This window comes from Haliotis asinina, chromosome 13, assembly GCF_037392515.1.
Source record: "Haliotis asinina isolate JCU_RB_2024 chromosome 13, JCU_Hal_asi_v2, whole genome shotgun sequence".
NCBI lineage: Eukaryota > Metazoa > Mollusca > Gastropoda > Lepetellida > Haliotidae > Haliotis > Haliotis asinina.
In genome coordinates, this window is record NC_090292.1 from 48,667,385 (window position 1) to 48,811,563 (window position 144,179).

A 144,179-nucleotide genomic window follows, 5' to 3' on the forward strand; every position below is an offset into this window, starting at 1 on the left:
AGAGGAATTTTTTGCAAGAGTTTCGCCAATTTTATTTGCAATGTCCGCTTTGTTAGTGACTAATTTGTCACCATCTTTAAGATGGTGAACAGCGGATTTTGAACCTTTGCCTTTTATTCGCTGAACCATGTTCCACACCTTAGACATAGGTGTACGTGAATTAATTTTTGAAACATAGCTCCTCCAAGATTGGCGCTTGTTTTGCTTATACGTGCGTCTTGCCTTCGCACTAGTGATTTTAACATTGTTGAAGTTATGAACAGTAGGATGTCTGCGAAAATATTTTTCTGCTTTCTTCCTACGTTTTCTTGCCTGTTTGCACTCGTCAGTAAACCATGGTTTACGAATATGAGGAGTTGCAGAGGACTTAGGAATGGTTTCATCAGCAATTTCATTCAGTTGTGTTGAGAACATCAGGATGGGATCTGGTACATTACTGAAGTGATCAGGTGTTAATTTTTCAACGCATAATTGTTCATACACAGGCCAATTTGCCTTAGCGAAATTCCACCGCGATGAAGGTGGATTGTCATCTGGTGTTATAGATTCCAGGAGAGTAGGGAAGTGATCGCTTCCACAAAGGTCATCATGTACAGACCCTTCAAATTCGGTGTAAACATTCGCATCTGTGAGGGACAGATCAAGTGAAGAATAGGTTCCAGTGGCAGGGTGTAAATAGGTGCTGGATTCATCATTAAACACACATAAATTATTATCAGAAATAAAATCTTCAATGACCTTGCCTTTATTGTTTGCACTTGTACTGCCCCATAGAGGGTTGTGCCCGTTTAAATCGCCCATGATGATACAAGGCTTCGGTAGCTGATCATACAGCGTCTGAAGATCAGATTGTCTTAGAGAAGATGATGGTGGAATGTATAAAGAGCACAGTGTAAGTGTAATATGCAAAGTCAGTCGAATAGCAACGGCTTGAAGATTAGTATTTAGATGAACAGCACTATGGGTGATATTCTGTCTTACTAATATACTAGAACCTCCAGTCGCTTTATCTCCTGGAGGAGAAAATGAATGGTAACTCATGTACTGCCTTAAATCAAATGAATCGGTATGCTTAAGATAGGTCTCTTGTAGACAGAAGGCCGAAGGTTTAAAATCCTGGACTAACAACTGTATCTCATTAAAATTCTTTCTAAGTCCTCTGCAATTCCATTGGACTATATTAGATGAATGACTCATGGAGGTTCAATGGGTGATCTCTCACGTGAGCGTGATGACGCAGAACTCTGTGATAATGGAGTTACATCCATGTCCATAGCACTGTAGGTGTTGTGGACAGGTACCTCGGATGAAACGGGATTCCTGGGAGATTGGTTTCTATTTAACTTTTTTCTATTACTTTTTGTGCTTTTTCCACTGGATGGGTGTTCCACGACTGGTTGCGTCTGACTTTCAGCCTGAGCAGTAGAAGATGAAGTCGATGTTTGGCTATCAACCATGATGACAGGTGGTATTACAACAGGTTGTTCCGAATTGATCCAAGTGAAGTCCGTCTGACATGAAACAGACGAAGTTGCAGCCGCCTGAGAAACAGCATTAGCATATGTGAGTGTGGACTGAGATGTGGATTGAGAGCCTAGTTGAGAAGTCAATAGCTTCCTGGCTTCTCCAAAAGTAATGTTGTTCTCACATTTTAGTTTTAAGATTTTTGATTCGGTTTGCCAAACAGGGCAGGATTTGGATGAGGCCATATGTTGGCCACCACAATTTGTACAGTGCCTTGCTTGTTGACAGTCGGTGTAATCATGATGATCGCCACAGCGTTGACAAGCTACGGAGCGAGTACAAGTCTTTGATCCGTGGCCAAACTTCTGACATTTAAAGCATCGGAGTGGAGTGGGGACATACACCTCCACTCCGATGTTGACATAACCAGCTTTGATAGAGCGTGGTAATGAAGATCTGGCAAACGTAAACAAGTACGTATTTGTTGGTTCTATTGTTGAATCTTCCTTCCTCCGAGTAAAACGTTTAACAGAAGACACTCCTTGTTGTTTTAATTCATCAGTTATTTCCTGCTCCGACATACCAGACAAGGAACGGGTCCGGTCACGTACTATGCCTCGGCAGGAGTTGAGTGTCCTGTGTTCAGAAACAATCACCGGAATATTGGCAAATGTAGTGATGGATAACAGATTGAGGGATTGTTGTTTCCTCACACATTCTACCAGTAAAGAGCCAGAGCGCAGCCGGGTGACATTCTTCACCTCGCCACAATGTCCATGAATAGCCTTAGAAATGGCAAAGGGGTTCAGTTTAATTGGTAAGTGGTCTTCAGCTTCTATCACGATGAATCGAGCCCAGGAATCAAAATCTGTAATACTCTCGTCAGAAGAAATTGATTCTAGATGCCTGCGTTTTGAACCAGTGTGATTATGAGCCATGGTGACATATATATAAATTCAACAACCCTGCTCCCCACCCACCATGGAGTGTCAACAGGGACGGTGTCTAACTGCATCGGATTTCCAGCATGCAAACACCAGGGATACAGGGTTGCTATACTCCAGCAAATATGACTTGAATAGCAATACTTGTTTACTAAAACGATTGCCAGGCTGGTTCTACCCGTAACAACTATTTAGAAACAGAGAGTATTCAGCGGTCAACATCGCCAGATTGGCCCATGAGCCACCGCCTTCTGGCATAGGACTCTAGGCAAACGGATAGTTTATAAGTTCAAATACAAAAACAGTCAGTTTCAGAAAAATGCACAATAAGATGCAATAGGTGCATTAATAATGTTGTCCATGCGCAGGGCATGGCGTGACCAGCCGATTGATAGAACCGGGCCAGTTCTACCACCCGTCTAGGTGAAGTTAGGGCCAAAGTGGTGTGTTGGGCAATAGGAACACAGTTGCAGGCTCCTATTGCCCTCAACCACCAGGATCCCCTCCTCCACCGACACAGGGCTGCAACCCACGGCAAACGGGTTGGTGGACCAAATATACCCCGGGTCCACAACGGGGGTGTTGGCGAGCTCTTGGCGTTACCCAGCACCCACCACGAGGAGGTGGCTCGCCACGGGTGCCAAAAAGTAGGAGGAAGTGCAGTTACAGAGTGCACACTACACGCCTCTGCCTGTTCACCTGGCTTGTCTGCAATTGATACATTATGGTCTACCTTTTTTCTATGATCAACTTTTGGCTTCTCAGATTTGAACAACCTAGACAAACCAGACTTACTACTTCTTGTTGAAGTGGTATCAGAACAATTTCGAAGAAAAGAGTTGGCTTGCCGAATAACAGCATCTATTTCCTCTTCAACTTCATCTAACTCATTTGACAACTTTTGAAAACTGTCATCATTTTTTGAATCCTTGTAAATCTGACACATGTCAGCTATAAGACCAACTACTTTGGCCCGTAAAGACGAAACCTCATCAACCGTGTCCCTAACAACCTTTTTGTTCAAAGGTTCAATCTCCAACAAACTAACTAGCTTGTTTTTAGATTTTGTCAAAGCTGATTTGGACACAACCTTTTTCTTTTTCAAACTGACAAGTGTCTTGTCTAAATCAACCAAATCACTCGAGTGTGACATGTTTCTAACGTTTGCCTACTTTGTGCAAAATATGTAATGACAAAACTGTAAACTCGAAACTAACTAAAAAATCAACCACGCTCTGCTACCAAATGTTGAAACGAACTACTAACTTTTTCTCCAAAAACAACTCAGGATGATAACATTTATAACCTAAGACGATAAAAAATGATATAACTTGAACTCAACAAACTAAATGTGAATGACTCTTACTTTTCAAACTAAATATGAGAATTTCCTATATGCTAAATGACTTCTGTTAATCTAATGGCCTGAACGAATATTTCAGGCTATGCAGATTTGAATTATATCTGCTAAACTCCACAGAGTGTATAACAAATCTAATCACTAACGGCAAAACCTAACTCTGAGCCACACAAGCTAGCCCAACCAATCCCGAACAACCCACGTGGTCCGCTCACCCCAGCCAAGCAAGCAGCACGTGAATCCTGCTTTTTTTCATGATGATGTGTTTTGATGTGGTGTTTCTTGTCTATGAACACTTACTGTGTTGCGTTTTCAAGCCAAATTTTGCATGTCAAGGAACAAAAAACGTAATCTTCAGAACAATTTGTTAAGCTGGTTCCCGGCTCCCTTTGCTCATCACCTCGTACATTGCGATAAGCGAGACGGGGCCCAGCTTAGGGTATGTGTTAAAAACAATTCAGGACACAATACTTCAGAAAAACGACAAAGTGATATAAGGTTAGAGGAACGGACGGTTGTTGACTCTTTGTCGCAAAAGAAAAGAAAAACGCGAATCACATTACGAGTCGCCAGTACGGTTTCATTAAAACGTGCAATTTTGGAGGGAAAATTATATTATTGTGTCGAAATCGAGCTGATATTATTGCTACAACATATTTACGTTTGTCCATTGAGTTTTGCATGAATTCCTCCAGAAGTGGGTCATCTTCATCAACGTCAAGCAAGGTAGAAACTTCGCGTTTGCCCAATCGTGTGGATTTCCCGACATCTTTCAGCAGTTTTATTAAGTCCTTCTGAATCATGTTGCAATGACAGTTGTTGGTGTTCATATTGGTCGTTCGCCTGTAGTGAACGACACGACGTCTACTTCTACGTCCCCAAAACCATCCTTCGCCTTCATCCGGGATAAGAATCAGCACCATCAGCAGCAGGACAAGTGTCGGACGCAACATCACCATGCAATAAACTGTATATCGACCATTTTATTTATCTGTTTGTTTGTTTGCGTTGGTTGCCCTTCAGGAGACTGACTTTTATACAGCGATAAAATAAATAGCAGTATGGTAATATAATGATAGTAAAATACCAATGTCCAAAAGAAACGGTACCAAACATTTTTCAATATGGAATATTAATTAAGTTTTCCTATTTGCATGAAAACATACTTCTGCGCGTCCCATGTTCCAAACTAAACATATGCGATCGAAAATTCTGAAAAAGAAAGGAAAAATATCGCGCACTTTGTCAATAATGAGTGAGCCACCGAATTCATTCTACGAACAGACGATGCAACGCCAAACACAATACTGACTTTCAGGTACCCAAATGATACTAGTTTTGGTGATTTTGTTTGTGTGAACTCTAAAGGTCATTCCCAAACATGTCTTAGCCATAATTGTCAATTTGAACTCAGACCCCTGTTTGATTGCTTCTTTGAGAAACACGGTGTCGATGCTGTGTTTCCAATCCTGTAATTTGCCTGTTGGCGACCAGGGTGTGGTGCCACCTGCAAGCTTTAAAATCTACAGGTCCTGAATGAAATCTGCCTCCCCATTCTGTTCTGCTACAAAATCAATTAGCCTACGGCGCAGAGAATTCTTTTTATTTGTCAGTCAAAGCGCTGAAATACCAAGAAGTGAATCTGTACGTTATCTCAACATAATGGATCATTGATGATTCCTCAATGCTGATAACGAAAAAAGATCTAGAAAAGATTCCAGTTTGAAAAAAAATTATTATTAGCAAGTAATTTATTGAAGGCCACAAGGGCCTGCAAATATTTGAAACTGGCGGCCCGATACAATAACAGCCGGCGCTGGGCCTTCGGACTATTTCGCACGCTTTGCCAGCTGGGCTTATCTTTTGTTGTTTAGTATAGGTAGGTAGAATGAAGGAATGAAGGAATTAATGAATGAATGAATGACCGCTTATTGATAAAGTGACGCGTGAAGGTCAGGGTTAAAATCTATCTTCAGTAACCCATGCTTGTCGTAAGAGGCGACTAACAGGATCGGGAGGTCAGGCTTGCTGACTTGGTTGACTCATGTCATCGGTTCACAATCACTTGCTTGATGCCGTAAGATAGATGAGCTGGTTAAGAGGGATCCGATTTAATTCTTTTCAGCCAAAGGTCATACCTCTTTTAGAGCGACCTTGGGGCGAGAAACCCTTCCTAACTCTACCTGTAAGGGAAATCTCAAAACGAGGCTCTGCCGCTAGAAAACTTTGGCGGTCCCGTAAGGAACTGATATTATATCAGTCTCGTGCGTTACAGAACATCACTGAATAAGCGTAAAGAACACACAATATGTGTAACCAGTCATTGTGAATCATGTAAGACCTCATCAAATAGGCATCACAAGTTAAAAACCTATTCACCAAAACTTTTGAGTGTATCCCTACACTCTGAGGGTAATACTGCTTTTCAGGGCATAATTATTTGAAATGCCTCGGCTCTTCACTCCCCTATTATATCTAAGTTGGATGGAATTTGTGTTACAAAAAGACAAAACACTATCGTATATTTTATTGAAAGTTTACTTCAAACAACTCGCAGCGGGACTTTGACCCAGTACAAGATTTGCACATGAGAGTCAAAACACAACAGTCTCGGTTCTTGTTGACTGGGTTCCGTCCTCTTGCGCAACTTAGTGCATTAACCATTCAAGAATTTTTAGAATAATTCATTTAACTGCCTACATAAATTATTAATCAGTGTGATATGATACATCTAAGCATTTGTATCTTGCAAAACTACGTGCCTTCTAATCATTGCATACACGTCGCACAGCGTGCTCTGGAACCTGGAACGCATGGAAATCTCAAATCGAGGTTCTGCCGCTAGAAATGTTAGGAGGTCTAGTACGGAGTTGATATCATATCAATGTCATTGTGCGTTATAGATTTACACTAATTAGCGTAAAAAAACACAAACAGGTGTTACCAGTCATCCAAATGCATTATGAATCATTTTACGACGTGACGTCTTAGTCAAGGTCATGCTGTCATTTCGCCACAAAACATAGAAATACGGTGTTACTAAAGTTTGAAATTAAGATTCATTTTAAGTACCAGTTTCCCATGAAAAAAAGAAGTTGGAATTCGGTGTAACCAGCGTTATGTGTTATGCCTATTTTCAATTTCACACGAAAATATTAGGATCGGGTGAAAAGTTGGTCATTGTCTGAATATGTTAATGAGACTCCTGTTTCGGTATGCGTCATTATGGGGCGTGACGTCAGTTTCTATGACGTCTTTTACCAGCAGAACTGATAATGATAACACATGTATTTAATTTTTTTTAGGTTGCCAACTCACGTTTTCAAACGTCAAATGTTATAAAACTTTCTGCCATTTGAGTGCTGCATCTCTATCGTCGAGATCACATGACATTGTCATTGGTTGCTTCTGAACAACTCGAGTTTGACTATGCTTTCACAAGTAAAACTCGAGTTTGACTATGCTTTCACAAGTAAAACTCGAGTTTGACTATGCTTTCACAAGTAAAACTCGAGTTTGACTATGCTTTCACAAGTAAAACTCAAGTTTGACAACACCGAAAGTTTGTCGGAAAAGTTGATGATAATAGAGAAAAGATCTTCTTTCTCGGCAACAGTCTGAACAACAACTCTGAAATTGGAGTTGGTGGCGTGTTTGATGTATTGCGGATATACATTGTAGAGCAGCAAATTTAATGACATAACAACCAGTATGTGTCCCCAATTCGTCAAACACAGTAGAGGTATCCTCTAACTCACGCACTGCACTCTTAAACAACAACAAAAACAGCAAAAATGTTCATGAAATTTGAGCGAGTGAATGAGTTTAGTTTTACGCCGCACTCAGCAATATTCCAGCCATATGGCGGCGGTCTGTAAATAACCGAGTCTGGACCAGACAATCCAGTGATCAACACCATGAGCACCTATCTGCGCAATAGGGAACAGATGACAGGTGTGAACCTGGGCCCCGTTTCACAAAACTCTCGTAAGTCTAAGATCTTGTAAGTTTTCTCGTAGTCATTGTGCCTCCTATACTGTAACACGGGAGCTGCAATGCTACGAGAAAAGTTACGAGATCTTAGACTTACGAGAACTTTGTGAAACGGAGCCCTGGTCAGCGAGCGTAACCCCCCTATCCCGTTCGCTTCTTATGACAATCATGGTTTACTGAAGGCTAATATTCTAACCCGGACCTCCACGAGTATGGAATTTGAGAAACATAATGACGTCAAACTTACCAGTGGGCTCTTGCTCGAAACTATGTCCGTCGACGGTCTACCCCCAGTATATATTGGTGACAGGCGTCACATTTTCCTATGTGTAGGTGCAAGAACAACAGGTGCTGTCGTGATACGTCCTCTTCAGCTAAATGGTATTACCTTTCTGAAATTCTTATCTTCACAGCTCAGCATATCGCTTCCTCTTCAGTGAGTTGATGTTTAAAGCTGCACTCAGCAATATTCCAGCTATATGGCGGCGGTGTGTGCAATCTAGCTGGGACCAGACAATCCAGTGATCAACAGCAGGAGCATCGATCTGCGCAACTCAGAACTGTGTTAACCATGTCAGTGAGCCTGACCACCCAATCCTGTTAGTCGCCTCTTACGACAAGCATAGTTGCCTTTTTTGGCAAGCATGGTTTGTTGAATTTCCTATTTTACCCTGTGACCTTCACGGGTTCCCGTGCTATGAACGTTTCTCAGGGTGATCAGTGTTTGTCTTGTGCATACGGTGAATCTTGCTCTTGGGATGGCTGGAAGTAACCATTCTGACATCTCTGGTGAGATTGTGGTGAGATTTTGTCAAGATCCCTTCCGCCTTTCGCACAAATAAACTATGTGGACACCATGTACTAAATGCAATGCTCACATGCACTTACCAAAACACAAATCATCAAAAATGACATGACAACTCAACCTTTAAACTTGAAGGAAAAGCTATGCAAAAAAGTCCGCGAAATGGGAGTTCAAAGAATTCACTAATGTTCCCCCAGCACTGGGAGAGAAGATGGTTTCTACAACTCTGCTGCGCTGCGCTCGTTACGCATTGCACAGTAAACAGTATGCCTCTCGGGAGTATGAGGTCGTGAGCAGTAGTCTAATCTTGGTTGTATACACAAACAAGTAAATAATCTACTCGTTACATAACACATAATGTGTTTATTGTGATAAGCAGACTCTGTCACTGTGAAAACTCAATGTCTGGTTTATTCACACCAATATGTCTGCCTATCTGTCTGCTAATGGCGATAGGCAATGCACAACGTCAATCACTGACCACATACAATTTGAAATTAACACCTACCGGACTTATAAGTCGTAGACAAAGAGACGGCTAAACGTAAATGAACCAGTCAAGGCGTCGTTACACATGAGTGTACACCCACCGGCCCTAACTGGGTTCGGTATTGCGGCTGCTTCGTGTAGAGGGAGGTAAACCCAAGTACAAAATATTGCACGTTTGATTTCCGATTATACGCTTATAATTTTGTATATTTGTCGTTTCTTAATCAGTAATGTATTTTATATATCATAAATAAGTGATAACTGTCTTTTAATGCTTTTTGGGTGTTTGGTTGCATTTGACCTTAAGCATTATCTGCCCAGATGTCATTCTAGTGGTCCCGTTTCTTGGTGACGGCATGTTTGCAAACAATCTACTCCATAACGACATCATCGACGGTAATCTTGTGCGAGCTGACGAATGTAAAACACGCCAAACAACGCTCACAAGCACGAGTGATAACATTAGTGATGACACTAACAATACTGCTCTTGCTTTGTGGGAACTTACACAGCAAATTGTGGAGCTGAACAAGAACATTGCTTCCCTAAGACAGAAATCAGACAGAAATCCCTAAATCAGACAGAAATGTCTGATTTATCTAAGAAAGTGGATACACGTCTAGGTAAACTGGACGCGGGTGTTGCTGACTTGAAAAGGGACGGACTAGAAACCAGGAGTCTTGTTGAGGATCAAAATATCCGAATACAAGAACTTGAGGATTCTCTTGAAAGACCTGAAGCATATTCTCGAAAAAAACAACCTACATTTTTTCGGTATTCCTGGTAACGTTAGGGAGTCTCCACCTCAATCCCAAGATCACGTGCGATATTTCATATTTGACAAACTTAAGATAACAGATACATCCTCAGAGACCTTTGACACCGTCCACAGACTGAAGTCTAAATCTTCGCCGACACTAATTATTGCTAAATATATGTGTCGAGATCACGAATCACGAAGAAACTGTTCTAGTCTTAAGAACTATAAAACTCACTGAGTTTCACAAAAGTTCACCATTCGTGTAAGGACTGTCAGGAGATGAAGGGGAGTGAGTGAGTTTAGTTTTACGCACTCATAAATATTCCAGGTATATGACGGCCATCCGTAGTAAAATCGTGTCTGGACAAGACAATCCAGTGATCAACATCATGAGCATATATACCGTGTATACCCGAGTATAACGCGACCCCGCGTATAATGCAACCCCCTTCTACACCCTTCAAAATTGAGGATAAATCATATACCCTGTATATAATACGACCACGGATGAAGCAACATGCGTAATTGGGAAGCGATGACATGTGTCAACCAAGTCAGTGAGTCTGACCACCCGATCCCGTTAGTCGCCTCTTACGAACAACAGGAGCAGTCATGAAGAACAACAGGAGCAGTCATGAAGAACAACAGCAGAAGCCATGAAGAACAACAGGAGCAGTCATGAAGAACAACAGGAGCAGTCGTGAAGAACAACAGGAGCAGTCACGAAGAACAACAGGAGCAGTCATAAAGAACAATAGGAGGTGCCAGGGGGTAAAGTAGAATGAATGGCAGCATCATTTTCAGGTAAAATCGATTTTCACTTGTGCAGTTGTGTAAAATCATGTTATCCACGTTTTTGTTACATATCTTGACGATTGTTCACACAAAAGGCAATGAATAGATTTTTAGAAATACAAATCGCCTATGCATTTCTTAAAAGTGAAGCCTTATGCAACCAACCATAAAATCTGTTGTTTTAAGCGGTCAGTCTTTGGAGGAAGTCTGTTTATGGGGATGTATGTATCTCGCATGTCAGCCCAGTCACTTCTTATTGATAACTGTTTTAGAACTTGTCTGGATTTAATGAACATAACCAATATTCAGAAAAATGCTTTTATCTTGTCTTATGAAAATTTATTTCCTGAAAGTGCCAAAACCTGCCGTAGTATTTTCAAACTGACAAAGTATGTTTTGTATAAATAACATTTACGAAATAGGTTTTATCCAGACTTATTTAATGTTGTCAACTGTAAATATACCGTCCCTAATAACTTCGTACGGAGTGACCCTTACATTGATGTTGTACAATGTATACTATACATTTATTTGTACCTCCCCCTCTCTCTCTGTATGTCTGTCTGTCTATCTTCTCCCCCCTCTCACTCCCTCCCACTCTATCCCCCCCCCCCCCCCCCCCCTTCTCTTTCTCTTGGTTGACACATGTCATCGGTTCGCAATTACGCAGATTGATGCACATGCTGTTGATCACTGGATCGCCTGGTCCAGCCTCGATTATTTACAGACCGCCACCATATAGCTGGAATATGGCTGGGTGCGACGTAAAACTAAACTCACTCTCCCACTATAAACACAAAAGCTCTTGCATATTTTCAGGGGGGTGACAAAATGAGGACAGAGAGGCCACTGTGGGAACACTTAGTCGTTGGGTGGAATCGAAGGTTCGGGCAATGGCAATGAAATCAGAATTAGAAAGTGAGAAAAAGTATATTCAGTAGTATCATTATATTAGACCAAATGTGTTTAAAATGAATATCAGATTTAACCCCAGTAAGCTGGGAACTTTAAGAACACTTTCATTTTTCAGTCCCTCCTGGATTCCGCGGCAAATTTTTCAGAATTCCGCGGCAAATTTAAGCAAATTCTGCTTTCCATTTTTCAATATTCTGCGAAACATTCTGCGGTTACAACATTTAGAAAAAAAAACAACACAAACATTACACAGACCTTCATGGTTTAATTCTAAACACAGATATAAAGTCAAGTCGACAGTACACATCACGTCTTGAGTTAAATGACAAAGAACCAACACCTTTTTCTGTGTTTGAGAATTAAACACTCGCTGTAAGTTATTTTTCTCCTCCCAATCGTAACTTTGATGCAGACGAATAACTTCCGGTTTCTTGCAAACATATACCTAATTTACAAAATGATCGATTTTGAGAATGTAATTGCCGTGTCAAATTCACCTAATATGGGCAGAAAGATGCCTGAAAATCGTTTTATTAATTAATCATAATTATTATCTTTAATCATGATTATTTTGAAAATGTTATCACAATAAATATGTCAGTCCTTTCAATGTGTAACCAATCCTACTTTCGACATTACTTTTCGTTTCGGCTGAGTCAGTTTTTACAGTTTTTCAAATAAGCAAATTCCGCGGCACAAAAGTGGCAAATTCTGCACGGATTCGGCACGAAAATGCGTTTTCCGCGGACCAGACGTTTTTTTGCATGGCAAGGTAAATTCCGCGACTTTTTCTGCAACCGCAGAATCCAGGAGGGACTGATTTTTGTAAAATGATCATGGCTATGTCTAGGAAATAACTGCAATAACTAAATGCATGTATGTAACTTGCTCCAGGAATATTTCACCTGTCATACCGTTTGTATGTATACTATATTATCCCAAAAAGGAAACGCATAGACGAGAAGTCTGTTGCTAAAATGTTGTATTTTGAAACATGTATAACTCGTCCTCAGACAGACTTCAGTGCATGAACTTTTGGCTGCTTTGCTGTCACCCGTGGCAGTACGATCATGTACATGTAGTACCCGGATGTGTCCATCTTCGGCTGCAGTGGCAACTCGAGGTCTGTCCGTACGGGGACGGCCATTTGTTGTACCTGTGAGGTTGCAATGAGCCGCTGCACCAAAATCAACATTTTCAGGTAAAATCGATTTTGACTTGTGCATTTGTGTACAATCATGTTATCAACGCTTTTGTTACATATCTTGGTGATTGCTAGAACACAGTAGGCCATGAATAGAGTTTTAGAAATACAAATCGCCTATACGTTTCTTTTTCGAGATAGTATAATTTTATGTTGTATAAAAGTGAAGCATTGTGCAAGCAACCATAAAATGTGCTGATTCAAGCGGTCTGTCTTTGGGGAAGTCGGTTTTATCGGGATATATCTCGCTTGTCAGGCATATCACATCTAACTGATAACTGTGTAAGAACTTGTCTTGATTTTATGAACATAACATATATTAAGTAAAATGGTTTTTTACGAGAATTTTTTTGTTGTTGAAAATGCTAAAACCTGCCACGGTATTTTCAGATATATGTTTTATATAAATAACATGTGCGAAATAGGTTTTATCGAGAATATTTAGTGTAGTCATCTGTAAATACCTGTAAATACACCGTCCCATATAACTCCGTACGGAGGGTGTCCTCACATTTAGCTAGATTCTGTAAAAACAGGTCTCTCACACTTAGATATATTCTGTAAAAACAGCTCTCTCACACTTAGATATATTCTGTAAAAACAGCTCTCTCACACTTAGATATATTCTGTAAAAACAGCTCTCTCACACTTAGCTAGATTCTGTAAAAACAGCTCTCTCACGCTTAGATATATTCTGTAAAAACAGGTCTCTCACACTTAGATATATTCTGTAAAAACAGGTCTCTCACACTTAGATATATTCTGTAAAAACAGGTCTCTCACACTTAGATATATTCTGTAGAAACAGGTCTCTCACACTTAGATATATTCTGTAAAATCAGGTCTCTCACACTTAGATATATTCTGTAAAAACAGGTCTCTCACACTTAGATATATTCTGTAAAAACAGGTCTCTCACACTTAGATATATTCTGTAAAAACAGCTCTCTCACACTTAGATATATTCTGTAAAAACAGCTCTTTCACACTTAGCTAGATTCTGTAAAAACAGCTCTCTCACATAGCTAGATTCTGTAAAAACAGGTCTCTCACACTTAGATATATTCTGTAAAAACAGGTCTCTCACACTTAGCTAGATTCTGTAAAAACAGCTCTCTCACACTTAGCTAGATTCTGTAAAAACAGGTCTCTCACACTTAGCTAGATTCTGTAAAAACAGGTCTCTCACACTTAGCTAGATTCTGTAAAAACAGGTCTCTCACACTTAGATATATTCTGTAAAAACAGGTCTCTCACACTTAGATATATTCTGTAAAAACAGGTCTCTCACACTTAGATATATTCTGTAGAAACAGGTCTCTCACACTTAGATATATTCTGTAAAATCAGGTCTCTCACACTTAGATATATTCTGTAAAAACAGCTCTCTCACACTTAGATATATTCTGTAAAAATAGCTCTTTCACACTTAGCTAGATTCTGTAAAAACAGCTCTCTCACATAGCTAGATTCTGTAAAAACAGGTCTCTCACACTTAGATATATTCTGTAAAAACAGCTCTCTCACACTTAGATATATTCTGTAAAAACAGGTCTCTCACACTTAGCTAGATTCTGTAAAAACAGGTCTCTCACACTTAGCTAGATTCTGTAAAAACAGGTCTCTCACACTTAGATATATTCTGTAAAAACAGCTCTCTCACACTTAGATATATTCTGTAAAAACAGCTCTCTCACACTTAGATATATTCTGTAAAAACAGGTCTCTCACACTTAGATATATTCTGTAGAAACAGGTCTCTCACACTTAGATATATTCTGTAAAATCAGGTCTCTCACACTTAGATATATTCTGTAAAAACAGCTCTCTCACACTTAGATATATTCTGTAAAAATAGCTCTTTCACACTTAGCTAGATTCTGTAAAAACAGCTCTCTCACATAGCTAGATTCTGTAAAAACAGGTCTCTCACACTTAGATATATTCTGTAAAAACAGCTCTCTCACACTTAGATATATTCTGTAAAAACAGGTCTCTCACACTTAGCTAGATTCTGTAAAAACAGGTCTCTCACACTTAGCTAGATTCTGTAAAAACAGGTCTCTCACACTTAGATATATTCTGTAAAAACAGCTCTCTCACACTTAGATATATTCTGTAAAAACAGCTCTCTCACACTTAGATATATTCTGTAAAAACAGGTCTCTCACACTTAGCTAGATTCTGTAAAAACAGGTCTCTCACACTTAGCTAGATTCTGTAAAAACAGGTCTCTCACACTTAGATATATTCTGTAAAAACAGGTCTCTCACACTTAGATATATTCTGTAAAAACAGGTCTCTCACACTTAGATATATTCTGTAAAAACAGCTCTCTCACACTTAGATATATTCTGTAAAAACAGCTCTCTCACACTTAGCTAGATTCTGTAAAAACAGGTCTCTCACACTTAGCTAGATTCTGTAAAAACAGGTCTCTCACATAGCTAGAGTGGGATTTGGCTGACTGGGGTTAGTGTATTGATAGCACTTAGTCCAGATGAACCGTAGTCTGTATCAACAAAATGCTGCTCCAAAATGCTCAATTGGTGAGACTAATGCCATTTGTATTAAAGCGAGATGCATTCATATGGTATTATGTGAATTTTTGGAGGATTCGAAAAAGTGCTCAACTGGTGAGATTAACTTGATCTTTAACTTGATCTACCACTTAGCAACTCTGCAGAGACTGCAAGCTGAAACTGAAACAAAGATCATCCAGCTCCAGTCCTCCTGGAGACTGAAATACAAGAACAAGAAATATCGGGATTTAGAGAAGAGACTACAACATGTGAAAATGAACTTTGTGAACAGCCAGTTAACCATGGAGCATTATGCAGATACTGCATCTCACTATCTACACGTGTGCATGTTTTGTATGCAGTTTCACGCAGTGGTGAAGCTATTACAGTTGTTACAGCTGATGCATTAAGAATATCCTGCAATATGGTCTGTTAACAAACAAATGTAATACAGCACTTCAGTGGCTAACGCTAATTACCTGGCTTGCATCTCTCACCTGGAAATATTTGTACCCCTCTCTCTCCCTTCTTCTCCCTCATGACTCCCTACAACCACCACCCACCCACCCCACCTTCACCGTCTCTCTCTCTCTCTCTCTTTCTCTCTCTCTCTCTCTCTCTCTCTCTCGGAAAAGGGCCCAGTGTTGTGATATCGCTTCATTTTTATTCTTTTTATTATTGTGAATTTTGTCTGTGCTATTTTGTGGTGTAAAGTTGGCTGTTTTGAATCAGTCGGAGATGTAAAGCTGGTATAACTGACATCGCTACCAACTGTTCACCAGCTGCTATAACAACACCATCCGTCATCACACCTAGTGTGCACGATCATGACACTCGGGTTGATGACGCAATGATAACAATAATGATGATAGTTTTCCATGACACAACAGGTGTGTTATCACACCTGACTGCCAGTAACTCACAGTAGCGGTTTCAGGGAAGCGAAGTGAAATATTATTATTTCGAGCAATCCACCTCCAAAAGACAAGAGGTCTTGTAGTTGGTTATTCACTTGGCAGTCAGCAGTTATAGCACGACAACGTAAAATAAGTTTAAATACTTTGAATAGTTGTTTGAGTGGCATTCTAGGAGCTGGGAAGTACAAAATTGGCAAACATTGTGGATAACAACTTTTGTATTACGCGACAAGTTGTTATCGATAATGTATCGATACAGATTCCAGTGCTGTTGTCAAGCAGGAATGTAACACACAACTCGTAATAAAACAACTAAACCTTAATCACTCCATCGCCGCTGTATGAAAAATATGTTCAAACCAAAAAACAACAACAACAACAAAAACCAAAACAAAACAAAAAAACAAAAAAAAAAAACCCCAAAAAACAAACAACTTAAAAAAACCCAAAAAACAAAAATCAAACACACAAAAACCCCCCAAAAAAACCCAACAGAAAGCACACTGTATTTTAATGCAGTGTAGTACCGCAAGACTGATATCAAATATATCAACACAAGTTGATAAAGTACCAAATATCCACGGCATTTTCCTCATTTTCAATCTGCGAGAATGCGGAGTCAGGAAAGGGTAATAAGATCATCGGGCTGAGCCGTAGATGCGTCCAGGGTATAGTAGAGTGTTATCGGAACGTATGTGATGCCATTAAGTGCACAATGGTCTTAAGTGCACAGAAAGTATTAATATTCATCAGTAGGCGGAGCTTGTGTGACTGCGTCACATTCACAGCACAGTATATCGAGGATGAGTCTCTCCCGCCGTCATGTTGGTGGAGTCTTGATAATGGCGGCGTAAAACTATAATCGCTCCTTTCGTAAGAACACAATTGTGCGGCTGCTAAAGATCAATTCTAACCTGTATCTTCACGTTTCTGTCATATAGCACTTCAAACCATATGAGAATTCGAACCCGTCTTCGGAGTGACGAACGAACGCTTGAACCCCTCTGTGGATGAAGGTCTGCTGTGGTAACTGTTGACGCAGTTATGCTTCTTGGAAGTAACAACAAACACGATTCACTGGCGTCTTCTCATGCAACCGACTGTTTACCAAGCCGTGAATGGGTACCCGGTAGCAATAAGTGGGGATAATTTAAAGAATGAAATAGAGTGCAACTATGCATTGGCTGTGACCATATAACGTTTTGAATGTCTTTAAGGTAAAAGATTATATTGTTTAAGATGTTTTTCAAACTTTCGCATATTTTTCTACATCGCAGCTCGAAAGATGCTGAATTACCAGACAACGCTCATGACCGTCGTTCGGCAGGATATTGCACAAAGAAACTCGACCAAACCAATAGATGGCGCGCAGATGACAGACAAAGCATCACGGATCACCGACGACATTGTCCCAGCCGAAAAGGGATATCCCTGATCTAAAAATAGAGACAAAGTAGGTCAGATTTTCTCATTGAAATCATTTCGCGCCAAGAATAACCCATCTCGTTCGTTCACGCGAGATTTAGAATGTAAGGAAAATGGCGGCACACAAAGCGGAGTGTTGACCAAATTTCCACTAATAGATTCATCAATCGGATTTTATGAGGACTTATTGCAAGGAAAGAACTTCTTGTACATGAGGAAAGAATTATTGTCATCGGATTCTCGCGATATGGCAGGAAGATCGCATATATGTTCAAAAGGCATTCCTGGCGCCCACCTCCGTTTTCGTGACGATGTCTCGGCTGTGTTTTAATTCTTATCTTTCTGCGTGAAACGCATTTTTGAGTGACTGATACTTCATTGACATTCGCCATGGCAGGGAAAGAGTACAAGCCAGGTGATAAAATATTTGCCAAGATGAAAGGCTACCCACATTGGCCAGCGAGGGTAAGTTTCTAAAAACGGAAATGATCTTCCATGTCGCAAGGGACTTCCTGTTGGTTGACACCACGTGTGAAGTGGACATGCGGTCTCTAGATTCGACCCGTCCAGGTGTCTTTAAATTTTGTCATTCGACCTGTGACAGGCACTTTTATTCTTGGACACTCCACCTGACTACTCCAAATAGGTTGTCATTAGCAAATACAACTTTTATCATGCACATATCGTGAGAAATTCGTTTACGTTATAAACTGTATTTCATAGTAGTTTTTTTTCATTTTATTTTGCTGTTGTATAAACAAATAACCGTGGCATTTGAACATTCGCGAATTTCATAAAGAATGTGTGGTCAACAAACTGAACATTTTCCCGGTTGTAAGTAAAGTAATTACATCCAGTGTATTTTTGTGAGGACAGCCAGATGTTGATACTTTTTTTTGTATTTCAGATTGATGAACTCCCTGATGGCGCAGTTAAACCCCCTAAAGGAAAATATCCAATTTTCTTTTACGGTACACATGAAACGTAAGTCAGTTTTCTTTGGAACATTAATCTGTGACACCACTTCATATTCCATACTCTGATTATAAAGGTGCAATTAGAGCGTATATCCGTGATCTGATGCAGAGGAAGTGGGACACCCAAGTGGGTATCAATAAATTACATGCAATAAAACCCTATATTGGTTATACCTACTTGGGTCGTCAGTCCAGGTTTGAAGAGGTCATCTTGCGACGATGTCGTATTGGCCATACGAGATATACTCATGAATACTTATTGAAAGGTGAGGATCCTCCGTTCTGCATCCCTTGTGATGAAATAATCACGGTCAAGCATGTTTTGCTTGACTGTGTTGAATATTCCATCACAAGGGATAACTATTTTAAATCCCGAACTATGAAGGATCTTATTAACAATAACAGTGGTCATTTAATTATTGCATTTTTAAAAGAATTAGATTTGTTAAATGAATTGTAAATAGATAAATATTTTATGATTGGAATTTTGAATTAGTAACTAAGATTGTTCGTGGCTGTATCCTCGAGGGGGGTTAAAGTACTGTAAAATTATTGTCCTCCTGAGAGGGTACGTAAGTCCACAAACGTTCAAAGTAAATTCAAACAGTCCGCTCTTTTAATCGTAGTATATGTGTTCTTTTAAATGTATGGCTATATGTGCCTAAATTGCTAGCGACTGAGGGGATGGTGTAAATCCAGCTGGGTTCCATGCAGGTAGCAAAAGTAATGTAAGTCCCCATGGTCCCCTGTATGGTGATCTACCTTCAGTTGTTAGCAATCCATAGCCTGTTTTTATATTGTCTTGTTCACTATAGTTAACCTGTTTTAGATGTAATCACTAGTCTTAAATGTATATCTGTGATATTTACTAGTATTTTTACTGTTCGTTGTCAACAAGGTTTTATTTTCTTATATTCATTCTACAATGTCAGTATTACTTGTTCTCGTCACGATATGGCTGCAAGATTGCCGATGTGACGATAAATGTTAACTCACTCACTCACTCTTTGGAACATTAATTGACCCCAATTAACCCAAGCACTTTGTAACCTACATGATCCAAACAACCCGTTTATAAATTGTTTCTTTGTTTTTATTTTATGCAGTTTAGCTCTAAGATATTTGTGGTAACATACAAGGGAGGTATCAGTAAAGCTTCATGTCTAATGTTTTCAGCATGTGCATTTCTGAAGACCATGCTTTTGGTCCGAAACAGTGTGTATGTCATTTTCAAGTCAGTTCATTGCATATGCGATTAAAGCTTTGAAATATGTATCGTACAACATTGTTTGAAGAAAAGAATATGTAGGTGATGATTTTTCTTCTTTGAACACAGACCTAAATTACAGAAAAATGAATGTGTCATGCATATCGTAGTCATTAAAAAAATTCATAATTGAGGCAACAATGTTTGATCATACTTTGTTGTCCTTCCAGTGCGTTCCTGCTGCCGAAGGATATTTTCCCATATGAAGAGAACAAGGAAAAGTACGGGAAAAAACATGCAAGGAAAGGTTTTAATGAAGGTCTCTTTGAAATCGAAAACAACCCTGATGTAAAGTTTAAAGCACCGGTGAGTCATGCACTTTGACCTTTGCCCTTGTGAGCAAAGGGACCTTATGTGAGGGACTCTTGGAGTCCGACCACAGCAGTGCTTCTGAGTTCAAACCATGACCTTGGTTGTGGTGGGATGGTTAAGTGGTTAATGCGTTTACTCGCCATGCGCGAAGACCTGTGTTCGATTCCCCACATCAGTACAAGGTGTGAAGCCCATTTCTGGGGTCCCTTGTTGCAAAATTGCTGGAATATATCTGAAAATAGGGTGAAACCTGATTCAGTTAAACCATAGCTCCTTTCTATATGAAGCCTGCATTAGCTGACTTTCCAACTCAATTTGTCATGTTCAGTAGTCTTGCCTCATGGTGACAAGCTAGAGCAGGGATGTACAGGATGTGAATACCTGCATCCTATTAGTATACTCATCAAAATCAATAATGGAGGCAACAAAATTTAACAGCTGTTCACAAGGATGCTGGAAAAGTAATTATCTTGAACTAGTAAGAATAAGTTATCACTGTCTGCTACTAGCTGTTCTATGGTATCCTTTGTGATTTAATTACTGTATAAATGTGATAATCATGATACACAATAAAATAGCAGTAACTGAATTACAACAGTATTACACAATTCAGACTTTAATTTTTAATTTTAATGGTAATATTTGAGTGTCTGGGATCCCAGTTTGTAGTCCAGGGACCTCTCAAAATTTAGGAGCAAAAGTCTGTGGGACCCTGAAACATACGTATTAAAGTAAAACCCTGTAAGAGTTAACAAGTAGAATTTACAGAATGAGGAGTGTTTCTATGGACATACAAATTCTTTATTCTTAATTCTGTATAGGTGTTTCAGCAGTTTGCCTTCTTGGGTACTGATTACAAATGTTAACATTTTAGATGCCAGGTCTCTGTCAGTGAATTTTGACGATGGTTTTGATGGCTTAGACAGACATTGCAACAAGTTTATAATAGTTGCTATGAATTTAAGTCTGAAACTCTTTCATTATGACTGAACTGGAAATTGTACAAAATTTGAAGTAATTTTATTAAACTTCAGGTAATGTGAGAAAAACCAAAAGGAGACATAATTTGGAAATTAAAACTTCACTGTTGATTATCTGTCTCTGAATCCATCATGATTTTAAGGTTTTAGTTGATTACTATTTGTACGGTAGAAAGTACTCTGCGACGTTTCGGTATGGCTTCTTATACCGTTTTCAAGCAATAGTAAAGTGACACGACACAGAACCAGCTTATATAATATAGCGGGACTCTGTGCTGTGTTGCTTCACTTTTGCTTGAAAACGGTATACTAAGCTATACCGAAATGTCGTGTCATAGAAATAAAGAAGTTGTCGTCTATAAAGTATTATACTGTTCTATTATCCATCAGCATCTAAAATGCCACTCAAGCAGATTACTATTTGTATGGTCCAACTACCAATTTTGATCCTTGAAACTACTATTTGCAACACTTCGGGCTGGTATCTCTGCTTAGATGATCAAATTCTTTAACTATGTTATGAACCTAAGCTGCCTTGCAATTGTCAGTGAATTCTGGGTTTTGAGCTGATCATATTCAGTGTAACACAACATTTCAAACATTTTAAATCCTGATAATTCATACCTTGTGTTACCATGGTAACAGACCAGTTCTGAAGATGATGAGGATATGGAAGAAGAGGAGGAAGAACCCGAGGAAGAGGAGGTGAAGGAGAAGCCAGCCAAGGCCAAGAAAGCCCAGGTACGAACTCGTTAACAGCCTTGTGAAGATTTGAAGTGAGGAAGGTTACAATGTCTAGATGAACAATGTCTTTTTTACAGCAAGTGTTATAAGAAGATAGAAATGGTACTGTAAGTCCCATGGTCCTGAGAATGGTAACCCGTGAAGGTCCGGGGTAGAAGAGGCCTTCAGCAACCCATGCTTGCCATAAAATGCGACTATGCTTATTGTAAGAGCCGCTTAATGGGATTGGGTGCTCAGGTTCGCTGACTTGGTTGACATGTCATCAGTTCCCAATTGCGCAGATCAATGCTCGTGTTGTTGATCACTGCATTGTCGGGTCCAGACACAATTATTTACAGACAGACGCCATATAGCTGGAATATTGCTGAGTGCGACGTAAAACTAAACTCACTCACCCTTAGTATGGTGATCTACCTTCAGTTGTTGGCGATCTATGGCCTATTTCGGTTGTGAATGTACTGGCCTAAATTGTAATGATGTTCACTTTTATGATAGTTTTATATCTCTGTGATACACCAGTTGTTTTACTGTCATTTAGCGACAGATTTTATGAAATACAATTATGAAATATTTGCTGTTTTACTCATGATATGGTTGAAATATTGCCAGTGTGGCTCTAAATTTTAGCTCACTTGCTCACTTCTCTCAGCTAGAGCTCTCACTGTATTAAAGAAGTTGTTCATCTGTATATTCTGTCCCTTAGTTCTCATACTTCTCAGACCCATGAAGGTCTGGTGTAGAATAGGCCTTCAGCAACCCATAAAAGGCGACTCTGCTTGTCGCAAGAGGCAACTAATGGGATCGGGTGGTCAGACTTGCTGACTTGGTTGATATGTGTCGTCGGTTCCCAATGGCACAGGTTGATGCTTATGTTGTTGATCACTGGATTTTCTGACCCAGACTCCATTATATAAAGACTGCCGCCATATAGCTGGAACATTGCTGAGTGTGGCATAAAACTAAACTCACTCATGCTGTGCAAAGAGGATTAGAAGTGGTTGTAACTTGAATTCATGACACATTTTATGGAAAACTGCTTTCATTTTTGTTTTGTTTTTAAAATACAGAAATTCTTGTCCATCATCAGTGTGCAAAATTCCCCCTGTTGATAGTAAAAATTCATCAGGACTAAGTTTGCAGTGGTCCTGACTCCGAGTCCTGGTGGCAAGTGTATTTTGTATTGGTAGTTACATTACTCTACAAATGCTTGATGGGACCAGTGAAGTACAGACAGGACCATTAATTATTGTCCATTCATTGGTCCTGTGGTCTGACTGGAAATTTTGGCAGGTTTCTTTCCTTGGTAAAGTGTCATCTATTCATGTTTGTCCCACTTCTAAATCCCTTTCAGGAACTTTGTTGTAACTTGTAAGAGGTGACCTGTATAGGGCTGTGACTGAAGCTGAAATGATTACTGAAACTGAAATGGATTACTATAGCTGAAATGTTTTCTGATGCTGAAATGATTACTGAAGCTGAAAACAGTGAAATGATTACTGAAGCTGAAATGATGATGTTTTAATGTGTGTCACATAGGAAAATTATGCGTTTTAACTAATTTGGCAAGGCAATAATTTAGCTGTTAACCTCCTGGGGCATCGAAGATATTGTGCCTAGTACTCTCTTTAGGGAGTTGAGAATAAAATTCAAGTGCTCTTTGATCCTCTTATAATCAGGGAATATGTTTTTGTCAGTTTCAGTTTAAACTAGGATTGGTTATTAATATTGATTGTAGAGAAGATCGATCAATGAAAGTCAGAGAAGTAACTCTGAGCAAAAGGACTATAAGCCTGAAAGGTATCGTGAGCATCAACATGTCTTGAAAATACCAGCAAAATGCCAGCAGAAACATACTCTTGAAGCATCCCATGCATGAAGGAATAACTTTGTGTATTTTCTGAATGAATTCATTGTTATGAAAGAGACTGAGCTGTGAGCTCCGTGTGTAGGTTGTGCATGGTTGGTGTAGATGACGATGATGTATTGGACACTTGTTGATATTAATCTCTGCATCTGTCATCCTAGTCAGATGATGATGATGATTTTCAGAAGGGGAGACCACCCAAGGAGGCCAAGCAGCCTCAGAAGAGGAAGTCAACAGCTGGAGGGGTAAGTTCACAGGGTGTGTCAGTCACTGAGACCTGGGGAGATTTTGGGTGGAGTTGGGTGGGTGTAACTTTGTTGGTACAGGTCATTGTGCCCTGTAGAGAATCCAGGCAGAGTTGGGTGTGACTGTTGGTGCAGGTCATTTATTGTGCCCTGTAGAGACTCAGGGTGGAGTTTAGTGTGACTATTGGTACAGGTCATCGTGCCGTGTAGAGACGCTGGGCAGAGTTGGGTGTGACTTTGTTGGTACAGGTCATTGTGCCCTATAGAGACTCTGGGCAGAGTTGGGTGTGACTTTGTTGGTACAGGTCATTGTGCCCTATAGAGACTCCAGGCAGAGTTGGGTGTGACTTTGTTGGTACAGGTCATTGTGCCCTGTAGAGACTCCAGGCAGAGTTGGGTGTGACTGTTGGTACAGGTCATTTATTGTGCCTTGTAGAGACTCGGGGTGGAGTTTGGTGTGACTATTGGTACAGGTCATCGTGCCATGTAGAGATGCTGGGCAGAGTTGGGTGTGACTTTGTTGGTACAGGTCATCGTGCCATGTAGAGACACTGGGCGGAGTTGGGTGTGATTTTGTTGGTACAGGTCATCATGCCGTGTAGAGACGCTGGGCAGAGTTGGGTGTGACTTTGTTGGTACAGGTCATCGTGCCCTGTAGAGACTCTGGGCGGAGTTGGGTGTGATTGTTGGTTCAGGTCATCGTGCCATGTAGAGACTCTGGGCGGAGTTGGGTGTGATTGTTGGTTCAGGTCATCGTGTACTGTAGAGACTCTGGGCAGAGTTGGGTGTGACTTTGTTGGTACAGGTCATCGTGTACTGTAGAGACTCTGGGCGGTGTCACTTGTTGGTGTATAGTCATTCCCTACTATGACTACTGTTTAGAGCAGCCAATGCTGTGCAAAGATTGTATGCACAGTGTGTGGTGTGTGTAACAGATTATCTGAGAAAAAAAAGTCATGTTTACGTTCAGTGCTACTGGTAATTAATTCACCTGTTATACGCAATAGAACGACTTATACCCAGAACTTGTGCAGTAAAACTACAGCCATGTTCTTTGTGTACAGTGTTACATATGGTTCAGGATGATAATAAAACTTGCCATTTTACCAGCACCAGGAGTGAAATTGATCCCTGGTATTATTTTATTGTCAATTTCTACATCCTTCGGTGAGAAGATAAGGTCACAGTGATGACAATTATAATCCCAGCTCGCTAAGAGTCCACAGGACGTTGAAGAGAGAAAACTCTGAGTGACCATTTGTAGCCCACCACTTCTTGACATTGAGTTTAATGATACAGGTGTGGGTACAAAACTTGTAGTGCAACTTGTTTATTGTGGTCAAGGTCAAACTCTTGTGATCCACACTCAGAAAATGCAATCCCTTTTTGAAAGTGAATAGACTCAATATTGTCCAAGTTATTCCTTGTTTTTGTGAACAACAGTGGGGCAGCCTAGTGGTTAGGTGTCTGCGTGTCATGCCGAAGAACTGGGTTCGATTCCTCACATGAGCACAGTGTGTGAAGCCCATTTCTATCGTGATATTTTTGAATATTTCTAAAAGCTCTCACCCTGTGTTTGTTGCAGGCCAAGGCAGCATCAGCAAAGAAGGCGAGAAGGGTGTCACGGTCGGTGTCCAAGGACTCCAAGGATGACGGAAGAGAGGAGGAAGACTTCGATGCCGGATCCTCCCCACCGTCTGACAACTCGGATGACGAGGTGAGGGGCTCAAAACATTCATGAAGGCTATGATTCAGTACGGACTCAGTCTTAAAATTTGAATCTGCAGGCCTGCTGTGTCTTAAACTGTCACTCCTCACGTAAAGTAGTGCATTGGTGATGTAGCCTAGTGATTAAAGCGTTTGCTTTTCATGCCGAAACCCTGGTTCGAATCCCCCATGTAGGTACAGTGTGTGAACTCTTTTTCAGGTGTTTCCTGCCATGATAATGCTGGAATATTGTTAAAAGCGTGGTAAAAACTTAATGACACAATAGTGGACAGACTGTCTCCTTTGAGAGCAGAAGGTCAGGGTTTAATTCCTAGCTGGATCAAATCAAAAGATGTTTGAGGATACTATTTTTGTCTTCCTTTCCTAGGGTAATGGGCTGGTGAGGTAGCCAAGTGGTTAAAGCTTTCTGTTGTCACACCAAATACCCGGGTTCGATTGCCCACATGGGTACAATTTGTGAAGACTGTGAAATTGATGGAATATTGTTAAAAGTCGTGTAAAACTAGATTCACTTGCTCACTTTGTGTGGTATGGCATAAAACTATTCTCACTGTTATATCAACTGAAATCAAGATGGAAACAATTTTTCAATTCCTTGTTTAATACTTTCATGACACAACCCGTGTAGATCCGGGGTAAAATAGGCCTTCAGCAACCCATGTTTGCCAAAAAGAGTGACTATGCTTGTCGTAAGTGGCGACTAATGGGACCTGGTGGTCAGGCTCACTAACTGGGTTTGCCACAGCTCACTCGTTCCCAATTTTGCAGATCGTTATTTATGCTGTTGATCACTGGATTGCGTGGCCCAGACTTGTAATTTATAAACTGCCGTCATATAGCTGGAATATTGCTGGGTGCTGTGTAAAACTTCACTCACTCACTCACTGCAGCAATGCTTCACGGTAGTTTCTTTGAAAGAACTTAATCTTTGTTGGACAGAAATAAGGACTGGCTTGTACCTCTTAATCTTCAGCAGGTGCAGTAAAGATTCCCCCTGGTTGTTTTGGAAGCTGTTAACATAGGCTTATTGTATTGTATTGTATCGATGTCTTCAGACTGGCTCACTGCTGTATGTGTGAAACATGTACCAGTTGATGGACCTTCACTTTACATTGACTCATTCACTTGGTCAGTGGACCAGCTAACAGAAAGAATGGTCACAGTGATGACAGTTATAATCCCAGCTCGCTTAGAGTCCACAGGACTTTGAAGAGAGAAAACTCTGAGTGACCTGAACCGTGACCCTTAGCTGGAAGGGCTTGATTTAGTGCTGTGTGACTTGCACAGGTGCAGCCCAATATTTCAAAGTGGAACCTAGTTATTATTGCTTCTGGTGCAAGTCAATTTTTGAGTGAGTAAACTTCTGAATAAAACCTCTAAATACAGTCAAACCCCGTTGTGTCGAACTCGTCGGGTCCAAGGGGAAAGTTCGACTTATCCGAGTGTTCGACACATCCGTCAGCATTGAAAAGACCAAGCACCAACACGACCACGGTGCTTAACACATCGTTATTTTGCAGTAGGATACACATACGAACAACATATCTTTGCAATAAACGTTTACGGCAGTATTGATCTTTAAATTACAACATATACAAATGTAAATCAATTCAATCACTTTATTCGTCATGGCAAATAGATATGCATAGAAAAAAAAAGAACAAGAATAATTTAACAAACTCAAAAGCGATCCCATTTAGTTGACAGCACTAATTCATTTTCAGTCAGTATAAAAAGTTGTATAGTTCATACAAACGGAATCGAAATGTACATACGTGTACATGTGGGGAATTTATCTATGACAGTCTTGTATTTTGTCTCTATTGTCTTCACAGATAATTTTCGCTTTTTAGGTGTAACATGCGATCCAGTTATCCCCCCGGGCTGATCGGGTCCTTCGCTGAATTGCTCTGCCATGTTACTAACCGTACTGGTTAAAAAAATTGATCCTACACCTTAAATACTAAACCAAAAACAAAACATCAATTTAGATAATCCAACTCCGTTTTCCTCACTTCTCATTTTGTATTTTCATGGAAATCACATGACCGCTAACATAGACTGTCACATGACAACAACATGCGCCATTGTTTTGTTTAGAGATATCCTGTCGGTCCGTGATCAACGTGTCACTGGTAACAACTTAATTATGGTTAATTGTTTGAGTAAAGTTCAGTTGGTAAGTGTGCTGATGTGTGTATAGATGCGTAGTTAAACATGTCACTTGATTGTTGAGGCCGTTAATCGTTACTTTTGTTCTTTAGGTAGCACGTTTATGAGGATGACTTCCGATTGCGCGACTGAAGTTTTCAGTTTGCAACAACCAGCTTTGACAGTTCGAGACAAAAGAGTAAATTTGTACTTGTTAGAGCCTTTGGGGACCCTAAAATGAGTTTGACAGTTCGACACATCCGAGAATTCGTCTCAACCGAGTTTGAGACAATGGGGTTCGACTGTATGTGCATCTGCATATTGCAATAAAATCAGTGCAGCTGGACTTGGCTGATGAAACAAGATCTGTATCTTAGGTTGCACCTGGTGCAAGTAGGTTAAGATCTGTTAAGTCGCACCTTGGTGTACCACCATCACACTGGGACTTAAGAAGGCTGTGGTATAGTTATGTGGTTAAGGCATTTGCTTGTCACATCGATGACTCAGTTACCATAAACCTTGGGTGTTTTTTACTGAAGTTTATTTTGTTCTTTGTATACGAATTTTGGACAGCATAATTCTCATCTAGAATCAGTGAAAGAACACACCAGTAAGAGGTTTTTTCAGTTGTCACCAAAATTATTCACATGTGGAATTCATCCTTGATCATCTCTCGGGTTTGTGCGTTATATTTCCACTTATACCCTGGATGCATTTACAGCTTGGCCTGACAGTTTTATTACCTCCCTTTGCTGGCTGTTATCCATTTGAGTATTTACTCTTGGAAATTAAGCATACCAATTAGACGTCTTCTATGATAGCTTAATTCCGCGAAGCTGAAGAGATCTGGTTCTAGCTGGACAGAATTTCTAGAAGAGAACTGATTTCATCTGTAGGAGGATGGTAATGCAGAGGTGCTTACCCTTACAATTGCTCCATAATTATTACGATTTTTACCTTCTAACAACGGCATTACGGTAGTATATAGCAAGATTTTCTGAGTGTCAAAAATTCCAAATTACTTTTAAAAATTTCTTAGAAGTTAAACTTTTAATCTAAAACAATTTGCAACGAATCCATGAAGCTTTCGCCAGTTGCTGCACTTCCTGTAATCAGACGCAACATGACTGCATCATGTTGGCAAAGATTGTGTAATTCTGATATGTGAATGAACTACCTTGTGACACCCTGTTTCTAATTGGTTGTTAAAGTAGCTCAGCAAAGATTGTATATTTCTGCCTTGCAAGTGAAAATTACTAAAAATATGTGTATTTCCCATCACTTATGACTGATGAGGCACTTTTAGGGTAGGCACTTCTGGTAATGACTGGAATTCATTCATCTCTGCTGATCTTTGTTGATTGTGATGTTGATGTTGCAGGATTTTGCCGAGGAAAAGAAACCTAAAGGGAAGCGAGGGCGTCCATCAACTGGAGCCGGGCGGGGCAGGAAGAAGTCAAAGGCTGTGTCAGAAAGCGAGAGCGGAGATGACGATGATGACGATGAGGATGCAGCAGAGGATGGGGAGAAACCCAAGGGGAAGGCAAAAGCTAAACCCAGGAAAGAAACCCCTAAACCTGCCGCCAAGAAAGCTGCTCCCAAGAAAGGTACAGGCATTAAATAGTTTGATTTAATAGAAATTATTGGTATTGAGAAGGGTTGTCGTAACCAAGGTCACCGGTTGTAGGTAATTGGAATAAGGGTTGCAGCCAAGATTGTTGGTTGTCGGGGAATGCGTTGTAGCAAAATGTCCTTGGTTTTAGATGATTGGAACACATTGTAACCAAGTATCCTTGGTTGTAGATTGGGTATGTGTTGAAGATAGAGGTAGTTTGTTGTAGCTGAAAGTCGTTTGTAGTCCAATCTTTTGAAATACAATTGAAAGTAGCAGTCTCAAAATTGCTGGTCATTTTGTACAGTTATACACAACTGTTCCAGCAAATCTGAATAATGTTTAACATTAACATCATAAAGTCCGTCGAACCCACTTAATACGGCAAGATCAAGAGATTTGAAAGGGGTTTATCCAGTGCAGTTCTTCAAGTCAAATTGCAGTCTCTTCCAAGTTCCCCGTCAATAATTAATGGTCACAGTGATGACAATTATAATCCCAGCTCGCTTAGAGTCTAACGACGTTGAAGAGAGAAAACTCTGAGTGACCTGCGTCTTGCATTCAATATGATATAACGATATGGCTGCAATACTGCCGATGTGATGTTAAAAATTAAAAATAAACTCATTCAGTAAGATAACCACAAGAAAACTGTCAGTTTTAACCTTGTAGCCTAGTGGTTATTGTGACCTCATTTAACTTGGATTTGATTCCCTTCATTGACACACGTACCAGTATGCCAAGCGTATTTTGGCTTAATTTTTATGCTTTGTATCAGTAGATATGATTATACGCCCACTTAGCAGATTGAACGCCAATCACGTTACATTCGTCCAGAATTAGTTACTTACCTCATTGTTTAGTTTCATTCCATTCTGTACTTCAACTTTTAGTATTAACCATCATTGAGAACGTTTGATCTTCCGAAATTGTTTATCAGTGTCATCGACAAGCATGCCAGAGTCCTACCAATATATTCTGATAACTTAAGCATGGTACCAAGTATGTGTATTGTACATGCTGCCATGCAGACAATCGGGAGACATGCTTGGAGGAGCCAGATTGTATTCCTTATGAGTTCGTACACTTTTACAACTCAGAATACACTTTAGCCACCATGAATACCCTTTGAAGGCAATTGGGGTAGGCAGGTTAGCGAAGACTATTTTGGCATTTGTGATACTTTGTAATATTGCGAAAAACTTCAAAAGACCATCCTCAATCTCACACACAGCAATAAGTCTTATGCTTCGACAATCGTGAATATGCGTTGGGTATCATCTTAAATAGTATCAGGGAGTTAAGATGCCAGTGTTGGCTCAAGACAGGGTTTTTGAGTGTTTTGACTCATCAAATTCAATGAGGACCCCCTCTATTTTACATCTGCCCATCTATTTAACATTGGAGGGGGGTCCAGAAACATAATTTTCATCAAATTGGACCCACTCAAAATTTCACCCAAATCTAACACTGAGATGCTGATTTAAATCTCATCTGCAGAAAAATTGAATGACGTCAGGGAGTCACTTAATATGAAGATTACCTAAGCAGACAAATTAAGAAATACTGTTTCAATTCAGTGCTGAGATTTAATTTAAAGATGGAAGGATCAGTATAGTTCTCTGACATATTCGTTCAGCTGGAGAGGATAAGTGGAATTGGAGGCAGCCTGTCAGTTCAGATGCCCAACTAAGTGCCGTCAGCAGTCGAATCAAGAAAAATTTGGTTTTCAAAATTGGAAATTCAGTAAACAAATAATGAATTTTGTGTTTTATTGTAAACAATATTTATTGACCAGTTATTAACATCAATGTTTATTTTTAAGACTGTTAAACTCTGCAAGCTGATGCACTTACTTAATAGAACTGTTCTCTCAATAAACTGTCCAGTCAATGAAGGTTTTGAATGTTCAACATGGCTGAATGTTTCTGCTTCTTGTTGTTGTGGATACTGATCTTGTTATACTGCTACTTGCATGAACAGACGTTCCTTTGCGCAATACCATATTTAACGGAACCGTGCCACAGCTTAATGAAGAAAGTCGAGCACCACTGAGGAATCTTTCACGCGATGCCGGCAGATATGATAGGAGGCAGGTCTCAAGATGGAAGATTGGGAATGAATGATTTTGTGACAAAGCTGATGGACGATGAGGCCCGAGAACAACGCTAGGACTTCCAGACTAGGTACATATTCACAGAAGAATTAACAGAAATATGCATCTAAGTGATTGTGCAATTTCCAAATTCATAATTTGAAAATTCAGCCATGTTTCAAAGCCTAAGTTGTTTAAACTCTTTAACCATTTCAGACGACTTTTTGTAATTGATAAAATGTTTTCTACTCGTGATATAGTCTTGTTATATTCATCTATATTTAAGTGATGCATTTGTGTTAATTTCATCTTCTCTTATTTTGTTTCATAGATGAGGTGTCTCAAAGGGAGACAACTGCTGCAGCAACAGCAAACCTGTATCCAATTACAGTGATGACTACAAGGAAGAAAGCTGTTTTGGACAAGCCGCCATTGGTTCCTGTAGTGTCAGGGGAGAAAACTCCTGCACCAGACAGTTTGATTGTAACCAAACCAAACAAGCAGCCATTGGTACCAAGTGAGAAAAATATGTCAGCTCAAAGGCAGAATGCTGTCTCAAGTAAGCTGCCATCAGTTCCCCTCATGTCAAGGGAGACAACTGATGCACAAGGAGAGCAGATGCCTAATGAACAAAGGGAGAAAACTGTTGTCACGGGCAGGCAGCCACAGTCAGCAGGCAAGGTAAATGCTACTGTCCCAAGGCAGATGACTGTTACTGCTCCAGAAAGAATATTTGTCCTCAAACCTGGTAAAACAACAGTTGGTAGTAACAAAGGACCAAGGGAGACAACTGCTGTAGCTACAAAAGACCAATCACTACAAAAGACCGTTTCAAGTGAGACAGCTGTTGTATCGGTTGGCGCACCATCAGTGGTCCCACCCACAAGGGAGATAACTGCTGCAGCATCATTTGTCCCAGTCATAACAAGGGAGAGAACTGCTTCAGCAACGGAATCTCTGTACAGGGAGCTACTTGAATGTGAGATCGTCAAGACGAAGATGGAGACGGAGAAGTTGGCGCTGGAGAAGAAAAAACTGGAGCTGGAAATACAGCTGCTGCAAGCAGATGCCTCTCAAGTTGTCAACATGGCTGAGCTGAGCAAATACTAGTAGGACTTCATGAAAACTAGTCATACCTTGTCACCACACGGCCTTTATAGGATCAGAGGCATCAAGGTTGTTGTGCTTCTCTTAATTACTGGCTTCATTAGGATGGGATGGTTGCCATGTATACGTGGGGCAATCTGGTTGTCATATCAACCACTTCATCAGCAGAAATGCTAACCGTAAAGAATTTTTTGGAATCATCCTGAAAATCTTTCAGACGTTAAGCAGGCTGCTTGATAAATTCCACTCGCTGTTTATTTCATTCACTTAACGTTCGCAAGCACTGCTGCCAAGTACTGCAAACCAGTTTCAGTTGTATGAGGAGCGCTATGTATACTGATATTGAAAAGTTTCATTCCTTGAGTGCAACAATTTTTAGGGATCCGTAATTTGTAGGGAATGTTCCTAATTTTAAACATCTTAGGGAACTCTGATTCCTAACTGCACCAATTTGGCGTTGTCATCTCCAGTCAGACATCAGTTAAAACACTCGGGTGGATAGCTTTACTGGTACAGAATGCAGACATTCAAACCCCAAAGTGTTGCAAATAGTAGTTTCAACGTTCAAAATTAGTAGTTTGACCATAAAATTAGTAGTTAACTAAATAAACAAAACCATGATGGACTCTGAGAAAAAAATGAATGATATTACGGTCACATTGTTAAATTATTTCCGCCGGAACTAAATGTGTCAAATCGCAAAGGTATTGAAATCAGCTTCACTAAGATTGCGTTTGTTGCTTGCAATTGTTGCAGATAAAATAGGTCATTAAATAGGATGAATGGGAGGTACGTGTAGTCTGAAAATGTATTTCAGCATTGAAAATATATGTTTTTGCCATATATCCGAATTTTAATGCATGTTATTCAAATTTCGTAGGATTTGTAGTGGAATTGTATTGGTGTAGTTCAAGTTAAATTTGTAGCGACTATGATAAAATCATAGAGGTTGGCATCTCTGAGAATGAAAATATTGATGAATGTGTTCATGGAAGAGTTGGGTACTACATTGTCAAGTTGTATCAGTGAATCCATAATTTGTTTTGGTGACGGTGATATGTTTTGATTGTTTATACAAGTACGATTGATTTGTATAGATAGAGAATCTCATCCAAGTGTCTTCTGATATCAAATATATCAACAAAATACGATAGAATAACAAATATCTGAGGTTTGCCTAGGATATATTCACCTTTATCAACAAGTATTGATTTAATCGATATCAGTAGACACGAGGTTGAGATTCTATTTATCATTCAGAAACATTCTTCATTAGTTTTCAATGAAAAACGTACATGTCTGAATACAGTACTGCCATTAGATTTGCAGTGCACCGACATCATAGCATTGTGACGTCATCAACTTCATGACGTCACAGCATTGTCAGGGCTTTGTACAAAATCTTCAGTCAAAATAATACTTCCTAGAAGACATCGTCTGATCTCACACAAGTGATGTCCCCCTGTTTAGCACAGTTTTAGATGATAAATGTGATATTCAAACCCAGACTGATGTAAACATTCCAAAAGTTTGACATTTTCAAAGTCACGTTTGACAGTAATGATATCAATATTATTTCACTGATATCATGATAACTATTACCCTGTTAACTAATACACTCTTACCACGCTATGGTATGTACAGCACATTTTTAGTTCCACTTGAGAAATAGTCATTGATATTCAAGATACATCCATGCATATATAACTGACAAATGTAGAATAGTGACATGAAAGAGAACGAAAGTTCTTAATTGTTTTGTGGTAGATCACTAGGATTCATCCACAGTAAGAATGTTTCTCATCTGTCAGAATTAGATGGAACGTTTTTATAACTGAGAAGAGGCAGCTATAACATGGTCAGCTCAGGTATATATGAAAAAGACGACATTTCAAATTCACGACAATATGTTTTTATGCGATGCTTGATTTTTTTCATAACTTGGAGTTTTAAATTTCTCCTTTTGAAACTAATATTCTAACTGCTATTCAAAATGAAGTCTGAATTTCAAAGAAAGGACAGTAGAAAAATGCCAGTACCTCTTTGTTTATTCATCAGAAAGGCCATTACGATAATTTTTCTGCATCAAAGCCAAACTGAAAAATTACTTTGTAATTTGTCAGTGTCACAAGTTACTGGCAAACAATGATAAGATGAGCACTGTCTTGACAATTGACCTGAATTAGCATGTGTTAGAGAGACACCCACTGGCACTTGTCATTGTGAGTGAAGGGACCCCAGGTTGTTTGCGATCAAGTGTAGTGCAATGGGTGAAGCGTGTTGCCTGTCTCAGCACGTAATCAATTTCATCGTCATGCATTACACATGTTCTAGCCTACATGCTTGTCATAAAAGGCGACTAACTGGATCGGGTGGTCAGGTTCGCTGACTTGGTTGACACATCATTGGTTCCCTACTGCGCAGATCAGTAGACCGCTGCCATATAGCTGGAATATTGCTGAGTGTGGCGTAAAACTAAATTCACTCACTCACTCACTCACTCTGAAAGCCATCATCCATTATTCCATGTGTGAGTTGAGATTTTCTGCCATGTCAGCAATAATTCCGCCATATTGGTATTCACCAAAGTGATTGCACTTGTTATAGATGTAGCAATATGATGATGTCTTAGTACAACATCCCCCAAGAACAGGTGCTACACGATTTGTATGCTGATGTTTCATCAGTTCATCATGTCATGAAATGGCTGAAATTTTTAGTTTTGTCTCGAAATGACTGAGTGCACAATCTGACTGTTATAACACTATTATAACTGTTATAACACTGTTATAACTGTTATAACACTGCTGTGTTGTAATATCAATTATATTTTTGGTAACCTTTGTATTTCTCTAAGTGCCTTTGGTAGTACACTTTATTAGATTGCTTATGTATTTTTATATTTAATGTTCAGTTTTAATATTTAGATGACTTGATAAATTCCAGCGGTACTTCGAAACTTTAAATGTCATCTTGAACAATTTGAATACCATAACAAAATATTGTTTTTATGTGATAGATCCCTGAACTTTGTCTTCCACTGACAACAAAATTACTGTTTGTATTAAGATTATTTTGGCGTAGTGGTTAAAGCGTAGCTCATCACACTGAAGGTCTGTGTTCTATTGCCTCATGGGTATAATGCAGGCAGCCTATGTCTAGCGACCCCTGCCATTACATTGCTGGTATATTGCCAGTATGTTGCAAGTATGTTGCTGGTATGTTGTCGGTATGCTGCTGGTATATTGCTGGAAGAGGCACAAAACAATATTCTCTAAGATTATCATCATGATTATCATGCTACCTAATTGTTACAACCTCATGTATTGAAGCAATATTTTCTAATAAAGACGTTTTGACAGGTTTTGAGTTTTATTGAGCTGTCATTGATAAAAAGTTGAGTTTTGAGTCCCATCCTTTTGGTTCAATAGCAGACAGAAATAAAGAAACACGGAATGAAACGCAGATCATGATCAAAACATCAGACCAACTGTGAAGTTTTTTTTTCAGAATTTATGTCCTAAAGGTGAAAAAGTTGTTTAACAAACTATCATTAAATATTGACACAGTTTACTGTTTGCTACAAGGGAGTAGTGCAAGGAAAGGGACAGCCAGGTGTGCGAGGGAAGCATGGAGACAGCACAGGTTAATGAATAAATAATTTTCTCTGCACTTGTGCACGTGCTTCTCGAACACCTGGCTGTGCCTTTCTCTGCACTCCTCCAGGTTTTTTATTAACTTGTGATCTGTCGTCTCCATCCTTCCTCGCACATCTGGTTGTTCCTTTGTCCCTCCTCCTTTGTGAAAAAGAGTCAATATTTTAATGGTAATTTGTTGAACTTTTTCATTTGTATTTCTTTATTTCTGCAAAAAGCTCACAGAGGATCAACATTTCATTCAGTATTTTATGTTCATCAGTTCCAGTTGCAATTCATCAGTCAAGTAGTCTGTAAGTCAACACTTGTAGAGGAAGGATAGGTATTTCCTTGTGACTTCTGTTCTGTGATCAGGGCTCCAGATAAGATGTATCTGCGTAAAGTACATGGATAATTCAGATACACACGTAAAAAATATGGAATCTGGTGGTCAGACTCTCCATCTTGGTTAACACCTCATCGGTTCCCTATTGTGCATATTGATGCTCATGCTGTTGGTCAGTGGATTGTCAGATGGTCCAAACTCAATTATTTACTGCCATATAGTTGGAATATTTGGTGAGTGCGGCACAAAACTAAATTCACTCACTGTTTGAATCACTCTGGTGAATAAGTTAGTAAGTTCAGTTTAATGGTGCAGCCAGCAATATTCCAGTTTTATGGCAGTGGTCTGTAAATATTGAGTCTGGACCAGACAATTCAGTGATCAACGACATGAGCATCAATCTGAGCAATCGGGATACAATGACGTGTCCACCAAGTCAGTGATCCTGACCTCAGAGTAATATAAGTAGCCCCTTGCGGTAAGGCTAGGATAACAAAGTCCCGGGCCTTCTTTCACAAGGCAACCTTTACTAAGGTTAACCTTAACTCCCATTCTTTAACACTGCACTGAGGTTACCCTAGACTTTGGTAACCAAGAAATGTTGAAAAATGGGAGTGAACGTCCCGGGATAGAATAGGCCTTCAGCAACCCATGCTTGCCATAAAAGGTGACAGTGCTTGTCGTAAGAGGCGACTAACGGGATTGAGTGGTCAGGCTTGCTGACTTTGTTGACACGTGTCAATTGCGCAGATCGATGCTCATGTTGTTGATTACTGGATTGTCTGGTCCAGACTGGATTATTTACAGACTGCTGCCTTATAGCTGGTATATTGCTGAGTGCGGCGTAAGGCTAAACTCACTCTCCCAGACCTTCATGGGTTCACTGTGGTAATGTTGGGTGAGATATGAAAGTCATATGAAGGTTGTTTGAACAGAGGTTTAACATGTTTTGATATGTCGGATATGCTTCACCCCATCCCTCTGACTGTTGACCTGGGTATTTAACAGTTTGTAGGTTTTGTGTTTGAGTTTGTGAGTTTATGTGAATGTTTGTTCATTTGCAGTGGGCCGACCGTCAACAGGTGGGAAGAAAAAGGTAGAGGAGAAACCGGCTGTGTCTAGTGACAGCATCAGCTCCGATAGTGACAGGTACGTGGGCTGTTTATCTAACACCCCCCATACTCGCTCTCACTTGTGGCTCCAGGAATTGACCAAGAGTCATAGGATGCATTCAGAATGACAATATTCAGAGTGCAGCTCGTTTAGCAGGAGTTATTGAAATGGACTCTGTTCGTTTGTGAGTTTGTGCACATTTGTCATTTTGGGAACTGAACTTTAAAACCGTTCAATTTTTCTTCACCAAATTTTTCACACAGATAGGTCTGGTAGTGTACTGTGCATTTTGGTAGTTTCTGAATTCTGAATGCAATATTTTGTATGCTTCCATGGCAACTATTTTGACTTTGAATTAATTTGACATAATCATGACTAGAAGACATGTTCCTGAAGAGTGGTATTGTGACTTTGTCTTCTTGTTCTTCATTGCGCTTACAATTAGCAGTGCTCTATATGGGTGGTTTTTTTTCACAGTGAATCCAACGATGACGGCGTGAGCAGTTGGAAGAAGCGGGATGAGGAGAGGAAAAAGGAGATTGAGAAACGTATCAAGCAGGAAGAGGAGAAGTAAGAATACTTGTAGAGTGTACGGTGTCATGTTTCTCAAAGGGGATACTGTGAATGCCTCTGCACCGAATTTGTAACCTTTCTGAACCACATGAACAAACTTTTACACCACATTCGGCAATACCCTAGCTATATCCATCAGTCTGTAAATACACAATTTACACACACAATCCAGTGATCAACATCATGAGCATCAACCTATGCAGAGTGTATGGTGTCCTGTTTCTCAAAATGGATACCATGAATGCATGAAAGCTTTGCTTAATCACTTGAACAAGTTTGTAATTTTTTTTGTTACATGACATATTCAGCAATATCCCAGCAATATGGTGGTGGTTTGGACCAGACAATTCAGTGACCAATATAGGAACACCGATGACGTGTCAACCATGTCAGCAAGTCTGACCACTGGTTCTGTTAGTTGACTCTTATGACAAGCATGGATTGAAGACAAGTTCTAATGCGGATCTTCATGGGTATAAGGATGTGTTTGTTGAAGTGTGTTACATGACAGTGTGTGTTACATGACAGTGTGTGTTGAGGACAACCTTTGTAGGTCCAGGGTAGAATAGGCCTTCAGCAACCCATGTTTGCCATAAAAGGCGACTATGCTTGTCGTAAGAGGCGACTAACAGGATCAGGTGGTCAGACTTGCTGACTTGGTTGACACATGTCATCAGTTCCAAACTGCGCAGGTTGATGCTCATGCTGTTGATCAGTGGAATGTCTGGACTGGATTGAGTACTGACTACTGCCATATAGCTGGAATATTGCTGAATGTGACGTAAAACTAAACTCACTGTGTTGCAGGCGACGGATGGCGGAGGAGGAACGTATCCGGATCGCTTCCGAAGAGTTGCAGAAAGAGAAGGAGGCACGGGGAGAGGATGTAGAAGACGAGGATGACCGTGACACACACAAGAGGCATCGCAAGAAGAAAAAATTTGAAGACTTCGTGGTGAGAATCTCAATCAGATTAAAAGGTCTTGTGGAATTGGATGTAATACAAACCAAATTGCAGTTGGTCTGGATATAGGATCTTGGATAAACTGCAGTCTTGTTTAAATTATGAAACGTGGTCACTGTGATGACAATTATAATCCCAGCTCGCTTAGAGTCTACGGACGTTGAAGAGAGAAAACTCTGAGTGACCCAACCTTCAGTATTGTTAAAATTTTAACAGAAGAAAATTAATTGTAAGTTGACACAATTTGAGTTATCAATTGTTTGAAGTATAGTCAGCACATGAATAATAAGTCTGACATTTTCACAGATAAAACAGTTGTTAAGGAGGTCTGGGGTAGGCTAGGCCTTCACCAACCCATGCTTGCCTTAAAAGGCAACTATGCTTGTCGTAAGAGGTGACTAACAGGATCGGGTGGTCAGGATCGCTGACTTGGTCACACTGTCTTGGTTGACTGATGTCATTGATTCCCAATTGCACAGATCGATGCTCATGCTGTTGATCACTGGATTGTCTGGTCCAGACTGCCGCCATAGCCGCCACAGCTGGAATACTGCTGAGTGAGGCGTAAAACTAAACTGACTCACTGTTAAATTCAGACAAGAATCCCTAGATGTATACATCTAACGACTATTCAGGAGTATGAAGCGATTCTGTACAACATAGTCGATGAGGACTTAATCCATTTTGTATTTGTCCTTCGCTTGGTCTTGTTTAGAGTGGTTGGGTAGTATGTTGGTTAGTGTTTGCTCGTCACTCAGCAAACCTGGGTTTGATTCCCAGTAGGGGTACAAATGTGTGAAGCCCTCTTGTGGTGTCCCCTGCCATGATGTTTTTTGGAATTTTGATAAAAATGACAAAAAACCATGCTTGCTCGCTTACTCACTCACTCGCTCACTTTCTCACTCACCCATTCATTTTCCTACCTGCTCACCCACCCGCTCACTCGCTCAGTTAACAGATACAGGTCCTTGAAATAAAATAGTCATGATCTTGGAGAACATGCCTGAACTTGTCAGTCAATAAGGATGACCATTACACCCCTTGAGTGAAATCATTTGATTTTCTCGGTGACAGCTTCAGCTTTGTCTGAATTGACTGAAGTTAATAAATATTTACAAAAAACAACAAAATGATTTTGTCAGTAGCAAGTGAGGGTAGAGATTCTTCCGTCATACTGGCTGGGAGTGGGAATGTTGTGGATATGTCTGTAATTAGGATGTTGGTGATAACTGCTTCAAAATAGACAATTCAAATCGGGATCCTCCGCAGCTTGTTCAAATTGCCTCTGCAGACACAACCGCCATGATTTTTTTGTCATAATCTCTCCAAATTTTAGTGTCAACATATGTCATTATGATTGAAACACTTTAGGATTGGTATCTCCGGTCCATGCACGTTTGTCATTTTTAAACATTCAATATTTCCTCACTGAACTTGGCATATAGATAGATCTGATGGTATACTGGTGCCCTTTTTTGTAGTTCTGGAGGAAATATTTTTTTGTGTTTCCATGTCAGCAAGTTTGGCTTGAACTGAATTTTGTGTAAGTGCTCCTTTTTGAAGCAGAGCTTCAAAACGTTTCATTATTTTCCTTCCAATTGGCTATATACGTGCCAAAACATTCAACATCGTCATGACTTGTTGATATATGCATAAAGATTGTTTTGGCTTTGCAAGGGATATTGATATTGATGATTTTGTCTTCCTGTTCTTAATCAAATTTCTAAGCAAAACAGTTTGTGGACCTTTTTGGGGTGTCATTCACTCTTTTACATCAGATACTTCAGATTTTTGAAAATATGTTTATATATATTTGCAACAACTGAACAAAATTGTGAAGATATATAAATTTAGAGATGAATTTGTGAATGAATTCAGCTGTCAAGGGAGAATACTTTCTTCTGTTTCAACGTCAGGATGCAGATGATGAGAAAGAAAGGAAGCGGAAACGAAAAGAAAGTTTAGACCGATCAAAACATAAAGACGATGAAGACGAGGATGATTCAGATGTGGAAAAGGAAAAAATAGAAAAAGAAAAAGTGAAAAAGAACAAAAAGTCAGATAAAAGTGAAGAAAAAAGTGTTAAGAAATCCCGGAAACACAAAGACTCCACGAAAGATGATTCAGTTTTGGAGGAAAATGAGGAATCAAAGGATAAAAGTGAGAAAAAAGAGAAAGCAAAGGAAAAGGACTCGAAAAAGAAGGAAGAAAAATTAAAAGAAAAATCGAAAGAAAAAGACAGTGAGAAAAAGTCAGAACCGAAGTCTGAGAAGAAGAACAAGAAGGTGAAAGTGTTGAGTAGTGACGAGTCGGACGGTGAGGAGGTGGAGAAGAAAGAGGAGGAGAAGAAGAACGAGGAAGAGGACACCTCAGTGAAGGACGAGGGTGATGGCGGGAAAGAGGAGAAGATGGAGGAAGAAGAGCCGGAGGAGAAAGTAAGTTAATGATTTGTTTTGTAACAGAAATGTTGAATCTGTTGAGCATTACGTGTTGATATGCATCTTAGTTGTTTAAGAGAACTATGTAGGACATAGTGTTGCAGGACTCGATTTAGTGCTTTGCTGCTTACTCTGGTGCAACCCAATATTACATTGTGCAACATAATACTACGAAGTGCAACCTAGTTGTAAGTCTAACTTGTACCAGGTACAAGTCAGTTTCTGAAAATGGTCACAGTGATGACAATTATAATCCCAGCTCGCTTAGAGTCCAAAGGACGTTGAAGAGAGAAAACTCTGAGTGACCCAACCTTCAGTATTGTTAAAATTTGGACAGAAGAAAATTAATTGTAAGTTGACACAATTTGAGTTCCTATGTGATGCCTAATTTATACTGAAAGCTTCAAAGAAGTTATAGAGATTCTAGGTTACAATTGGTCCCAACACTTCTCTGTGAAACTCAATGAATCCCTCAAGAGTTTCTCAACTCTTACAGAATGTTGGTTCAAGTATGCTGAAAAGCTGTATTAGAGGTTGTGTTATAAAGTGGTTTCACAGTAACACGGGTGTATCGCCTAGTGATTAATGCATTGGCTTGTTGCTGGAGTATCCTAGCTCTCCCATCAGCCATTGAAATGCAGTGCAGACGTTCATCAGAGAAGATAACTCCTCTCCATTGCTGTTGTGCCCACTAGAGAAATTTGCGGTGGTGACCTCATGTGAATATAGGTCCCCTGGCAGGACGTCAACAAAGCAGGTGCTTGACTGAGGCATGTCGCTGAATGGTTCAGTCACTGACTGGTCTTTGGTGGTTTCCTATGGTTCCCCCCTTCTATGGCCCGTGTTGATGAACATGTGATGGTTATTTTGATGTGTTGTTACACTGGGTTGACACTATGCAGACGGGCATTGGTTCTTTTCCATGATGACAATGACACGACGATGTTGACCAGGGTGCAGACATCCATCGGCTTGTTGTCTTTGATTTCTAGTTAGGCTTAACATAGCTGCTCTGGTTTGAAAACAAGTAAACGATTGCCATTCAAGCCAGCAATGTATGCCTGAATGCATCTCACTGTTGTGTTTGTGGCAAAATCTTCCCTTTCCACAAATAAAAACATTTATAATCTCAATCTCAAACAGTATTTTTTCGGACAAAGAGGCGAAACGAGCACGATTCATGTTTTCCTCAAACTTGATTAACTTCCAGTGAATATTTGAAAAGGGAAATAGGTTCATATACCCCATTTATACTTAAATGCCATTTCCAATATTACAACTTTTCTTTACCTGCTCAGTATATGACTTGGGCTCAGTTGTGCCTGCATGTAGGTGTGTAATAACTGGGTATGTTCATTATGAGAGCGATGTTAAACCCCTTTTCATCACTTCACATGTTGTTTTCTCTAAGGAGGAAGCCATGGATGAGAAGCCAGATACTCAACCCAAGGAGTCCAAGAAAAAAGAAGCAAAGAAACCCAAGGTGAGGATTCTCTGGAGAGATCGGAGTCCCTAGTTCTAACTGGGTTAAAAGTGGTCTTCTGTAGTCAGTACTTGTTGTATGAGGCCACTAAGGTGATCTGGCTTGCCGTGTTTGTTAGGTTTCGCTAGTGGTTAAAGCTTTCTAGGTTAGATTACTTATCCCTCTGTTGTATTGTGGGTATTGGGGTAGTTCAGTGGTTAAAGTGTTTGCTTGTTGCGCCTAAGACTCGAGTTTGACTCCCCATATGGTTACAGTGTGTGAAGTCCATTTCTCGTGTCTTCTGCAAAAACCCTTACTCATTCCTTTCACCGACTACTATTTTGGGCCACAAAATTGTTTTGCATAAGTATTAGCGGTGTGATACGTTGATCCATGGGTACACACAGCTGGAATATTGCTGAGTTTGCGTAAAACTAAACTCATTCATAAGAAGACATTTTCTTAGAAATTCATGTGTCAAGATCTGTGCCAGACAATTTGCTTGCATGTAATTTTAAGGTCAGAATTCACAATGTCCCTGTTCAAACTTAAATTAAAGTGTTTTATAGTTTGGGTTAGAATTAGATGTTTTAGTGTTTTGATAAGCATCGTAATGCCATCTGTAAAACAGCATTTAAAAAAGAATAAATTTACTTGCGAGATGCATTTGCATTGGTGTAAGAATGCCTAAAATTCCGAAGGGAGAAACATGTCTAATGTCAAAAGCAAACCATTAATTAAATGAATTTTTGATATGAACAAATGCTTGATCTTTCAAGAAATATCCCCTGCCCCTCAACGCCCCAAGCTTAGCATAGACTTTAAACATCCTTAGGTCTAACCTGCTCTTGGAATCAGCACTCTGATTGTTCTGACCTGTCTGAGCTGATATTCCCCAGACTAGTCGTCCCTGATGTTCTGCTGAATGGACTAGAAATCTTAACTCCCTCACTGATTACTTTCACTGAAGTTAGGTCACTGTGATGACAATTATAATCCCAGCTCGCTTAGAGTCCAAGGACATTGAAGAGAGAAAACTCTGAGTGACCTGTGAATTTCTTTGAAAGTATTTGTCAAAACGAAATAATTGTCCGATTAAGACAGTAACACACAATCATTATGTCAGACAATCATTATGTCAGACAATCATTGTGTCAGACAAGCATTGTGTCAGACAAGCATTGTGTCAGACAAGCATTGTGTCAGACAAGCATTGTGTCAGACAAGCATTGTGTCAGACAAGCATTGTGTCAGACAAGCATTGTGTTATTATTATCCCCTTCCATAAAGTTCGGATATAGGTTGACCTCTGCTTTGGCATCTGATATGATGAGGATGAATTTTCTCAAAAAGCATTGTAGAGGTACGTGCCTTAACGGATTTTGAAAACGAATGTCATTTGTTTCTTGACTTAGTGCACCTCATCCCCTAGTAACCATTAAAGATAGGGAAAGCAAATTTTGTATGTGTTTTCAGGGCTTGAATGTTATGGTGGGGTTACTAAATAGGAACAGAACACTATGTCGGAGATATTGATGACCATGTCTTTGTTTTGAATCTTGGACATCCAAACATGAGGATGATTATTTAAATTTTAGTGGTTGTAACTGTTTCTCAGAAGCAAAAAAAAATTCTTGTTTTGTTAGGTTACGAAGTTGGTATAATCCCCATCAAAAGGGCAGCACGCATCCTTGACGTCTCCAGGGTGCACGTTCCAGTGAATCACCCCATACCTTGGAAGCATATACGGTTCAGCTCAGTCATTTTATTACCTCCCTTTACTAGGCTCCTCATTCTCACAGTAGCCAGTCACCTAAGCTGTCATTATAACGGAAGTTGGCATGTCAACAAAGATGACGGTTGCAGTTGTGTCAGATTTTTGGTGAAGCATACAATCAACAGGTCCAATACGTTTACAAAATATGCAAGAATTCTTTTAAAGGTCACATGCAACGTAAAATACAACTTTGCAGATTCTGCTACTTCCGATATGCACTTACCGAAACAAATTCTAAAAAATGCCAATTCAACCTGTAAAGTTGAAAAAAACGCAATGAAAAAAAAGCCCGCGAAATCGGAGTTCAAACGTTTCACTAAATTCCCCACAAAGCTGGGGGGAAAACTGGTTTCAACAGCTGTGCTGCGCTGCCTCCATAATGCATGCGCAGTGAATAGGTTCGCAGAGCTTGAAACAGTATGCATGCCCAGCGTCTGAGGTCGTGAGCAGTAGTCTAATCTTGGTTGTGTACACAAACAAGTAAACAATCTACTCGTTACGTGAAACAACTTGTTGATTGTGGTAAGCAGTCACTGTCACAGAGAAGGCTCAGTGTCTGGTTTATTCACACCTATATGTCTGTGTGCCTGTCTGCTAAAGACAACATGCAATACACAGCTTCAATCATTGACCACGTGCAATTTGAACTTAACACCCATCAGACTATACGACATAAAGAAAATAAGTTGATTTATGACTCGTGCACCCGAGTCCCGTGTCTGCCACATTATGTAATCAGGCACGTGTGATACACATGACATGTTTTTATGTCAGTGAGTTGCAAACAAACAACATTCATTTTTTCCGGATGACTGGATCTGACGGAAACTGGTGCAAACTCTTGTCAGTTTCAAGTCCTGCTTTGTACTTGGACGAATGGCAGATTCCAGCCACGCAGTAGTTTACCATCTCTACAGATGTGATTTTTTATTGGATCGAGCGCAAATTCAGAGAACACGTATTTTCCAAACCCAACATCTCTATATGGGTTCTTCATGGATAACGACTTCTTTTCGTGTATATGATTTTGTTTGACAACAGTATGTGAATCCATACTGAAACGACGCATCAAGTACACAGAAAGAAGTTGTTATCCATAAAGAATCTTACTTTCTTGTGACTGGCTATACTTCTAAAATGCCCATCAAACAGATCATCTTTCTGTACACACAATGAACCCACAGCATATCAGCAAATGAAATAGCCAATCGGAAGCCGTCGTTACACTTGAGTGCACATCCACCTGCTATGACTGGGTTCGGTCTCCCGAGGGCTTCGTTTCAGGGGTAGTAAGCCCAAGTACAAAATATTGCACTTTTGAATCGTGATTGTACACTTATAATTGTGTTTATTTGTTTTCTTAAAAGCAGCAATGTATATTATATGTCATGAATAAGTGATAAATGTGTTTTAATTATGTTTGATTTTTTGGTTGCATGTGACCTTTAACCTCTTTCAGAGTACCTCTGCATCATTTGTGTCGCCATCTTTATCAGTTTGATAATTTTCAAAGTGAAAGTGAGTTGTGATTGGTTCGCTCAACTTCTGAGTGCAGACATCTGATTGGATAAAGAGCCAGCAAAAGGAGGTGATACAATTACTGTTATATGCATGGGACTGTTGCTAAATCTCTATATCTGTTGTAGGAGCCCAAACCCAAGAAGGAGGAGACGCTGAAGGCTGAAGTTTCAGAGAAGGAAGATGATGAAAAGAAGAGGAAACAGGATAAAGAAAGAAGACAGTGAGTATCTCCATCAACTGACATGGCTTTGTTTCATTACATGGTGTGCGAGCTGTCTGAAGCAGGCTGGTGATCCAGCGAGCTTATAGGCGTCAGGATCGAGCGCCAGTTGTGAACGGGTGTAAAAAGCTTTGCGTCAACTTTGTGTGCAGACTCAATATACCTAGTGTACAGTACACAACCTTGTGCGCTTGTGAACCCACGAATCTGTTTGTGATGGTGACCTTATGAATACATGCAACGTGCAGTGACCTTGGACAGAGTGCTGCAACTATGTCCCCTAGTCCACCCAGCTGTCAGTGGGTACCTTATAAGTTCAGCTGCAATAAACTTTGTGTGCCTATGGGCATCAAGAGCTGTATACTCCCCAGGGAGTTGAGATTGATAGTAGATGTGCTGCTGAGATTGACTTCCAGTGATGAAAAGATCAAAAAGCACGGCTCCTTGAGCATGTTCTATTGTTGAGGATAAATGTTCTATACAGATATCCTACAATTATGATAACATAACAAAACCTTTTAATAGTTGAATAATAGTAATGTGGTCAACAAGGATGACGATTATTCCCCTTGAGTTAAATCTTTGTGTTTCTCAGTGAAAGCTTCAGCTTTGTCTGAGTTGACCAGCCATGTTGTAAAATAAGTCTGAGAGGAAGTTACCATATTATTATCACAGCCATGAGTTCTACGGCTTTAGAAGATTTTTTGAAAAATTATTTACAACAAAATAGGTCACTACAAGCTGTAAACCATGCATAGAAATATGTACTTTTGTACCACATTTCGAAGACAATACAGTAATTCTGAAGATTGGCATAGTCCTAGTCATCAAGCCATTTCAATTTGTCCGTGTTAAGTTGCCCTTGGCTCATGTTACTGAAGGCATGTTGGGGTAGCCAAGAGGTTAAAAGGTTTGCCTTTCATGCCGATGATCTGAGTTTGATTCATACATGGGTCTAGTGTGTGAAGCTCTTTATTGGTGTGCTGGAAGGTAGTTGTGGTGAAATATTGCTAAAAGTGGCATAAAACTACACTTGTGTCATCCACTCACTGCCATGTTTTCAAGCATAAAACTATGTTCCAGCTGAAAGGCCACTATGCTGGTAGTAAGAGGTGACTAACAGGATCGGGTGGTCAGACTCGCTGACTTGGTTGACACGTCATCGCAGTTGCGCAGATCGATGATCATGTTGTTGGTCACTGGATTGTCTGGCCCAGACTCGATTATTTACAGACCGATGCCATATAGCTGGAATATTGCTGAGTGCGGCGTAAAACTAAACTCACTCACTCACTCATATCCAGCTGAACTTACCCGCAATCTCCAGTGGTTAATTGTATTGTCAGGGGCTCCAGTTAGTGGAGGTCATATGGTCCCTTGTGTGGTGATTTGAATTCGTTTGCTGGTGAGCTGTATATCATGTTTTATGTCTGTTTTTTTGACAGCTGTATCTTTCTCATGCTCTAGTAATCTGAAACTTACTAATAATTCTGAAACATCTCACCTGCAGCCATGATAAAGAAGAAGAGAAGGAAAGGAAGAAACGGATAAAGTATGAACAGAAGAAGAAAGAAAAAATACATTGTAAGTACCTGTTCCTGAAAACTTAGGGCTGGGACGATACACTATGTCACGATACATACCTGTCACAATATATTACCTGCAATACGATACGTATCACGATGCATACACCTTGGAAGAATGACACAGAATTAAAGATTGGAAGGTGTTTGCGTGTAAGATAAACAATATGATTATAAACGAAGATGTAACCATATCATACATGTGTATTTTTCTCTAAATAAGTACTTTAGCATGTTTTAGATAATACTATCTTTCAAAAAAGTTGTGTATTGTTTTGTATCAACACAAGCCAATCGGTGAATCATCCCAGCTCTAATCGCTATCTATAGAAACAAGCCTTCTAAAACTCAGAGGCATACAGCGGTCAACAGGGATGACGATTATTCCCCTTGAGTAAAATCTTTGGATTTCTCAGTGAAAGCTTCAGCTTTGTCTGAGTTGACCGTCCATGACAGAAAGGTGGACACTTTTGAGAAGTTACTTTGAAAGAGAAATACACCAGAGATGGATCCAGGTTTTGGAGAAGAGTGTGTGTGATGTCATGATGTCCAAATGTTAAAAAAAATGCTCATCAGGAAATTCTTTTCATGTGGAGAGGGGACCCGTGAAGGTCTGTGGTAGAATAGGCCTTCGGGCAACCCATGTTTGCCATAAATGGCGGCTATGTTTGTCGTAAGAGGCGACTAACGGGATATGGTGGTCAGGCTCGCTGACTTGGTTGGAATATTGCTGAGTGCGATGTAGAACTTAACTCACTCACTCGTGCTGAGAGAGAGTGTGCAACGTGGCAACCCCGCTCTGGATCCACTCCTGCACTATTTTAAAACAAGTTGTGTTTGGTGGTAGAGTTTTATTGGCTTCATTTGTCTCCCAACTAGCATCTATGCTCGTGACATCAACCACTAGGTAGTCCTATCCACAGTGGAATATATACAGACTTCAGTTGTGTAGCTGGTAATTAGCCGACAGTGGTGGAAACAAATGTTGTTGCACTCTGTGGACTAACAGTCTAGCCAATGGTGAACACAGGTTAAAATTGTCAATCACAATTGATTGTATGAACTAGACTGGAATGAGTGTGGGATCTTAAAAAAATCAGAATATTTTTGTGTTCCTGGAATTAATTAATCCAAAGAAACATTTGAATATTTTGAAACATAAATTTAGGTGGTTTTTCTGGTTCCCATGCGTGATTTGGGGGAAAAAATGCAATTCTAGGAACCATAGTTGTAAATTTTCAAGTTTTAATGATAGTGAATGGAAACATGAAGATTTTCATAGAGGTGTCAACAAGGATGACAATTATTCCCCTTGAGTTAAACCTTTGGTTTTCTCAGTGAAAGCTTCAGCTTTGTCTGAGTTGACAGGGAGGAAAAGAGATTTTGAAAACTGCATGAATTGGGTTCAAAAATCCTATTGCCCGACCCCTGGGACAAGTCAGTTTTCATTTTGGGCAATCAAATAATGGTATCATACTTGTCCGTGGCCTACTAGATAATTTCCACTTGTGGTTTCAAACTGCAAATAATCTTGGATGTAATTTCATATCTTCTCACAATGAAGCTTTTAAAGTTCGCAATAATAAAGTAGAGCTAGTAGAGAGTAAAATTATCACTCTGCAGTAAATAGTCCAGTAAACATTAACATTACGCATTGTGACATAAAATCAGGGCAATTTAGTCAGGGGAATATTAGTCATGACAAAGTTACTTGCTTGTCTTGTTGCGCTGTGGCAAGTGTCATTTCTACATATTTTTGAATCCTTGATGAATACAACCATTTCATCCTACGGTCAATTCACAGAAAACTGATGGTAGTGTAAGAGTTGCTGTGTTTTAGGCCATACTTCAGCACATGTAATAATCTTCATGATGCATAGAATCCAGTTGAATAGAACTAGGCTAGATCTGTTAATTTCATAGCTAGAACAGAGTCTGCAAGTCTCACGTGTTGCTTCTTGTGTAGTCTGTCTCACAGTCCTTGAACCACTTTATTTTCCCTGAAAAAGACAAGGTAGAATTCTTCATGTCCATCCATCTCTGCAACACAAGCGTTGTATGAAGCAAGTCTAGATTTTCTCAGGTTCTGAATCTCTGGTCTTCTTTGGGCTCCTTTTCAATTTATATGGCTCTGTTTGTTATTGTCAAAATTATATATTCAGAGACTAAGCATTTGTCTACTTCCAGTATTTAAGCACCAAGTTGCAATATGCGAGATTGGGCCCAGCTTGCTCTTGGTACCAGATTTCTGATGACAAGTGTATATTCAAGAACCAGTTCTGGGTCCACATTGTACAACCAAGAAATGTTACTTGTCTTGATGGGACCAGCTGTACAATCATGTTTGACTGTCACAGCTGTTGACAGCCATAATTGTTGGATAGTTTGGGTTAGGTTGGAAATCTCTTATTCCTGCTAGGATTCGCGTTCCTTGGTGTGGAGTGGTCACCATGAAACCATTCGAACATATGAAAAGTTGTTTGTCTCAGGAAGTACTATGGTCTCCATAAATGCCTACTTACAGACCCTGTTGAATTATTTTGCTGTATCAAAAGGTCACATTCAAAATGCTGAATAAATATTATGGCTTCTTTTCATGTAAGAATTTGATTTCATTTGTGTTCATTTGTTGTATAGGTTTGGGGTCAAAGTTTAAGGTCATAGCGAAGGTTATCATAACTAAGGAAAAGGTCAGTGGTATCAGTGAAAAGGTCAATGTCAGAGGTCACGGTTGCAACATATGTTCAGAAAGAAACCTGGCCACAATGATGACGATTATAATCCCAGCTCGCTTAGAGTCCACAGGACATTGAAGAGAGAAAACTCTGAGTGGTTGTGTTTCATCTGAAAGAATTTGTTTTTTTAATTGTTTGGGTATTTGGTCAAAGGTTAAGATCGTAGCGGAGGTTATTGTAAATCACCATGTCAAATGTCAAGTTCATGCTTCAATTGATTTGATATGTGAAGAAAAAACATCAAACCAGATAGATATGCTTGATTGCATTCATGAAGTTTTACAATGAGAGTGGATGGACACGAGAAATTCTACCTTTTGGGATAAATAAACGGAGCAACCTTGAGAGCTTCTTTAGTTTTGCTCTTGAAATGAAATAACGTCATGCATAACAAATTTGGTATAAAACTATAAATAGAAATAATAGCAGGAAAGAACATGCATCTATAAGGGTGTAGGAAACAATCTCTTTTACAACAAGAAGACTGAAAGCAGCAGAAAGAAATAACTGATAGACAATCCGGTGATCAGCAGCATGAGCATCGATCTAAGCATTTGGAATATGATGACATTTGTAAACCAAGTCAGCGAGCCTGACCACATGAGCTCTTAGCCACCTCTTGTGACAAGCATGGGTTGCTGAAGATCAGTTCTAACAGTGATCTTCACGGGTCTATTCTGGTGTGGTGGTCACACAACTGTTATCTCACAATTTTAGTGGAGGTACACTTACCAAACTTAAAAGGTCATTGGTCATCCTGATTGTTTCATAGAATATGGTCACTGTGATGACAATTATAATCCCAGCTCGCTTTGAGTCCAAAGGACATTGAAGAGAGAAAACTCTGAGTGACATGTACTATGTGCAAACTATGATTTAAAACCAAATACCAGTCAAGCCAGTTTTGACCCGTGAAGGTCCGGGGGTAGAATAGGCCTTCAGCAACCCATGCTTGCCACAAAAGGCGACTATGCTTGTCGTAAGAGGCGACTAACGGGATCGAATGGTCAGGCTCGCTGACTTGGTTGACACGTCATCGGTTCCCAATTGCGCAGATCGATGCTCATGTTGTTGATCACTGGATTGTCTGGCCCAGACAAGATTATTTACAGACCGCCGCCATATAGCTGGAATATTGCTGAGTGCGGCGTAAAACTAAACTCACTCACTCACTCACTCACTCACTCACTCACTCAAGCCAGTTGTGTCAAATTATTATAACTGAATCATGAACTTCGTGGCCTTTCACAATGTTCAAGACCTGTGAAGATCCAGGTTAGAATTGATCCTCACTAACCATGCTTATCATAAGAGGCAAGATGTGATATCGCTTCCAAATTGCAACAGGAGTTGTGCCCTGCAGACATTCAGCATTGATGGTTTTGTTTCAGTTATTCAGACAGAGACCACCCTCATCCAAATGGACATAGAGATCAAGAAGTCTTTACAAGTTGACAAAACAGTGAGTGGGCCAGTCAATGGTGTAAAGAAGTAATTTGTTCCTGAAAAGGTTAAAAGAATAATATTCTTCCTTAAATTTTGCAAGGAAAAACTTCATTTACATGGACACTTGCCATCATCCAAAGCTCTTGATGTTACACCAGCAACTTTGTGAGTTTGTCTGTTGTTCCTCAGCTGTACTCACTCTCTCACTTAGTGCTGTGATGTTGCTGCTTTGTTGCTTTAAAACATTGTAAAACCACCCACTTGCTTAATCTCTCACTCGCCTCATACTTTCACCTGCCCAATCATTCACTCACTCAATCCATAGATTCACTTGCCCAATCATTCCCTCACTCGCCTCATACATTCACCTGCCCAATCATTCACACACTCAATCCATACATTCACTTGCCCAGTCATTCACTCACTCGCCTTTTCATTCCCTCATGTTCATGCGAAGCACTTGATGTTACATCAGCATCTCTGCCTGTCCTCTGTGATATTGCTGGAAGATTGCTAAAAGCTGCATAAAACATGTTTCATCAGAAACACGTAACATGACGCCATGTTTACTGTTTGTTTGTCTGTCTGCAGGATGTGGACAAGTGTATTGCCATCATGGAGGATCTGGAAGCATTGCCTGTCAACCAGATCATGCTAAAGAAAAACCCCGATATAATGAACACCATCAAGAAGGTGAGGAAACTGTTCAGGTTGAAGGGGTTCATAAGAATTTTTTAAAACCCATAAGCCACAGGGCAAGTGACTTTCAGAAAGTAATTTGTCCTGACTACTTTTCCACTTGCCCTGATTTTAAGGACATAATTGTGATTTTGTAATTATGAAAGATAAATCAACATGGTCTTTGATGTTAATGTTTAATGGACTATATATTGAGAAGTGAATAGCAAAGAAAGATAACTCTACTTTATTATCATTGTGAAGCTTGAGAGTTACATTTTTAGCAGACACAACATTAACTTGGCACTCTGATTGTTATGACCTGTCTGCGGTGATATTCCCAGACTAGTCATCCCTGATGTTCTGCTGAATGGACTAGAAATCTTAACTCACTCACTGATTACTTTCACTGAATTTAGGTCACTGTGATGACAATTATAATCCCAGCTCGCTTAGAGTCGAAGGACGTTGAAGAGAGAAAACTCTGAGTGACCTGTTACTATGTGATACCTAATTTAAACAGAAAGCTTCAATGAAGTTATAGAGATTCTTCGTTAGAATAGTCCCAACACCTCTCTGAAACTCGATGAGTTCCTCAAGAGTTTGTCAACTTGTACTGAATTAGGAATGAAACATAATGAGTAACCTGTGAGTTTCTTTGAAAGGAATTGTCAAAACCAAATAATTGTCAAATGAAGACTGTAACAGACAATCATTGTGTCAACATTCCTTGAAGTGGGAAGGGGATGTGGGTTGGAGATGATGGGGACAGATTTTCTCAGTAAGCGCTATAGAGAGGGAGGGAAACCAATTACGGTATGTGTTTTCAGGACATGACATTCATGGTGGAGTTAGTAAACAGGAACCTGGAACAGGAACCTGGAACAGGAATAGAACATTGAGGCAGGAACTTACTAGCATGAGAATGATTGTTTAAATTTGTTTGGCTGAAACTAGCCATTAAATTCGTCCATCAGGAGAGCTGTACAGTATCACTGGTAAACCAGAATACTGGAATATGCTGGAATATATATGTGTATTGCAATATTATTTCTGAGAAAGTAATATGTATGAAGTTTTTGTGACTTTCTATATGGTTTAGCTTAAATTCTACTTGCGCTTTTATTTACAACACATTTACCTTTCTAAGTGACGCAGCTACTGTGATGTTATAAATTGTATAAAAAGGAAGTAGAATCCGTAGCTATGCAATCTAATTTGAGATTTGTTGTTATCAGAACAATAAAATATATATTTAGAAATTTATAGTTTAGAAAACAGGATTGACATGTGCCATCAGTGTCGCACAGTCAAACACAGAAGTTCAAAATTTGGCAATGTGATTTGATGCATGGCTTGATTTAATAGATGATAACTTTCTTGCAACCTAAAGATAAAAATCTAGTTGCACCAGCCAGCTTCCAGCTGCATTGCTTTTACTGCAATATGAGGATGCAGATATTTAGATCTTTTATTTAAAAGTTTATCCACTCAAAAAGTGACTTGCACTAGAAGCAAGTTAATCTATTAACTAGGGTGCCCTGTGTTTCATTGGGTTGCACCCATGCAAGTCACACAGAACTAAATCCACATCTGTGATGTATTAGTGTGACATGAAGCAGATGCTTTTTGATGCTCGCTTCTCACATTGAGACAACTTGATTTTTCTTCGGATTCCAATATAGAATGAATGGTTTAACTAACTAAATGAACTAAATGAATGAATGAACTAACTAAACCCTGTCTCCATGTATGTATACTATTGGGTCCCAACACTTCCCTGGGTGCAGGTCCTCTTCTTGTAAGAGGGTTTTGGGAGTAATGAAAAACAAACAAAATTATAATCCCAGCTTGCTTAGACTGTAAGGACATTGAAGTGTTAAGGCTTAAGTAGTCAGTCATGGCTAAATATTGCTGCGTGCACTTTAAGCAACTAACAAATAAAATTTGATTCCAAGGGAGAAAAATCTCATGGTGACATTAAACTGTGAACATATTTATCCTCATGATACAGTGCTGGAAATTTGCTAAAGCACAAACCACTCACTCACTCACTCACTCACTCACTCACTCACTCACTCACTCACTCACTCACTCACTCACTCACTCACCGTCAAAGAAGAAGCCTGTTTATTTAAACTCTGTATGTCAAATTATCAAATATATGGTCACAATGATGACAATTATAATCCCAGCTCGCTTAGAGTCCACAGGACGTTGAAGAGAAAAAACTCTGAGTGACCTTTCATTGTGTTAAAGCTGTGGTAGTCATTATTGCTTGGTAAAACAGAAGTCAAAAATTTTGATGGGGGTGATTGGTTCTTGAACGCTTTGAGGATACCACACCTGATCTAGTCTGTTGTCACGGGTGAAGGGGAAGCCTAGAAGTTAGAGGGTTCGCTCGTCATGCAGAAGACCAGGGTTTGATTCTCTACATGATATTGCTGGAATATTGTTAGAAGTGGTGTAAAACTATACTCACTCACTGACTAGTTTGTTGTGTTTTCAGTGTCGGAAGTACAAGGGCAGCGATCGCATTAAGTCCAAGGCAGAAGTAATATACAACAAGTTCAAGGCACTATTTGTGATGGGGGATGGAGAAACTCCTCCACAGGTGAGTGATATGGCAGGAGGAGTATGGCGTAGTAATGCATTGCAATTTTGAGTGGCTAAGGGACATTACCTAGGGGTTAAGGCATCCATTTGTCACAGGTTTGATATTTGACATGGGTACAATGTGTGAAGTGTTGCTAATAGTGGCTTCAAATCTAAACTCCCTCAATCTCTCTTTGAGGCTTGAGGATCGAATCCCGGAGTGGACTCAACCAAACAAGTACTAGAAGTTTTACTTTACTGAGAAAGTGAAATCCCAAATATGACATATGTTGCATTTGACCACTTTCTAAATGGCAGCGTGTAATCATAGCTTTCGGCCATGGGAGCAGTGTCAATTCACACTTATCAGAGGGGTACACAAAGTATGCAGTCTAGACTACCAGTTGTCCGACTTTCATTTTCGTGGAAGTCGCGGTGGCTGAGCGGCTTAGGCGGCTGACTTTGTGTGCTGGCGATTAGGTGCCTGACTCTGAGGGTGCGGGTCCGAATCCCGGATGGGACTGAACCAAAAAAGCACTACAATTTGTACTTTACTGAGAAAGTGAAATCCCAAATATGACATATGTTGCTTCTGTAGGGGTAGCTTTGAGCTTTTTCACATCACTTCGACAAACTGGTTTCCGTTTCCCGTCTGCATAAAATGTCTTAAACTTATTTCTGATTTTTGCTGTAATAATATTGTAGGATTCTTTAAAGCAGCATAGTAAAATACTCACTGTGGTGATCCGTGAAGGTCCGGGGTAGAATAGGCTTTCAGCAAACCATGCTTGCCTTGAAAGGTGACTATGCTTGTCGTAAGAGGCGATTATCGGGATCGGGTGGCCAGGCTTGCTGACTTGGTTGACACGTCATTGGTTCCCAAGTGTGCAGATTGATGCTCATATTGTTAATCACTTGATTGTTTCATCCAGACTTGATTATTTACAGACTGACACTAATAGCTGGAATATTGCCGAGTGTGGCGTAAAACTAAACTCACTCTTGCTCGCTGTGGTAATGGTAGTAATGTTGGAAGTTGTAGTTGTTTAGAATTTCATTTTGACACTATACATTCACACATGTAGATCACAAAGAGTAACACCCTAGGATGTTGAAGTACGTGTAACATTGTTTAAGTCTCTGGGACGGTGGGGTGGCAAGGTGGTGAGAGCATTTGCTCGCCATGTGTAAGACCTGGATTTGATTCCCCACATGGGTACAATGTGTGCAACCCATTCCTGATGTCCTGCACCACGGTATTGCTTAAATATTTTTGAGAGCAGAGTATGATTCAGTTGCTAAGGATGTGCTTCTGTTTGCCTGTCTCCATGCAGTGAATGGGTAAAAGGTAGGATTTGGTAATGCCACGTTCTTGCTGGTACCTTTGGGTGTAAACCCAAGAAGCTGACAATGAAAGTAAAATGTCAATAAAATGGTTAGTAATAATATAGTGCCAGTCATACAACATTCACTATGAGTAGAAGAGTTGCGATAGCCTGATAGTTCACTCAGCATGCCAAACACACAGATTTTAGTAACCACAAGGGGACAATGTACGAGGCCCATTTGTGATGCCCCCGCTGTTTCCTGGTGGTTTTATTTGTGGAAGTAACCCATTGTCTGACATCTTAGTTCAGTGTTTTTTCCTGTTGGGAAAGCAAATTTGGATATCACGCTGTACCAGTATCCAGCTGTTTCTCTAGTGTTAATTATGTTGTTCATTTTTTAAAAATCAACAAGATCTAGGCCAGAATAGTAGAAAAATGATTTTACATGTGACACTGCAGTGGAGAACTCTAGAAATTTAATAAAACTAGTCATTACGAGTAGTGCATTGTGAAAGTGTGTGGACTATTTCAGCTGTACATGTTGTTGCAGCTGTTATAGTTTGTTGTTGCAGCTGTTATTGTTTGTTGTTGCTGCTGTGTTTGTTGTTGCAGTTGTCTTGTTGCAGCTGTGTCTTGTCTTGTTGCAGCTGTGTCTTGTTGCAGCTGTGGTTGTTTGTTGTTGCAGTTGTGTCTTGTTGCAGCTGTAGTTGTTTGTTGTTGCAGTTGTGTCTTGTTGCAGCTGTGGTTGTTTGTTTTTGCTGTGGTTGTTTATTGTTGCAGCTGTGGTTGTTTGTTGTTGCTGTGGTTGTTTGTTGTTGCTGTGGTTACAGCTACATCTGTCTGTTATTTCAGCTGACTGAGATGAAGAAGAAACCAGAGCTGAACCAAAAGGAGAACAAGGAGAACGAACTTGACACAGAGAAAGGTAGGTTGTCATTCCCCAGTGTTAGTCCTAACATTCAATGTCAGTAATATTGAGGGTGCTAATGTTTCTTGGCTTGCTGGTTTAACAAGGAGCCTTTCTTCCTGAAGCTTCGACAGCTTATCCAGTATAGTTCCCTCCTTCATTTATCCACCCTTCCTTTCATTTCTCTATGATACTGTAATTGTGTCTCTTTCCTTCATACATTCATCCGTCTGTCCAATACCTATTCATTCCATCTATCCATCCATATATCCAAAACCCACCCTTCCATCCATTTCCATCTTCATGAATTGTCCATCCACCCAACCATCATCCACCCAACCATCATCCACCCAACCATCATCCATCCAAAGCTAGCACAAATTGTTATGGAAAACAACTTCTTTATTGCGTGATTGTGACGTTTCGATACAGATTCTTGTACCGTTGTCAACGGTACAAGAATCTGTATCCAAACGTCACAATCACGCAATAAAGAAGTTGTCGATATAGATTCTTGTACCGTTGTCAACGGTACAAGAATCTGTATCGAAACGTCACCATCACGGAATAAAGAAGTTGTTATCCATAACAATTTGTGCTATTTGTACACCTCAACTTCTAAAATGCCACTCAAACAAGTCATCCAAAACTAACCCATCCACTCAACCATCCATAGAAACATCCAAAAGCATCACCTATCCATACATTGATTCATATATTTTCATATTGATGGTTTGTCCATTCACTCGTCCTTCAATCGAAATCAACCATCCATCAAACACCCATCCATCCATTTTCATGTACTTGTGTCTTGTCCAGAGTACATTATTTTCAGGATGTCTTATATCTGAAATGTTGTCAAATTTGTTGTTACACAGTAAACAAATTGTTTAAATTTCAACGTATTATATGTCATCACTTAACGTTTCCAGGCAGTGATTCCACTCCAACAGACAACAAAGTAAGTGACATTACCGACGGCAACAAAGACACAAATGTTTCTGCGGAATCGGCTGTGCTGTTGGAATCAGTAGGGGGAGGGGGAGGAGACCCGAAGGATCCCAATCCGTTCTTCTTCTCAAAACCGTCAGCAGTTATTCCAGGGTTAGATCTCATTAATCCAAACCAGGCTGGTCGTCCCAAATCCCTCCCCCAGCCGGTGCCCCAACCTGAGCCAAACATCCCTGAAAACATCAAGGCAGTGTTGTCAGACCTCAGTGATGAGGAGCCTGACGCCAAGGGGAAGACTGCTGGAGGGGCGGTACCAAATGTGGAGGTACCAAATCTGGGGGTACCAAACCGTGAAAGTGACACGAAAGACAAAACCCCTGTGGAACTAGTGGTGCCGGATCACACGGATAATTTTCAAGGATCCGTGAACGAAAATTCCAGAGATGTAGAAGGGTCCGAGCCAAAGAAAGTGTCTGGGATTTTAGATCTGCCACTTCCAGATGTTGACACAGACAATAGTAACATGACGCCGCTGACCGGCGCTGACACTCCTGCTTCCAGAGTGGAGGGGTCAAGTCCCCTTGTGAACCCCAGGGGTGCTTCAGGGAACACGACCGACACAAGTGTCATCCCATCACCGGTTGTGGATTCTGATTCGGCAAAGGAGCCTTCCCATGATGCACTGCATGCTGTGACATCGCCACCAGTGGAAGGGACGGTGGCTGAAGGATCGGCGTTGGAGACAATGTCGTCATTAGTCCCTGAGTCAGCATCTGTAATTGTTCCGGAGTTGTCAACGACAAAGTTCCACAACGAGGACGAGGAAGAGGAGGATATGGAGACAACTGTGAGTAATAATGGGAAAACAAAGATCCATGCTATTATCTCACCTTCATGTAAATCATGTCAATTTTGTTGGTCAGTGATGCTTTAACAAGTTTCCTTGTCGCCCCTCCCACGATGGTTACAGGGAAAACAGAGATGCCAACCATTCCGAATTTGGAGGAGTCACTCCGATTTTCAAACACATATCCACTCCCTGATTTGTCTGTACAAAAAACTTAGATGCTTGAAAAATACAAATTTGTTTATAAATATAGAATGTTTGAAAGAATTTTAGTAAATAGCCATTTGAATATGTTCTTTTGAGTTAAGTATTATCTGGTTAAGTATGCCCAGAAATTGCATATTTCCTCCCCCCCTCCAACACCCACCTTCAAAAGGGTCCCGATCCCCCTCTCACACTTACTCCCAACTCACACCTTCAGGGCTTGAGAATTACTTTGAGCAAGGCATGACCCTGCTTTCATTTGATTCAGGGTTGGCACCTCTGGGAAAATATATTGAGTACAAAAACCATACTATTATCTCTGAGTTCACTATGTACAATATGATTTTACCAACTTCCACTACCTTATTTAATGCATCGCATTGTTTGCACATTCAAGGTTACTAACCATTTTAATAGCAGCTGTAAGTAAGGGTGGGTGTGGCAGAGAATTTTCATACTGCAATACATTGCAATGTGATAGCATAAGTTATGATATGTATTGCAATATTTTGCATGAAGATTTTTTTTTAAAACAAAAAACTACTTACATAAGAGTTAATGCTTGATTGATTAACATCACTATGATTGAGTAACATCACTATGATTGATTAAACTTTAAAGAAACCTTCAATCTCCACTCTCAAAAGAAAAATAAATAAATAAAAATAACCTTGGTATTTTAGACAGCATCTTGACCCAGTCAGAGATCAGATTTAAAATTACTAAAACTTTCAGATCCAAAACAATTGAATCAAAGTAAAGATAACAACTTGAGTGAATTCTCTTGTGTGAAGAACAGAAATAAACAAACATTTCTGAGTGTTATGAAGGATTATTAAGGCATATCAAAATACCATTGTTTTTTTTAATCAGCGTATCGTTTTCAATTCTGAACTGGATCTGTGAAGGTCCCGGGGTAGAATAGTAACCTTCAGCAACCCATGCTTGCAATGAAAGGAGACTATGCTGGTAGTATGAGGTGACTAACAGGATCGGGTGGTCAGGCTCACTGACTTGGTTGACATATGCCATCGGTTCCCAATTGTGCAGATCGATGCTCATGTTGTTGATGACTGGATTGTCTGCTCCAGACTTGATTATTCTTAGACCGCCGCCATATAGCTGCTGAGTACAGCGTAAAACTAAACTCATTCACACTCAGTTCTGAATTGGTAAACCGCTTATAGTGTGCAGTCCTAGTTTTAATCTTGTTAGAATATGGTTCACGCATTTTCACTCATTCCAGTCGAGATTTTGCTTACATGTCGTATAGTCTGTAGCATTCTTCAAAAGGAAATAAAATATTTTCTACAGTTAGCATGGCGGTGAGATAAATAAATACAGTGTTTGCTTCTCCCTCAGGTAATACGGTCTGATGTATGCTTCTTTATCTTACCTCACACATGAATGTCGCTTTCTGATTGGCTAAGCACTGTTCTGTTATTTTCAATGTACCCCTTGAATCCCTGTAAAATACCCCGTTTGTTTACATCTGTTGCAGGATCGACGTGACCTGAATGCTCGCATCCAAGAGATCATTATGGGAACACAGGAGAAGAAGGGACCAGCGTCGTTGCCTGATGAAGACGGCGGAAGTGAGAGCGACCCAGTGATGGACGATGACGAACTCCATTCTCTGTTGGGGGTTTGAAGTTGAGGAGGCTGTTCGTTGTGTGGATGTCTTTCAACTTCACCGTAGTCGCATATGGAAATGACGTCTTCATTTATTTGGTGATCAGGCAAATAATTCTCTCTAACAGTCGCTGTCGGTTGGAATGTCATTGGTCTGGACAAAACGCCTAGTACTGGGAAAGCAGAACAGACCAATGGGGAATGCTGACACGAGAACTTCCAGGAGAATAGTTCTTGATAACGGAGAAGAAAAACAGTAAACCTTCAGCTCGAAATAATGGAGAAGACGAAGTTAAGAGCGATGTCTATAATCAAACACAAAATATAGTGAACGTGGGTATTCCAAAAAGAAGTTCCCATCCAGGAGGTCTAGTAATGCAAAGGAAGTGATATGGCAGGGGATTGTGGGTAGTCTTCACTGACCTTGACCTGATCCTTCTGTCAAGTGAGGAATTGGTGATTCTCATTTCAAGGTTTTACAATGAACGGCAAGTAAACAAATATTTCATTCATCCTGTAATTGTCTCTATCTGTCCTGAACATATTAGTCGGATATCATTAAGGTTTGCAGTGTTGTGGGGGATGTTTCAACGGTTCAAGCATAACAGAACTCTTTGATACAGAACCTTGGCACCTCAATTCAGTGAATGAAATGTTTCGCTCATACACAGTGAGAAAGTGTGCCAGTTTTCTGGAACCTGTTTAATGTTCAGCTTGAAGTTGTGAAGTGGAGTCATGCACGTTGATTATTTTGCGTCAAACTGTCCTGTAGAATATCTGTGGCATAAGGATATTATCATCATTCAGTGTCATTACAGATCAAACATGAGCTATTTCCATAAACTTTGTGCTTGTGACAACTGAGTGACTAGGTAAATCTATGGAGGAATATCAGAACAAGATCTAGCAGCTGATTCTAAAGATTTTGGCGCACAGGCATTTACTTTGAACCAGTTCTGGGCTGACGTTTATTTGACATTTCAGCGAGATATTGGATAGGGATTATTGACATGTCAACTTGAGGATTGGAGAGAGTGTCAGTGTTTTAAAGTACACAATAAATATTCATCCAGTCATGTGGCTTCTTGTCTTCACTGAGACTTTCAAGCAAGTCGCTGGTATTGACAGCAGTGTATGAAATAAGCCCAGCCAGACATCTGGGTTGGTGAGTCCAGAATGTTACCAGCCCAAAATGAATCTTATCAGACAAGACATCACGATATGACAAATTTACTCAGATACGTGGTACATCTACAATTTTACCACACCATTGGGCTGGCTAAGTATTAATTTAGAATGTCCGTCAGAAATCGAGACCATTTTGGGCAGTGAGGCAGGCCTTATTTCATCCACTGTTGACATTATGAAATATTAGTAGTGAAGTTGGCAGGGATTCTGGAGATATGTTGAAGGTGTTTGCAAATTCCCATTGTGTTACTGATTGCAGTGTAGGAAAATTCATTAGGTTTCAAGAGCACCAGTTGGCCCTCAGTGATTGGCGGTTGACATCTCTCAGGTCTCCGACCTTGTAAAATGTGTATCTAAGCTAACATGTAATATGTTTTGTATCTGAAGGTTGGAAATATTGGTGTCATTTTGATGCTCAGCTGCAGACTGTTGCATTTAGTAAGAAAAATGTGATCCCATCAAAATTCATGTGAATGATTATTCTAGGTAAACATATTCTCAGCACAGAGTCTAACAAACCCTAGTAGGAGGTCACGTCAGGTAACCTTTGAGACTAACCAATCAGAAGACAGCTTACACAAGTTTACTTTGACTGTTTGAATGATATGCTGTCTAGGAAATGGAGCCCTTTTGTAATTGACTTTCTGGTGATATTGTCTTATGATTCAAGTCCAAGGATTCTCTTTCTCCGCATTGCCATGATATTACTGGAATATTTGCTACTAATGTTGTAAAAACGAATTTCCAAGTAATTTTGCAACTTCGGTGTTTTGTGATACAAAACATATTGAACAGCTACTGTGGTATGGTTCGATTCTCAATTTTGGTTGTATTTAATTACTTGGTTTTAAGATGAACTTCCTACTTATTAGGAAACCAAAGTTTGATTATTTTTTCAAAAAGAACTATTTCTTTTGTGCTTAGTAAATAAAATTCATTGCCAGAAAATAACCTCGAAAATCTTTTCATTCCACGAATCCAGAATGTTTTTTCATTATTAAGAATAAGTAATCTTAATCAGTTTATAACTTTCCTTTTAAAGTTAAATGAGCATCAAAAAGGATTTGTGAGTATGTTTAGGAGTGCCGTATGTGTTTTTGTGACATGTTGTGTGTTATGTACGAGTGACAGCCAGTGTTGTATATAGCAGATGTCACGTCTCTCATGATTGGTGTACATTTCTAAATTGTTCGTTCTATGTCTGGATAGATAGTTCAAGGGCCTTGCTTAGGTTGATTTGGGTCTGATGTGTGTGTGTGTGTGTGCGTGCGTGCGTGCGTGCGTGTGTGTGCCTGTGTGTGTGTGTGCATGCATGTGTGTCTGTGTGTATATGTGTATTTGACATATCAAGGTGTACAGATGATGACTCATCTGGGGAATGTCATCTGGAAACTTTTTAATTAGGCCAGACCAACTTTATTTCCTGTTTTACGGATATTTGTCCTCTGAAAACCTAAAGGCATGCAGGAAAATAAACAAAAATAAAATTTCTAATCACAATAATGTTCCTTCTAAATACTCCAATTATTTTACTTTTGGCAATTTATGAAGTGAATATGGGTAAAAAATACAACCTAAAAATTATTTTCTTGTGAGTTTACATTTTTAACCAATGAAAACATTAGGATTTTATTTTTTGAGCAGGGAAAATTGATTATTTTTTTTCTTATTCTTGAAAATATATAGCAGGCGGATCCGTGAAACAAGAAATGAAATTGGTCTGGCTTTAACTAAGGATTGCAATATATATATATGAACAGCGTTTTGGTGTTGGTTATAACACCATTGTCAAACAGTCCATTATCACACACTCTCTCTGTAAAAAAGAAGTTGTTTATCCATACACTGTTATCCTCCCTTACTACAACTTCTAATTATTTTTCTAAAAAATGTATGTTTTATGAAATAGTGAACCTTGTGATGGAAATTGTTGCAGTTTCAAATACAGTTGAACAATCATGCTTCAGAGATAGGGGCACTTGGTGGCCCAATGATTAAAGCATTTGCTCGTTACTGTGAAGACCTAGTTCGATTTCCAACTTCCAGTGGTGCATGTTAATGTTAAGCTGTTCGAGACGACAGAGTTCAGGTGGATATGGAAATGAACTCTAACTGCCAGAACAGTGAATGACGTACTGTTCACATCTTGAAATTTTGTGATGATCAATGTTCTTTGATTTTGATTTTGTTCAAAGGCATCATTACCGAAATTCAAGCATTTGGGTAATTTTATATTGAGTTGCAGGTGCAACCTGTGTTTGTATGGTGCAACATGGTTAACTGGTAAAGCTGCACCATGTGTGAGTAGGTTTTAGTTCTAAAGTTCTTGGACTGTGGGGTAGCCCAGTGGTTAAAGCATTGGCTTATCATGCCAAAGACATAGGTTCGAATCCCCACATGGGTACAGTATATGAAGCGTCTTTCTGGTGTTTCTTGCCGTGATGTTGGAATATTGCTAAAAATGGCATGAAACTAAACTGAGTCAGTTGTAAGTCCTATTTTTAGATGCTGTTGGTGTGCAAATGGGTGGAAGTGTAAACCACAGAGATCTTGGTTAGAATTGATCTTCAGCGTCTCATTTTTGTAACAGCCGATCAGCAATATCTCACTGACTTGGAAAACGTGTGTCATCAATCACATTAAAGTTACCTCAGATTGATTGTCATGTGTCTGTGAAAGGAATGTGTCTGGTCCAGAGTCAACAATTCACAGACCTTTATCGTAACCCAAATTTCGCAGAGTTTAACAAAGGGAAATCTCTCGTGTGTATTCTTTCATGATTTTTGTGGCAGGTGTTCAAAAAATGTTTTCAAAGTCACAGGGAAATTGACTTTAAGAATGTTACTTGCCCTGATGATGAAAGTATGAGAGAATAAATCAACATGGTATTTGATGTTAATGTTTACTGGTCTGTAAAGCAATAAAATGGTAAATAGCCAACAGAGATAACCCTACTTTATAATCATTAGGAAATTTAATAGCTACATTTTGAACACATATGAAATGAAATCCAAGTTTGTTTACAGTTTGAAACCATAAACGGAAATTATCTAGTAGCCAACAGACAAGTAAAATATTATTTGACTGCCCAAAATGAGAAATGACTTGTCCTGGGCAGTGGGATTTTTTAGCCACATCCAACCAGGGATGTCACTTGAATTTATGATCTGTACTGAGGATTGAAAGTAAGATGAAGTGGAATATGCAAAGTTTGTGTAAGTTCTTGATATTGTAGCCCTGTATTAGAGATCTAGTGCCTCTTGAGAATGTCCATCATAACCGTCAGCCCAGTTGCACTCACTCGGACCACATTTCATAGTTGTATTTATTGTAGTTTGAATGTGTTCCTGCAAGGGGAGATCACTCTTCAAGTGAGACAACTGTAATTTTGTCCTCTTGTGTGCTTCATCTATTGTAAGATATTGAGTGTTGGAAGCATTGTCTACCGTCAAATCATGAAATAATAAACTTGCATCATTTAAAAGACTTTCTTTTGTTAGTTTGTTTAACCCTGTGCTCAGGCACCATGAAATTGGAATGTTATGTCTCCAAGGAATATTTTCTGGACCAGACAATCCAGTGATCATCGTCAGGCTCATTGATCTCTGCTGTTGGGACATGTGTCAACCATGTCAGTGGGTCTGACCACCAGATACTGTTGGTTGCATTTTAAAATAGGCAGGAGTTGCTGAGGACCAAATCTAACATGGCGTTAGAACATCTTGACCATTCCTCTGCACACATGGGATACAATGAGATGTATCAAACAGGTCATTGAGTCTGACCACTAGATGCTTTTACAAGCATGGGCTGCTGTGGAGTAGATCCAACTTGACAGTGTAGTGTTTTTATGTTGTAGTTGTGCATACACTGACCAACAACTGCTCTTTTGTTGAATTAATTCCTGCAACACCTGTTTGTTCTGGAAGTAGTGGAAAGCATGTTTTTTGCTGAAACACCTGATTGTCCTTGAACATTTGGTTGTCCTTGAATATTTAATTAACTTTGAACATGTGCTTACCCAGGTTGTCCTCGAAGGTAATTTTTTATGAATGTGTGGGTCTGGCTTCGTGACCTGCTTGACAGTATAGTTTGAATTGTAATGATCTGCAGCAATTCTGGATTAGAAATACGCCACCATATAGCTGGAATGTTGCTGCGGCGTGTGGCGTAAAACTAAACTCACTCACTCACTGGATTAGAAATAAAAGTCATAGGTTATTCGGGTCGGGCTGAAATATGACTTTCAATTCATAACCAAGCAACATCTTTGTTGGAAGATACCACATAGGGGATCGGGTGGTCAGGACTTAACTGCCCAGGTCGACGCTCATGTCCCTAGTGATCCGGATTAGATTAATTGCTTCCCAAAATGCCACTCAAAGACGTAAACCACTGTTATGTGGCTTAGATGTTGCAGGGGTTAATAAATCCCATCGTCCGACGCCCGGGACAAGTCAGTTTTCATTTCGGACAGTCAGATGGTATTCTACTTACGCTTACGGTTACATTTCATATATGCTAAAAGTGTAGCTATTAAATTTCACAATGATAATAAAGTAGGATAATTTTCCCTAACTATTTATCACTTTTCGATAAATAGTTCTCTGAACATTAACGTCCAGTACCATGCTGACTTATTCTGTCATAATTTCACCATCAGAATAATGTCACAAAAATTGGCAAGTGGAAAATTATTCAGGACAAGTTGCTTTCTTAAAGTGACTGGCCCTGTGGCAAGTGGCTTTAAAAATATTGAACCTCTGAGTGTGGCGTTAAACAATATTGAAGTAAAGTTTACTTTACATATAGTAAAGTCAATGCCCCGCCTGTGTATCCAACCCGTGCCTGGATGGCTGCCTCCAACCTTCTCTTCATGCAGCCAATGAGCACTAGGGTACGTTCTCGATTCAACTGCCGCCACGGTGATTCCTCAAGTTCACCCACATTCTGTACAGGAAGGACCCAGTCTGAAGACGATGGCTACAGCTGGGCCAGTGCTCTTGCCTGACGTGGCCTTGGCTGATACTTGACAGCGTCTGCTTGTTGGTGTTTCCGGACCAGCTTCGAAGACTGCCCTGTCCACATTCCCTTTCCAACCACTCTGTTGGTTCAGAAGGTGAATGACACCTTCACCATCTTAGACCCTTACCATGACACCAGTACTCTCATCGGCCACCTCAACCAACAACACCCCGGATCCAATTCACCGTAGAGAATGAAGATCAGCACAGACTCTCCTTGTTTGATGTGACCCATAAAGAACTCTATTGACAAAATCACCCCTGTAGTCTATCAGAAACCCACCCACACAGATCAATGGACGAGCATTCTCTACTAAGACGCCATGTTGACAAAGGGGATGCATATACAAACTGCAATGTGATTGTGGTTCCACATACATAGGGGAAACATCCCGCCCATTTGACATACCACTTAAGGAGCACACAACCCATACAAAAGTTGGACCCCAAATCAGCTCACGCTAAGCACATCATCAGAAACCCTTCTCACTCCACTGACTGGGAACACTCAACCAGAATAACTACTTCTGTCCATAACTGGCGCAAACGATTAGAGTCTTCAACATAAAGACAGTTATAACTGCACCAGAGCAAGGAGCCTAGGAAATCAATCAGATCATTTGTGGCTTTTACCCACATCTGCTAATGTTTCTTATTCAATTTATTAAATATACATGCGACACTGGTTTCTTTAGCATATATTCTCATTGACTGCATCAGTTCACCAGACGAAAGGGCAAGGAATAGCCCCAAAACAATACTCAGTCATTCGGACAAAATTGAAGAGATAGGCGTTGGTGGGTTGGATAACATCACTGTGACAGATTGTTGTTCAATTTGGTCTGTAATTTGTTCGTCGGTCATGTCGGATAAGCAGTGAGCTCCCTCACGGACTCTTCCTTTACAGGAGTTCAAAGTCTTGGGCGCCGAGACAGAAACATTGATGCATGATATTGACAAACTCATTCTACTTGAGCAGATTGACTGACTGCTGTCTACTCTCTTCGTGCACATTCTATAAGGACAGGTCGGACCGGAGCTTGGTGGAACACAGCAGATAACATTGCTGATAGCAAATGAACTCACTTGCATGGGTTGTTTGTCTCAAGCTTCAGTGATTAAAGCACGTAATCAGGCGATCTGTCCTTTGACAAATGGCATTGGTGAACTTACGCAGCTCCAGACGGGCCATCATTAGACTGAAGGTCAGGCATTGAGAACTCTGAACCATCCTCGTTGTGAAATATGACACGCACGGCTATCGTCTTCCTACATGGCCTCGGTAGCATATCATCCAGCCATGTGATAGGACAAGAACGTAGGATAGGATAAGTTTTTAATTTGAAACTCGAACAAAAAGTTGCATGTTTGGAAAGTCTTGTGCTGTCTCAGATGAAAGCTTCCCAAAATGCCAAGACACGCTAACTTAGCGTTTCCGGCTCCAATCCAAGGACTCTGTTCTTGAACATACAGGGTCTGACGTCTCACGGCTAAAAGACTTCTTCCAATAGGGACAGCGGGGTAGCTTGGTGTTTCGCTCATTATACTGAAGCGGTGGGGTAGCACAGTGGTTAAAGCGTTCACTCGTCACGCCGAAGGCTTGGGTTCGATTCCCCACACGAGTATCATGCGTGAAGACCATTTCTTGTGACCGCAACCCAGGTGTTTCTGGAGTATTGCGAAAGGTTTAAAACCATACCCTCTAACATACTTCTTCCAATAGCAGCCTGTAGCGATGGAATTTATACCGTGTTATGTCGATATATACAACTGGAAGTTATATGATGGATTCATGAATTGCATGTGCTGTTCGGGTGTGTTCGGGCGATTTATTCGCTCTTTGGATTTATTTAAAGAGGTTGTAACATTTCACACCATGGTCGAATGAACAAGATAAAGTGCATTTCGTGAATTAGGATAAGTATTTATAAAAATGTATGGTTGAAATTGTCTAACTACTTCCAGGATATCATTGATATCGAAACCTTTGATATCCACATGAGCAAAGCGTTATCCTAAATTTTCACTATTTCCATTGTGCTGTTCAACAGGGATAGCCCTATCTGATTATTTTCAGGTTTCCTGAACTAAGTAGTTTCTAAGTTTAATCCTCGTTATTCACTTCTAAACAGGAGTAAATTGGGTTATCCAACAATATTAGGTAAACCCCACAGATTGTCAAACAACGTAGATTGCATTCTTCCTAGATGGTTGATGAAGTAGCCCTTAACACGTTTAGTGTTATTGTCGTTTTTAGATTACATTTCCAAGTTTATCTTTGAAACAAGTGCCTGCTCCGCTGTCTAACCAGTCAGCTGGGCATTCATGATCATCATGATTGTCTTAGGGCACACAATCATCCTGTTCCAACAATGCCTCTGTCCACAGGGGTTAGTTCTCACGAAGTAGAATTCTAAATTCTAAATACATTGGAGTGAGCTTGGGGGCATTACCTTAAACTCGAACAAAAACCATTTTATGTTTTTACAGGCATATGATGGATAAAAAAGGTGAAGTGGAAAAGAAATGAAATAGGTCCAGACTGATATTTGGCATTTCATGATACAATTTACTAATATTTGGTGTTACCAGTATTAACCACAAGATAAATACATATCATATGTAAAATATCACTATATCAAATATTGCACCAAATATTACCAATTACAAATATATATTTTATTATACATTTCAATTCTGACTGTTAAGGTCACGTGCAACCAAAAAATCAAACATAATTAAAACACAGTTATCACTTATTCATGATACATAATAGGCATTGCTGATTAAGAAAAAAACAAATAAACAAAATTATAAGCGTATAACAGCTAATCATATTCCACAATATAATGAGAAGAAAGAAGAAAAATAGTAAATAGCATCGGTTTCGGCTACGAGACACGTAAAGCAATTGCACTCTTGAAATAAATAGATAAAATATATTTTACACAAGTTTCTCGAAAACCATGTACGCACCCACGCATACTGCCCTTTCACATACATACGTACATATATACAAACATATACTCGCACACATCACCCTAGGAGTTACACAGTCTCCTCCGATACATACAGGACGTTTTAACAAGTCCAGTCAGGTTGTACAAGTCCTGAACTGGGAGTTGTAAACTCGAAGGTAACTTATTGGTAACATTAATCCAGGATCTATTCAACGTGCGAGAACACCTCGTAACAACACTTGATAATCTATAATCTGGCATATGATTCAATTCATTCAAAAATCTCAATATTTCTATCTTTTGTTTACAGAAAGGACTTGTCCAATCCATCTCTCCCCTGACTGTCAAATTTGGAGTTTTACAACCGACTCCGAGAAAAAAGCTACAAGCCCGGTTTTGAACTGCATTTATACAACTAAATTCCTTTGTACCCCAGATAGCAGCGCCATAGGACAAAATAGGCAGAACAAAGCTATTGCACAAGGTATCATAGACATTACAAGCCATAGCACCTAGAGTCCTGAATTTGCAGAAATCACACCCAGAGCACGATTGGCCGATTTAGCTATCTCTTTCTTTTGCAAGATTTTCTTGCAGCCAAATTCCAAGATATACTATGGAAAAATGTAATGGAACACATGCAATAGCTGTGACTTTTAATCTTTGAAACAGTAAGAGAAAAGTTCATACAGATAAAAAGTCTTATGTCAAGTGATGAAAATCAATATCGGGTGTGCCCCCCATGTCTCTGGAGAACTGCTTGGCATCGTCGTGGCATGCTGCGAATGAGTGTACGGATGGTACCAATCGGAATTCTACGGCATTCTTTCTGGAGAGCCACGAAAAGTTCATCCAAATTGTTGGGTTGGACAGGTCTGTCCCGAACATTGCGGCCAAGAACATCCCAAAAATATTGGATGGGGTTAAGGTCAGGAGTTTTAGCCAGCCATTGCAATACCCGGACACCTGCAGCCCTCAGTCTGTCCCGACAAACATGAGCGATGTCAGGAGTTTTAGCCGGCCGTTGTATTAACATGGTTCACATGCGCAATATTTTATAAAGATTCTATGACAGAATATTTAATTGAAATATCGAAATGCTACACGTTCCACTTCTTCAATCTGCCAAGGGTCACGCTGATATCGAATGTCCAAGACCAATATCTTGTATGTGTCAGCAGATGCATCATGTCTTTCGCTTGTCAACGCCGTTGTGGTCAAATACGTTATGAAAATCTTTATGTAATTCTGACAGATAGAGTAACTTAACTTCGCAGTAGGCACGTTATCGGTAGTCGAATTAGGCAATAGAATTTAGATACAGCAACTTATCAGCAATATTATCAGTAAACCCGATAAGCTATGACAACTGGGAAAGGGTATGAAACAGGGACGACCACAGTCACAAAATCAATAAACCCCTTGTTTATTCACCCACGTTCTCGTGTTGTGTGTGGGTTGGTATAGTAGCACCTCCTAGCTGCCAAGCGGGCTGATTCCCCACACACGCGATTTAACAATTGCAACACCCGGACACCTGCAGCCCTCAGTCTGTCCCGACAAACATGAGCAATGTGAGGGCGGGTATTGTCATGCTGGAACACGAACATTCGACCTGCTGTACGCGCAGAGGGGATCACAATCGGCTTCAAGATCTCGTCACGATATCGTACACCTGTTATCCTGCCATCAACACGCACAAGATCTGTTTTGTGGTTAAAGGTAAACCCGCCCCCCTCCATAACGATCATGCTGTTTGATGGCGCAGGCACTGTGACGTTCCCCAACGCGTCTACAAACTCGAATTCGACCGTTATTATGGTCTAGTGTGTACCTGCTCTCATCACTAAACATGGTGTTTCTCCATTAACGTACGGTTCTTCCTCCATGTTTCCGTGCCCACTGCAGTCTCAAGCGCTTGTGTTGCTCATGTTGATTCCAACCAATGGACGACGGCTTTTTAGACCAGCCGATTTAAGACGATTACGCACTGTACGTAACAAATTCTGACGTTTGTTCTTCGCCTGAATTCGGTATTGATTTTGGAGAAGGATTTGAACCTGTCTCGCAGAGCAATAAAGCGTAGGGTCCGGTCATCTCGTGGGGTGGTTTTCTTTTTCCGTCCCCGACCACGCCTCATTTTGACGTCACTAGTCGCTCTATAGAGATTCAAAAGTCTGGATATCACGCTAACAGACTTGTGAAAGGTTGTTGCAACCTGTCGTAATGAGCTTCCACCATTAACCATACCAATTGCCTCCCATTTCTGTGCCAAAGTTAACAATGTTTTTAACCGTTGTGTTTGACACTGCACATACATGTCACGTGTAAATCTAAGAGTATGTAACTTTAGAAGCATATAGTGCACGTGCATGGAAAGAATTATGTTGAGTTTGAGTGAACTGCTCTTCACGAAAACGATAATGCACGGCGCTGAAGTTAGTAAACAGGAATTTTGAAATGCCCTGAGAAACATGCGTTCCCTTAAATGTTTCCAATATTAAAAATGAAACTTGATCAGGAAACAGAACACGGACGATAATGAATGACTTTAGTTTTCTGAATATTTACCAACATACGCCACTTAGAGCACCACTCAGATACGACTCCCAGCATCCTCTGCAGCGACAATTCGTCCGGTGCTATCAGGGCTTTGTCACCTGCATAAAGGAGAAGACTCAACGTAACTCCAACGATGTCGACACCACATCCAAGCTTATTAATTTCCGCGGCAATGTCGTTGATGTATATCGAAAATAACATCGGAGATAACATGCAGCCCTGGCGAACTCCAGAGTTTATACCAAAAACATTTGTAAGTACATCATTAACACGAACACGAACTGGAGAAATTTACCATTAATTCCCAGTTGAAGCAATTCATACCATAAGCATTGTCTGTTCACATTGTCGAAAGCTTTCATTGCATCAACAAAACAAAGATAGACTGTTTATTTGTATTTCCATTTTTAAGGATTGAATATAAAATATATATGCTCTTGCGTACCTCGACCCGTATGGAAACCATTTTTTCGTCAACTAAGAGATCATTCCTCTCCAGTCAAGTACAAAGTCTGAAATTGAGTACATTGTTTATCCGAGTAGATCTTACAAGGGACCGACAACAAGGAGATACCTCGGTAACCAGGTGGGTCCGAGGCCTGCTTCCTGATTGGACTAATAAAACTATAACGCCAAATATCGGGTACAGTGTTGAACTTGAAACAAAAATTGAAAATTCTGTGTAGAATTGCAATACCGGATGTGTTTTTAAGAGCCTCAGCCGGTAAATAGTCGGGACCAGCAGCCTATCCACGTTTAACACGTGCAACTGCACGTTAAAGCTCCCTTAGAAAGAATGGGTGAATCGAGGTCACTGGTGTCAATGCATGGGTGGGTCACGTGAATCACGTGGCCCTAAATTACATTGTTGCCATGCTGAAGGTGTGTGTTGTCAAAGGAAGGAGAATCGACATCTAAGAACAGCGAAGAATAGTCAGCCTGCCATTTACAGAGAACAGTTGCTCTATCTGTGCACGTCTCACCATCAGCCATTACCTCCCATGTGTCTATCACTAGAAATACATATTCTACAGGAAAGATCACTCGTGTCAGAACAATTAAAGAGCAACCACATCAATCATGGTTTCTTCATAATTTGTCAGAGTCTCTGAGTGAAGCGCACCGTGTTCATTCAGCCATAACATTGCACTGGAAATACCGCTAAAGCTACGCTCACTGAACCGAGAAGGAACCAAACAGACTGAGCCATAGGTGCTCCGGACATCTGGAGGTGGTTTGTGCAGGGAAGAGTCACGTGACCAGATCAGGTACTCTTTCCTTGATTCGAGGATCGTTTGTACATAAATATGAGATGTCAGTAATCAGTATGAATTTGACTATTTGTGTATTGTTACATGTTTTTATCGTTTTCACTATAAATAAGAGGAGAAACCAGAAATGACGATAATTGCCGTTGTCGTTCTGCGTGATTCTGCGAATGTCATGGCTTCGCGCAGCGCGGAAACTTTGATTTCTTCTGAATTATTAGATCATTGCAGTGTATCTGTTTCTAATTTCCTTTATCTTGCTACGATGCTTTTCCGTAGCTAAGACGATCGTAAAATTGGTGTAAGTAGCTAAGATTGGTCTTAGCTAAGATCGGTTAGTGGAACGGGTAGCAGTGATGAAGGCGGTCCCCATTGACCGGAAGATGAGAGTGAATTATTTAACTTATGTCTGCAGAACTTTCAGGTTTAATTATCTGCTGATAGGAGACTGATAAAGTCGACAAAAGCCTCTACAAACCAAACAGTTAAGACGAGGCCCAGAAATATCGCCGTGTCATATTCCAGCTACTGTACACAATAGGGTGAGAGGGTCCGATCACACCACTGCCTCCGTCCCAGGCATATGTATTGGTCAGTTTAGGGTGTCTCGTTTTCTCTCTGTGTCTTTCTTGTTCTCTGTGACTCTCTTCATCCATTTGTTTCACACACCCTGGCTGTCACTCTTCGTGAATCACTCTTTGTGTATCTCACTCTGTGTGTCTGTCTCACTGTCTGTATCTCTCGCTCTTTGTTTCTGTCTCTCTAGCTCATTATGTTTCTCCCGTTCTCTTTCTCTCGTTATTTGCGTCTCTCTCGCTTTTTTGTGTCTCTCTTAGTTTCTGTTGCTCTCGCTCTTTTTGTCTCTCGCCCTTTGTGAATCGCTTTCTCTCTGTGTGTCTCTCGTTCTCTGTGTATCTCTTACTCTGTGTCTCTCTCACTCTGTGTCTCTCCCTGTGTCTCTCTCACTCTCTGTGTCTCTCTTGATTTAACATAAGAGGCATGAGCGAATACAAATATAATATTCAGTAACCAGCTGCTGTCGTAGCTCAAAGTTCAAACATAGATATTTACAAAGATTATTTTATAACTCAGTTGATGCAGAAGATAATAAATAACGGATTACCATTGTACATTTCTGGTAAATAACAGTTTCGTAAACAATAATGGCATTCACATCTTAGTACAAAGTGAAATTCGTCCTCTATTCCTTTATTACATATAGGGCAATTAATAAATACATGTAGATAACACCGGTTCTGCCCCACCCGAGCGATGGAGCGAATTATAGAAACACGTTCTGACAAGTTGTTGTGCAATACACGGGTTATACATAGTACTGCGAACTCCCAAGCTAAATATAGACCGGGCTCGCTTGATCAGCTCTCACCCCTGTTAGCTATCAGCGATACAGGAGAGGTCAGCGGTGTAAACAAACTTCACAACCGTGAGGACTATGTATCATGTCAAAACATTGATTATAGAACGGCCTCGTTTCCTGTTTACTTGTTTCCGTCCTATTGCGCAACTTAGTGCGATAACCAGTCCGGAATTTTTAGACTGTCGTTTAACTGGATGCATAAATGTAAATCAGTAAGATATAATAAGTCTACGCAGTTGTATATTGCAACACTAAGCTCCTTCTAATTCTAGCAAACACGTCCTACAGAGTGCTCTATCGTACAGCGAGCTCTGACAAACGGAAACCTTGAAATCGTGGAAATCTCAAAACGAGACTCTGCCGCAAGAAAGGGTTGGCGGTCTCTGACGGAACTGATATGACATCACCTCATTGTGCATCACAGGACTACGGTGAATAAGCGCAAAAACACATAACAGTTTTACCACTGAGCCAGATGCACTGTGAATCATTTTACGATCTCCCCAAAGAGGGGCAGTCTGTGATTCCATAGTTAAGGTATGCTGACTGAACCTCGACAGTTTAAAGTTCAAAATTACAATTCATTTGTAAATACCATTTTCTTATGAAACAGGGAATTCAGTTTAACCAGAGTTGTTTGAGGTGTCAATTTACACACGAGACAATTCGGATCGGCTGAAAAATAGGTCAATGTCTGAATCGGTTAATGAGTGAGTGAGTTCATATTTAACGTCACATCGGCATTATCGTGACGAGAGCATACGTGACATAAAAAAGAAATATATATGCATATTATGAAGAACCTGTCAGCGAAGGACAGTAAAACCACTAGACTATCACAGTTAGTATTAAAACTAGCGTGGAAACTTAAATCACTTATTCACTATTTGGACATACAATAAGAAAACAGGCCATAGATCGCCAACAACAGAGGGCAGATCACCATACTAGGGACCATGGAGACTTACAGTACCTCTGCTACCCGCATGGTCCCTAGCTGGATTTACACCATCCCCCAAATTAGCCACAAATCAAAATGACACATATTCTACATCTAAAAAGTGAAAGATTAAATCTGACGTCAACTGTTTTGGGACTTACGTATCAGGAGGATAATAATTTTACGGTACTTCAACCCCCATTGAGGATACAGCCACTAACAATCTTAGTTGCTAATTCAACTTCCGATCATAAAATATTTATCTATTTACAAGTCATGTAACAGATGTAATTCTTTTAAAAACGCGACGATTAAATGATAACTAACATTACTAAAAAGATCCTTCATAGTTCGTGATTTAAAATAGTTATCCCCTGTGATGGAATATTCATCACAGAGAACATCTCCAAGTTGGTTGAGAATACTGTACCCTCTGAAGACGAAAGCATGCCTCTCTGTGACGAGTGTGGTATTGTATTTGAAAACAACCATGATCTTCAACGTCATGTGAGGACCTGGTGCCCGGAAAATGATGGTAAACCTCTGCAGAAGCGATCTAAGGTAGATGCCATGATGATGATACTAACAATGACATACGGCATCCAGTAGTGGTAAAGTTTATCAAGAGAGAGAAGTAAAAGACATTGAATACATGTGGGAACAAACTTTTGAAAGTCTGTAAGGAGGATATCTGGAAGAAAAAGAAGGACTTTGAGGATAGAGGAAAACGTGAACGATTTATTGAGAAACAACTTCAGAAATGCTGGCAAACTACTGTTCTTGATAGACATGCCACAGCCGTTCGTTACGCCAGCTATTTTGGCTGTGGACCCCACTTCAAGCCCATCATCGAGAAAGTAAGAGCACTGGATCCTGATATGGACCACAAAGACATGAAGACTGAAATCACTCAGTGGATGAAACCTATCGTCCAGGCTGAAGATTTACAACTTGTTGACATGTCAGAGCATGAACAGACAGACGATGACCTGTGAACTCTTCTGCGCGTTCTTTGTGTTATATACATAGACATGTCCTACATTAAATGTGAATAAACTTACAGTGTATGCAAAAATATGTACACATATGTTCATATGCAGTGGTGACTGTGTATCCATGTGTATAAACTCATGGGCAAAAGAAACTTATCACTTTAAAATTTCCATTTACGCTTCTAAACAAAACTGAACTAGGTAAAACATACTGAGAAAACATTCGCTAAAACACATTTTTAAGCTGAGTAGCAAGCAAAAAACCCGAGATATTGTGATTTTCGTGAAAGCACGAAAAACAGTGAAAAAGGTTTTTTGAGTGTAACCAAAAGTTCTCGTGCACATTGGTTGCATAAATACAGCTGTTCGACAGTGCAATCATGCATTATCAAAAAGCATATCAAAGTTACGCCACGACTGTCATCGGAGCAACGCAATAGGGCCATCGGTATGGCCCATATGGGGGCGTCACAACGTCAGATTGCCAGAACATTCCACTGCAGCCAGGCAACAATCAGCAACCTCCTGAGACGTTTTCAGCAGACAGGTCAGACCACTGACCGTCCAAGATCAGGTAGACCAAGGGTTACGACGCCCGCCGAAGACCGCCATATCCGTACGATACACCTACGGAACAGATTCGTCACAGCGACGTCAACGGCGACCACAGCCTTGGGACACCGCATCAGCAGACGAACCGTACTAAGACGTCTCCGTGCTGCTGGTATCAGAGCTCGCCGTCCATTCCGTGGAATGCCCTTGACCCGCCAACATTGTCAACGTCGGCTGCAGTGGGCACGAACAGTACGTCGGTGGCAGCGACGTGACTGGCAGAGAGTGCTCTTCACTGATGAAAGTCGTTTCAACTTGTACAGAAATGATGGCCGAGCCCGTGTATACCGACGTAGAGGTGAGCGATTGGCGAGGAACTGCATTCAAGAGGTGCACCCATTTGGAGGAGGTGGTATCATGGTGTGGGGTGGGATTTGTGCTGATCAGAGGACACAGCTTGTCATCCTGCATGGAAATCTGACAGCCCAAAGGTATAGGGACGAAGTCTTGAGGCCAGTTGTTTTGCCCTTTGTGCGTCAACAGCCAAGAGGTGTTCTTTTGCAACAGGACAATGCACGTCCGCATACTGCCAGAATCGTTGAAGATTACCTCAACAACGCCAACATCAACGTTTTGCCCTGGCCAGCACGTTCCCCAGACATGAATCCCATTGAACACCTCTGGGATCATCTCGACAGACAGCTAAGACAACGACAGCAACCACCAGCAAATCGCCAACAATTGGAGCAAGTTCTCTTGGAACTGTGGCAGAGGATTCCTCCTGACGTCATCAGGCGTTTGACGACATCAATGCGGAGACGTGTACTAGCGTGCATTGATTCAAGGGGTGGACACACTAGGTACTGAGTGCTCAGACACTTCCAAGATTCAGTTTTCCACACACTCTGTGAATGCAATCCTCTGTGTAAACTTTCACGTCCACCCCATGTGTCATCTACCTCACTTCCTGCATGCATGAACATTGACAGGGCATCAACAAATACAGTTTTTGCTGTGTAAATGGCTTATCTTTCTTATATAAACATTCTTTCTGACATTTTTTTGTTTTTGTCGTTTTTAACACAAATAATGTCGGGTGATAAGTTTCTTTTGCCCATGAGTTTATATCTTACAAAGTGTGTAAATAGTGTTACGAGTGTGTATTTTCTGTATATTATGCTATTAATTCAGTAATAATTATTATTGGGTCACAGTGTTTAGTGTTTTGAATAATAATTATGATGGGTCACATTTCGTTTTAATAGAGGGTGAACACTTTTAGGATTCTGGTTTTCCGGAATTTATCTGACCTAGATTTCTATGTGTTTACTTCTGGGAGACGTATTCAAGGGCATTCTACAGTGTTCCGATTGTCGTAAGTGCCCGAACTTTCGAACTATATATGTACAGACTGGTTGCCGTGTTGAGGGCATTCATTCATATTTGCTGGAGTTACATCACTGCCAAAGCTTGATCATCATAACACGTCAACGCCTGAATCTACAGTATCTGCTGTCAGACCGAACGCTGTGTTTACATGCTGCTTGATCTTATCTCGCACCAAGACTTTGGTGAGTTTGCTATATTGTATTATGTGCCCCATTGACTTAGATTTTGTCTCTCTTGAATTGTACCTGAAATCAGTATTGTGAAATTGACTTGTGACTTTGTATACCCTGCACTCATTGCATAATTTGAATGTTTATGACTTGTCTTTGTTCTGTTTTGCTGGTTCACAGGGGATTTCTTACTCAGATGTTTCGCCAAGGTTTCTTCAGCTGTTTCACTTCCCTTCCTCTTCAGAGTAGTTTCACATTTGTGACTTTGGAGTGCATCCAAGCGGGAATAACATTTTTTCTCATTGCTCACAGTAATATGTCTCGTCGTTGTGCACTGTCTTCACATGGCGGAGAAGATCTCTCTTCTTTGTGAATGTCTTCATGCATGTATGACAAGTGTGTTGTGCTAGGGAGGGTGTCACATTTTCCCTATGGCTAATGTTATTAAATACACTTAACGGGGGACACATCTTTTAAATATTTGAAGAAACTGGAATTCATTACCGACAACTCGAAATAATCAATATAACCAAATACATTACGCATATATGAAAAATATTTATCATAACCACAATTATCGTAATACATTAACATTATCCATTTAGATACAGTGGGTAACGTCCACATTCACCATAAACAATCACATCTGGCGCTTGGCGACCAACATTTAAGAACTTATTACATACAGTTAAATGTATGAATATCCCACACTTCTGCACCATTAAGAAAACATTGATTGAATGTGAGTATGAAGTGTTTTGAATAATAAAGAAAAGTCAACATTTTCCAGCTTAATGTATGTGGTGTAATGCTTCTAGAAATGCGGTTAATGATGAATTTAATATACATTTATTGTATTTACATGAAGATGAAAAAAGAAAGCTTGGATATACAGTGGAAGCTGTCTAAACCGGCACTCAATGGGACTGAAGACATAGACTGAAGACTGAAGTACTAGATTGTAGAGCTGGCCTCAATCCGGCAAGTTGTCAACACTGGCATGATATCTCAGTCCCAACCATAGTTTGTTCATTTACCATCTGCTCTACAATCGGGTACGGGTGTATTACAGGCGAAGACATAGACGCAGCCAAAGACACCTTTTCTAGCAGATTAGGCATATTTGCACGTCCCGTTCGATCTCTAGCTGTCAGGATTACCTGGTCTCGTGATCAAGCTACCATTCTTGTAGAATGCAATTTGACCCCGGCTTTTCAAATCAGAAAGAGATCATTTGCAGCACCGATATTGCCATATCTTAGATTTTCTCGGTGTCTCTTTCATTCTTGGGGGTCTAGTGTCTCTCTGTGTGTACACGTCTGTATCTGTGTCAGTTTGTCTGTGTGTGTGTGTTTTGTATGTATGTATGTTTGTAAGTGGCTGTGAATGTCCACATTCTATACATAATTATACTATACTTTCTTATCTATATCTTTCTTATTTGTGGTATATACATAGGAATTATTGCAAATAATTCACATTCCAATTACTTCATGCTTATTTAAAGATATGTTTATTTTAGATGTTATGAAATATATACATATGATATTAATATCATGCAAAGGACTATAGACTCACTGAATTTCAGTTACGCATGTAGAAGGAACTGACATGTTAAGATGGTTCAGGACTCGACACTTGTCTGTTTGTTCGCCTGTCTGTTGAATACTATTCACAACCTATCTTTGTGTGTTCACGTTGTCAAACGATTGTGTGCGATAGGCTTTGTGTGTGTGTGTGTGTGTGTGTGTGTGTGTGTGTGTGTGTGTGTGTGTGTGTGTGTGTGTGTGTGTGTGTGTGTGTGTGTGTGTGTGTGTGTGTGTGTGTGTGTGTGTGTGTGTGTACAGGCAGACAGGCAGTTAAAAGCTGGTATATCAATATTTGATTCACTTTTCAGACATGTCGGGGAGTCAGAGGAAGACAGAATGTGAACGTCCTGACATGGAAAGTGAGACAGAAGGTGATGAAACGTTCACAGTGGACAACCCGGCACCATCAGCAGTAGCACAACTTGTTTACGACAACGATGTTCACGTCGTCCCCCAAGGTGGCCATGGTGATGGAACATTCTCTATGGACATGACAGCATCATCAGAAGTGGTCGAGCGTCAGGTCACTGCCGGAAAGGGTGACATGGCTGTTTACGGCAGGCGAGAAAGGCAGGCAGTGTCAACTAGAATAACTGCAGGTAATTAGAATGTTTGTCACGAACAAAATATTCACTACATTTAATGAAATATCCGTACCAATGACAGTACTTATTGTTGTTACTCTTATTGTTATTTATTGTGTATTTCACTTATTGTTGTCATCTCCCAAATTACATAATTATTTTTTAAGTATCATACATTCTCAACTACAGCAAGCTCCACTGTGACTCGCGTGTTGTTTCTACTCTCATTCCAGGGTCTGACTTTAAAGGCATCATAGTACAGGACTCTTCTGACGTCAGATTATCTGTTGGAAGCCAGAATGACGGAATAGTGAAGCCAGGTATTAATAAGGTTATTGAAAAAGAAATGAATTGTTATAGAGCCAAACCGATGCATATAGCAGGTTTCCGACTTAAAGGGATGACTTAAAGGCCACATGCAGCCAAAAACTCAAACATAATTACACTACGGATACCATTTATTCATCACATATAAAGTGCATTGCTGATTACGAAAAATCAAATAAAGAAAATTATAAGGGTATAATCGCCAATCAAAAGTGCAATATTTTGTACTTGGATTTACCTCCCTCGAAACGAAGCAACCACGATGTAGAACCCAGTCAGGTCCGGTGGATGTGCACTCAAGTGTGACGAAGCTATTTTACTGGCTAATCTTCATTTGCCGAACGCTTAGCCCGCTCTTTGTTTATGACTTCTAAGCCCGGTAGGTGTTAATTGCATGTAGTCAGTGATTGAAGTTGTACATTGCATATTGTCCCTAGCTGATAGACTGGCAGATATATAAGTGTCAATGAACCAGACATTGAGTTTTTACTCTGTGACAGGGTCATTTTATCTCAATCAGCATGTTTTTCTTTTATGTAACGAGTAGATTGTTTACTTGTTTGAGTACACAACCAAGATCAGACTACTGCTCACGACCTCTTACTCCGGGCAACCATACTGTTTGACGCTCCCCGACCATAGCAGTTGAAACCACTTTTTACCTCAGGGCTGGGGGAAAATTAGTAACCAAGACTTGTAAAAGACTACCTATAAACACACTGAATATATAGGTGATGAATAGGGACGTTTTATGTAGATAACAATGTTGTATACATCTTGTTGGTAGTGTGGTGGTAGCATAACTTGGTTATGTCTTTCTCATCTCGGTTGAACGTCGGTTGAATCTTTTGATTGGAATTCCTTGTTAGTTTCAAGATGATTTTGTTATGGTGTAAAGGTGACTGTGAGTCTCAGGTTGCCGATGGATCAGTTGGCAGTTGGCCTGTTGCTACAATATGGCAGAGAAACATTAATAGATTCCCTGGATCGTCTTGGTATATGCGTCTCAGAAGCTTCATACAATTCAATTATGTAACAGATTTATTCATTGGCCAAAGAGACCCGTGAGGGTAGAATAGGCCTTGAGCAACCCATGCTTGCCGTAAGAGGCGACTAACTGGATCGAGTGATCAGGCTCGCTGACATGGTTGACACATGTCATCGGTTCCCAATTGCTCTGATCGATGCTCATACGTTGATCACTGGATTGTCTGGTCCAGACTCGATTATTAACAGACCGCCGCACTATAACTGGAATATTGCTGAATGCGGCATAAAACTAAACTCAACCACTCACTGACTTATTGGCATAAGAAGACCTTGCCAGAAAAAAATCGTATGTGGCAAGGGGAACCAGAGATAGATTCGATATTGTAGAGGATATATGATTTTAGGATGATGTGGTAAATTTTACTTTTTGTCTTGTAGATATGCTCCAAATGAATCTGAAACGAGTCAAAGATGTCTTTGTGAAAACTGCTACGTACAGAAGAGTGAAGGCACGCTTGGAGAAGCATGGTCATGTAACAATAAGTGGTGCCTCAGGTGAAGGAAAGACGTCCATTGCCTTGATGGTAGGAGCAGAGCTCAGCAACCAGGGGTATGAACTTTTGTTTGTTGATGATGTGGATAAATTCGAGCTGAAGAATTGTGACCTGTGTGGAAAGAAGGTGTGTCTCATATTGGATGATATATTTGGAACAGTCGGCTTATCAACTGATGTTCCCCATCTGAAGTCCATTCTACAAAACCTGAAACATTATTTAGAAGATGCCAAACGTATCAAGGATGCCCAGCGCGAAACGCTTGCAGGCACTGAATCAGCGATTTGTGTAATCTTCACTACCAAATCGTACAATATGGAATGTGGAGTCGCAAAGTTGGAAGGCCAAGAATATTATTTTTTCAGAGGACCATCGCTTCTTGATTTGACAAAAACGAAATCGTGTCATTATAGTTCCCAGGAAAGAAGAAAGATACTACAGAAACAGTTAGAGTGTCATAACATCCATTTGGACCTCGATATGAAGCAGATCTGTGACACAAGAGATGCTTTGTTTGGCTTCCCCTTGATATGTACTCTGTTTTGTGAATTTCACAGCTTTCAAAAAGATCCTTTACAGTTTTTCCGAGAACCCCTTTTTTGTCTACGGCGAGAAATTGACATGATCATGGAACGTAGAAATGATCAGTCTGCCGCACTCATCCTGATGTTGTTGTGTGAAGATCATCTGAACTTGAGCCAGGTAGAAATGGAATCTGAAAATCATGTTTTAGAAGCTAATCTACAGGCTGTAAAAAGTGTGGTGTCAGTAACTTCACGGACAGCAGTTGCCAAAGCCATCAGGTGTTACAGGGATACGTTTTTCACTAATGGAGATGTCCTTGGATTTTCACATTCCACCATCTACGACGCCTGTGCGTGTGCCCTTTTCAAAATGAATCCATCCTTCGTTCTGAACCACTGCAGTATCAGATTCCTTTATGAGCGTGTACAGGCCCAGCAAGTCCATACTACCGCGATAGATAATCACCTCCACATCATCTACGTCTCAGATGCTTACTATGACACAATTGCCTCCAGACTGGCCGATGCTGTTGCCAAAGGCAACTATAGTATGTCTATAACACACCCTATTTTGAAAAACAAACAAATGGTGGACAAAGTGTTCCAGATGCTTCAACTGAAGAAATCCAATATGTTAAAACGTTTGTTGAATACTAAGGTCACAAAGCGACTTGCCATGCTACATGCAAAGGAGGAAGAGAAACACTTACTGTACTGGGCAGTTCATGCACATAGTCCATACTTGGTTGAGAAAATCCTTGATGTTGGATACCATTTTTCAGATGAAGAGATCAATGAAGCCTTCAGGGCCTGTGCATCCTGTGGGAACAAAACAGTGTTGTTGTTGTTGTTATCTTCCAAATATGAGTCACTGTTTCATCCAAGAGTGCTGAATGAAGCTCTAGTGACTGCTACAGAAAATAATCACAAAGACGTCGCAATGGCCGTACTTAACAATGGAGCTGACGTATTTCTATCAAAAAATAATGTTGGTGAAAATGTCTTTCAAATTGCTAAGATGAAGGGGTTCAGTCAACTAGGAAGAGAATTTTTTGGATTTGTTACCGAAGGATTAAATATCGAAGATCTGACTGGAGACTTCGACTTTCAAAGAGCTTCTCATTCGGCCTTGCAGTACAGTTGTACTGTAGAGGACTCAAGATTTGCACAATTCTTCCTTCCAGTTACTGATATCAATACAAGAGATTCTGAGGGCAGAACACTGGTTATGATTGCTGCTTCACATGGAAACCGTCGTATGTTCAATCTGCTCAGGTCTGAAGGGGCCAATATTCATCTAACTGATAGTGATAAAAATAATGTACTCCACTCGGCTTGTCAGGGAAGACATATTTCAACTCATTACTCTCCATCTACGTCGAATGAGGTTTGGACAATGGTTCCATTTGAAACTGTCTTAATTGTGAACGATCTGCTTCTCTTGCTTGACTGTAATTGTCGTGGACAGTTGGGTCGCACACCAGTGATGGTATCAGCTTTGTATGGGAAAAAGAACCTTTTTGACCTGCTCGTGTCAAAGGGAGCTGATCTCACACTAAAAGATGACAAAAATGACACCATCCTTCATTTGGCATGTCGAAGTGGAAATAGTCTCATTGTGGAAAAACTGCTTCCATTGTTTGACATTAATTGTCGTGGACAGATGGGTCTCACACCAGTGATGGTATCAGCTTCGTATGGGATGAAAGATGTTTTCGACCTGCTCGTGTCAAAGGGAGCTGATCTGACACTAAGAGATGACAAAAATAACACCATCCTTCATAGGGCATGTCGAAGTGGAAATAGTCCCATTGTGAAAAAACTGCTTCCATTGTTTGACATTAATTGTCGTGGACAGTTGGGTCGCACACCAGTGATGGTATCAGCTTCGTATGGGAAGAAGGATGTTTTCGACCTGCTCGTGTCAAAGGGAGCTGATCTCACACTAGAAGGTGAGAAAAATGACACCATCCTTCATTTGGCATGTCGAAGTGGAAATAGTTCCATCGTTAAAAGACTACTTCCATTGTTTGACATTAATTGTCATGGACAGTTGAGTCGCACATCAGTGATGGTATCAGCTTCGTATGGGAAGAAGGATGTTTTCGACCTGCTCGTGTCAAAGGGAGCTGATCTGACACTAAGAGATGACAAAAATTACACCATCCTTCATTTGGCATGTCGAAGTGGAAATAGTTCCATCGTTGAAAGACTACTTTCATTGTTTGACATTAATTGTCATGGACAGTTGGGTCGCACACCAGCATTTAGCTTTGTATGGGAAGAAGGACCTTTTTGACCTGCTCGTGTCAAAAGGGAGCTGATACCATCAGTGATGGTATCAGCTTCGTATGGGAAGAAGGATGTTTTCGACCTGCTCGTGTCAAAGGGAGCTGATCTGACACTAAGAGATGACAAAAGTTACACCATCCTTCATTTGGCATGTCAAGGTGGAAATAGTTCCATTGTTGAAAGACTACTTCCATTGTTTGACATTAATTGTCGTGGACAGTTGGGTCTCACACCAGTGACGATATCAGCTTTGCGTGGAAATCACAGTGTTTCGGAGCTCCTTTTGAAACGTGGAGGTAACCGTGTGTGTGTGTAAGTGATGGTAATTTTACATTCAGCATGTAGAGGTGGTAACATGTTGATTGTTGAAGATGTCATAGGTGACTTTGATATTGAGGCAAGAAGTCTCTACGGTCCAACACCACTCCTGGAGGCAGCCAGAGGAGGCCACATTCCTGTAGTTGACTTCCTTGTGTCCCGAAACGCTGACATCAAAAGAGTCGACAACTTTTGCAACAGCTTGTTGCACGTTGCTTGTGTGGGTGGGCACCGAGGTATGGTGGACCATGTGTGCCAATGGTTTAATATTGACCGCAGAAACACATTTGGGTGGACTCCTGCAATGGTAGCATCTGTCTTTGGAAAGTCTGGAGTGTTTGACTACCTCATACAACAAGGTGCAGATCTGACGCTGGTTGACAAGACTGGAGATGATTTGTTCACTCTCGCTCTACTGGGAGGATGCAGACAAATCATAGAACGATTATCACCCGATGGACAATATGTGAGAGAGCACACGCCTTGGAATGACCTGATGCGATCTGTAGTGGTTGGATCTTTCGACATTCTGAATGTTTGGCATGGAAACAGGCCGGAGTTGGTTCAGACAGACCAGTTTGGAGACAGCCTGCTTCATCTGGCGTGTCGAGGAGGCAACAGGAAATGTGTTGAGTTTCTGCTCCCGTTCTATGACATCAACGTGAGAGGCCGGTATAACTGGACACCGGTGATGGTGGCGGTTGTGTGTGGACACAGGGATGTCTTCCAGCTGCTGGTGGAGCACAAAGCGGATCTTTTCTTGCTCTCTGACTCAGGAGAAAGCATTCTTACACTTGCTCAGAGATGACAGAGCAATGATATTGTGAAATACCTGAGAAATAATTTAGGAAATTCACGGCAGTTAGAGTAAGTGAGTGATGGAGTTTAACTTTACGTCGCATTCAACAATACTCCAGCTATAAGGCAGGAGTCTGTAAATTATCGAGTCTGGACCAGACATTCCAGTTATTAACAGCGTGAGCATCGATCTGCGCAATTGGGAACCGATGACCACAAGATCCCATTAGTCGCCTCTTGAGACAAACATACTGGCCTTTTGTGGCAAGCATGGAGGGAGTTAGAAATGCTTTAATTGCCTTTGGAAAATTGATAGACGTTAAATAATGAAAGACTGTCAATGATCGTTCTGTACAATGAAAACTGTAATACGACATTGTTGATTTTGATCATCTTATGCCTGAATAAGCAGAACAATTTGATGCTCTTGAGGTCGAATTTGTCAAATAAATTGTATTCTTTTGTCAAGGCGTGTAGTATGCAATTTGAATGTGTCCATTGTCGTAAGCAACTTGTAAGACACCTGCGTGTATTTGACACTTGACTTATCGACGTTCCACAGCTATTGCCACCAAATGTAATCACATGTTGTGTATATGTATATATATGTCTATATCATCTGGACACAGCACATAATACTGCAGTGTATAGGTGCATAACATGGCATGTCTTGTTTTACTCCTTGTCATTTAAATATGCATTAAACTTAAAATGTGAGGATTAGGTAAGTGCAAGGACGAAAACAGGTGGGTAAAGATGTCCAACACGACGTCAAAGTTCCCATGAACCACTGCATACATAAGACAGCCTGAAATATGAACTGTAAACAAAAATCTATATCATTTCGATTTTACAAATTTATGTTGAATCTTGTCCACCCTTGTCATTTAAATATGCATTTATGATCCTGCTGGTTGCAAATGAGATATAATGAGACCATTTCACATGCTTTAATTACTGGATGTTTTTTCCTGCTAACGCTTTCTTTGCTTGACGGCTGTCCATGGTCCCTAGTATGGTGATCTACCTTCAGTTGTTGGTGGTATATAGCCCGTATTTTATATCGTCTCGTCCAAATAGTGATATTAGTTTTACCTTCCCACATTAGTTTTAAACTGAAATTGTGATAGTTGTTTTACTGTCCTTTGACGATAGCTTTTTATGATATACATATATTCCATTTCAGTGTTAAGTGTTCTCGTCAAGATATGGTTGAAATATTGCCGATGTGACGTTAAATATTAATTCATTCACTCACTCACTTGGCGGCTACTGCTACGGCTACGGGTAGCAACTCTTGGCCTATAATCAGATGCTGTAGATATGTACATGGATGTGTAGACAGTTGTTGACCTAGTGTTTTCATTGCTAGAGAAATACTCATAAGCGACTCGCATCTGAGCTGCTCAGTAAATATGTGACATCACGGTTTGACTATACCTGCTGGTTGTTTTGTAGGCTATGGGTCTGTGATCAGGTGTTATAGATGTGTCCAAAGATGTCTATATAATAGTTTGACATGATTACACAATGCCATGTAGACGGTGGTCAAATGCAATGTATATGAGATTACACTCTCGTTGCAATGTACTGATTCTAGTAGTTTGTCGGGGTTAGTCTCACTAAAAAGGGTAATCCCAAATATAATATATAGTAATATGTCATAGTTGACCACTTTCTGAATGGCATTTCGTTATAACAAATAATTCATATGTAATTCAAAGAGCCGCTCCTTAAAGATAACGACAGAATCACTTTGTCAGTGATCGGTTGGGGAACGGTTGCTGAACTCATCCAATTAACGTGCCCACATAACCCACAATTAACACAACACAGCCTGTATAATAGTGTGGCATAGTTTCTTTGTACGTTGAACTAAGGGACTCGTATTTCAGCTGTTCACTGAATATTTGACATATTGCATATACCATACTTTCTATCTCCATATCATTTATTTGTGGTATATGCGTAGGAAATATTGCGAATAATTCACATTCCAATTGCCACATTCCATGCTTATTTAAAGGTATGATTATTTGCATGTTAGCAGATTTTTGTAAGGAGATGTTATGAAATACATACATGTGATATGAAATCATGCATGGGCAATAGGTCCACTGGATTTCAGTTACGCATGATGATGTAACTGACGTGATAAGATGGCTCAGAACTCGACGCTTGCTTGTTTGTTAACCTACCCGTCTGTTGATTTCCATTCATACCTTATGTCTGTATGTTCACGTTGTGAAACGAGTGTGTGCGATAGGCATTGTGTGTGCGTGTGCGAGTGCATGTGCGTGTGCGTGTATATTGTTGAGTTCGTGGGAGTCGGGGAAATCCATTTCTCTTTCTTCCCTTTTTGTCATTTGTCATGGCAACACAAAAGTATTCTTTTTTTGTTTAGACCAGTGTATTCATTGTACAGTTACATACAGAACTGATTTAATATTGTCCATAGACCTATTTAGATGTTACATTACATAATCAAAATAAAAGAAACGCACAGTCAATTTTCAAACATGCATACCTCGTCCAGAAGTAGACTTTAGTGGATAAATCTTTGGGCCAGTTTAGGAGAAGGTGATGTCTATACAACCAAGTGGATATTCTTAGATAACGGAGACTTTGATTGCGATGGTGACGACGTAGCATGATTCTGGCGTCGGGTCTCCTGCCTCTCAGGCCAATCTCTTTCAACCTGTTCCGTACAGTGTGACCGGATATCCTCCGATGTCCCGGCACCCTGGTTGCTGTGCTGTAACCCGTAACAGTACGATCACGCAACTGTAGTACCCGGATGTACCGATCTTGGGCTGCAGTGGTAACAATTGTTAACATTTTGGTTGTCAGCGAGATTCAAGCCAGGATATCTCGTTCAGACTAACATTCAGACGCGTGGCAACCAAAACTGGTAAATCTCCAGTTTTCATTCTTTCAATGACATATTTTGTCATATTGTGACCCTTTGTTTTATTACAATGGTGAAAAGGGGTTTTAAAAATAGAAATCGCCCATGCGTTTCTTGTTTCGGGTAGTATATAGGTTTCTTTTGAAGCCAAGAAATGCTCAGCATTCAGACCCTTAAATATAACTCTATGTTATTGACAATACACTGTAATTATGAATTGTTCTTTTTGTATCCTGTTGCATACAAACTATAATCTTTTCACCATTAAGATTACATTCCTTCTGAAGGAAAACTTATTCTTTCTTATGCTCAGTGATGACAACAAATACCATTGGATATATATCTGGATATATTTTTTGTCCAGAAATTTTCTATATAACCATTCTTTTACAGTGAGCAAAACTGTAACGAGTCTAATTTCGTGGCATTGATGCCAAACTCTGTGACGAACTGGCTTCCGTTCATTGATTAATGTAAAATGTGTAATCCATGTAACATTATGCTACACTTGAAATTAAACGTTTTTTTTAGTAAAGTGAGAATTCTAGTACTTTTTCTTGAGTTGAATCCCATTCGGGATTCGGAACCGCATCAACCGAGTTAGGCACCTAATCACCAGCATTGAAAATCAGCTGTCATAACCCGTTCAGCCACTGCGACTTCCACAAAAGCGATGTGGGACAGAGGTAGCCTAGACTGTGGACTTTATTTATCCCGAGACTGAAAGCAATGATTACACAATGCCATTTAGAAAGTGGTCAAATGCAATATATATACTTGCAATGTACTGATTCTAGTAGTGTTTCTCACTAAAGAAAGAGTAATCCCAAATATAACATATATTAATATGTTATAGCTGACCACTTTCTGAATGGCGTTTTGTAATAATAAATAATTCATATGTAATTCATAGAGCCGCTCCTTAAAGATAACGACAGAATCACTTTGTCAGTGATCGGTTGGGGAACTCATCCAATTAACGTGCCCACACAACCCACAATTAACACAACCCAGCCTGTAGTCAATACTAGCGTCATATCACCAATTAACACATATACTCTCCAGTTCTCTAGCAACAAGGAACTATTCCTTGAAACGCGCAGCACTGCACGAAGATGGCTGTGTGGGAATTTGTCCAGCTTGTTCTCACCGTCACCATGACTTACAGTTTGGCTTCACAGACATGTGGCAATCTGACATTTCACCGTCATGAAACTTTGGATGGACAACTTTTTAATGACACCTTCATCACTGAACGCAATGGTTCTGACAAAGCCACATGTTTTGGGAGGTGTTTGGGTGATCGTCAGTGCAACATGGTACTGCACAATCCAGCGTTTCAACGTTGCAGATTGTACTATTCTTCCGTCATCACTGGGGGTGAACAAGAGGCGGGCTGGCAATATTATACAGGTAAATATCTTACGCATTATGTCAGTCACTGACATTCGTTTAGTGACCGATAATCTTGGCTTGTTAATAAACATGATGCTCTAATATTCCTGGCAGTGAATATTTGAATTTGGATCCACTGATTAAAATCATGAGCATAGGTCATCGGGCATAATAACACAAGTTCATAATACACTCTTCACAAAATAAAAAAAGGATGGTCATACACGGAACTGACTTCAAAACCGCCTGTGATGACTGTTATCCTCATGAAATATGGACAAGATAGCAACGCACAGCTCCACAAAATTTCTTTGTTTTCCTCTGATCTACACGTCCTTGAATAACACCAAATGTACATTGATATTTGGGTTTTGCGTTTCTCTTTTTGAAGAATGTACATGACTTCAGTACCATTTGTGCTCTTGGTGAAATATCCTTACCTATATATGTGTATATTTAATATTTGAAAGGTTGTTCTTAGAAAAACAAAAACACAACAGTACTGGATTTAAAGGCAGAAAAGATAGAAGGGAACTATGGCAATATGCAAGTTGAATCCTTCCTTGACAGAAAAGAAAAAAGCACAATTGTCCTTTTTTCTCATGGTTCCTCAAGTATCATTCAGATTAGGGGTTGTTGATGTTGGTTTTATAATTCATACTACTTAATCAAAGTTCCTATAAATGTTTGCTTTGTCAAAGAAACAGAACAACGAGGTAGGTATTGAACAGTTTACATGTGTTGAAAAGTTGGTAAAATATTATTAACTGAGGTCATTGATGAGAGTAATTTTGATCCCCAGTTAGGTGATCTCTGTTCCTCTATTCATATGTGGAATGCAGAAACTCCAAGACCATCAACGCTAAAAAGGCAACAAGAATTGTTTCATCAACAGAGGTTCTGAAACACGATAAGTATAAACTGCTTAATGTGGTAAGAAAAGCAACATTTGAGAATCTGAATAGATTACAAAAACGCACAAAAACATGAGACCCCACTTCAAAAACATTTGTAAAACTTAACAAGATTGCTACAAATGCTCCATTACTCCACCAATACATGATGCAACACGTTTCAGAGACAGCTCAGCATTTTGACGACTTTAAAAAAAATACCAGAAATCGTGCAGTGGAAGAAAGTGTAACTCAATCCACATGGACTCGTTAAACCCAACATTTACAGAAGATGGCACCTCTATAGAAGATGAAAAATCATATGTTGATAAGCATATTGTTTACAAATGTATTGATTGTATTCATGACGATGATATTCTGCCATGTGACTAAAGATTAGGAGTTTTCATAAATATCTGAACATATATTAATTCTTTATCTAGTATTACTGTTCAGTAAGATACTCTTATCCGGCTCTTGGACAGATACCTGGTCAAGTGGCATTGTTATCCCACTACATAAATGTAGTAGATCTCACCCGAATAATTATAGGGGATCTCTCATCTAAATGTAACATCATTTTAGTTTCGATTCCAAACAGAAGACTGGATTACTATTTGGAACTTGGTGAGATCTGTGGAGAATATCAGGGTGGACTTAAACAGACCATTTGACTGTGGACAGTATATTTATTCTCCAGACAATCATTCAGAAGTATGTAACACGTAGAAATGGGAAGATATATATCGCATTTGTAGATTTTCCAATGATGAATAGGCTTAAGTACGTTCATTTGAAAATGGGATCCATGGTATTTTGTTTCAAGTTGATTAAGAGTATGTATACTAATGTCAAGGCCACTGTTACTGTTTCATAAGAAATTAACTGAATATTTTGATTCCCTGTGGGATTTGGCAAGGCTGTGTCCTTAGTCCTTTATTATGTTCTTTGTATATTGATGAGCTTATAAAATAATTTGATGATGGTACATTTATCACTGAAAATATGTTGATTTTTATTTTGAAAATATGTTTATTTCATTTATTTGCAAATACTTTGGTGTTGATACGGTTGTTATATTACAGCGTCACTTTAACAACCTCCATTTGTATTCCCATAAATGAGCCATACATGCATAAAATACTGATAAAAGTAAAATAATTGTTTATAAAATGGAAGGGACCCTTGCCCAAACAAGAAAATGGTTCTATAAAGGCATTTGAATGGAAACTGTCACTATTTATACATATCTTTGACTCATGATAACTCCCAAATTGATTTGGACTGGGTCATGTAAAACAATATCTGATTAAGCAAATAGGTCACTGTGGTCGATCTTGACATGTATATGACGATATGATACGTCACTCTCAGATGGATTATATATTTTTGATAAAAGGGTTGTTACAATTCTAACATATGGTGCACAGATATAGTTGTTTTAAAGAGAGAAAAAGTATGAAAATTGAAAGTCAAAATTGCGCGAATTTTTGCTTAAGACTAGTAGGAAATAAGGGCACCATTAAGCAAGGTTTATAATGTCAAATGTATTGAATACTGACAAAATGATTATTTAAAATGCATCAAAGTCGATATCCATATCAATGTTATCACGTTGTTATTTTCTGTTGGATTAAGGAAACGTCCAACATGGCCACGGCATGTCAGTCATTTTGTATTGTAGGTTGGCTATGGTATTGTTTGGATTTCACAAGATATAGGTGACACAAAATTGTTTTTATGTATGTTTACTGAAAGACCTAACAACTTCTCTTTGCATATTTCCCTAGATGTTCCTTCGCTGTTTTTCTATAAATCTCTGCTGACATGTGAAAAATATTTTTCATTGGACACATTGATCAAGATGTAGCCATCAGATTTCGCACCGATAATGAAATAGGGTTATCTTTCTTGGCTATTTACCACTTTCCAATTCATAGTCGAGAAGACATTATCATCAAATACCATGATGATTTATTCTTGTGTAATTTCCCCATCATGATTATGTCATACACGACAGGACGAGAGGAAAATCAGTCAGGACAAGTTACTTGTCCTTGGACTTTCTTTTTTTTTTTTAAAAAAAAAAAAAAAAAACACCCTAAAAACAAAACCGAACCCCTGGACTATGTACCATCTTGTACGATGGGTCCTATGGCCTATATAAGAAGAAAACCCCTTTCCTCCTTCAATTATTATCAATCACACGGCCATGAACAATTTTAAACAAATACTTGTATCCAAACTTGGTAAATTAGTTTAATTAATTCATTATCTAATTAACCAGTCAGATTAAGATATGTCGATTAATTCGGTTTCCTTTAAATAAGCAGTGATTAAATGTGAACCAATACTGTTGAATAAACCTTCATTGGTGATGATTGGAATTATTGATCCCTTGTGTTGGAAAAATGCAGTGAAGCAGGACTGAAGCTGGTCATGGTGCCTGAAGATCAGACTATTAAAGAGTAAAAGATGGCGGTATCTACAGTGAGCACAACGTGAAAACAAGATTCGAAGTTAATATGACAGCAACAGCTAGAAGATCTGAACAATGTCTTTAACGCAGTGTGTAAACACCTGACGCAAAATGTGAAAATAATTTCCACCTCAATTTGTTGAATATTAACGGAACTGAAATGTAATATGCTAAGCTATTGCAATGTTTCTGTCAAAAGTAACCTCATTTCTACCGTATCGGAAATCTAATATTTGGGGTCACTTAACATCAAAGAATATAGGATAAATGTGTAATATACATGTATAGAAATACTTGATATCATAATCTATATTCGACAGATGGTTCCTAGTATGGTGATCTACCTTCTGTTGATGGCGATCTATAGTCTGTTTTTATTTTGCATTGTCTAAATAGTGCTATTAGCTTTAACTTTCCATGCTAGTTTCAATTGAAATTGTGATATTCTAGTTGTTTTACTGTCCTTCGTTGACAGGTTTTTATAATGTATATATGCTCTTTTTCATTGTTGAATGTTCTCGTCACGATATGGCTGCGATATTGCCGATTTGACGTTAAATATTAACTCACTCACTCACTATATTCGACAGTATCCAAGAAAATCATTTTATTCTCCAAGGTATTTTAACATCAATGGTCATGTGGGTTGTTTTCATCATGGCCTAAGTAAACAGCTTTCACATTTTGGCTTTCTTTACCCCAAAACACGCCTGTAACACAAAGTTATAGATATAGCATTGCCCTCGGTCCGTCCATCATGCCAAACGTGAGTGAGGTTAGTCTTTCGCCGCGCTCAGCAATATTCCCGCCTTATGGCGACGGTCTGTAAATAATCGAGTCTCGACTAGACAATCCAGTGAACAACAGCATGAAAATCGATCTACGCGACTGGGAACCTATGACATGTGCCAACTGAGTCAGTGAGTCCGACCACCCGATCCCGATTGTCGCCTGTTACGATAAACTGAGTCGCCTTTAACAGCAAGCATGGTTTGCCGAAGGCCTATTCTACCCCAGACTTTCACAGGTCATCCAAATAGTAACCTCTCCAAACCCTACAGCCCTTAATCCCTACAGCCAATAACAAAGTTCATGTCCAGTGTCTGTTATCTGTTTCATACTTTGGACCTGCCCATACACTTAGAAATTACGTGAATGGTCTTAATGAGGAACAACAAAACTAAGTTTTGGGCTTGCGAGAATGATTTTAATGGATGATAACACAAATGTTTGTTTCTTTGTTTCAGTGTTATCTGTTCATGATGTCGAGCAACTGAATCCACAAAAAATGTCACTGCCAAGATCAAATATACCTGTGTAAAATAGAAACTCTAAGCGTAATTCACCATTTAATCACATGTGTTGTGTATTCTGTGATATTCATGTGAGGAGTTGGTGTAGTATCAAACATTAGTACACAGTACGATGGGTCATATGGTCTATATTCGAAGAAAACCCTTTTCTTCTTCAATCCCTATCAATGGCACGGCCATGAACAATGTTAGACAAATACTTATATCCAAACTTGCTAAATTAGTTTAATTAATTCATTATCTAATTAACTAGTCAGATTAAGATATGTTGATTAATACGGTTTCCTTTAAATAAGCAGTGATTAAATGTGAACCAATGCTGTTGAATAAACCTTCATTGGTGATGATTGGAAATATTGATCCCTTGTGTTGGATAAATGAAACTCTAAGCGTGGAACCAGATGCTCTATTGTATATCTAAATAGGTATAATTCAGTGTAAATAAAGTCTTCAACAGCTGCAAACTTGCTGAAGGGTGTTTAGCCTTATTAACTCAAACAATCACTCACAGGAATGTGGTGATTACTTGGTTCTCGCGGTTGTATAAAACATCTTATGGTAGAGGATTACTTGGTTCTCACGGCTGTATGAAACATCTTATGGTAGGGGACTACTTGGTTCTCGCAGTTGTATAAAACATCTTATGGTAGAGGATTACTGTGTTCTCGTGGTTGTATAAAGCATCTTATGGTAGAGGATTACTTGGTTCTCGCAGTTGTATATAACATCTTATGGTTACGGGATTACTTGGTTATTGCAGTCGTATAAAACATCTTATGGCAGAGGATTATTTCGATCTCGTGGTTGTATAAAACATCTTATGGTAGAGGATTACTTGGTTCTCGCGGTTGTATAAAACATCTTAAGGTAGGGGATTACTTGGTTCTTGCGATTGTATAAAACATCTTATGGTAGAGGATTACTGTCTTCTCGCGGTTGTATAAAACATCGTATGATAGAGGATTACTTGGTTTTCGCGGTTGTAACTTTCGGACTTTACATATTGGGGCTGAACACAGGGCTGTGTATGACACCATCTCGCACCAAAATTCAAGAACTCACAGCACCCAGAAATCCTTAAGCAGAAATGAAGGGACATGAAGTGTGCTGCCTTATATAAACTGATCAAATTTAAGTATATTACCTATAATTAAAATGCTGATGGCTCTAAATATTGCATAACTCTCACCCGTTAATTGTTTTTCATTCCTCCAGAGTTCCATTCATCAATATTACTTGTCAACCAGTTCAAATCAACCGTGACAAACTGAAGGTGTATGGATGATTTAAGTCTGTTTTAACAGTAGTGAGCTATCAATTACTTGTCTCGGAAATTCTTCTATTAAAACACACATCTATTCATCAGGAACTTTTTCGGTTCATAAAAGAGTAAGAGTCTGCATCGCTTACGGTAGAAATATTGGAATTGATTATCCAATTCGAAACACAATAGGCATAGTGTCAAATCGATTTTATTATTTCAATGCTTCACATATTATGTTGATTCCACTGGAGAGCCAGGCTTGGCAGTCTAGGAAACAATATTTCAGAGGAGATGGTTGAAAACACAAATGTCTGTCTGATTTGTCTGATTGAACGTAGGTTAGTGATGCAGTGAGTTGAATATGGGTTTGTTCAAGGAGAAGTTCATTAGCCTCTACATATAGGCTGTCTACTGGAGAGGTTCTAAAAGTTCCTAGACTGAACCAAAAACCTTGGTACAGTATGAACACAGTGACTATAACAGGGATTGAGGCAGGATTACTCACTGCAACATTGGCCAGGTAAAATGCCTTGGAAAAGGCAACCAGATCGGTCTAAAATGTTTTCTGCATCTGTGGAGGGTTGTAGAATATTCTGTTTCCCCTGACAGTGACATGTAAGTCCACTTAATGAAACACATCACATCAGTTAGTCACTTGATTGCTTAATCTAATATCGATTAAGCTTGCATACAGGCACTTGTGCGCTAAGTGATGGCGTAAATCCTCCTGGGAAGCACGCAGGATAGCCTGATGAACGCCGCACAGGACGGAAGCCCCACAGACAAGAGGCCGTCGTACAAAAGCTCTTTACACAAAAGCCTCAGACATCTCAGACAAAAGCCCCAGATAATATATACGAAAACAATTCAAATTTAACAAGATTTATATCATCTTAATGTGAAAATGCAACATAGCATTTGCAAGGAAATAACAAAAAAAAATTTTACAGTGTGTCCTACATTCTCAAGAAACTCTGGAACAGTTTTTACATTATCTTTCAGGTCCATACACAGGCTTTGCAGCCTCTTTGCTTTTTGGTCACGGATTATCTCTGGTCGTTCGACTTTTTTCCAGATACTGTTGAGTTTACAGTCTTCACATTGAACAGATACTTTTAACACCGAGCACTTAACTGAACTATGAGAAGACCATGTTATAAAACACGGGCTATAGCTGAAGATAGATCACCACACTAGGGACCATGGGGACTCGATGCGATGTTAACTTCTGACTTACTCACTCAGGCACTCTGTCTAAATGAACGCCTCACAGGACAAAATTTGTAGTCAATAATGATTGTTGTATATGATTTTGATATGGATTTACTTTTGATTGCTTATGCTCCAAGAAGGTATACTGCTTCATCGGTATATATTTGAATAAATGAATCTACTATGTATAACTGAAGCGAAGTTATATAACTTGTTTGGCGAAGTCTTCTATGGCGCTGTGATTCACTTGGAGTTGCGTATCGTGTGCCCAAGAGGAATATCGTTGCTGAAGTCAATGCTGCTATGTCGGTAAGCATCATGTGTGCGCCAGTTTTAGATAACAGGGAGGCCTGTATGAAATATTAAATATTTCCCAGAAAGGACATAACTGTTCTTTCAGGCTTGCTTAATGGCCTGGTCGTCTTGTGGAATGACACAGCATTAGAAATGCCCTTTCATTCCAAACCAGAAATAATGTCCTATAGATTCCAACTTGAACGTTAAGCTATAAGTTAATGGTAGTAACGGAAATCAGTCTGTACAAGATCTCACTGTACAGAAAAACAGGATTTACTACTGCTGTTTTAAGTCATTGTATAAGAGGGCATTGACTGTTGATAACATACCTGCCCGATAACCATGTGGTGTAGCTTAGTAAAAGCAGAAAAGTAAAAGCAGAAAAGTAGCATGATATTCCGTATTGGCAGGTCGGAATTGTCAACAGTTCATCCATGATGAGTCTGATGTGGAATCTGTGTTGTGTTTAGTTGCCTGCAGCGACTTCCGGGTCCTGAATGCACTCACGGTATTGACGAACCAGACCCACGTGGATGTCACCTGCTCCAACGGATTCTCCTACCTACCGACCCCGTCAGGCAAATGTTTCCATGACAAAGTACAGTTAGACGTAGGACGTTGCATGCAGACCCTGTGGATTGACCCGGTACAGTGACAACTGTTTGTAGGCAAAACACATGTTCATATATGGACCACTTCATGTCTGACGTGTGAACTTTCTGAGAGATACACCGATGGCTGATAAACGAACTTATAATTTAACTCAATTCGCTTTAAACCTCTGAACTAACTTCGTCATATGTCTAGAAACACATTTCTATGCATAACATTCCTCACACACATATCTTCATGTCTTACTATTAATGCGGCAAATGAAGATCAGAGTTCTAATTGGTCTTCAGAAATCGGTGATAAAAAAAATAAGAGGTAAAATTGAAACATTTCAGTTGTTTGGTTATTTTTCGTAAGCAATGTCCTGGCCAACCCCAGTCAGGAATTCAAAATGGACGGGGTGCCGACTGCATACTGTTCACACAAGGTCTTTAAACAAGTGTGATAATTCAGTGCCTCATCACCTGTATGGTTGCTATGTACCCCGTGCCTCCTCACTGTCCTCTGTACCACAGGTGTGAGCTTTCAGTAGACCTCTCCCTGCTCCCCTGTCTAGTTGTTATGTTACACACACCTGCTCACCGGCTTCTTTACCACAGTTGCGAGTATTCAGGAGGCCTCTCCCTGCTCCCCTGTCAAGTTGTTACGTTACACATACCTGCTTACTGTCTTCTTTACCACAGGTTCCGAGTATTCTCTCCCCGCTCACCTGCCTAGTTGTTATGTAACACACACCTGCTCACTGTTTTCTTTACCATAGATGCGAGTATTCAGGAAGCCTCTCCTTGTTCAGGTTGTTATGTAACACACACCTGCTTATTGTCTTCTTTACTACAGGTGCGACCTTTAAGGAGAACTCTCCCTGCTCCCCTGTCTAGTGGTGCGGAGATTATCGTGGAAGCAACCGCAAATGGAGTCGACATGTATGTATTTAAGAAGTGTACAATAATCAGCATTTTGTGTTGTTTGAATAAATTATATTTAATTGTCATCCAATTCAGGTCAGGCGCCAAACTTCGACAGCAACCAAGCTTAATTTAGAGGTGACAAACAGGATCAGGATCAGGCTAGCTGATTTGGCTGATGACTATTAATATATCTCGGTTGCATATACCCATGGTCATGATATCAGTCACTGGATGCCTATCGATTTCCAACTAAAAACCAATAACCAACGACACCTTGTTGTACCTTGTGTTAAGGTACGATATCTGGTGAATACAATCATCTTCTTCAGCTCTACAATATGGCTGCTGGGAAAGGATGACGACAAAGTGGTGTTTTACCTCGCTGTTCGGTGGTCGCCCTATGCCCTGGTCTACAACACTGCTGGAGCGTCGCTCACATGGGGATCTACTGTGGAGTCTTCGCGCCCTGTACTCACACCAAACACGAAGTCAGTCCTCTCCATCAAGATGACAGAGTCTCAGTTTGTGGTAGGTTTTGAAAGGAATTGTGAAAATACATACGTACAGGAGGTGGCCTGTACGAACGTCCCACAGGACAGACGCCCCTCAGACAAAAGCCACAGAGACAAAAAGCCCCATAGCAAACAAAAGCATATGAGACAGAAGCCCCATATTATGTTTTCTTAAGATGGTCTAAGTAGGAAGGGGGGCTTGATGTGCAGATTGGTCTTGAGGAATTGGTTATTAATTTAGACACTTATATATAGTTTTTTTCAAAGTGATCTTAAGGTGAAATGACTCAATAATATAGTTATATTGTTAGTGTTAACGCCGTCTTCTCATAGTTTCGTTCAATTAAGTGTTCAGTGTTAAAAAGAATCTGATCAATGTTAAGGCTGTAAACTCAACAGTATTTGGTAAATAGTCAAACGATCAAAAATGGCCCAAGAGACAAACAAGCAAAGAGGCTGCAAAACCTGTGTATGGACTTAAAAGAAAATGTAAAACCTATTCCAGAGCTTCTTGAGCATGACAAACTGTAAGATTGGGATAAGATGTGACAAGTGCTGTATTAACAAAATATTCTGAGATTTGATAGGGCTGTGCTGATTTGTTTGTGGTTTGATGTGACAAGTAGTGCTGCTCAGAAAATATGTTTAAATGCCCTGTTGAATTTTTATATTAAGATGAAAGTAAATCTTGTTAAATTTGAAGTACTGTCGTATATATTGTCTGGGACTTTTGTCTTAGATGTCTGATGCTTTTGTCCAAAAGGGTATTGTCCGACGGGCTTTAGTCTGTGAAAGTAAACATTTGAAGTACTGTCGTATATATTATCTGAGGCCTTTGTCTAAGATGTCTGAAGCCTTAGTGATGCTTGTGTCCAAAACAGCTTTTTGTTCAAGAGACATTTGTTTGTGAGGCCTCCGTTCTTTGGGGCTTTTGTCCGGCCATCGTGCAGGAGGTCCGCTGTAATATTCTTAGGAATTTAGTTAATGATGAGGATTGAATCTAGGTCATAGTGTTGAACCTAAGAACCTTTACACTGTGAACCCAGAAGCATACAACTCTATGATCCAATTTAGCGGCATTTAGAAGTTGTATATAAGAAGATTCATCCATAAGAGATCTTAGTCATAGAACTTTATGGATGGGAACTTTTTATTTATTGCACAGAATCTGAAAATGAGAGGTATATATACATAGTATGTTTTAACAAACAGCAGATTAGCATTAACAAGAACATATATTTGGGTAACAAGTGGCACATATTTGGGAGGGGCCAGTGGGTGACAAGGAAAATCAAATAAATGAGAATGGTGATGAAGCCACTGAACACGGGGATTAAGCTGTGACAGCAAGCTGATTGGGTGTATTTATAGATTGAGTGAATGTGTGGGTGTATGGGGGCTGAGTCTTGAACATTATAAGTTGTTCACTGGTCACGAGGGGAACATGGGTTGATGTACCCTCGATGTTTGTTTATGTTCCCTGAGCCCGAAGGGAAACCTCGAGGGTACCTCAACCCATGATCCCCGAGGGACCATTTCACCAACGTATTTGGCTTAATGAACACGTCAATGTTAATTTTGAACTGTTTGAAGCATGGATATCGGATCGTACACTGCAGCCAACCTGTGTGAATCAAACTATTCGAATCTTGCATCTTGCTGTTTTTTCCCGTATGTATTGTCTTAGGAATGTCGCTGTGATGTAATTCCCCTTCTTCATATTCACAGGACCGACATTTAAACGTTTTGTCAAAACTTATTATTGGAAAGCGCTTCAAAAGTTTTGGGGGCCATCGCTAGATTTTGTAGACGACACACACACACACACAAGAAAAAACAAAAAAAACAAAAAAAAACGTGATTTAATGTTATTCGAGACATAAAAAGTAACTACCATGAAGTACCGAATGAGGTGTTATTGGCAGCGGGTATATTTCAATACACCTCGCTTCTACACAGGGTGAGAAAAATAGAAGAGCGCTCAGCCAATCAGACAGCGACATTTATGTGTGAGGTAAAATAAATAGTAATGTATGTATAGCCGTGAGGAGGTAATATGAACGTCATGTAAATGGTCTATTACTATTCCTATTACGATTGTTCAATAGCCCTCTGATGATAGCGATCGCGATGATGGGGAAAGTAAGTGGTGTTTTTTGGTGGCGTGTTGTCCTGTGTATAATCACAATCAGGTGAAGTTAAGCAACGATGGGCGGGGTACAGTGCTCGGATGGGTGACCGGTAGCTTAACTCCTGAGACTGTTAGCGCTGTGAGCATTCACCTCGTGAGTGGAGTTTGCACATATTATTAATATTACTTTCAGGCTGCTGTCTAGTCGTCTAGCAACAGCTTGAGTCACTAGAAACGAACCCAGGTCTTCCTTGTAAAGAGGGAAGGCTTTATTTTCGTAGGATATTTATATACATCACATAGGTATGCAACTAGTGCTTGCTCAAGACGCTGGTATTTGTTTCCTTCGATCATTTGATGTCAATAGCAACGTCACTTCGTATTATCAACCCCAGCATTTTGGGGAGAATGCAGCCCTTCCTGCTACAATTATATGGCTCTCACACAGCTGACCCCAAGGTTTTCACACTCGGTCACAGGTGGGCTCGATCCTGATACTCCAACCTTGCTGAATCACTAGACTGGTGCTTTAGCCAGCTGGTCCACCGCGTCCACCGCATTGTCTCATTTTGCAGTTACCAAAGCACTTTATAAATTAATTATAATGAAACTTAATCGGTTCGTCTATTTCAGATATCTGATGGCAGCAGTACGTTCACAGTTTCCAGGAGGTTACCTCTCGAGGAGGCTGTCTCCCTGTACATTGACTTCACAGTCATCAAACAAGTGCAGATAAAGTATCCATAAGTTGAAACTTTAAGATGCAAATGCTACTTTGATGTCGATACATTGGGCATTATGACTAATCGCACATAAACAATGTGAGATTTTCTGATACCCCAGAGGATTATTTTGACAAGAAGATCAAATATCCATAACACACACACACACACACACACACTCTCTCTCTCTCTCTCTCTCTCTCCTCACACACACACACGCGCAAACACACGCACACACACACACACACTGTTGACCTTAATTTGGACAATATTGTTGTTTGTGACTTTAATTTTGATATTTTCAGAGACACAAGTTATAAAATTGATCAATTCCAATTGTTAACACCACTAAAGCAACAAGCCCAGATGATGTTGGTAGTAAATTTCTGAAAATGAATGCAAGACAGTTAGCAGTTCCTCTATCTGAAGTTTTTAATTCATCATTAAGGAATACAGTATTTCCTGATATCTGGAAGGAGGCAACAGTTGTTCCCACACACGAAAAGGCAATATAAATGAATGCTCTAACCATCGACCTGTTGCACTAACAAGCTGTGTAGCAAAGATTTTCGAAAATTGCATCTTTAAACATGTATTTAATTATTTTAGAGATAATGAAATTCTTACAAATTTACAATCCAGTTTTACTCCAGGCGAGTCAACGTTAAATCAATAAACGTACCTGTATGACTTTATATCAGGGGCAATAGGTAGTGGTAAGAAAATTAGGGCTGTATTATGTGACGTTGACATAATCAAGGCGTTTGACAAGGTTTGACAAAAGGTGTTACATAAAACTTTAGACGTTATGATATCGGAAATAGCTTGTTATCCAGACAATAGACATAGAAGGGTAGAATAGGCCTTCAGCAACCCATGCTTGCCATAAGAGGTGGCTATGCTTCTTGCAAGAAGCAACTAAAGGGATCGGATGGTCAGCCTCGCTGACTTGGTTGACACTTCATCGGTCCCCAGTTGTGCAGATCATGTTGTTGATCACTGGATTGTCTGGTCCAGACTCGATTATGTGCAGACCGCCGCCAAATAGCTGGAATATTGCTGGGTACGGCGTAAAACTAAACTCACTCACTCACCTAATAAACAGATTCTATTCATTTTTTTCGTAAAGTACATCTCAGTCCAAAAGGAACTTTAACAATGAAAGGTAGTGTTATCAACGACGTCAATAGCAATACACATTTGGGACTTACTTTACAGCACAATTGTTCTTGGACTTATCATGTTAACTGTATCACTAAAACGGTTGCACCCATGGTAAACTGTTGCACCCATGGTAACTAACAACGTATTTTGCCTATTTTCAAGCATTGTGCTTACATTTAGGACAAGTGTACCGACCAGCAAGCTCTAATACTGGAAAACCCTTGACGCACTCAGAACTATTTGTGGTGCTGTTTACGGTACGAGTCACTATGTACTCGTAGACGTATCCAAGAACTAACATTATTTTATCAAATGGTTAATGGTTTAATATATTTGAGTAATATTGTTCCTCCTAAGGTATCTAACACTACTAGCTACAATTTCCGAGACGGTTTGAAGCTTCAAACTATCGATTGTATAAGTTCAAGTTATGCCAGGTCATTTTATCCCAGATACGTTAAGATTGTGGAAGCTTTTGTCCATCGATCATAGACAGCTACTTTGGGTAGTTTTAAGAAACATATCAATGTGTCAGATAATAATAGTCACATTTACTTACACTTTAACTCTGGATCACGATTCTGTCGGATGATCCATTCACGCCTCAAGCTCGAACGATTTTTATCCTCAAATCTCACTTGTTCTTGTGGCTGTTGTTACGAAGATATAATTCACTATTTCTTATCATGCGTTAATTACACTGATGTAAGAAATACAATGCACTTCTATGTTCAAGGATATGACATCAAATCAATATTATACGGCTACTTTAATGGATCAACAGAAGATAATATTGAATTATTAAAATCTATTCATTGTTTCATTGTATTGTCAGGCAGATTTGTGTTGTAAGTCGTAAAAGCTTTACATTCCAACAGTAATTGCTCTAATGTTCTAAGCAGGTATAGTCAATGTTATTGATTGTTACAATTGTTAGCTATTGTTTGTTTGTTAATAGCATGCATGTCCATTCATGATTGATATATTATAAATTCACTAATCGTGTTACGCTGTTAGAAATAAATACGTTTAAACCATATCGTCCTTGTTGTTACAAGTGTTCTTTTTAATATAAATAACTGCATTTAGAGTCCCATTCATCGTGAAAAAGGCCCATCAACAAAGAGTAGAGCTTCACACAAAACATACCATGCATCACAATATCTATGAAACTATATTGATGAAACAAGAATCAAGTTTGAAACAGACAATAAAAAGTAAAAAAAAATCCTTTCCTTATCAATATGAAATCTCTCGCCAGTACAATTTTGACAATATCCTGAGAATATGTCCATGAAGTGTTATTAAAACATTGATGATAACAGGTGTTCGTGAAAGTGATGTTTCACGGCCTCTCTTCAGCACTACAGGTAAGATTGGTCCACTAGTTGTCATTATGATATGTGAGTGGCCATCTGGTGCAACTGTGGCATGGTGTCTCTGTGAGATAGCATAATGAAACCAGTATCAATAAAACAGATAATGCTTAAGACCCATCAAACGATCGCAACTCAGATATAGAAATAAATATACAGCCAACCATTGTAGATGAAATAATCCAAACATATATTATCAACAACAGGTGGAGTTGGTGTCATTATACTGTAACTGTATTTGTGGTCTGCCGGTGCAACTGTGTCATAAGCACAATAAAATATGCACTAGTCTGGACTGAGACAATCACACCCTTCATGTCCATCAAACGAGTGCGGCTTAAATATATATAAAGATAAAGGCATCTCTTGTAGAAATAACAAAAATTACCACATGTCTTCCTCAGCCGGCCCATGCTCACACAAGGTCGAGTGCCCCCACTCCCTAGTCTACTACTTTCACCACTGAGTTTCAGCTATCATTTCACATTGATTCCATGTTATTTTCCCACTGAAATACAATGGCATTTGTTTCATCTAGGATTTCTATGCGTTCATCTAGATTTATTTGGTCTTGCAAAATGGCGTAAGTGATAATACATTGTGACTGCAATGATTTAGACCTTAAGACCTGTTTAATCAACTGCAATGATATTCCTGAGCTGCCATGTTTTGTTTTATGAGTAATCAATTATGGAACCACTCTCCCATATTTGCCATTTACACATCCCAACGACTAACTCACTGAATCAATTTGTCTCGACGGAGAAACAAGAAGTCTATTATTACTGAATATGTCAGTGTAGTCGATTTTCATTTGTTTCTGCATTTAACTTTTATCTTTTACAATTGTTTTTATTACTTTAAGTGATATCAATTTAAGACACTCCCGGCTTAGAAAATAGACTTGTCAATAAGGTGTCCATTTCCGATCTCCTGTTAATAGTGCATATTCTAATATATACAAAGGCAGGGAGAGCTTTATTCTTTGTGAAAAAGCCGTACGTACTTTAAAGTGTCGTACTTTATGCAAAATACATTAAGTGTCAAGGTATCCAGAAAAAAATGGCTTGCAAATATCCTGACTATGTCACCATGGTTTGAAAGAAAATGAAAGTAATGTTTCACCATCAGAAATATCTACTAAATCTTAAATACATGTTGCCTGTCAAATTCTTGAATGACTCGAAACCACTGTATTCATTTAGTGAGTGAGTTAATGTATTGATCTAACTATAGGAACTGGCAACTATAATATTCATGAGTATGCCAAACCCTCAAGCAATAATATTTTAACTATTATGGTTTCCAGTAGAAATGTCTCTGGAATAATCCTTAAGCCATTCTATAAAATGATTATTTTAACAGTTGGTCAGATGACTGAGGAAACAGAGTGTAGTATAATAAAGTACACTTTGCCCTGAACTGCTATAGTTAAAGTACGAAAAAACCAAACTAAATATATAGTTACCGAAGATAAATCTAAGGCAGGAAACAGACAGAAAAACGACTGTGTCGGTGACCTAAATTAACATGAATTAACTAACGTTCTGTTTCATTGACGTGCCTCTCTTTAGATCTTAACCGTTTTACTTGAAAGTGATGTTGAAAAGTTTACCATCAGCACAACGACAAATGTGAACTTATGTATAATGGCATTATAATTTGTACCATCAAGAATCCACACAAGCAGCCACGGACGACATCGCAGTTAAACGGTTATTTTTGACACGTCATATTGAACACAGTTCAAGATAGATACTGTGTAAGGTGACAGAGGGATCACTGAACGACCTTCCGTGTAATACCACAGCGAGTTAATGATGAAACGAGCGAGATATATTGTTTCACGGAAGCGGGTATAGTGTTCTGACTGTTTATTACCCTCCAACATAAATTGATGGAAACTGTCGACAGTGTAATGACTCTCAGCTTTCCGGAAGTCAACCACGATCTAATATCATTGTGACAAAGGTATTAGCATTTTGTCATCATAACTGTAATTCATTAGGACGTCATACGTCCAACAGTATTACATTGGTGTAACATTAACTGTAAATATGTTACACTACAGTATCTTCCATGCATGTCATATAGTCGTACTCTGAGTCTGGCAGGTCAGAGTCAGTCCACCTTCACAGAATAATGATTTGTATGTTTTACGTATTGAGAAAAACCTCATTGCTACTGGAAGCTTTTTCATAGTTTCTCACGCGTGTTCGTTTTGAGAGTGTGTTTTTGTCTGGATAGCTTTTAGAGTTATAAATGAACCTGTTTCTATTATGCAAACGGACTTAGTTACTTGTTCATTGTGGTGCATGTGCTTCTCACAATGAAGACGTTATCAAGAAGCACCGTAGTCATGTGGCATCGACTCTCTTTTGTGCTTGATGCAGGGCATCTGAACGGGTACTCCAGCAGGTTCCGAGACTCTAATAAATAGACTTAATAATCAAACCTGCCAAGATTGATGTCAAGCACTGTATGTAATTGCCAGAAGTGCGTTCCTTAAGCAAAACCTGTTAAAAAGATTTTTATGATAGGAACGGTTCTCCTTAATGATCATCACACCCTATCTGTTTAAGTGGTGGCTTTGTGAAGAGCTCCAATTAACTTCTGTAAAACGTAACTGAGCACAAAGTCAATTCTTGCATAACTGACAGCTATTACCACACTCCGCTGTTGTTCTCCTGGTACATTCCCAGAGAAGCATGAACAGGTCTGAGTGAAAATTTGAAATGATAAATGAACTTCTTGCTTCTGGCCAAACATGTCCCTTTAAGATAGTCACATCATCAATTTGTCAGTGATTGGTTGATGAACAGAGCCATCGAATTTAGTAATAACGTAACCGAGCGTTTGGTCAATACCTGCGTCATATCATCGATTAGTACAGACTACCCTCCCGTTCTGTAACAACGGGGAAGTATTCGAGAAGCAACGACATGGCTGTGTGGGAATTTGTTCAACTTGTTCTCACCATCACCATGACTTACAGTTTGGCTTCACAGTCATGTGGCAATCTGACATTTCACCATCTTCAAAGTTTGGATGGCCACCTGTTCAATGACACCTTACTCAGTCAACGCATTGTTTCTGACAAAGTTGCATGTTTGTGGTGGTGTTTCCGTGATCTGCAGTGCAACATGGTACTACACAATCCAAGGTCTCAACGTTGCCGGTTGTACTATTCGTCCGTCATCAATGGGGGTGTACAAGAGGCAGGCTGGCAATATTATACAGGTAACGAATACTGTATGCCATTCTGGTGGTATTGTCATGGTAATACATGGACTGTCCCTTTGTTGTTAAAGTTGTTCTTTAAATAAAAAGACAAAAAAAGTAAATCTGAACCACAACATTTAATTACTGACATGATTCGTATCTATTATTTCCAGTAGGATACGATCACAGACATGCCATTCGATGCCATTTATTCTCCTAAAGATCTGTGTTTGTTTTTGACGCTCAGCATTATTCTGGCTATGTGACGGCATGTCTGTAAATAGTTAAGTCTTTGAATGTCATTTAGAAGTGTAAATACATAAGAATGAAGATTTTATGGATATCAACTTCTTTCTTCATAAAGAAGTTGATATCCATAAAATCTTCATTCTGTAAATAGTTGACCACCCAGTCCAGTGATTGACATTACATGACAACGCAGTTAGTGTACAAGGGCGTTACTGAACACTTACTTGATATATACCGACTGCAGTTTCACATGTTACAGTTTCACTGACCTGACATAAAGTCAACAGAGGTTATGTTGATGATTCTCTTAAGTCATTTTATCAGTCATTATTTTTTAATTAGGTTTTCTTCTAGAAACCAAAAGGTACTGAAAACTGAAAAATTGTGAGGTTTTTGTAAGGTGATTCATGTTGTAAGGTTAATAACGAATCTTGTGTTGGAGATATTATTGTCACAATATGCGCTGTTTCCTTTTAGCAGAATCTTTTGGATTATAAATAAGACCCTATGTGTTGTAAATCAAATGTATTTCCCGGACGCAAACACTCTGAATTTTAAATAATTAGTAATTTTTTTAAACTAGTCTGGATTTTCCATGACATGGATCCCCTTACTGTCAAGACAATGCTAGATGATGTTAATTACTTCAAAGGACACCGGCACGTTGACCTGGCGCACCTCCCTGCGTGTCTATTTGGTTCGAACGTAGGCCTGGCGGTACGCCCCCGTTAACATGCACTGGGCAGGTGGACTGACGTATAACATCAAGCAAAAGATGTTATAAATTTTTAGAAAATTTTGTGAATGGCGGATTTTACCAGCAGAGCAGGACATACTGTCTCCTTTCGCGAACAGCCATTCGGAAGGCCAATTGTCAGTGTTTTACCGCCATTTTGTTCCGTTTTATATCCATAACATGTCATATATGCATGGGACAAAACGCTTACTTTCAACACAAAAACATAATAAAGTGTTTGGTGTGTTTCTTATATGTGTTAGTCGCTATATGATTGAACCGATACTATGCGACTTTACATGTTTGCTCACTATTATATCAGTATAGCATTCCAGTCGATTTGTGTGTCATCTTGTCAGTAAAAATCGTATTCTTCCCGATTCAGTTAGAGCCCATTTTTATTACATGGGATACATGCAGGTGATGAAAACAGGAAATAAGGCTCTAATATGACAGTGAGTGAGAATGCTTTTATGTGGCTTTTAGCAATATTCCAGCAATATCATGGCGGGAGACACCAGAAATGGGTTTCACACATGTGGGGTATTTAACCTGGGTCGTCAGCACTATGAGAGGACTAGGCTACACAACCGCCCCAGTATGCTTCAAGTAAAGGTTCATTTCCAGTCCAAACTTTCAAAAGATACGCAGAGACGTTGCTGAGCGTGCCATTCTGGAAGTTTAATTATCTCATGTCACATCCACTTCATACATGCGACCGTTTTTCATAAGAACTGGTAAAGTTGAGGGCCTGAAAGTTGGACATAGTTCACTGGTAATGATCTAAATGTGTTCTGAGACACTAATAAAGTTAGGCAGATTTCATCAAGACAGTTAAAAAAAAATAGTGTTAATTTTATGCTCAGCTTTTCAGAATTAACACCACTAGGTACATTTTGAAAGTCAGTTTAACATTTGGAATTATTCAATAATAATAATGTTGTTCGTTTGAATAGCTCTTGAGTCAAGAGTTTAATTGATTATAGAGTCGTGTCAAAGTGCACCCCGAGATTTCTTACATCTGAACCGGTAGCGATGATGCTGTCGCCAGTAGTGATGGCTGGGAGACTTAGTTTATATGCAGATTTTTGGCACACAGAGTTTGACGGGGGTGCCATTCTGGAAGTTAAATAACTTTGAGGGGCCATCGTTCTTTGATCAACGAAATTGCACACATAGCAAGGGATGGTGTAAATCCAGCTGGGGTCTACGCAGTCCCCACGGCCACTGGTGATCTCCCTTTGGTGGGGAACATGCTATAGCCCATTTCTATATTGTACCGTTAAAGATAAAAATAGTGTTTTAGGGTTGTTTTAAGTGTACAGTCCTTCCATTGTGAGTAACAAAGTTTGTTTTATTTCATGTATACGTTAACAAATTTACCTCACTCAGATGCTGTCAATCTATAACTTGATTTTGTTATGATATGAGGGGTAAATCCCCATGGTCCCTATGTATCTATAGCCAGTTTTTATATTGTATTGTCCAAATAGTGACATTAGTTTTACCTTTCCACACTAGTTTTAAATTGTAACTGTGATATTTCTAGATGTTTTACTGTTAAAATCTTAACTCACTCACTCCGTCATGAAAGTACATAATACTTGGTTGCTTCTGTTTTAATATCTGCGCACATAACAGACATTCTTGGTTGGGAAGACCCGCCGCCATATAGCTGGAATATTGCCGAGCGCGGCGTAAAACTAAACTCACTCACTCACTATTTATCGTTATTTGGTAAGTTCTCAGATCACCATAAACCCCACTGTTTGAAAATGGCCCGTGAAGGTCCCGGGGTAGAATAGGCCTTCTGCAACCCATGCTTGCCATAAAAGGCGACTATGCTTGTCGTAAGAGACGACTAATGGGATCGGGTGTTCAGGCTCGCTGACTTGGTTGACACATGTCATCGGTTCCAAATTGCGCAGATCGATGCTCGTTTTGTTGATCGCTGGATTGTGTTTTCCAGACTCGATTATTTACAGACCGCCGCCATATAGCTGGAATATTGGTGAGTGCGGCGGAAAACTAAACTCACTCACTCACATTGGTTATGAAAGTGTTGGCATAAACGCTACAGGAAGCAAATTCTGGTAGTATTAAATAGGAACAGTGATTAGAGCTATAAATACAACCTACTACTGTTGGCTGACATCCCTCCGCGAAAAGTGATCTTCCTGCAAAAGGTGGTTTCCGTGTTATTTAAAATGTAAGCGAATGAGTGAGTTTTACGCCGCTTTTAGCAATATTCGAGCAATATGGGCTTCACACATTGTACCCATGTGGGCAATCGAACCCGTTTCGTTGGCGTGACAAACGAACGGTTTAACCATTAGGCAACCTTACAGCCTCTTTAAAGATCTAAGGTTAAATGCTTGATGCAGAAGCCGGATGTTATAGTCACATTGTGAAATCTGTCATTTCGTGAAATCACTTAAACTTTCAATTATTTCGTGATATGACTAAGAGGGTCAGCCACTTCGTGACATTTTGTGCAACAACAATTCCGTCATTTCATGAAATTTCACTTAATGACTTAATCGACAAAAGTGGATCACAGTTTCAAAATCAATTTTTGTAACTAAAGTTAAAAATATTGCGGCAGCGTTGAAGCATTTACACATTTGTGTCCAGAGCAGCCACACCTGTCCTGTCCACCATATATAGACTAGCGTTCAAAAGAAACGCCACCAAAATAAACAACACTGTAAATTGTCAAAATATTTGTTAGTCTGTCTGAAAATAGCGACAAACAGATCTCTCGAACACAACATGTCTATTCCCAGAGAACACTTGCACTTACGTTTCGTACTTTATGAAAATAACCCGAATTTACAAGAATAAAACGGAAACCGTGCACACAGTTACTCGTATTAGGGTACACAAGCTAACCAGGTTTATTCTCTTACATCATTTTAATCGACTGACAACCAGGAACGGGATTTGTTTACCACAAGAGCAGAGGGAGGGAACAATCGGTATGTTACAGGCACAAGAACATGTGGCTAGGACCATGGGATGCTGCAAATCCACTGTCGAAAGACGTGTCACACGTCTACGATAGCCGGCCAGTACTGCAGACAGGACAAAGACTGATATACTGAAGGTCACCACCCAAAAATAGGACCGGTATTTTTCGACTGTTTCACCCAAGGATCCGATAAGTCACTGTGACGTCGTCAAAAGCCAGCAGGATTGGACATCCAGTCAGCAGACAGACTGTGGCCAGACGGCTCCGTGCCAATCGACCTTTCATGGTCATGACATTGACGTGCCAACGCCGACGTGACAGATTAAGATGAACCAGGACTGTGTGACACTGACTGCAGTGAAACTGGCGAAGCGTGAATTTTATTGACAAACGCAAGTTCCAGCTCTTCAAGATATGTCCCCAACTGAGCACCTTTGGGAATAACTGGGACGTCATATTCGGAAACGCCAAAATCAGCCTTTGGCGAGGAACGTTTCGACAGCTGCCATGCAAAGGATCCCTAACCAAGACGTCAGAAGAATCACATACTCAAATCGGGTTCGCCCTGCATCACTACTAGGGGTTGTATTGAACAACATGTGCTGTCCAGAAAGTTGTAAAACGAACCAATCGATTCTGCATTGGTAATCGAATACTGGATAATGTGATATTCAATCACGAGCTGCGTCGGTTTTCTCCATGTTATCCATTATATACTGTTGCTGAATGATTGTTTTTAACAATAAAACATCTAATGTTACCATATTTTACTTAAGTTTTGTTTTTGGACCGACAAAATATTTGATGGCCTTTCTTTTGGATGCTAGTTTAGATGAAATACGTTTTCATAAAAAGACTGACAAATATTTATTGGCACGAAGTGGAAGAAACACAACCTGTGTACTTTTCTTTGCTCGTCAGATTGAATTTGCCCGGTGTCCATCACATGTAGCTTATGTAAAAGGGGAAAAAACAAAAATTAGTTTTTTTATTGAACAGATAACACAAATAACTGCTTCAGCATTGTATTGACAGGTTGGAATTACCAACAGTTAATTTATAATGAGTATAATGTGGAATATGTTTAGTTGCCTGCAGCGACTTCCGGGTCGTGAATGCACTCTCGGTGATGAGGAACCAGACCCACGTGAATGTGACCTGTTCGAACGGATTCTCCTACTTACCAACCACGTCAGGCAAATGTTTCCATGACAAGGTACCATTAGACATGGGACGGTGCATGCAGACCCTGTGGATTGACCCGGTACAGTGACAACTATTTGTAGACCAAATACATGTTGACCCGGTACAGTGACAACTATTTGTAGACCAAACACATGTTCCTGTATCTGCACGTCCTTCAAACACATGCATCACTTCACGTCTGACGTGTTAATTTACTGAGACATATACCGATGCCTGATATAAAACCTTATCATAATTGAACACAGATCGTTTTAAACCGACAAAAAATACCATAATATATGTGTGGGACAAACGTTTATATTACTTCGTTATGACAGATGTAAAGCACTGCAGCTGAATATTGCACACATTGATTTAGTTCTGTAAAGCATTTCAGCAAGTTGTTTAGCCAACAGGCATCTACTGACTGTCTTCCTTACAACAGGTGCCAATACTGAAGACACCACTTCCCGCTCCCTTGTCCACTGGCGCGGAGATTATCGTACAGGAGACGTCAGATGGAGTCGGGACGTAGGTGTTTGCAAAATTCAACATTAACAATCAACAATAATCAACACTTTGTATGACACAGAGTGATGCTAAGTTTGGAAAATACTAATACGACAAGGTATGTAGATCAGACAAGAGGTAGTTTTTATGTTGTATGTCATGTCTCCTTGACATGACAGTCTCCCTGATAGATCAGAAAGGACATATTGGAAGGTTTGTGTAGTACACGACGCAGGTGTGTAATTCCCTTGCATCGGTCGAGATTGTTAGGACGGGACAGATTCTCATGCTTGACGCAGAAAGATGTCTTCCATTCATATACAGTTTGTTAATAATGGAGAAAGGAAGTATATGCAATGACCCATGGTCAGAAATGACGGAATTGGTCATCGGTCAACATGCATGTCGCAAGAGCTGGTCATTCCATCTGTCTTTGCTGACGTATATCATCGAATCCCAAATGCATAGACCTATTCTTATTATTTTATGTCAATCACTGGATGTCCAACCCTTGAAGGTGAGAATATTGGTCTTCAGTAACCCATTCTTGCAGTAACAGGCGACCAACGGAATCGGATGGTCAGGCTCGCTGCGTTAGTTGCCACTTAATCGGTTCCTAGTTGCATAGACCAATGCTCATGCTGTTGATCACTGGAATGTCTGGTCCAGACCACCAGGAATATTGCTGAGATTGCTGTACAACTAAAGTCACTCACTCACTCACTCACTCCAATCACTTCATGTCCACCTGCCAGACTTCAATCCACTCCGCTCCACGCCACTTAAAACCTTTCAGCCCAGTGCCACTCATTCCGTCACAAGCGCCAATGCGCTCCACTCACTCACTGACCCATTGATTCATTCTGCTCTACTCCCATGTTAAACTAATGTGAATAACAGACAACGTGTTGTATAATGTCAAGTGAATAATAATCATCTTCTTCAGCCCTGCAATATTTCTGATGAATAAGGATGGCAGTAGAGTGGTGTTTTATCTGACAGTTCGGTGGTCTCCATCCTATACCGTCATCTACAATACTGCTGCTGATGGGGCATGGAGAAGGGAAGTGACCTCTCCCAGTCCTGTGCTCACACCAAATGCCACGTCAGTTCTCTCCATCAAAATTACAGAGACTCAGTTTCTGGTAGGTTCTGGCAAGATTTCTCAAACTACAGTACGTTCAGCTTGACCTGAGCTACTCTACATATGCATGACCCGGGAGGTTAAATGGCACAATCGTCAGCTTAAACATTTGAGTAGAGAAAGTTATTAATGTTGCGTTCTGACGAATCATGCACACATTGGAAACATTAGGCCGTCTGTATCTTCTGCTTTTAGAAATGATATAGCAGACGATTTCAAACGGCCATCTTGTCTCTGCTGTTTGGACATGTTGACAATCAACCGACAAAGGTGCACCACTTTATAATGATAGACACAACCGGTTATAACACGGTCATGAAGACAGTTAGTATTCCCTCGACCAGGTCAAGCTGAACAACCGGTGTACTCATGCAAATAAAGTCTGCTGTAGGATCTTTTTAGGAACATAGTGAGAAATATCTTCGTGTGGGAAAAAGAACCTGGTTTTTCATTGTGAACGTTTTACTCACTGTGCCACCTCACATTCACACTGAGCAAACTATCAAACATGTACAATGTATATATTCGTTCGATAAGTGTTAGTGTGACGAAACTGTAGTTTCCACTTTAATGAAACTAGTTTGGTCTTTTTCAGATATCCGGCAATGACAACACTCTGTTCGAGGTTCCCAGAAGGTTACCTCTGCAAGAGACCGACACCCTTCAAATTGACTTCAAAGTCATAAAACGGGTGCAGATAAAATATTCATAAATGACAATATACAATGAAATACTATTTTGATGCCGATTCCTTTGGCAATATCATTAATATTGCATGCTGGAAAACGTTCTTTTGAAACCTTTTTTAAATGTAAAAATAATGTTTTGATACACATACACACGGATAAAACACCAATTAAACATTAAACACGGAAATAGATTTGTCAAATGTTCTGATACGCTAGATATTGACTTTGTCAGAGAGTTAGCTTCGTTTATGGCCATTAACAGCAACATTCCAGAAATGACCTTCACATTTTGTACCCAAATGAATTGAACCTGGGTCTACAGTGTGACGAGCCAACGCTACCCCACTATCATTCGTCACCACGAAGCGAGTAAAATCCAGTAATCATAATCGCAAACTAAACATTCATTATTTTGTTTTGAAAATTGACTAATTAAAAAGTTAAGCTTCGTAGTGTTTTGGGTTGAACTTGGCTTTATGTCAGATCGGCGTTATTCAAGCCTCACAGTGACGATTTCATACACATTTGAAGTACAAAGTACAAAGTACAAATGAGTTTTATTCTGAAAACAATTAAGCCCATTACATTATTATTGCTCAAAAGTAGGCAATTTGTTATTCACATTATTCTCTATAGTTTATTGTGTAGGCCAAATTCCTCCAGGTAGCTGACACGAGAAAACAGGTCTTTCAGAGTTATCGCTTATCGCTTCATAGTGAGAGTCCCTTGCAGTCGCAAAGTCCACGCAGTCAAGCAGAATACGCTTGATGGTGAACACCTCATCGTAAGGGACATACATGTTCATGTTTAGGGTTGTGTATTGTAGTTGAGCTTGAATGAGATTATGTTCCCTAGTTTGTATGGTATATGATGGTATTTTGAGTGTTAATAAATGCCTCCTCAACATCACGTGTCTAGTGTTAGCCATGTCGTCGGTCTTGTAATTGTCTTGTTACACTTGCGCGGTGAAGCGGCCCTGAAATCAGACGCATTTTCAGTCCACAGTTCATGGTGTCTATTTTCATTGATTGTCCAATCAGATTCAAATATTTCGCCTAGCCATGGTGGAATTGTTGATCCGGTTCGGTTTTCAATTAGGAGATAAACATCATGTGTTAGCCATGTCTTATTGAGTATTTGAAGCACGGGAATACATTTGGAGCGGACGGATTTGCTCTCTCAACCTGACTTTACGCCACAATATGATTTGAATGACGTCACCACTATTAATGACGCAACAAAACAATTGTTTACGCTATTTCTACGTGTCCTTACGCAGCGAATAGTCGTACAGTTTACGGGAATCAAATACCATTTGATCATGTTTTTCAACCAATCGGATTACAAACCTTTTGGTTTACAATGTTCATTTTTTGATTGGTTTGACCTTTGTACAAATCATTGAATTTCTTTTCAAAGCTTCAGCTTCACGTTTGACAAACATTGTTTATTTATGAGGTTATTTATTATTATTTATTATTATTGAATATTGTTGTTATACGTTATCTGGAAATCATTGACAGTGATTTTTCCTAAGCACGATAATGTTGTCAGCGATTGGTTCCTCAATAAAAGATCACCAACATCTTCGTGTTCTTAATAGTTGTTACTCTTTCTGGGGGCATTGTGCCGTCACTGAGTACGTGTTAAGTCCGTATTCTCAAGAGATCTATTGTATAGACTGGATTGACGCTAAAAGACATAAAATATTGTATTGGAACTTCCATTGCCTATCTTCAACATTAATGGTAAGAACTCGGCGTCAGTGTCATACTGTATCTGTGAGTGGTCCACAGGTGAAATTGTGGCATGGCATCACTATGAGTAGCCCAATAAAACCACTGTTATTCTGAACGATTGAAAGCAGGCCCATCAAACGATTGGCAACTCTCTTGGCAACTCTCTTACACATAATCAAAACATATGTTTTCATTAAAGCTTTAGTGATCATTCATTCACTGTTACTTTGCCACTGAAGTCAAATGTAATCTATTTCAGCAGGTTATCGACACTGATATTCATTGTTCTACATCAGCACTTTTCAAACTGTGTCATAGCGATTTTCTTCACGTCCACCTAGCTTTGTTCGTGCAAAATGGCACAAGAAGTACACAAGGTTCCAAATCATGTTTCAATTAGTTCTACATTAAGCTGTTTTCCCTTAGTCTCTGTTACATAAAGTGGTGAAATCTAAGGTGTCGGCGCTTTGGGATAGCAAATAGACATCTGAATCAGTGATGGAAACAGTCAATAATACATTTCTGTTATAAGCATAGATTCTAGCTTAAACAAACAGAATGTTCGGGGAATATACTCCGACAATGGACGGTAATAGTCGACAAACAGTCCGGCATGCATGTTGCTAAATTTGGAATAGTAAAGCTGAAAAACTCTTTACACATTCTTAAGAAAGCGAGAAGATGTGCGTATCCTGCCGTACCTGCCTTGGCGGTGCACTGGTCATCATACATGCAAACGTTAGTCAATTGTTCACCTGAGGAGAATCAAGAACGTACAGCGAATGCTAAACGAGGGAATTCATTTCATCATTACTATACTATCCGAAAAAAGTAACGCATAGGGATTTGTATTTTTTTAAAAAAAATATTAATTACCTATTGTGTTCAAACAATCATCAAAATATGCAACATAAGTGTTGACGGCATGACTTTACATGATCGCGCAAGTAAAAAAATAGATTTTACCTGAAAATGTTGGTTTTGATGACAGTTTTACAAGGACTAGAACGGCATTGCCACAAAGGAACAGAAATCACTCTCCGTTTGAAACTGTGAAGCAAAGAGCATTCACTGTCTGGCAATAAAAATCCAGATTACTTTTAGTAATTGGCATTCGTTTTGAAGGAGTTTCAAGGTCAAAACACTACATCACGTCTTGACTGTGCGACGCGGAATATCGCCATTGACTGAATGCATTGTGGAAAATACCAACCTTCTGTTACCAAAATGCGTCTGAATGTTAGCCTGAGCAAAATATCATGGCTTGCAGTTCGCTGCAAACCGATAGGTATAACAAATGGCCGTCCTGTACACGCAGACAGGCAGACCTTATAAGTTATTCTTTCTGAGGACATTTTGCAAACCGACAGGTATAACAAATGGCCGTCCTGTACAGGCAGACCTCGACAGGCAGACAAGCAGACCTTATTAGTTACTCTTTCTGGGGACATTTTGCAAACCGACAGGTATAACAAATGGCCGTCCTGTACAGGCAGACCTCGACAGGCAGACAAGCAGACCTTATTAGTTACTCTTTCTGGGGACATTTTGCCGTCACTGAGAAAGTCCGTAATCTCAGATGATCTATTGTATAGACTGGATTAACGCTAAAAGACATAAAATATGGTACTGGAACTTCCACTGCCTATCTTCAACATTAACTCGAGTTACCACTGCAGCCGGTACATCAAGGTACTACAGTTGTATCATCTTACTGCCACTGGTGAAAGCATAGCAGCCAGGGTGCCTTCACTTCACAGAATATCCGGTCAAACTGTACGGAACAGCTTGGAAGAGAAACCCGACGTCATGGCTCGTCCTACGTCGTGGCCATCGCGCTCAGCGTCCCCTCTAAAAGTATCCACTTGGTTGTATGTACAGTTGGTTTTTTTGGATTAACATAACAAACAAAACATACAAGGATTACACCAAGTTCTAGTACATTAAAAGATTTAGAGTCGGGTGTTCAAGAGCCTCTGTTTAGTGATCAATGCCCTATATAAGTCACTATCAAAAAGTCGATTGAAAAATCTCTTAACTACAAGCGAAAAATATATAATTATACTCGAGCTGATTTTGACGAAATTAAAAACGCTTTGTATACTCTTGATTGGCATGCTATCGTGGCCTCTGAAAATATTAACCGTATCACAAGCGACATAAATGGTGCATTTCTTGACTTATAAACATATTTGGATATATATTCCAAATAAAGTAGTTACGATAATGTCAAGAGATGATCCCTGAATGAATAGTACGTAAATAGATTCGAAAGCGCAATGGCCATGATAAAATCGCGTAATTCAGCATTTAATTGAGCACTTTTTAGATCGAGTAGACGTAAAGATATATCCATGGTAAGAAATGCAAACAATATGTACATGACTAAAATTAATGAACAAATAAACAATGAATGGTACAAAAAAATGGTGGCGCTAAGTTAAAAATGATATATAAAGTAAACATCCCACCACTAATAACAATTTCCCATCTCTAATCCATAACGATAAACTGTATGATGAGAGTGCTGAAACATTATGAATGATTTTTTGCAGGTCAGACAAGAGTAGCTGCTCCTAATAGAGATATTACTGAAATATTAACAGTGGGAGATAATTCTTTATGTGAAGTAACACTTAGTCCGCTGGAAATCCATGAATTCTCTCTTCTGTTGATAACATAGAGCAACAGGCCCAGATGGTGTTGGTAGTAAAGTTCTGAAAATGAATGCAAGACAGTTAGCAGTTCCTCTATCTGAAGTTTTTAATTCATCATTAAAGAGTACAGTTTTTCCTGATATCTGGAAGGAGGCAACAGTTGTTCCCACATGGGAAAAGGCAATATAAATGAAATCTCTAACCATCGACCTGTTGCGCTAACAAGCTGTGTAGGAACGATTTTCGAAAAACGCATCTTTAAACATGTATTTAATTATTTTAGAGATAATGGAATTCTTACAAATTTACAATCCAGTTTTATGCCAGGTGAGTCAACGTTAAATCAACTAACGTACCTGACTTTATATCAGGGGCAATAGGTAGCGGTAAGAAAATTAGGGCTGTATTATGTGACGTTCACGTAATCAAGGCGTTTGACAAGGTTTGACAAAAGGTCTTACATAAAACTTCAGACGTTATGATATCGGGAATAGCTTATCCAAACAATACACATAGAAGGGTTGAATAGGCCTTCAGCAACCCCTGCTTGCCATAAGAGGTGGCTACGCCTCTTGCAAGAAGCGACTAAAGGGATCAGATGGTCAGCCTCGCTGACTTGCTTGACACTTCATCGGTTCCCAGTTGTGCAGATCATGTTGTTGATCACTGGATTGTCTGGCCCAGACTCGATTATGTGCAGACCGCCGCAATATAGCTGGAATATTGCTGGGTACGGCCTAAAACTAAATTCACTCACTCACCTAATAAACAGATTCTATTCATTTTTTTCATAAAGTACATCTCAGCCCAAAAGGAACTTTAACAATGAAAGGTAGTGTTATCAACGACGTTAATAGCAATACACATTTGGGACTTACTTTACAGCACAATTGTTCTTGGACTTATCATGTCAACGATAGCACTAAAACGGTTGCACCCATGGTAAACTGTTGCACTCATGGTAACTAACAACGTATTTTGCCTATTTTCAAGTATTGTGCTTACATTTATGACAACTGTACCGACCAGCAAGCTCTAATACTGGAAAACCCTTGACGCACTCAGAACTATTTGCGGTGCTGTTTACGGTACGAGTCACTATGTACTCGTAGACGTATCCAAGAACTAACATTATTTTATCAAATGGTTAATGATTTAACTCTAAAACATTTGAGTAATATTGTTTCACTTAAGGTAACTAACACTACTAGCTACAATTTCGGAGACCTTTTGACGCTTCAAATTATCGATTGTATAAGTGCAAATCATGGCAGGTCATTTTATCCCAGATACATTAAGATTGTGGAATCTTTTGTCCATCGATCATAGACAGGTACCTTGGGTAGTTTCAAGAAACATCTCAGTGTCTCAGGTAATAATAGTTACATTTACTTAACTTAACTCTGGACCACGATTCTGTCAGATGATCCATTCCTGCCTAAGACTCGAACGATTCTTATCTTCAAATCTCACTGTTCTTGTGGCTGTTGTTACGAAGATATAATTCACTATTTCTTATCATGCGTTAATTACACTGATGTAAGAAATACAATGCACTTCTATGTTCAAGGATATGACATCAAATCAATATTATACGGCTACTTTAATGGATCAACAGAAGATAATATTGAATTATTAGAATCTATTTATTGTTTCAGGCAGATTTGTGTTGTAAGTCGTAAAAGCTATTACATATTGATTGTTACAATTGTTAGCTATTGTTTGTTTGTTAATAGCATGCTTGTCCATTCATGATTGATATATTACAAATGCACCAATCGTGTTACTCTGTTGGAAATAAACATGTTTAAACCATATAATCTTTGTTGTTACAAGTGTTCCTTTTACTATAAATAACTTGTTGTCATTATGATATGTGAGTGGCCAGCTGGTGCAACTGTGGCATCGTGTCTCTGTTAGATAGCATAATGAAACCAGCATCAATAAAACAGATAACGCTTAAGACCTATCAAACGATTGCAACTCAGATATAGAAATAAACATACAACCAACCATTGTACTAGAAATAATCCAAACATATACTATCAACAACAGGTGGACTTTGAATCATTATACTGTAACTGCATTTGTGGTCAGCCGGTGCAACTGTGTAATAAGCACAATCAAAAATGCACTAGTCTGGACTGATACAATCACACCCTTCATGTCCATCAAACGAGTGCTGCTTAAATATATAAATCAAGATACAGGCATCTCGTGTAGAAATAACCAAAACTAGCACATTTCTTCCTAGACCGGCCCATGTTTTGTTTTCTGAGTAATCAATAATGGAACCACTCTCCCATACTTGCCATTTACAGTCACATCCCAACGACTACCTCGACGGAGTCTGTCTCAGTCTGTCTCGACGGCGACACAAGAAGTTTATTATTACTGAATATGTCAGTGTAGTCAATTTTCATTTGTTTCAGCGTTAAACTTTTACCTTGTACAATTGTTTTTACTTCTTTAATAGATATCAATTTAAGACACTCCCGGCTTAGAAAATAGACTTGTGCATAGAGACCTGTCAATAAGTTTTCATGTCCAACCTGCTGTTAATAGCGTATATTCCAATATATACAAACGCAGAAAGTGCTTTATCGTTGGTGGAAAAAAACACCTCAAAAGTGTCTTTTTACTTTACTCAAAATACATTAAGCGTCAAGGTATCTAGAAAATACACTGACCGTGGCTTGCAAACAGTCAGCAATATTCTGACCATGTCACCTTGGTGTGAAAGAGAATGAAAGTAATGTTTCACCATCAGAAATATCTGCTGAAATCTCAAATACATGGTGCCTGTCAAAAGTCTTGAATGCCTCTAAACAACCGTATTGATCTAACTATTGGAGTGAGTGAGTTAATGTACTGATCTAACCGTAGGAACTGGCAACTATAATAATCATGAGTATGCCAAACCCTCAAGCAATAATATTTTAACTATTATGAGTGAGTGAGTTAATATTTAACGTCACATCGGCAATATCTCAGCCATATCGTGACGAGAACATTTAATACTGAAATGAAATATATATCTATTATAAAACCTGTCAACGAAGGACAGTAAAACAACTAGAATATCACAGATGAGAATATAAAACTAGTAACTATACCCAAAACAATCTATCTATAGAGGACAATACAAGATAAAAATGGGCTATATATTGCTAACAACTAAAGGAAGATCACCACACTAGGGACCATGGGGACTTACAGTACATTTGCTACCTGCATGGACCTTAGCTGGATTTACATCATCCCCTCAGCCGTCAGCAATTTGGGAAATCTAGCAATGCAAATAAAAAGACACTTATGCTAGGATTAAAAACATGGAAAGATTGAATTTACTTTGAATGTTTGTGGACTTACGTACCCTCTCAGGAGGACAGTAGTTTTACAGTACTTCAACCCCCCTCGAGGATACAGCCACTAACAAGCAGAGTTATGAATTTAAATTTCCAATAATAAAATATTTATCTATTTACAATTCAGTTAATAAATCTAATTCTTTTAAAAATGCAATGATTAAATGAGAGTTTGTGTTATTAAAAAGATCCTTCAGAGTTCGTAAATTACAATACTGGGGCACGTTTCACAAAACGCTCGTAGCCTAAGATCTCGTAAGTAAGTTTTCTCGTAGCCATTGTACCTCCTATACTGTAACACAGGAGCTATGGATGCTACGAGAACATTTACGAGATCTTAGGCTTACGAGAGTTTCGTGAAACAGGCCCCAGATCCCTTGTGATGGAATACTCAACACAGTCAAACAGGATATGCTTGACTGTGATTCTTCCATCACAAGGGATACAAAACGGAGGATCCTCACCTTTAAGCAAATATTTATGTGTATATCTTGTGTGCCAATACGACATCGTCGCATGATGTCCTCCTCAAATCTGGACTGACAACCCAAGTAGGTGTATCCAATATACGGTTTTATTTCATGTAATTTATTGACACCTACTTGAGTGAGTCACTTCTTCTGCATCTGATCACGGATATACGTTCTAATGCAAGCTTTGTAATCTGAATATGGAATAAGAAGTGATGTCACAAATTTGTTGAGTGCTGCCTCAGCAAGAAGATCGGCCATCACATTCCCAGAAATATTTACGTGACTGGGTAACCAACAAAAGACGATGTCGTGTTGCCCAGTAGCAAGAGTATTATACAATTCAATAATTTCTATTAAAAGTGGATGTTTACAAGAAATATTTTTAATAGCCTAAAGGCAAGAACGAGAGTCGGAATGTATTATATACTGTTTACGTTTCGGGTGTCTTTGAATATATTTAAGAGTTGTTGATATGGCGTTAGCTTCTGCTGTAATAGAACTATTGTCTTGTAATCTAGAAGATATTGTTCTGGATCCAATGGCAGTAGCACAAGCAACTGCGCCACCGTCCTTGGACCCATCTGTAAATAAGGATTTGTAATTGTATGTTTTAATTCATTATATTCTTGTTTCTACTGTAATTCATTCGTTTCTGATTTTTTAAATGTAGTTACTGTTAGGTCAGCTTGTGGTCTAACCAACTGCCAAGAGGGAGAGGAAAGAAGACGGAAATGAGCTATATTGTCCAGCTCAATACCAGCAGCAGCAATAAACGGCTTTATTCTGAGTCCAAGAGGTGGAACAAGAGAAGACTTTTTGCTATATAAGTCCTCATAACGAGGATTGAAGACACAGTTATATGCAGGGTTAGATCCGTTAGATTATAGTTTTGTGATATATTGTAAAGATAATTTGATACGGCGTTGTGCAAGAGATAGTTCATCGGCCTCAACGTAAAGACTGTCAATAGGTGAAGTTGGGAAAGACCCAAGACAAAGTCTTAGACCTTGGTGATGGACAGGATCACGAAGTTTAAGATTGCTTTTGTAGGTTTCACCATAGACGATGGAGCCATAATCAAGTTTAGAACGAACGAGTGATCGATATAGATGGAGAAGCCCCTCCCTATTTTAAATTTGAAACCACTTTCAACAAGTCAAGTGCTTTCAGGCATTTAGTTTTAAATGATTTAATATGTGGTAAAAACGTTGAATGTGAATCAAAGATTAGACCCAAGAATTTGGCTTCCTTCACAACTTTAATGGGCGTCCCATCAAGAGACAGTTCAGGGTCTTTATTGGGTTTGTATTTACGACAAAAATGTATGCAGTTAGTTTTCGATTTGGAAGATTAAAACCGTTTTGAAGACACCACTTATTAATCTTGTTTAAACACAACTGCCATTCCCAATCAATGTTATGCATATTTTTACCACGACAAGAAATATTAAAATCATCCACAAATAACGATCCATCAATTGAATCGTTTAAAACTTTTGATAGACTGTTCATCTTGATGCTAAAAAGAGTAACAGACAAAATACTGCCTCGTGGAACACCCTGATCCTGATTGTAATGATCAGACAGGGTAGAACCCACACGGACCTGGAATTGTCTGTCATTTAAAAAGTTGGCAATAAATTCAGGCAAACGACCTCGCAAGCCAAAGTCATGTAAATCTCTCAGAATGCCATTTTTCCAGGTTGTGTCATATGCCTTCTCAAGATCAAAAAAGATAGAGACAGCATGTTTATTAATTAGTGCGTTTTTAACAAATGATTCCAGTCGCACTAAGTGGTCGACAGTACTTCTGTTTTTACGGAAACCACATTGTATATCTGTTATGAGACTATTTGTTTCCAAGTACCAAACAAGTCGATTATTTATCATGCGTTCCATGGTCTTGCAAACACAGCTAGTTAATGAAATCGGACGATAATTGGATGGATCCGTATGATCACGTCCAGGTTTAGGTATTGGTTCTACTGTGGCGTCACGCCATGAAGGAGGAAAGTTACCCGATGTCCAAATATCATCAAAAATATTTAGGAGACTTTCCAGACAGAATTCTGGTAAAAGTTTCAGGAGTTGATAATGTATGTTATCAGCTCCTGTAGCAGTGTCATGAGCTTGATCAAGAACAGTATGGAGTTCATGAATAGAAAACGTTTCATTATAATCTTCCCCATTATCAGAATTGAAATTAATAGTTCTTTTTCCTTGTTGTTTTTTATATTGTTGGCATTTTGGTACATAATTCGAAGAGGAAGAGTGTTCAGCAAGGGTTTCATCCAGTTTATTCGCAACATCTGATTTAGAAGTAAGCAATTGATCTCCATGTTTAAGATGTACATAATTTGAAGAAGAAGAGTGTTCAGCAAGGGTTTCATCCAGTTTATTCGCAATATCTGATTTATAAGTAAGCAATTGCTCCCCATGTTTAAGATGATGGACAGTAGATTTAGTACCTTTCCCTTGGATTTTCTGGACCATGTTCCATACATTGGACATGGGTGTCCGAGAATTTATTTTGGACACATAATTTTGCCAAGATTGGCGTTTGTTCTGTTTAAAAGTACGCCTCGCTTTAGCATTTAAAATTTTAAATTTATTTAAATTATGCACCATAGGATGGCGACGGAAATAAAGTTCTGATTTTTTCCTTGCCTTCCTAGCTTGTTTCCACTTATCATTGAACCGTGGTTTTCTTATGTGTGAAACTACAAAGGACTTTGGTATACACTCATCAGCTATGGAATTCAGTTCATCAGAAATGCATTTAATAGCATCATGAACGTCATTAAAACGTTCAGGTTTAAGTGTTTCAGCACATAGTGTTTCATATAAACACAGATAGCCTTTTTAAAATTTCGTCTTGATGATGGAGGAACATCAGATGGAGTTACAGCTTCTAATACGGTAAGAAAATGGTCACTTCCACAGAGGTCATCGTGGACTGACCATTCAAATTCATTTAGTAGTTCTGAATTTGTCAATGACAAGTCAAGAGCAGAATAGGTCCCTGTCCCAGGGTGTAAATATGTATTGGAGCCATCATTATAAATACATAAATCATTATCAGAACAAAAGTCCTCCAACAACTTACCTTTAGTGTTTGTAGTTACACTACCCCAGAGTGGGTTGTACCCATTTAAATCTCCCATTGTAACCGGGTTTCTGAGTGGATGATAAGGACTCCAGGACACTGGTTACGGGTGTGAGTATATTTATTCCCGTTCTAATAACGTCACCCTGAAACAACACATGATTCAAGAAATACATAAGTCATAATATATACAGGAGTTGTAAAATCCGCTATCACAATATTTAGGTGAAATACTATCATTACATATAAACTACAAGGGCGATCGTAATTGCCATAAATATTAAGTTAGTGAGACATATAAATATTGTAAACATGCCCCGATAAAGTATATACAGTACGCAATACAACATAAATATACATTCCTACCTGGTGTATGGCACTAGGGTACACAGTACAGCCCTGTCAAGCCGCCAAGCCAGTCAATCGCACGTATAATCTGTACAAACAATGATCAACGTTAAAGTTAGGATAACGCAAACTAAACATATACACTCTACCATTTCAACGCCTAGGACATAATATACCTAGTTCAAATTTCTATCACATTCATACATACATGCGCACACACACACCATACTTTCTCTCGTATATAAAATCAATCAATCAACCATCCAAAAGTGCAACCTTTACTCATGGAAGACTGAAAACCCTTCAATGAAATGGGCAACTTTTATTGGAATTCATATTACATATTACACACTAAAACATTATTGAATTATTAGTAAACTTTGTAACCCTAACACGCCGAGACTAACTTGTACAAATACATACAAGTTGCAGTTTATATTTACACATAAATTACAGCTTTTATTAACACATAAACATCAACAATATAGCATTTAAAGGCATACACACTAATTAATTGATATAAAGATTAAACTGACCTTTGGTGATGTTCTAAGATGGTATTCTCCAGCACGTTATAAATGCCTTGTCAGTGCAGGCAAAGAGAGTGGAGTGAACACTTGGGTTGGTGAAAGAGGACAAGAGTTTGAATGATCCAATCAGATTGGATCAATTAAGGGCACATAATAATGTAATGACCCTACCTAACCACCCTTAATGAAACTAGAATAACACTGACCTCATGGCTATTAATAGATATGTTTCTGACTGACAATACTGAGTATAGTCTGTTTCAAAATGTTATACCTGTTGATAGTAAAGCATTCATTACTATAAATACGGAACGTTATACCTGGAATGCAAAGTGATTGTTATACAATTGTGAATAACTATACAAATGTGAAGTAATATCTCTGCAATTGCAATAAACTGTTAATATACAAACATTCATAAAATTGCTAAATGAGTTAAAACTAATATGTACATAATTGTAAAAATACAATATCAAATATCGGCCACACACTTCCCCGCCACAAAGAAATGACGTCCTCGTCATTTGTCTTTACCGGTGATGAGATCCAAAATAGCATCTGATGCTCTGTGCTGTTGGCTGCCAAATACACCCTGGGCTAGGAGTGAACTAAGATAATTAGCTCGCACAAGCCATTCGGGTTGAGCTACTGCCGAGAGAGCAAATTCTCCTCCTGACATCCACTTTGGCTGTGTCCTAGCCCGTGTAGATCGCCGCGGTAGGGGAGCAGGAGTCTGCCTCTGGGGTGCTGCAGCTTGCTGTTCCTCCTCTGTATCTGCAGCAGTCATAGGATGATCTTGAAATTGTGGCTGTCCATGGGCATCATGATCAGCATCAGCAGCTTCTTCTTGAGATGGATTCTGTCTACGTGAGGCATGATCAATATCATCAACTTGTTCTGTGACAACGATATTGTCTCCCGATTCTAGTTCCCGTTCTACATCATCTTCAGTTGGCCTGTCTGCTGTATTGCCAGCAAACACTGACGTATCCACAGTATGTTCACAGATCCTGACTAACTCCTCATCTCCATCTCTATCTTTTCCATCATCAGATGCAACTGGAGCTGGCTGAGGTTTAAGTGAAGGTTTACTCTGTTTCCGTGGCTTTGGGACTGGTTTGGACTTCGCCATTAGTGGATCTGTTTTAGATGCAGGCGAAGCTTTACCGCACTTCCTCAGCTTTTGAACTGGCACTTCCTGCCCTGGAAGTGACCCAACTGGCAACAACAGATTCCGATGTAGAGTCTTCTTCTTCCCATCTCCGTTTTCCTTACCAACAACAAACACTGGGATGGAAGGAGTAGGTTGATCCAAAACGACATAAACATCTGATTCCCATCTATCTGCCAACTTGTGTCTCCCGTCATAAGCAACAATCTTCACCAGTACACGGTCTCCTATCTCTAATATGGCAGCTCTGGCTGTATGATCATAATAGGTCTTCTGTTTTGACTGGGCCTTCTTAGCCGATGCGGAAGCTACATCATAGGCATGTTTGAGACGCTCTCGAAGAGATCTGGTATAATCCAACCTTGACATAGACTTTGATGGCTCGATATCAAGTCCGAAAGCGAGATCGACTGGCAAGCGAGGATGTCTCCCAAACATCAAAAAGAATGGAGATAGTGATGTTGTCTCGTGGTGAGTACAGTTGTAAGCATGGACTAACGGTCCAACATGTGCCTTCCAATTCTTCTTGCTGTCTGGATCCAAGGTACTGAGAATGTTACAAAGAGTGCGGTTAAATCGTTCACACATCCCATTCCCCATAGGATGATAAGGGGTGGTACGTGACTTGTCAATTCTCAACAAATGGCATAGTTCGGTCATCAGTTTCCCAACGAAATTGGCACCTTGGTCTGAGTGAATCCTCTTTGGCAGCCCATAGTGGACTACAAAGTTATTGAAGAATATCTCAGCTGTGGTCTTTGCTGTCATATTCTTGGTTGGGTATGCTTGAGCATAGCGTGTGAAATGATCCGTAATTACAAGAACATGTTCTTGTCCACCTCTGGAAGGCTCCAAACTGAGATAATCCATACACACTAGCTCTAAAGGCTGTGAGGTTTGAATGTTTACGAGTGGAGCACGACTTGTAGTAACTGTCTTTTGACACAGGCACCTTGGACAGTTCTGCAGATGGAGTTCAACGTCCCTTGTCATCCCTGGCCAGTAAAACCTGTCTCTCAGGAGGGAAATTGTCCTGTCTCTGCCTGGGTGACCAATGTTGTCATGTAGACTAAGCAGAGCTGCTTGACGACATTTAGATGGGAGGACCAGTTGCTCCTGATAAGCTCCATCAATACAGATTACTCTGTATAACACGCCTCTCTTCAGCCTGAAGTGATGGTAATTCTTCAGCAATATAGTCATCTCCTTGTCCCCAATGTAGCGAGATCGATCTGGTTTCGTCCTTTTTGTGAGATATTGAATGATTTCAACTAAGGCAGGGTCCTTCGGTTGCAATCTTCTCCAATCCCTTGCATTCAGGTCACACCTGTCTTCTGTCACTTCATCATCTCCAACTATGAAAGCTGATAGAGACAAACTCTCCACCAGGTTGGTTGTGTGAATAGTTCCACAAATGGCGCTAACCGAGTCCATAGGAATGGTTTCTGTTGATTCTGATCTGCTCCAGTGTGGTAAACGAGACAGTGTGTCTGCATCCGTATTAGCTATTCCTGGTCTGTATCTTATGCTGAAGTTGTAACTTGCAAGGGCTGCAAGCCATCGATGTCCTGTGGCATCCAGACGAGCTGTGGTCAAGACATATGTAAGTGGGTTGTTGTCAGTTACAACTTAAAGTGATGGCCATATAAGTAATCGTGGAATTTTGCAGTGATAGACCATTTGAGACACAGAAATTCCAGTTTATGAGCTGAATAATTCCTTTCAGATGGACTCAAACTCCGGCTGGCATACACAATGACACGAAGCTTGTCATCTTGCCGTTGATACAAAACAGCACCTAAACCATGTGTTGACGCATCAGTATGCAATTCAAAAGGCTTAGAATAGTCAGCGGACCCAAGTACAGGGGGTGAAGTAAGTCTGGTCTTCAGTGTCTGGAAAGCCTCACTTTGAACTGGACCCCAATTCCAATCAACACCCTTGGCTTGTTTACCTGACTTCTTGGATCCAGTCTTGGGCATAAGCTCTGACAAAGGTCAGGCAATCTTTGAGAAGTCCTTTACAAATTTTCTGTAGTACCCAGCAAACCCTAGGAAGCGTCGAACATCCTCTGGTGTTGTCGGTGTTGGCCAGTCTTTGATTTTGTCCACCTTTTCTGGGTCAGCTTCAATTCCCTCCTCTGAGACAATATACCCCACATATCAGACTTTGCGTTTGAAGAATTTGCACTTCTTAGGTGCAAGCTTCAATCCACACTGCTCAAGTCTCCGGAAGACCAATTCCAACCGTTCAACATGCTCTTCATAAGTCTTTGAAAATATAATGAGGTCATCCAGGTAGATCAGACATATCTTGAGATGTAGACCTTCTAGACATTGTTCCAATAACATTTGGTATGTGGCTGGTGCATTTGACAATCCAAAAGGCATCCTATTGAACTAAAAAAATCCGAGGGGGCCAACCGTGAATGCTGTCCTCCTCTAATTCAACTTGGTGATATCCACTTTTCATATCCAAAACCGAGAAATATTTCATTCCACCCAAACAGTCCAATAATTCCTCAATCCGTGGCAGAGCATAAGAGTCCTTAATTGTCCGATTATTTAGCTGGTGAAAATCTATACACATCCTTAAACGTCCGTCCTTCCTCCTTGCTAAGACAACGTTAGAAGCCCAAGGGCTGTGTGATGGCCGTATGACTCCTGATGATAGAAGCTCTGGTAGATGTGTCCGAACTTCATCATGCATGGCTGGAGGGATACGCCTATGTCTCTGCTTGAAAGGAATGGGATTATCAAGGTCTATCTGATGACGAACTATATCAGAGTGTCCAAGATCTTCAGCGTGCTTAGAGACAATGTCCTTAAACTTCATTATGACATCCAGTCCTGCCTGTAATTCATCTGATGTAAGTCCCTCTTTATCAATCTCCACTTGGTCGAGAAGTGTTGTAGAGTCTACTGGCAAACCAGGTAGTGGACCTTGAAGCGTGACTGGCTGTATCTCACAAAGTAGAGATCTGGGTGGTACTACAACTGTCCTGGTTGTAATATTGGAGACATGAACCTCTAGTGTATCTGTTTGTAATCCATCATATGAAATTAGAGTAGGGGCTATGTCTACATCATCTGGCAAATATGAGTGTAGAGTTGGCTGTAAAAGGGCACAAACGGTCGGTGACCTGATTCCTCTTGCAATGTATCCTCTAATGACGACATTACTGTTTGCGGGAATGACGACATTCCATGCCTCTGCACTCTTAACTAGTCCCAGCTTGCCTCCATTACGTGAGAGATTCCTGTCATGCAAAACCATGACTTCCTACAGTCATCAAGTAAACATCTCAAAATGTTTGTTCCAAGCAAAGCCAGTACACGAGCATTGTATCTTGTATCCGGTACAATCAGGAATAAGCAGTGTACTCCTCCTTTGTGGCGACTCCTCTACCTTCAGCTGTAACACCAACTTCTATAAATCCTCTATACGGGAGAGATTCTCCTCCTGCACATTCGATATCTAAGACATCATCCAGTGGCTCTATGGGAATATGTTGCAAATGTTGAAGATAGAATGATTCTGAAAGTACTGATACTGTGGCTCCTGTGTCCAATAAAGCGCTAACTGGTACACTGTCAATCGCAGTTTCCACTTCATTGGCTGTCCCCACTTGCTTATCCTTAGGGCTCCCAAGTAAACCTATAGGTGGCCCTTCCCCATAGGCTTGGGAAAGTTTAAAGGGTGCCTAAGATGATTCAGTCTGACTCGACATCCCCGCGCAATATGGCCAAGATATCCACATCTGTAACATCTAGGTGGTCCATGTCTTTGTGGGTAACTGTTTGAAGATAGGCCGGATGACGACCCAGGTACGTAAGTGACATCTTGTCTCGGCTGTTGTTGATCCCCTGTAAATGATCTATAAGATCCAAATGCAGATGGAGGTGTGAAGTATTTGTCCTTTGCTGACAGAGGGTGTCTGGGATAAGCATCTTCAACGTTAGACTTTGACGCATTTCCCAGGTATTTGTGGTATTTATTGGGAACTCTTTGAGCACTGGGTGGATTGTGTATTTGCTGTTGATTTACTTGTGCCTGAACCTGACTCTTTTCCTTCAATTCAGATACCTCCCTCCGGATCTCCTCCATCATGGCGTTAAGATCTGTAACTTCCTCCTTTGTTGCAGTAACACCAGATGGATTCAAGGTATTGACCATCTTAGCTGAGGCTGACTGCTTCTTCACAGGTACTGCGGACTTGTCTCTCCTCAAGTCAAATTCTGTTTCCCTCAAACAAAGTCGTAGATCATCAAAGTTGGTGATGGCATCAAACTTGTGAGCAGCTACACTCTTCAGTCCTGGCTTGAGTACATCCCACATGCGAGTCCTCAGCATCTCATCCTGTTCATCCTCTGGGATAGACCGGTGCTCTGTTATCTGGTATAACATATTCTCAAGCCTACAACCCCACGCAGTGACGTCTTCATCATCCCTTTGAGAACAACTGTAGAACTCAGACAGAAGAGTAGCTCTCCTTCTTAAGGTCCCAAAGGCACTCTTCATCTTGGTTAACAGGGTTTCAACCGTAGCATTTCGTCCGAGTTTCATGGCTATGAGAGCAGCTTCTCCTTTCAAAGATTTCCTAATAGCCTGCAGAATGACATCATATGGATAGGTCTTTGACTGGAGTAGGCAATCAACTTCAAAGCGCCATAAGTCATAGGGAGTGTCTTTACCTACTTCTCCACTGAAGAAGGGTATCTTCGGGAAATAGTGAAAAGAAGCAGTTGGAGTCTGTTCTGCCTTGGCCGATGCTGATGGAGGGGGTGGTTTGACATCCGGCCCCTGCAATGGACCTTCTTGTTTGGACATGTCACCGAGCCAAGTCGTGAAGTCTTCCGTACTATCAGTCTTTGGTGACATTCCCATCTTCTCAAATATGGTGAGCATATTCTTGAGTTCTTCTTGAGTGAACTCCATAGTTATGATAGGCAGAGTAGCGATATTATTGGTGAATAATGCCTTCAGAAAGAAGGAAAGAGGTAACTACCCAAAGTAACCCACAGTTACTAAACAAAAAGCCAAATGTTAATCCAAATGAGTGCCTTCAGAGAAATATGACATCCACAGAGTAGAATTGCCTGTGGTAATAATGTACTGGATGTAAGCAACGCACCAATGTTACTGATGGAATTCAATAACAACTACTACTGGTAACCAACTAACTAAACACTAACACTAAAGCGACAAGAAGGGAGTCATGTGTAAACACCCATCAGCAAGTCAAGAAGCTGAAAGAAAAAACAAGTTAGTAATGTTCTGCATCATGCCTGGAATGAAATAAGTTGTCTTCAAACATCAACTTGAGAACAGCAGACTGGAAGCGGCGATTTCCAAACCCAAAAGTTGACTCCTGCAAACTAAGTCACTACTGGACAAAATAACTATATGTGACTTCAATTAGAAACTAAGTTAGACTGACCTAAATATCACTGAATATACTGATCCGAGTACAAACCCAACATTTCAACCACTAACACATACTGTCCAGTTAGATATGAGAGATATACGAAGACAGTAAGTATTTATGTGCAAAGGACAGGGCAAGTGCAGTGGTGCAGCAGTCAATTGGTCAACTATTGTTTTTGGCTATATGAATATATGAATGGTTTACCAGTTATGTACTATAACTTAACTTTAATACTGGTTGGCAATACAGTTGTATGTATATAGATTATTTTATTTTAATATTTATTTAGGCAGTTGTTGTAACAAGTATAAAGAATACCTTTATGTAGCAAACAAGAGTCAAACTACATCACTTACCCACACACAACCACACCAAGAAATCAATGACTATGGTAGATGCAAACAAGTATAAATGAAACACAAACACCGTATGGTGTCAAGTGAACAACTAAGAACAGAATTAATCACATCTTTATTGCTTGGCTTTGGTAGGATGCAAGAAATATACTATAAAGTATCTAATAACTATGTGTTGGTATCAACGGAAGTGTTACATGATGAGCCGGCAATGTGACTGTAAACAAAAAAAACCAACCTAGCTGCAGCAATGGGGGACCAAGACAATGGTATACAACTGTACAATATGCAAGTATCGATGATATGAGCGTCTCTAGAACGTCCACATAATTCAGGTGCACGACACAGTCCAGGTATGCTAAAACAGTCTTCACAACGATCTGTATAGAGCTATGATCACCTGCTGACTGGCTAACTCTGTTCACTGTCCTCTCTGGCTGTACTGTCTCAAGGAATGATATTCCTCACTGGGGGCTCCAATTTGTAACCGGGTTTGTGAGTGGATGATAAGGACTCCAGGACACTGGTTACGGGTGTGAGTATATTTATTCCCGTTCTAATAACGTCACCCTGAAACAACACATGATTCAAGAAATACATAAGTCATAATATATACAGGAGTTGTAAAATCCGCTATCACAATATTTAGGTGAAATACTATCATTACAGTCATATAAACTACAAGGGCGATCGTAATTGCCATAAATATTAAGTTAGTGAGACATATAATACTGTAAACATGCCCCGATAAAGTATATACAGTACGCAATACAACATAAATATACATTCCTACCCGGTGTATGGCACTAGGGTACACAGTACAGCCCTGTCAAGCCGCCAAGCCAGTCAATCGCACGTATAATCTGTACAAACAATGATCAACGTTAAAGTTAGGATAACGCAAACTAAACATATACACTCTACCATTTCAACGCCTAGGACATAATATAACTAGTTCAAATTTCTATCACATTCATACATACATGCGCACACACACACCATACTTTCTCTCGTATATAAAATCAATCAATCAACCATCCAAAAGTGCAACCTTTACTCATGGAAGACTGAAAACCCTTCAATGAAATGGATAACTTTTATTGGAATTCATATTAAATATTACACACTAAAACAGTATTGAATTATTAGTAAACTTTGTAACCCTAACACGCCGAGACTAACTTGTACAAATACATACAAGTTGCAGTTTATATTTACACATAAATTACAGCTTTTATTAACACATAAACATCAACAATATAGCATTTAAAGGTATACACACTAATTAATTGATATAAAGATTAAACTGACCTTTGGTGATGTTCAAAGATGGTATTCTCCAGCACGTTATAAATGTCTTGTCAGTGCAGGCAAAGAGAGTGGAGTGAACACTTGGGTTAGTGAAAGAGGACAAGAGTTTGAATGATCCAATCAGATTGGATCAATTAAGGTATTATAATAATGTAATGACCCTACCTAACCACCCTTAATGAAACTAGAATAACACTGACCTCATGGCTATTAATAGATATGTTTCTGACTGACAATACTGAGTATAGTCTGTTTCAAAATGTTATACCTGTTGATAGTAAAGTATTCATTACTATAAATACGGAACGTTATACCTGGAATGCAAAGTGATTGTTATACAATTGTGAATAACTATACAAATGTGAAGTAATATCTCTGCAATTGCAATAAACTGTTAATATACAAACATTCATAAAATTGCTAAATGAGTTAAAACTAATATGTATATAATTGTAAAAATACAATATCAAACATCGGCCACACTATTATAATACAGGGCTTCGGGAGTTGGTCATATAGAGCCTGAAGATCAGTTTTGGCAAACGTCGAAGATGGCGAAATATAGCTATATAGAGTGAGCATAGTGTAAACGCTACATGTAAAGTAATTCTCACTGCAACAGCCTGCATATTAGTACTAAGCGAAACAGGGCTTTGAATAATGTTTTGTTTGACTAGAATGGATGATCCGCCAGTGGCCCTATCACCCGGAGGTGAAAAACGATATGTATTAAAATGACGAAGGTCAGATGTATCTGTTTGTTTTAAATATGTCTCTTGGAGACGTATTGAGTGAGTGAGTGAGTTAATACTTAACGTCACATCGGCAATATCTCAGCCATATCGTGACGAGAACATTCAACAATGAAAAAGAGCATATATAAATCATAAAAACCCGTCAACGAAGGACAGTAAAACAACTAGAATATCACAATTTCAATTAAAACTAGCATGGAAAGTTAAAACTAATAGCACTATTTAGACAATACACTATAAAAACAGACTATAGATCGCCAACAACAGAAGGTAGATCACCACACTAGGAACCATGGGGACTTACAGTACCTTTGCTACCTGCATGGACCCTAGTTGGATTTACACCATCCCTTCAGCTGCTGGCGATTGTATGAACAGTTAGCCGAAATTAAAAGAACATGAAAGCTACGATTAAAATCCTGGTAGACTTAAATTTACTGTGAATGTTTGTGGACTTACGTACCCTCTCAGGAGGACAATAATTTTACAATACTTCAACCCCCTTTGAGGGTACAGCCACCAAAGATTCAAGTTACTAATTCAAACTACCAATCATTAAAATGCATCTATTTACACAACATAATTTTCAAAATTCCACCAAAAAATCAATTTCTTTAAAAAAACCAATGATTAAATGACAACTAACAGTGCTAAAAAGGTCCTTGATAGTTTTGACATTGAAAAATTTATCCCTTGTGATGGAGAATTCAACACAGTCAAGCAGAATATGCTTGACCGTGACTCTCTCATCACAAGGGATACAAAACGGAGGATCCTCACCTTTTAAAAGGTATGCATGAGTGTATCTTGTATGGCCAATACGACATCGTCGCAAAATGACTTCTTCAAATCTGGACTGACAACCCAAGTATGTATAACCAATGTAGGGTTTTATTTCATGTAGTTTATTTATACCTACTTGGGTGTCCCACTTCTTCTGCATCAGATTACGAGTGTAAGATCTAATATTAGCTTTGTAGTCAGAATAAGGAATACGAAGTGGTGTCACAGATTTGTTAAGTGCTGCCTTAGCAGCAAGATCGGCCATTGCGTTACCGGAAATGCCAACGTGGCTGGGTAACCAACAGAAGACGATGTCGTATTGGCCAGTAGCAAGATCATTATATAATTCAATAATTTCTATTAAAAGTGGATGTTTACAAGAAATATTTTTAATAGCCTGAAGGCAAGAAAGAGAGTCGGAATAGATTATATATTGTTTATGTTTATGGCGTCTTTGAATATATTTAAGAGCTGTTAATATGGCGTTAGCCTCAGCGGTAAAAATAGAACTGTTGTCTGGTAATCTAGAAGATATTGTTCTGGATCCAATGACAGTGGCACAAGCTACTGCTCCACCGTCCTTGGACCCATCTGTAAATAAGGATTTATAATAGCTATATTTATGTTTCAATTCATTATATTCTTGATTATACTGTAATTCATTCGTTTCTGATTTTTTAAATGTGGTCAGTGTTAGGTCCACTTGGGGCCTAACCAACTGCCAAGGAGGAGAAGAGAGAAGACGGGAAGAAGCTATATTTTCCAGCTCAATGCTGGCAGCAGCAAGAAATGGTTTAATTCTTAAACCAAGAGGCGGTACAAGCGAAGATTTCATATTGTATAAGTCCTCACACAGACTGAAAACACAGTTATATGCAGGGTTGGACTCACTGGAATATAATTTTGTTACATACTGTAAAGCTAATTTGATACGTCGCTGCTCAAGAGATGGCTCATCAGCCTCACCGTACAGGCTGTCAACAGGTGAAGTTCGAAAGGAGCCAAGACAAAGTCTTAGACCTTGATGGTGAACAGAATCTAAACGTTTCAGGTTGCTTTTACAGGCTCTACCATAGACAATGGAGCCATAATCAAGTTTTGACCGAATCAGTGATCGATAAAGTTGCAGGAGGGTAGCTTGGTCCCCTCCCCATTTAGAATTTGAAACGACTTTCAACAAGTCAAGTGCCTTCAGGCATTTAGTTTTGAGGGATTTTGATATGTGGTAGAAACGTTAAATGTGAGTCAAAAATTAATCCCAAGAACTTGGCCTCCTTTACATCCTTGATGGGAGTGCCATCTAGAGATAGTTCAGGGTCCTTATGTGGCTTATGTGTTCTGCAAAAATGTATACAATTAGTTTTGGACTTCGAAAATTTGAAGCCGTTTTCAAGACACCATTTATTTATTTTGTTTAAACACAACTGCAGTTGCCGTTCAATAGTATGCATATTTTTACTTCGGCAAGAAATATTAAAATCATCCACGAAAAGCGATCCATCAATTGAATCGTTTAAAACTTTTGATAAACTGTTGATCTTGATGCTATAAAGAGTGACAGATAAAATACTGCCTTGTGGAACACCCTGATCCTGATTGTAATGATCAGACAGGGTAGAACCCACATGGACCTGGAATTGTCTGTCATTTAAAAAGTTGGCAATAAATTGAGGCAAACGACTTCGCAAACCAAAGTCATGTAAATCCCTCAAAATACCATGTTTCCAGGTTGTGTCATATGCTTTTTCAAGATCAAAAAAGATAGACACAGCATGTTGTTTATTAATTAGCGCGTTTTTAACAAATGATTCTAAACGCACTAAGTGATCGACAGTACTTCTGTTTTTACGGAAACCACACTGTATATCTGTGATAAGATTATTTGTTTCCAAGTACCAAACAAGTCGATTATTTATCATGCGTTCCATGGTCTTGCAAACACAGCTAGTTAGTGAAATAGGCCGATAATTGGACGGATCCGTATGATCACGTCCAGGTTTAGGTATTGGTACTACTATGGCGTCACGCCATGACGGAGGAAAGTTACCCGATGTCCAAATATCATCAAAAATACTTAGAAGAGTTTCTAGGCAGGATTCCGGTAAGTGCTTCAGGAGTTGATAATGTATGTTATCAGCTCCAGTAGCAGTGTCATGAGCTTGATCAAGAGCAGTATGGAGTTCATGAATAGAAAACGTTTCATTATAATCTTCCCCATTATCAGAATTGAAATTAATAGTTTTCTTTTCTTCTTGTTTTTGATATTGCTGGAATTTTGGTACATAATTAGAAGAGGAAGAGTGTTTAGCAAGGGTTTCACCTAGTTTATTAGCAATATCTGATTTATCAGTAAGTAATTGATCTCCATGTTTAAGATGATGGACAGTAGATTTAGTACCTTTACCTTTGATTTTCTGGACCATGTTCCATACCTTGGACATTGGTGTCCGAGAATTTATTTTAGATATATAATTTTGCCAAGATTGGCGTTTGTTCTGTTTAAAAGTACGCCGTGCTTTAGCATTTAAAATTTTAAATTTATTTAAATTATGCACCATGGATGGCGACGGAAATAATGTTCTGCTTTTTTCCTTGCCTTCCTAGCTTGTTTGCACTCATCGTTGAACCATGGTTTTCTTATGTGTGGAACTACAGAGGAATTTGGTATACACTCATCAGCTATGGAATTCAATTCATCAGAAAAAGATTTAATAGCATCATGAACGTCAATAAAACGTTCGGGTTTAAGTTTTTCAGCACACAGTGTTTCATATAAAGCCCAGTTAGCCTTTTTAAAATTCTGCCTTGATGATGGAGGAACATCAGATGGAGTTACAGCTTTTAATATAGTAGGAAAATGGTCACTTCCACACAGGTCATTGTGGACTGACCATTCGAATTCATTTAATAGTGCGGAATTTGTCAATGACAAGTCGAGAGCAGAATAAGTCCCTGTACCAGGGTGTAAATATGTGTTGGAACCATCATTATAAATACATAAATCATTGTCGGAACAAAAGTCCTCCAACAATTTACCTTTAGTGTTTGTAGTTACACTACCCCAGAGTGGGTTGTGCCCATTTAAATCTCCCATTATAATACAGGGCTTCGGGAGCTGGTCATATAGAGCTTGAAGATCAGTTTTGGCAAACGTTGAAGACGGCGAAATATAGAGAGAGCACAGCGTAAATGCTACATGTAAAGTAATTCTCACTGCAGCAGCCTGTATGTTAGTAATAAGTGATACAGGGCTTTGAAGAACGTTTTGTCTGACTAGAATGGATGATCCACCAGTGGCTCTATCACCCGGAGGTGAAAAACAATCATATGTATTAAAATGACGATGGTCAAATGTATCTGTTTGTTTTAAATATGTCTCTTGGAGACATAACGCTGAAGGTGTAAAATCTTGGACTATTAGCTGTAATTCATGTAAATTAGTCCTCATTCCTCTGCAGTTCCACTGTACAATATTATTGGAATAAACTATCTTTTGGGGGGATTTATTGGGGATCTACCCCGCACTCTTTTGGAGGGCGACAAGCTATGTGCCCTTGTTTGGATGTTTTCGGAAACATCCATATCTTCCAAGGATCCGAACTTATTAAAAAGTTGGATTTTGTTACTAGACCCCTTTGAGGCTCTTCCACTTTTACCCTTTTGTGAAGATTCACATCTAGATTTAAGCTTGTTTTTCTCAGTTTCTTTCACATTGGATTGAGACGTCCGTTTTGCATTTGTCTGAGATAATTTCTCCTGTGTACAAGGTACATCCTGAACACCCATGGGCTCCGGAAGTACGTCAGCAGTTTGAGTGGATGATTCAGGTACCAAAGTCTGAGGAGTGTCAGTATTAATCCATGTTAAGTTGGTTTGACAGCAAACAGAAGACTTGATTACATTCACGGTTGGCGAAGGCGATGTTCGGGTAACAGAAGCATAAGTTTCTGTTAAGTCTGATCTTTGGACAAGTTTTTTTGCATCTGCAAAGCTAATGTTTTGAGTATATTTGATTTTGTTGATTTCCATGTTCCGTTTCAAAACTGGACAGTCTTTTGAGAAAGACGAGTGACTTCCGGCGCAGTTAACGCATTTCTTAAAGTTGTTGGTACAATCTTCTGTTGTATGTGTCTGCTCACCACAGTGAGCACACGTGACAGACAATGTACAACTATTCACTCCATGTCCCAATATCTAATTCCGTCATGTCCGCAAACAACTGATCACGATCTCG

At 39.6% G+C, this 144,179-nt stretch overlaps 4 protein-coding genes and 1 pseudogene across 5 annotated transcripts; 4 read left to right on the plus strand and 1 right to left on the minus strand.

Annotated features, from left to right (window-relative positions):
* Positions 1-1,193: 1,193 nt before the first annotated feature.
* Positions 1,194-2,402, minus strand: LOC137259625 (uncharacterized). The gene has a single exon (XM_067797240.1). The coding sequence runs from the start codon at positions 2,400-2,402 to the stop codon at positions 1,194-1,196; it is 1,209 nt and encodes a 402-aa protein (XP_067653341.1).
* Positions 2,403-17,678: 15,276 nt separating this feature from the next.
* Positions 17,679-62,704, plus strand: LOC137260472 (hepatoma-derived growth factor-related protein 2-like). Of its 2 annotated transcripts, none has more exons than XM_067798139.1 (20): positions 17,679-18,058; positions 18,501-18,577; positions 20,008-20,143; positions 21,775-21,870; positions 23,923-23,982; positions 25,568-25,699; positions 29,243-29,468; positions 37,721-37,805; positions 38,247-38,339; positions 39,150-39,297; positions 41,223-41,741; positions 43,156-43,227; positions 46,630-46,724; positions 48,235-48,308; positions 52,434-52,504; positions 53,080-53,181; positions 55,676-55,780; positions 57,942-58,014; positions 58,929-59,794; positions 61,500-62,704. In XM_067798139.1, exons 1-20 carry the CDS (start codon positions 17,984-17,986, stop codon positions 61,647-61,649), a joined length of 3,255 nt encoding a protein of 1,084 aa, XP_067654240.1. In that variant the 5' UTR covers positions 17,679-17,983; the 3' UTR covers positions 61,650-62,704. The 2 variants fall into 2 exon arrangements, with proteins under 2 accessions (XP_067654240.1, XP_067654239.1); XM_067798138.1 differs by having other exon boundaries at positions 17,681-18,058; positions 23,899-23,982.
* Positions 62,705-81,952: 19,248 nt separating this feature from the next.
* On the plus strand, positions 81,953-88,102 carry LOC137259627 (uncharacterized; annotated as a pseudogene).
* Positions 88,103-92,052: 3,950 nt separating this feature from the next.
* LOC137259628 (uncharacterized) lies at positions 92,053-104,700 on the plus strand. Its single transcript, XM_067797241.1, has 5 exons — positions 92,053-92,350; positions 100,261-100,436; positions 101,240-101,325; positions 101,640-101,838; positions 104,587-104,700. The coding sequence occupies exons 1-5, from the start codon at positions 92,053-92,055 to the stop codon at positions 104,698-104,700; spliced, it is 873 nt and encodes a 290-aa protein (XP_067653342.1).
* Positions 104,701-110,157: 5,457 nt separating this feature from the next.
* LOC137259629 (uncharacterized) lies at positions 110,158-117,944 on the plus strand. Its single transcript, XM_067797242.1, has 5 exons — positions 110,158-110,455; positions 115,482-115,657; positions 116,024-116,109; positions 117,035-117,233; positions 117,828-117,944. The coding sequence occupies exons 1-5, from the start codon at positions 110,158-110,160 to the stop codon at positions 117,942-117,944; spliced, it is 876 nt and encodes a 291-aa protein (XP_067653343.1).
* The last annotated feature ends 26,235 nt before the right edge of the window (positions 117,945-144,179 follow it).

Bases quoted from the DNA above. Each gene is read 5' to 3' on its own strand.
- LOC137259625 (XM_067797240.1), bottom strand. From the start codon at position 2,402: ATGGCTCATAATCACACTGGTTCAAAACGCAGGCATCTAGAATCAATT.
- LOC137260472 (XM_067798138.1), top strand. From the start codon at position 17,984: ATGGCAGGGAAAGAGTACAAGCCAGGTGATAAAATATTTGCCAAGATG. The intron at 21,871-23,898 runs GTACGAACTCGT...CTGTCATCCTAG, and splicing joins CCAAGGCCAAGAAAGCCCAG to TCAGATGATGATGATGATTT. The intron at 41,742-43,155 runs GTAAGTTAATGA...GTTTTCTCTAAG, and splicing joins AAGAAGAGCCGGAGGAGAAA to GAGGAAGCCATGGATGAGAA.
- LOC137259629 (XM_067797242.1), top strand. From the start codon at position 110,158: ATGGCTGTGTGGGAATTTGTTCAACTTGTTCTCACCATCACCATGACT. The intron at 110,456-115,481 runs GTAACGAATACT...GAATATGTTTAG, and splicing joins AGGCTGGCAATATTATACAG to TTGCCTGCAGCGACTTCCGG. The intron at 117,234-117,827 runs GTAGGTTCTGGC...GGTCTTTTTCAG, and splicing joins TTACAGAGACTCAGTTTCTG to ATATCCGGCAATGACAACAC.
- LOC137259628 (XM_067797241.1), top strand. From the start codon at position 92,053: ATGGCTGTGTGGGAATTTGTCCAGCTTGTTCTCACCGTCACCATGACT. The intron at 92,351-100,260 runs GTAAATATCTTA...TGTTGTGTTTAG, and splicing joins GGGCTGGCAATATTATACAG to TTGCCTGCAGCGACTTCCGG. The intron at 100,437-101,239 runs GTACAGTGACAA...TCTTTACTACAG, and splicing joins AGACCCTGTGGATTGACCCG to GTGCGACCTTTAAGGAGAAC.